The 132,591-nt window shown below is 47.9% G+C and overlaps 2 protein-coding genes and 1 long non-coding RNA gene across 9 annotated transcripts; 2 read left to right on the top strand and 1 right to left on the bottom strand.

The window, feature by feature from the left end:
• Positions 1-31,149: 31,149 nt before the first annotated feature.
• On the top strand, positions 31,150-80,703 carry AZIN2 (antizyme inhibitor 2). Of its 6 annotated transcripts, none has more exons than XM_061388712.1 (12): positions 31,150-31,240; positions 32,941-33,098; positions 34,102-34,219; positions 34,827-35,004; positions 36,848-37,021; positions 49,235-49,407; positions 50,396-50,530; positions 51,308-51,473; positions 54,058-54,220; positions 55,671-55,783; positions 69,744-69,958; positions 73,111-73,592. In XM_061388712.1, exons 4-12 carry the CDS (start codon positions 34,900-34,902, stop codon positions 73,247-73,249), a joined length of 1,383 nt encoding a protein of 460 aa, XP_061244696.1. In that variant the 5' UTR covers positions 31,150-31,240; positions 32,941-33,098; positions 34,102-34,219; positions 34,827-34,899; the 3' UTR covers positions 73,250-73,592. The 6 variants fall into 6 exon arrangements, with proteins under 6 accessions (XP_061244696.1, XP_061244721.1, XP_061244687.1 ...); XM_061388737.1 differs by adding an exon at positions 77,603-80,703 and having other exon boundaries at positions 31,165-33,098; positions 73,111-73,245; XM_061388703.1 differs by adding an exon at positions 34,611-34,701 and having other exon boundaries at positions 31,171-33,098.
• A 2,512-nt stretch (positions 80,704-83,215) lies between these two features.
• Positions 83,216-94,559, top strand: LOC133230811 (uncharacterized). The gene is made up of 3 exons (XR_009730974.1): positions 83,216-84,011; positions 93,638-93,687; positions 94,472-94,559. It is a non-coding gene; the product is annotated as an uncharacterized LOC133230811 (long non-coding RNA).
• On the bottom strand, positions 93,923-131,855 carry TRIM62 (tripartite motif containing 62). 2 transcript variants are annotated; one of them, XM_061388671.1, is made up of 6 exons: positions 131,750-131,855; positions 130,794-131,319; positions 116,104-116,199; positions 110,802-111,058; positions 109,569-109,684; positions 93,923-96,433 (listed from the first exon to the last, which is right to left on the bottom strand). In XM_061388671.1, the coding sequence occupies exons 2-6, from the start codon at positions 131,199-131,201 to the stop codon at positions 95,883-95,885; spliced, it is 1,428 nt and encodes a 475-aa protein (XP_061244655.1). In that variant the 5' UTR covers positions 131,202-131,319; positions 131,750-131,855; the 3' UTR covers positions 93,923-95,882. The 2 variants fall into 2 exon arrangements, with proteins under 2 accessions (XP_061244655.1, XP_061244662.1); XM_061388678.1 differs by lacking the exons at positions 130,794-131,319; positions 131,750-131,855 and adding an exon at positions 125,731-130,733.
• Between the last annotated feature and the right edge of the window lie 736 nt (positions 131,856-132,591).

Below are 132,591 nucleotides of genomic sequence, written 5' to 3'. Positions count from 1 at the left end.
GCAGGAATACTGGAGTGGGTTGCCATTTCCTTCTCCAGGGGATCTTCCTGACCCAGGGATTGAAACCTCATCTCCTGCACCTCCTTCATTGGCAGTCATATTCTTTACCAATGCAACAGCTGGTATTCCTCTTTTCTTGCACCTGTCATGATTTGTTGTGATTTTCTGCTTTTATTGTGATTGCTGCCTCAGACTGTGAATGAATTCCCTGACAGCAAGACTGCCCTGGCTGCATCTTTTGCCCCTAGTGTGGGGCCTGGTGGCTAGGGGAAATAATATGTAATACAAGCTAATACTTGATGATTGATTACCCTGTGCCAGGCATGCTAAGTGCTTTGTATTTATTAAATCATTTAATGCTTATGACAACTTTTATAAGGTAGATGCTATTATTAGTTCCATTTTACAGATGAAGAAAAGGAAGAACTGAGAGGTTAAGTAGTTTACCGAAGGTCATAGCTAGTCAATGGCACAGCTAAGCTGAACTGTGAATTTTGGTGGCCTGGCTCTCTAGCCTGTGCTGTTAACCATATGCTACAGTGTCTCTCATATGTCATGGACAGTGATAAATGTTTGTTAATTGAAATGATGAAGAGTATTACTGAAGCTAAAGAAAGAGTTCAGTGAGTGCATTAGTCAGCTTCAGCTCAGTCATGCTGCAATGACAAATAACCCCAAAATATTAACTTACAGAAAAGGGTGCATGGCAGCTGCAGGTCAGCTTTGGTTCTGTTGTACATCAGGGTAGCCCCTATCCAGACAAAGCTGATCTCAGGTGAGGGGGAAGTGGTACATGTGTTTGTTAGAGATGGCTTGTACTACTGACAGCCGAAATGGTATGGACCCAACAGAAGGAGAAGATATGAAGAGGCAGCAAGAATACACAGAAGGACTATACAAAAAAGATCTTCATGACCCAGATAGCCACAATGGTGTGACCACTTACCTAGAGCCAGACATCCTGGAATGCAAAATCAAGTGGGCCTTAGGAAGCATCACTACAGACAAAGCTAGGGGAGGTGATGGAATTCCAGCTGAGCTATTTCAAATACTAAAAGATGATGCTGTCAAAGTGCTGCACTCAATATGCCAGCAAATTTGGAAAACTCAGCAGTGGCCACAGGACTGGAAAATGTCAGTTTTCATTCCAATCCCTAAGAAAGGCAATGCCAAAGAGTGCTCAAACTACCGCACAATTGTACTCATCTCACATGCTAGTGAAGTAATGCTCAAAATTATCCAAGCCAGGCCTCAACAGTATGTGAACCATGAACTTCCAGATATTCAGGCTGGATTTAGAAAAGGCAGAGGAACCAGATATCAAATTGCCAACATCCGTTGGATCATTGAAAAAGTGAGAGAGTTCCAGAATAACGTCTACTTCTGCTTTATTGACTACACTAAAGCCTTTGACTGTGTGGATCACAACAAACTGGAAAATTCTTCAAGAGATGGGAACACCAGACCACCTGACCTTCCTCCTGAGAAATCTGTATGCAGGTCAGGAAGCAACAGTTAGAACTGGACATGGGACAATAGACTGGTTCCAAATAGGAAAAGGAGTACGTCAAGGCTGTATACTGTCACCCTGCTTATTTAACTTACATGCAGAGTACATCATGAGAAATGCTGGGCTGGAAGAAGCACAAGCTGGAATCAAGATTGCTGGGAGAAATATCAATAATCTCAGATATGCAGATGACACCACCCTTATGGCAGAAAGTGAAGAGGAACTAAAAAGCCTCTTGATGCAAGTGAAAGAGGAGAGTGAAAAAGTTGGCTTAAAGCTCAACATTCAGAAAACTAAAATCATGGCATCTGGTCCCATCACTTCATGGCAAATAGATGGGGAAACAGTGGAAACAGTGAGAGACTTTATTTTTTTTTTTTGGCTCCAAAATCACTGCAGATGGTGACTGCAGCCATGAAATTAAGAGATGCTTACTCCTTGGGAGAAAAGTTATGAGCAACCTAGACAGCATATTAAAAAGCAGAGACATTATTTTGCCAACAAAGGTCTGTCTAGTCAAGGCTATGGTTTTCCAGTGGTCATGTATGGATGTGAGAGTTGGACTATAAAGAAGCGCTGAAGAATTGATGCTTTTGAACTGTGGTGTTGGAGAAGACTCTTGAGAGTCCTTTGGACTGCTAGGAGATCAAACCAATCCATCCTAAAGGAAATCAGTCCTGAATATTCATTGGAAGGACAGATATTGAAGCTGAAACCCCAATACTTTGGCCACCTAACGTGAAGAAATGACTCATTTGAAAAGACCCTGATGCTGGGAAAGATTGAAGGCAGGAGGAGAAGGGGACGACAGAGGATGAGATGGTTGTATGGCATCACCGACTGAATGGACATGAGTCTGAGTAAGCTCCCGGAGTTGGTGATGGACAGGGGAGCCTGGCGTGCTGCAGTCCATGGGATCACAAAAAGTCGGACACAACTGAGCGACTGAACTGAACTGAAGCACAGCAATAAAAAAGGACAGTGATGTTGGTTCTTAAAGCGTCTGCCCAGAAATGGCACAGGCTGTGGAAATGCCACAGGTCACATGCACTCACATTTTATTTGCAAAAGCAAGTCTCCCGGCCATACAGCAGCCAAGGAGACTGGGATATATTTCTCTCACTGGGAGGGCCCTGGTAGGAGGAGCAGTGAACATTCATGAACAATAATATAATCTGCTTCCTGAAGGAATCAAAATGAAGACTGAGAAAAGCTCCTTGGAATTGGCCTCAAGGAGTTTGTCCATTACCTTTAACAAGGGAGCAGTTTGAGGTGGGGGAGGTGTGAGTCAAGCAAGATTCCTCATTCTTGAGGCTGGGCCAGGAAAGGAGGGAGACAGTGAGCTGGCAACCTGAGGAGTGGCCAAGTGGACACTGGTGACGGGTGAATTAGAAGAGGCCTTGAGAGAGTTACAAGGAGCTCAAAGGAGAGACCTCTGTGGACTGATGACTGGAAAGCAAATGGGGACAAGGACAGCCCCGCAGGCCCTCTCAGGAGGAGCCTAGTGTGGCGGTCAGCTGCCGCCACTGCTATTTTTATAGGCCCACAGTCCCTTATCTAGGACCAAGTGTGATTCAGAATTTGGAGTTCTTTTGGACTTTAGACAAAGGTGACATGGGGTAGAGCAGTGCATTATGTAACGCTGTGAGTGTGGTCGGGGGCAGCCCCGTGTAATAAAATACATGAATATTTCTGCATTAAATGTATGAGATGCCTAAGGATTATACTCATATCCTTCCTTCAAGTCAGAATGTCTTTCAGGTCAGATTTTGCTGTCAAGGTACTTTTGGGGCCAAATTTAAAAAATCTTTCCTAAGGCAGTCCTGGGAGTCAGCCTGCCTCATTCCCATCCCTCCCCCAGATCTAAGTGGTCAGCAAGTTGTATCTGCCCTATCTCCTTAACACCTCTCATGTCTGTGTCCTTCCTTCCATCCCTCTGGCTCCATCCTGGTTTAGGCCACCTTCCCATCTCACCAGGATTATCTCAGCTGCCCTCTGGCTGGCCTCCTATAGCCTCCAGTTTCTCCCCGGTATTGTTCTCAGAGGAGCTGCTCTAGAATGCAAACTTTTGGCCTGGCTGGGGTGTTCCATCAGGAGACTGAAATGATTAATGAAAAACACCAGCAGAACTGAAGAATGCCAACTTTTCTTTAATGGCCCAGCGTATGGAAACCTGGGCTTTCCAGGTGGCCAATGCACCCAGCTGCTAACGCAGGAGACTTAAGAGACGTGGGTCCAATCTCTGCATCTGGAAGATTCCCTGGAGGAGGGCATGGCAACCCATTCCAATATTCTTGCCTAGAGAATCCCATGGACAGAGAAGCCTGGCAGCCTACAGTCCATAGGGTCACAGAGTCAATCATGCCCGAAGTGACTTAGCACCCATGGAAATCTATCTATTGGAAGTCCACTAAGCAGGAGACATTATGCATGTTCCCAGATAGAGGTACAGGGAGCTGAGGCCTCCCAAATCCACACTGAGATGTAAGCTGCTGCCCCCCCACAGAAAGAGGGTTCTGCTAGGTGTGAGAAGCCCCCATCTCCTCCTGGCTTCTGGCTGACTGCTTAGACAGGAGCTGGTTATGTGCCTGCCTGGTACAGGTAACTAGCATAAAATAAACATCTCAGAGTTAATTTCTCAGGCCTAGGAGGACCAGGGTTCAGTCAGCCTGAGAGCTCTCCTTGCAACTCCCAAATCCAATGCTGACCTCCAGAGGGCCTGGCTGGCTGACCAGAATCACGGTTCTGTTTCACAGGCTACGTCGGCCCAGCTGGCAAGAACCAAAGCAGGCCAAGAGGTCAGCTATGCCTGCTTGGGCCCACAAAGGTCAAAGGCCTTCTCAAGGCAGAACAGCAGCCTTTGATCCCAGCTGCTGCATGTATGAAAAAAAAAAGAGAGAGAAATGCAACTTAGGGTTCTTACTGTTCTAGCTTCAGTGATCCTGCATGATCACGGGGTTTCCATTTCACTCTCGCTTTTTGGCTATAATGGTTCTCCATAATTTAACTTTAAAATCATTTTTTGTTTATTTTTTGGCCTCAAGGCTTGCAAGATTCAATTCTCTAACACAGGGATTGAATTGAGGCCCTTAGCAATGAGAGCACGGAGTCCTAACCACTGGACCGCCAGGGAATTCCCTGAAGAATCATTTATTTAGCAAGTATTTATCCCAAGCCCTGTGTTTAACTTTCTGCATATAATTTTACTGAGTCATCACACCTCTTGGGCTGTGTCAGAACTGTCACTATCCTGTTTTCTGTTTGGGAAAATAAAGTCCCAGCCTGGTTGATTGCTTGCTTGAAATCCTGCAGTTAGTGAAAGCTTCCACCAAATGGCATTTTCTTTGGTGGTAGATCACTGTCATTCGAAGATAATTTCTGCCTCTCCCTGTTACATATCCCTGCTTTGTGAAACTTCAGCAAGAGCGTAGGACTTGCTTTGGCCAATGAAATGTGGGCAGAAGTGACATACATGGCTCTTCAGGGCAGAGCTTTTGAGAGCCAGTGCAGAGTTTCTATGTTCCCTTTGCCCTGCCTCTGCAGACACAGAAACCTGTGTTGAGACGGATCCTCTCTTGGACTAGGTCTCTGAGAACCTGCCTTGAGGTAAAACCCCTATTTGATTCACGTGAGTGGAGAGTATGAGCAAGAATTTATTTTGTGGACTTTCCCTGGTGGTGTAGTGGATAGGAGTTCACCTGCCAATGCTGGGGACCCAGGTTTGATCCCTGGTCTAGGAAGATTCCACATGCTGCAGAACAACTAAGCCTTTGTGCCACCACTACTGAGCCCGCACTCTAGAGCCTGTGAGCTGCAGCTACTGAGCCCATGTGCTGCAATTCCTGAAGCCCAGGCACCTGGAGCCTACAGCCTGTGCTTTGCAACAAGAGAAGCCTCTGCAATGGGAAGCCCGCACGCTGCAATGAAGAGTAGCCCCGGCTTGTTGCAAATAGAGGAAGCCTGTGCACAGCAATGAAGATCCAGCACAAGCAAAAATAAATAAAGTGATTTATATAGAAAAGAAATTTATTTTGTTGTTTCCGGCTACTGAGGTTGCCCCTGTTGTTTCTTACTATAGCAAAACCAAGTCCATCCAAACTGATCTATCCCTCACTGGGGTTAAAACAAAGTGGCTGGACAAGAGGCTCTTGCCAAGTGAACCGAGACCTACTTACCATGGACTTTGGGTTTCAATTACCCATCCCTCATCTACCAGAGCACACCCACTGTGCCTTCCTGGGGCTCTACAACCTCCCCTGACCTGGTGCCCACTTCCCAGTCTCTGTAACTTGCTTCCTGTCCCTTTGCCATCCAAACCACAATGCTGAGATATAGTTTTCTAAAGAACTGGCTAAGCCCAAGCCACTTCAACAAGCAAAGCCTTTCAGCTCTCAGTGTTCTGAGGTCACAGTGGCCAAATGTTAATTTCCATAAATGCTGCTAGCCTACCAAGAAAAGGCTTATGTTGTTAACAGCAACCAATACGCGCTCTGCAGGGAAGGCTGCACATTGGATACTGCCTGTGAGAAATGAGCTAGAAGTTCTGTTGGAAAATGATGCAGAACAGAGGGCAGTGGGTTGGAATTGCTCCTAGAACAACGTTTACTAAGCACCTACTATGCCTAGTGGTCAGAACTCCGTGGTCCCTGTGTCAGGGATCTCAGATGACAGTGGACACAGACGAGAGTGAGCAGAGGAAGATAATATAGTGTGATAAATGAGGTGGGCTGGTTAATTTAGTCATCCATTCATCTGATGCATATTTACTGGGCTCTTCTGATATGCTAGAGACTGGACATTTAGTGCAAACCAGACAGGGGCTCTCACTGCCCTGCTGATTTTTTTTTTTATGCTTAAATTTTTTTTTTTTTAACTTCTGGCTGCACTGGGTCTTTGTTGTGGTACACGGGCTCTTCATTGCTTCGTGCACGGGCTTTCTCTAGTGGTGGCGAGCGGGGGCTACTCTCTAGTTGCTGTGTGCAGGCTTCTCATTGCAGTGGCTTCTCTTGTTGCAGAGCACAGGCTGTAGGCCATGCAGGCTCGGTAGCTGTGGTGCATGGGCTCAGCTGTCCCGCAGCATGTGGAATCTCCCCAGACCAGGGATAGGACCTCGCCCCCTTCATTGGCAGGCGGATTCTTAACCACTGGACCACCAGGGAAGTCCCTGCCCTGCTGAAGTTCCTAGTCTACCAGACACCAGAGAAATATACACAGTGTACTAAGGAAGCATTTAGTAGAGGTGAATAATCTGGGATTGGGGTGGGCGTTCTGAGATAACTTTACAAAGGACATGATTCCAGAACTGAGTCCTGAAGGATGAGCAGGAAGGAGGCAGCAAAGAAGAAGCAGGAAGGGCATTCCAGGAAGAGGGAACTGTTTAAGCAAAGGCCTCAAAGCATGAATCAGCTTAGTGCACTTAGTAAGTGCAAGTAGTTTGGTGTGAGTGAAGCACAGAGTTTATACTAAAGAAGAGAAAGAGATAAGGTGAGAAACTAGTCCGACAGGCACTTTTTATCTCAAAGAGTCCTAAGTTCTGGGTTCATCTGCTTGGACTTAACCTGGGAACAGTAGGAGCCATGGGAAGAGTTTGAGTTGGAGAGTTTATTAATTAGAAAACAGGCTTAACTACTATAACAAAGACTCCAAAATAACTATGGGTTAAACAAGATAGAAGTTTACTTGTCGCTTACGTAAAAACCCAGGTAGGAAAGCCAGAGTGGGCATAGTGGTTCCACAATCCTCAGGGACCCTGCCTGGCTCCTTCCCTCCTGTTGCCCAGACATCCTTAGTATACTGCTTCCTTCTAGTGATCCAAGAGGGAGGCTTCAGCTCCGATCATCACTTCTGCATTTCAGCCAGCAGGGAGGAATGAAGGGGCTGTGGAAGACACACGCCTTTCCTTGAAAGGCATCACCTCCAGCTTGCACATATCACTGTCATTCATTGCTCCATCCAGAATGTAGTCTCATGGCCACCCCTGGCAGCCAGAGTGCCAGGAAACAGTTTTAATTCTGGACAGACATGTGCTCATCTAAAATCTAGAGACTCTTACTAAAGGAACGATGGACACTGGGGGACAACGAGCTGTCTTCATCAGGGAGTGATAATCCTATTTGCCTTTTGGAAAGGTCTCTCTTGGGAAGGGTGGAGAACAGACTGGATGGTAAGAGGTCAGAGCCAAAAGTATAATCCAATGGGAGCTACTGAGGCTTAAGCCAAGGCAGAAACATCTAGGGTCAGAGAAGTGGACAAAAAAGGCTTAGGAGATATTTGAAAGTTGAATGGACAGGACCTGGTGGTCAATTGACTGAACTTCTAATTCACTGTGCTTACCATAATACTGTGCCTAGTACAGTGCCTGGCACACAATACATGCTTATGAGTGAATGAATATATGAGGTGAAAGGGGAGTGAAAAAGTGAGTGAATGAATGAGGCGAAACAGGAGGAGTCAAGAACAACAATAATAATGGCTTCAGCAACTAGTTTGAGGAATATCAACATTTAAAGGTATATATCAGATAGTTTGAAGAAGGCGATGGCACCCCAGTCCACTACTCTTGCCTGGAAAACCCCATGGATGGAGGAGCCTGGTGGGCTGCAGTCCGTGGGGTCGCTGAGGGTCGGACACGACTGAGCGACTTCACTTTCACTTTTCAGTTTCATACATTGGAGAAGGAAATGGCAACCCACTCCAGTGATCTTGCCTGGAGAATCCCAGGGACGGTGGAGCCTGGTGGGCTGCCGTCTATGGGGTCGCACAGAGTCGGACACGACTGAAGCGACTTAGCAGCGACTTAGCATCAGATAGTTAAAAAAATACCAGCTCTAACCTATCACTCCTCCTTTCCTGATAGGCTCTTGCCTCCCCCCACCTCCTATGAAGTTGCCAGCTGGTTCCAAAACTTTCAGTCATTTTTGGTTTTTAGTGCAGTCTCTCTCTCTCTCCTGTTTTCCTATTTTTTTGGCTGCCCCAGGGGCATACCAGATCCCAGTTCCCCAACCAGGGATGGAACTCCCATCCCCTGCAGTGGAAGTCCAGCATCCTAACCACTCAACTGCCAGGGAATTCCCTAGTTTTTAGTGCAGTCTTTAGTTTGAGACATTACCTTGGTTTTTCCTTTCTTAAAGATCAATCTCTATTGGATTCAAAGTTGCAGCAGGCAGGACCTGTGGCAGGAGAGGAGACTGGAGTGCTCAGATCTGTCTCTTCCCTGCCCTCTGGTGGAGGAACTAGAAGGGGAAAAGAAAAAAAAAAAAGACTTGTTTCCTTAGGTGTCTCTTGCTGACCCTTGGCTGACCCTTCAGTGACTGCTTATAGCACGGCTGTGTTCCTGTCATCACAGTTGCTCAACTCATTCATTATCTACAGACAGGGTGCGTGGAGGTGCTCTCCCCTCCGCAAGGCCATGCTGTTCAAGGACTCTGTGACAAATAACCTCCTCTGCTGGCAGCCTCAAACTCCCTGACAAGGCTTGCTCTTAGCCCCCACTGGCCTGCTGCCCCCAAGTTTCTGCTCTCTGCAGCCCCAATCCCAGGGCCCATGGACATGGGCAGAATTAGTCTTTCTTCGTTTTCTTGCCCATTTGCCACCTGGTCACCTCCTTGGTTGTTTCTTTTCATTGCCCTTTATTTGGGCAAATGCCAGAGACTCAGTTGACACCCACGGGGAATGAGCAGTCAGACGCCCTCTAGTGGCATCTGGGACTAGATGAATAATTCTCTTGGCTCTGTTCTCATTATCTTGTTGTTTAGTTGCTAAGATGTGTCCCACTCTGCAATCCCATGGACTGTAGCCCTCCAGGGTCCTCTGTTTATGTAATTTTCCAGGCAAGAATACTGGAGTGGGTTGCCATTTCCTTCTCCAGGGAATCTTCCCAACCCAGGAAGATTGAACCTGTATCTGCTGCATTGCAGGCAGATTCTTTATTGCTGAGCCACTGGGGAGGCCTACGACTGTGTAATAGAGCACCCTGAGCTTCATGGGGGCAAGCAATCAGCATTTGATCATGCTCAAGGATTCTGTGGGTCAAGAATGTTACAGGGCACAGGGGAGATGCCTAGGCTCTGCTTGCCTTAGGTAGCCTCCAAGATGGTTCCCGATGACCCCTTCCTTGTGTAGTCCCCTCCCACTTTCCATCAGCTTGGTTTGTGTAACCAACAGTACATGGCAGAAGAGATAGGATGTCACTTTGGAGTCTAGGTTCTAAAAGATACTGTGGTTTTTGCCTCTCTCCCTCTTTTTGATTTACTTTTCCAGATTTAATACTCTCAAATCAAAAACCTGCTATTTCTCCCAATGAAATATAACACAGAGAATTTCCCAGCATATCCCAATAAGGCTAATAGAAATGACTTTGAATTCGGCAGAATTTTTTCCCTGAGGAAACCTGGTAATTGTGTTGAATACACTCAGAGGCTGTGCCTCTCTTTTCCAGCAAGAAGCCAGCTACCATGAGTGAGGACACTCATATATGGAAAGACCCTTCTAGGGAAGAACTGAGGCCTCCTGCTGACCCCAGAGAGAGATGACTGCAGCCCTAGGCCAACAGCTTGACTGCAACTTCACGAGAGACCCTGAGTCAGAACCATCTAGAGGTGCTCCTCTCGGATTCCTAACTGTCAGAAACTGTGAGATCACAAATGTTTGTTGTTTTAAGCTATAGCATTTAGGGGATAATTTGTTATACAGCGATAGATAACTAATACATTGCTCCATGATGTCTGGACCCTTTGCTGGCAATATTCAAATGGGTGGGGCTGGAATTACCTGGAGGCAGCTTCATTCTTGGGGCAGGTGCCTGAGCTGGGATGGCTTGAAGGCTCAGCGGACTCTGTCACCTTGAGGTAGGAGATAGACCGGCTCCAGGTTGAACATTTACAATCAGCCACCCTTCTGTTTGCATTTCCTGAGATAAGAGATACGTGGGCTCCAGTTGAGGAATTTATAACAAGCCTCCTGTTTGCTCTCAGAAATGGAAGTAACAACAGAAACAGGTAAATAGCCAGTCTTTACCTCTTATAAACACCTCAAGGGAATAATCACAGAAGGACAGTTCAGTTCAGTTCAGTCACTCAATCGTGTCCAACTCTTTGCGACCCCAGGCACTGCAGCACGCCAGGTCTCTCTGTCCATCACCAACTCCTGGAGTTTACCCAAACTCATGTCCACTGAGTTGGTGATGCCATACAACCATCTCATCCTCTGTCGTCCCCTTCTCCTCCTGCCTTCAATCTTTCCCACCATCAGGGTCTTTCCAAATGAGTCAGTTCTTTGCATCAGGTGGCCAAAGTATTGGAGTTTCAGCTTCAACATCAGTCCTTCCAATGAATATTCAGAATTGATTTCCTTTAGGATGGACTGGTTGGATCTCCTTGCAGTCCAAGGGACTCTCAAGAGTCTTCTCCAATACCACAGTTCAAAAGCATCAATTCTTTGGCACTCAGCTTTCTTAATAGTCCAGCTCTCACATCCATACATGACCACTGGAAAAACCATAGCCTTGACTAGACGGACCTTTGTGGACAAAGTAATGTCTCTGCTTTTTAATATGCTGTCTAGGTTGCTCATAACTTTTCTTCCAAGGAGTAAGCGTCTTTTAATTTCATGGCTGCAGTCACCATCTGCAGTGATTTTGGAGCCCAAGAAAATAAAAGTCTGTCACTGTTTCCATTGTTTCCCCATCTATTTGCCATGTGAGAGTTGGACTGTGAAGAGGGCTGAGCGCCAAAGAATTGATGCTTTTGAACTGTGGTGTTGGAGAAAACTCTTGAGAGTCCCTTGGACTGCAAGGAGATCCAACCAGTCCATTCTGAAGGAGATCAGCCCTGGGATTTCTTTGGAAGGAATGATGCTAAAGCTGAAACTTCAGTACTTTGGCCACCTCATGCGAAGGGTTGACTCATTAGAAAAGACTCTGATGCTGGGAGGGACTGAGGGCAGGAGGAGAAGGGGACGACAGAGGATGAGATGGCTGGATGGCATCACTGACTCGATGGACGTGAGTCTGAGTGAACTCCGGGAGTTGGTGCTGGACAGGGAGGCCTGGCATGCTGCGATTCATGGGGTCGCAAAGAGTCGGACACGACTGAGTGACTGATCTGATGGGACTGGATGCCATGATCTTAGTTTTCTGAATATTGAGCTTTAAGCCAACTTTTTCACTCTCCTCTTTTCACTTTCATCAAGAGGCTCTTTAGTTCCTCTTCACTTTCTGCCATAAGGATGATGTCATCTGCATATCTGAGGTTATTGATATTTCTCCTGGCAATCTTGATTCCAGCTTGTGCTTCATCCAGCCCAGCATTTCTCATGATGTACTCTGCATATAAGTTAAAAAAGCAGGGTGACAATATACAGCCTTGATGTACTCCTTTTCCTGTTTGGAACCAGTCTGTTGTTCCATGTCCAGTTCTAACTATTGATTCCTGACCTGCATACAGATTTCTCAAGAGGCAGGTCATGTGGTCTGGTATTCCCATCTCTTTAAGAATTTTCCACAAACTGTCTTGTTTATGGAGAGAGACCAAAACCCTGTCTGAGTAAAGGATATGGAAGACATTACACAGGTGCAGAAAGCCTTCTTGGAGTCAAAAGTCAGGTGATAATTCCAGACCATAATGAGTCTTGCTCCTTCCAGAAGCCTTCACTTTGAGATCCATCTTGGCTAAGGTGTGGGGGCGCACCCCAGGGAAGGGTCCTGAGACAAATTAACCGGGGGATGGGGGACACAGCAAGGTGATTGGCCTGAGGGAAGACAAAAATCCAAAAAACTGCCCCTGTATAAAGGAGTTAAACTTTCCAAAGACAGACTCTCTCTCTGTGAACTCGCCCATGTGCCCTTTCTACATATACTTTTCTTTTCAATAAACTTTTTACTTTACCTTCTGCCTCCTCGCCTGAATTTGTTCTTGACTAGGCAAGCAAGACTAGGGACCTTAGCCCTAACTGCTGGCTCCTGTGGTCCAGTGGTTAGGACCCCTGGCCTGGGAAATTGAGACCCTGCTTCCAGTTACCACTCACTGCTGCTTGCTGCAAGCTGCTGCTTACTTCTGTACATGTCCAAAATTAACCCGGAGGGACAACACACGGCCGGTTCACGTGGCTTGGCTTATCACAGCAAAGTCACTGGGTTCTTGGAGAAGGACTGTCTCAAGAGGGACTGTCTACGGAGTGAGCTTTCCAAGAGACTAAGGAAGAAGTTGCAAGGTTCCTTTTGGCCTTGTCTCAAAAATCACCTGGGACACTTGTATTCTATCTCCAAGGTCAGCCCAGATTCAAGGGGAGGGGATGTGACTTGTCCTCTTGATGCAGGAGTGATCAGGTCACATTGCAGAAGGCCCAGTGGGAAGAGACATACTATGCGGGGCATAGTTGGACATAGCTGCCCAGATGCAGGGAGTGGAACCAATCCATTGCTCCCTGCTCTGCCCAGGGAGAGAGGGACACACCTCCACCCTGTGAATAGTTCTGGGTCTGCTTAAAAGGCGTTTCCTGCCAGGCCCTGTGGGGAGCCAGCAGTCCTCCAAGCTTGGAAGGTGGAATACTTTTTGCCTTTTGATCTCAGTCCTGGCTTCTGGTGTTAATCCTACCTTTCTGGATAAACAGAGACGGTCCTGCGTGGTATCTTGTCCCACCAAGTCGCATTACCTTTTCGCTGCCAGCTACTGCACTTAGCACTTTATCTTAATCGGTCCTACACTCACTCTACTAGCTATCACCCATTTTACGGACAAGGGAGCTCTCTAGCCAAAGTCACATAGCTGGAAGGTGGTAGAGGAGGGCTTAGCATCCTGACCCCTAGGTCCATGCTCCAGGGGCCCTGAGATTCCAAAAAGCCTACTGGATGTTGGAAGCTTAGCCCTGGTCTTTCTCAAGGCTCTGCCAAGGGTGAGGCCAGTGTGCAGTGTGAGAGGGAGGGGCTGAACAGAAGTTCTCAGAGAGGCCTGGCTTCCAACCTTTGCCTGAGTGTTGGGGCTAGTTAGCAGGTATGCTGTTTGGGTGAAAAGGGAGAAAACAAGAGAAGGATAATCAGGATTTACCATCTTATTGAGTCAGTCCTCAACCAGTGAGATTTTCAGTGGCCCAAGGTAACAGCCCTGGACTCGGGCCCTTCTGTGTTTGTTGGCCTGGAGGCCCCTCTCTGTCCTAGAACCTCTGGGTGGAGATCTCTTTGAGCTCCCGAGGCCTGGGGATTCTGGATCTTGGAGTGATTTCTGGCTCCAGTGGCCAGGTCTCCCACCACTGTCCAGCCTGCCTGCCCCACCACTTGGCTCCCTGTTGACCCCTACTTCCTATCATGCCCCACTTTCAAGTTCCCAGCACTCACTGTCTAGTCAAGCACTGAGCTCATATTGTGTGCTGTGCTAAGTCACTTCATTTGTGTCCAACTCTATGTAACCCTGTGGACTGTAGCTGGCCAGGTCCTTCGTCCCTGGGGATTCTTCAGTCAAGAATACTGGAGTGGGCTGCCATGCCCACCTCCAGGGGATCTTCCCAACCCAGGGATCGAACACACATCTCCAGTGGCTCCTGCCTAGGAGGCAGATTCTTTGCCATGGAGCCACCAGGGAAGCCCTGAGCTTATATTGGGGACCCTTAAATAAATGAGATACAGGGACTTCCCTGGTGGTCCAGTGGTTAAGATTCTGCTTCCACTGCAAAGGGTGAGGGTTCATTCCCTGGTCAGGGAACTAAGATCTTGCATGCCACATAGTGCTGCTAAAAAAAAAAAAAGAGAGAGAGAGAGAGAGACCGCCTCTGTCCTCAAGCAGGTCACAGTTCAACAGGAGGAGAAACATGCAGAATTCACTGCCAGCTGTCAGGAATCAACTGAAGAAAAGCACAACCTAAAAGCTGAGAATTATGATTTATTCAGTGGACATCTTGAGGACTAAAGCCTCTCAGATAGCTCTGAGGGACTCTTCTGAAGAGCTAAGGAAGGAGACAGGACATATAGGGTTGCAAAAAAAAAATCCCCCAGGTAGTCAGAATATCAAATGATTAATGTTAATTAAAGAAAAAGCTAATAAATTTAGCACTTTCTTGTACATGGGAAGATGCAAGAGTCTGGGCTCCTTGAAATCACTCTTTTGATATGCATCTTAAATATCTAGGGCCAGCATCCTCTTTATCTCCAGCCTGAATCCCCTCAGGGTACACAGTTGGGGCGGCTGCAGTGGCCGATGGCACGATGGCCTCAACAGCCTTTGTTTACTGAAATGGCAGGTGACATTCTTTGTACTCACACATCCCAGGGCACACTGAAGAAGGGTAAGACTCACACTGAGGCGAGAGTGCCTCACTCAGCAGTAAAAAGGAACGAACCACTGACACACGCAACCACGGGGATGAATCTCACAATCATCATTCAGAACGCAAGAAGCCAGACACAAAGGAGTACAGGCGGTCCAAATCCGCGTTTATGAAGTTCTAGATCAGGCACAAGTGTGGGTCGGGTATAGATAGAAGTAAGATCAGCGGTTGCTTGGGGGAGAGAGGACCCACCCTGACGAGGCGTGAGGTGACGGCTGTTCTGAGGAACGTTCTGAGGATGCGGGGCATTGTGAGGGGATGGACACATTCTAAACCTCGACAGGAGTGTGAGCTTCAGGAGAATATTTGATTGCTAAAACTCATCAAACTGGGCTTGGGCTTCCTTGGTGGTCCGGTGGTTAATCTACCTGCCAATACAGGGGACACGGGTTCGACCCCCGGTCCAGGAAGATCGCACATGCTATGGGGCAACTAAGCCCATTCCCCACAGCTACTGAGCCCGAGCTCTAGCGCTACCGCGAGAGAAGCCCACACGCCACACTGAAGAGTAGCCCCGCTTCCCTGCAACAAAAGTAAGCCCAGTGAAGACCCAGTGCGGCCAAACATCAGTCAATCAATCAATCACATGGAGGGTCAAATATATATTAAAAATCTGATCAAGCTGTATAGCTAAGATCTATGGATTTCATTATATGGAAATTATACCTGTGACGGGCAGCTTTCAAAATAGCTCCCAGGGAGCCCTGCCTCCTCGTGTGATCCCTGCGTGCACCTTGTATCAGGCTGGTCTGTTGGTGACTAGAACGTGGCAGAAATGATGGCATGTCACTTTTGAGATTAGGTTATAAAAGATGCTGAGGTTCTGTCCTGTACTTTCTCTCTTTTATTTTGCTTATTCTGCCCAGTGTTAGGCATCCCCTGGGAGAAATGCACAAGGCGAAGAACCCAAGCTTCCTGGCTATGTGATTGAGCTTCCAGTAAGAAGATCCTTCAGCCTCGGTTAAAGCTCTCATTTGTTTGCAACCTTGGTTGACCACAAACTCATGAAAGACCCTGAGCCAGGCCACCCAGCTAAGCTGCCTCCTGATTGCTAAGCCTCAGAAACGGTGTGAAAGAATATATGTTTGCTGTTTGAAGCCATTATATTTTCAGAGTTATTTTGTTTTGCAGATGTAAATGACAAATACAATATTTCAACAAACTAAACATGTGGGAAGAACATCTTCTAAGGGCTCCTGGCCCAGAGAGCTTTCCCAGAGACTTTTTCAAGTGTTTTCTGTGACTCAGACTTCTGGGCTCCATCTCCGCGGTGGGGAAATGAGAGGCCTGAGCATCAGGAACTGGTGTCTCCAGAACAGCCACAGCCTCCACCCATGTCCACCGCAGGAGCCAGCTGCACACAGTGCCCAGGCCCACACCTGCAGAGCAGAGAGGACTCCAGAAACTCGCCCCACCCAACCTCAGCCATGTGCACCTGCAGGGATCCACTTGGGGCTCAGAAGCTAACAGCAGCTACTATTTTTAGAACACTTTCTGTGTGTCAGGTGATGTGCAGAGCTGTGTGCATCTTTCAATTTACTCTTCTCAACAACCTTCTGCAGGAGATATTACTAAACCTGTTTCACAGTGGAGAGAGCTGAGGTTCAGAACACTCAAGCAAATTGCCGGGTCATAGAGTTACTTCGGTGTGGCAGCTTTAGATTTAAATTCCGCTGTGTTTAGGTCCCAAACTGGGAGACTAGGAAATAGAAGCTTCTGACCTGAAAATACTTTCATCATCCATTCCCTGTAAGAAGAAGACACACAGGCTTCCATCAGAGAAAAGGGTGCCATCTCAACCTAGATTTCCCAGGGCAGAGATGTAAAGAGATTGTGCAGGATATCTGAGCCACCGAGAGTCTCAGAGATGGAGTCATGAAGGAGGGAATGTGGACCCACAGAGGAAAGTGACTTTTCCAAGGGTTCCTGCCTGGTGCTCTTTGCACAGAACTGCCCTGTCCCTGACACACAAGAGGGGAATGGTTGCCATGTGGGGAAATAATACTGGGGTACAGGGTAGCTTTGGGGTGGATGAAGGAGAGAAAAAGAGGAACCAAGGTAATAGCAAAATGGACATCTCGGTTTTGTCTTGGGTCATCCCCACCTTGGCTAGGGAATACATAAACCAGCATCATAGACTGACCCATGGAGAGCCTGGGCACCTCAGAGGACATCACAGAAAAGCTCCAAGAACAGAGCCAGGCCCGTGGCACCACCTGCTGAAAAGCACTGTGCCATCATTGCTGTGACTCCGAGTTGGCTCATTCATTCATTCAATAAATATTTATTGACTATCTGCTTTGTGTGAAGTACTGTTTTAGGAGCTTAGGATATTTCAGTGAACACAAGAGACTTGCCTTTATGAAGCTTAAAGTACATAGACTTAATATATAAATTCTAAGATTCTGGAAAGTGGGCTGCCATGCCCTTCTCCAGGGGATATTCCTGACACAGGGGTCGAACCCGGTGTCCTGCATTGGCAAGTGTGTTCTTTACCGCTTACACCACCTGGGAAGGCCCTATATAGCCACATGGCATCTGTGAAGGGGTTTGCCCAAAGGATGCAGACCCTCTCATAGATATCAGGCAGGGCTGGAAGCCTCAATGGTGGTTTAGTCACTAAGTCGTGTCCAACTCTTGCGACCCCATGGACAGAGGAGCCTGGCAGGCTACAGTCCATGGGATTCTCCAGGCAAGAATACTGGAGTGGGTTGCCATTTCCTTCTCCGGGGGATCTTCCCAACCCAGGAATTGAAGCTGGGTCTCCTGTATTGTAGGTGGATTCTTTACCAACTGAGCTACAAGGGAAGCCTCAGAGACAGAGGCAAGTACTTACTCTCTGGCTCCCTCTGGAGAGGATTTCCCTGACCCTGGCTTTGACCTATTACTTGACCACAGTCTCCGTCTCTGGTTGGTCAATTAACTGGAGGTATATGGACGCTCTGTGATTCTACTGGCCGTGGGGCAGGGAAGCAGGAACCCTGAGGTACAGACATGGCTACCTGGCCACTCTGGGGGCGAGGGAGCAGTTTTCAAGGGGAGACCATGACACTACAGCAATTTAGGAAGAAGCCCAACTTGGGTCAGGCTTCCATGACTCAGTAGCCAGCACACTGGTGCTGCCCCTGTGCAATCCCATGGGGTTGGAATGGAATTCCATTACCCATCCACCCATCCCCTCACACTGAGCCCTTGACCCCTGCTGGGTGTTCCTCGGCTTGGGTCCCAGAGCATTCCTGTGGAGCTGCTTCTCCCATCCTGTCCCAGCAGTGTGGCTCTGACAATTTTAGTTTTTGACACAGTTTAGGTTTTCTCCTCTGGTCCTCTGCACACCCCGGCTCAGGGTAATAATACTAACAGCTACTATGTAGAATGCATATACGAATGCGTGTGCCAGATACTACACAAGAGCTTTATTAAAAATAATTTTATTTATTTAGGTTGCACTGGGTCTTCATTGCTACAAGAGGACTTTCTCGAGTTTTGGCGAGCCGGGTTACTCTTCTTTGCGGTGTGCGGGATTCTCGCTGTAGTGGCTTCTCTTGTTGCGGAGCACAGGCCCTAGGCTCACGGGCTTCGGTAGTTGCAGCACTTGGGCTCAGTAGTTGTGACTCATGGGCTTAGTTGCTCCTTGGCATGTGGAAACTTCCCAGACCAGGGACTGAACCTGTGTCCCCTGCACTGGCAGGCAGATTCTTATCCACTGCACCACCAGCAGAGCTCTAGGCAAGAGTTTTTATAAGTTTATGAATTTCTGACATCAATGCTAGGAAGTAGTTACTATTATGCCCATTTTACAGATGTATAAAGTAGGGTGGGGCAAAAACCTACCTGGGCTAGCCAAACAGCTATACAGTTTCTAAGTAACAAGAGAACAAAATTCGTGAGTATATAAATTTTGCTCCATTTCCTGGGTGCACACTCACTGGCTGTATGACCTTGGCTGGTGGCTCAGATGGTAAAGAATCTGCCCACACTGCAGGAGACCTGGGTTCAATCCCTGGGTCAGGAAGATCCCCTGGAGAAGGGAATGGCAATCCACTCCAGTATTCTTGCCTGGAGAATTTCATGGACAGAGGATCCTGGCAGGCTACAGAATTGGACATGACTGAGCAACCAACACTTTAACCTTCAAAGTGAGGCTCACACAAAATAAATAAATTTTCCAAGGTCACACAGCCAGTGAGTGTGGCCCCAGGAAACAGAGCAAAGCTTATATACACATGCAGTGTATTCTCTTGTTACTTAGAAACTGTACAGTTGTTCGGCTAGCCCAGGTAGGTTTTGGGCTCACTCTACTTCCCTACCAGAGAAGGGATAGAGTTAAGAGCCTGATGAGATTTTTCAAGGGTACGTAGTTTTGACCCCTTTGCCTGCTGTACTTCAAGTTCATTTAGGGCTGCTGCTGCTGCTGCTAAGTCGCTTCAATCATGTCAGACTCTGTGTGACCCCATAGATGGCAGCCCACCAGGCTCCACAACCCCTGGGATTCTCCAGGCAAGAATGTTGGAGTGGGTTGCCATTTCCTTCTCCAATGCATGAAAGTGAAAAGTGAAAGTGAATTCGCTCAGTCGTGTCCGACTCTTTGCGACCCCACGGACTGCAGCCTACCAGGCCCCTCCGTCCATGGGATTTTCCAGGCAAGAGTACTGGAGTGGGGTGCCATTGCCTTCTCTTCATTTAGGGCAGGGGTTCTCAAAGTCTGGTTCCTGGGCTGGCAGCATCCGCATCACCTGGGAAATGGTCAGGAAATTGTCAGAATGCATATTCTCAGGCCCACCTCAGGCTTACTGAATCAGAAACTCGAGGGCGGGCCCCAGAAATCTGTTATTTAGCAAGATTTCCAGGTGCTTCTGATACACACTCATTTGCGAACCGTTGAAGAATGCAGAAGAATCAACACCCTTTCCATTCTACTCCCAGGGGACTCTGGCCAAAGCAAAAACTTTCATCTGAGTATTTTTTATGTTTAATTTGGTTGTTGTTGTTGCTTTCTCATCACATTTGTTAGAAATGACTCAGGGCTGGCTTGAGAGATAGTGTGTGAATCCTTAACTGTTGCATACTATTATTATTATTTTTCACATTTGTGTTCAGCCTAAAAGAGTGAAAATAAACGTAAAGAAATCCAAAGGACCAAATTCAGCTTCTTAGAATCCTGTCTGTCTAGGGAAGGTTTATGACTATAATCCCACATTCAGCCCACACACTCAAGCTTTGCCTCCTTGGTGCCCAGTCCCAGGCTGGGCTCTGAGGCACACATTGGGTCTCTTTCCTGCCTGACTCTGTGTCAGGGGCACAGACAACTCACTAACTAGAATTTGGGGGTTCCAAGACTTGGGGTTCAGAGTCTGCTCCAATACAACTCTGGGCTGCACCATTTCAAGTTCCTTACCAGAACATCAGAGAAGGCAATGGCACCCCACTCCAGTACTCTTGCCTGGAAAGAGTACAGAGGAGCCTGGTAGGCTGCAGTCCATGGGGTCGCTAAGAGTCGGACACGACTGAGGGACTTCACTTTCACTTTTCTCTTTCATGCATTGGAGAAGGAAATGGCAACCCACTCCAGTATTCTTGCCTGGAGAATCCCAGGGACGGCAGAGCCTGGTGGGTTGCAGTCTATGGGGTCACACAGAGTCGGACACAACTGAAGCGACTTAGCATGACTTTGCATTACCAGAACATAGCCCTGAGTTTGGGTCAGGTTCTGCCACTTACCAATTGTGTGATTTTGGGCAAATCACCTGGCCTCTCTGGGCTTCAAGTTCCTCCACTGACAAATGAGAGAAATAATTTCCACCTTGCTGGCTTGTTGTGAGGATGGAGGAAATGTATGTAGCATAGTGATGCCATTCATTAGCTGCATGACCTAGAGCAGGTTTGTTAGTCTCTCAAGCTTGTTTTCTGCCCTGCCATACCCATAGCATGAATTTACAACAAAACTGCAGGATAGTAATTACCAGTAGTAAAATGTTAGTAGAATGTTAGCTCAGTTCAGTTCAGTTCAGTCACTCAGTCATGTCTGACTCCTTGTGACCCCATGGACTGCAGCACACCAGGCTTCCCTGTCCATCATCAACTCCTGGAGCTTGCTCAAACTCAAGTCCCCAGTGTCGGCAATACCATCCAACCATCTCATCCTCTGTCGTCCCCTTCTCCTCCTGCCTTCAATCTTTCTCAGCATCAGGGTCTTTTCCAATGAGTCGGTACTTTACATCAGGTAGCCAAAGTATTGGAGTTTCAACTTCAGCATCAGTCCTTCCAATAAATATTCAGTACTGATTTCCTCTAGGATTGACTGGTTGGATCTCCTTGCAGTCCAAGGGACTCTCAGGAGTCTTCTCCAACACCACAGTTCAAAAGCATAAATTCTTCAGCACTCAGTTTTCTTTATAGTCCAACTCTCACATGCATACATGACTACTGGAAAAACCATAGCTTTGACTAGACGGACCTTTGTTGGCAAAGTAATGTCTCTGCTTTTTAATATGCTGTCTAGGTTGATCATAACTTTCCTTCCTAGGAGCAAGCATCTTTTAATTTCATGGCTGCAGTCACCATCTGCAGTGATTTTGGAGCCCAAAAAAGTAAAGTCTCTCTGTTTCCACAGTTTCCCCATCTATTTGCCATGAAATGATAGGACTGGATGCCATGATATTAGTTTTCTGAATCTTGAGTTTTAAGCCAACTTTTTGACTCTCCTCTTTCACTTTCATCAAGAGGCTTTTTAGTTCCTCTTCACTTTCTGCCATAAGGGTGGTGTCATCTGCATATCTGAGGTTATTGAGATTTCTCCTGGCAACCTTGATTCCAGTTTGTGATTCATCCAGCCTGGCATTTCACATGATGTACTCTGCATATAAGTTAAATAAATAGGGTGACAATATACAGCCTTGACATACTCCATTCCTGATTTGGAACCAGTCTGTTGTTCCATGTCCAGTTTTAACTGTTGCTTCCTGACCTGCATACAGATTTCTTAGGAGGGAGGTCAGGTGGTCTGGTGTTCCCATCTCTTAAGAATTTTCCACTGTTTGTTGTGATCCACACAGTCAAAGACTTTGGTGTAGTCAGTAAAGCAGATGTTTTTCTGGAATTCTTTTGCTTTTTCAATGATCCAACGGATGTTGACAATTTGATCTCTGGTTCCTCTGCCTTTTCTAAATCCACCTTGAACATCTGGAAGTTCACAGTTCATGTACTGTTGAAGCCTAGCTTGGAGAATTTTGAGCATTACTTTGCTAGTGTGTGAGATGAATGCAACTGTGCAGTACTTTGAGCATTCTTTGGCATTGCCTTTCTTTGGGATTGGAATGAAAACCGACCTTTTCTGATCCTGTGGCCAATGCTGAGTTTTCCAAATTTGCTGGCATATTGAGTGCAGCACTTTCACAGCATCATCTTAAAGGATTTGAAATAGCTCAACTGAAATTCCATCACTTCCACTAGCTTTGTTCATAATGATGCTTCCTAAGGCCCACTTGACTTCTCATTCCAGGATGTCTGGCTCTAGGTGAGTGATCACATCATCGTGGTCATCTGGGTCATGAAGATCTTTTTTATATAGTTCTTCTGTGTATTCTTGCCACCTCTTCTTAATATCTTCTGCTTCTGTTAGGCCCATACCATTTCTGTCCTTTATTATGCCCATCTTTGCATGAAATATTCCGTTGGTATCTCCAATTTTCTTGAAAAGATCTCTAGTCTTTCCCGTTCTATTGTTTTCCTCTATTTCTTTGCATTGATCACTGAGGAAGGCTTTCTTATCTCTCCTTGCTATTCTTTGGAACTCTGCATTCAGATGCTTATATCTTTCCTTTTCTCCTTTGCCTTTTGCTTCTCTTCTTTTCACAGCTATTTATAAGGCCTTCTCAAAACCATTTTGCCTTTTTGCATTTCCTTTTCTTGGGGATGGTCTTGATCCCTGCCTTCTGTACAATGTCATGAACCTCCATCCATCATTCTTCAGGCATTCTGTCTATCAGATCTAATCCCTTGAATCTATTTGTCACTTCCACTGTATAATCATAAGGGATTTGATTTAGGTAGTACCTGAATGATTTAGTGGTCTTCCCTACTTCAATTTAAGTCTGAATTTGGCAATAAGGAGCTCATGATCTGAGCCACAGTCAGCTCCCAGTCTTGTTTTTGCCAACTGCATAGAGCTTCTCCATCTCTGGCTACAAAGAATATAATCAATCTGATTTTGGTATTGATCATCTGGTGATGTCCATGTGCACAATCTTCTCTTGTTTTGTTGTAAGAGGGTGTTTGCTATGACCAGTGCATTCTCTTGATGAAACTCTGTTAGCCTTTGACCTGCTTTGTTTTGTACTCAAAGGTCAAATTTGCCTGTTACTTAAGGTAGCTCTTGACTTCCTACTTTTGCATTCCAGTCCCATATAATAGGAGCAGCCGTGAAGAGATACCCCACGTCCAAGGTAAGATAAACCCAAGTAAGACGGTAGGTGTTGCAAGTGACATCAGAGGGCAGACACACAAACCATAATCATAGAAAACTAGTCAATCTAATCACACGGGCCACAGCCTTGTCTAACTCAGTGAAACTAAGCCATGCCGTGTGGGGCCACCCAAGATGGGCGGGTCATGGTGGAGAGGTCTGACAGAATGTGGTCCACTGGAGAAGGGAATGGCAAACCGCTTCAGTATTCTTGCCTTGAGAATCCCATGAACAGTATGAAAAGGCAAAATGATAGGATACTGAAAGAGGAACTCCCCGGGTCGGTAGGTGCCCAATATGCTACTGGAGATCAGTGGAGAAATAACTCCAGAAAGAATGAAGGGATGGAGCCAAAGCAAAAACAATACCCAGTTGTGGATGTGACTGGTGATAGATAGAGGCAAGGTCCGATGCTGTAAAGAGCAATATTGCATAGGAACCTGGAATGTTAGGTCCATGAATCAAGGCAAATTGGAAGTGGCAAGCAGGCAAACAGGAGATGGCAAGAGTGAACATCGACATTCTAGGAATCAGTGAACTAAAATGGACTGGAAGGGGTGAATTTAACTCAGATGACCATTATATCTACTACTGCAGGCAGGAATCCCTTAGAAGAAATGGAGTAGCCATCATGGTCAACAAAAGAGTCCGAAATGCAGTACTTGGATGCAATCTCAAAAACGACAGAATGATCTCTGTTCATTTCCAAGGCAAACCATTCAATATCACAGTAATCCAAGTCTATGCCCCAACCACTAATGCTGAAGAAGCTGAAGTTGAACGGTTCTATGAAGACCTCCAAGACCTGTTAGAACTAACACCCAAAAAAGATGTCCTTTTCATTATAGGGGACTGGAATGCAAAAGTAGGAAGTCAAGAAACACCTGGGGTAACAGGCAAATTTGGCCTTGGAATATGGAATGAAGCAGGGCAAAGACTAATAGAGTTTTGCCAAGAAAATGCACTGGTCATAGCAAACACCCTCTTCCAACAACACAAGAGAAGACTCTACACATGGACATCACCAGATGATCAACACTGAAATCAGATTGATTATATTCTTGCAGCCAAAGATGGAGAAGTTCTATAAAGTCAGCAAAAACAAGACCGGGAGCTGACTGTGGCTCAGATCATGAACTCCTTATTGCCAAATTCAGACTTAAATTGAAAAAAGTATGGAAAACCACTAGACCATTCAGGTATGACCTAAATCAAATTCCTTATGATTATACAGTGGAAGTGAGAAATAGATTTAAGGGACTAGATCTGATAGATAGAGTGCCTGATGAACTATGGAGGGAGGTTCGTGACATTGTACAGAAGACAGGGATGAAGACCATCCCCAAGAAAAAGAAATGCAAAAAAGCAAAATGGCTGTCTGGGGAGGCCTTACAAATAGCTGTGAAAAGAAGAGAAGCAAAAAGCAAAGGAGAAAAGGAAAGATATAAGCATCTGAATGTAGAGTTCCAGAGAATAGCAAGGAGAGATAAGAAAGCCTTCCTCAGTGATCAATGCAAAGAAATAGAGGAAAACAACAGAATGGGAAAGACTAGAGATCTCTTCAAGAAAATTAGAGATACCAAAGGAATACTTCATGCAAAGATGGGCTCGAGAAAGGACAGAAATGGTATAGACCTAACAGAAGCAGAAGATATTAAGAAGAGGTGGCAAGAATACACGGAAGAACTGTACAAAAAAGATCTTCATGACCAAGATAATCATGATGGTGTGATCACTCACCTAGAGCCAGACATCCTGGAATGTGAAGTCAAGTGGGCCTTAGAAAGCATCACTACAAAGCTAGTGGAAGTGATGGAATCCCAGTTGAGCTATTTCAAATCTTGGAAGATGATGCTGTGAAAGTGCTGCACTCAATATGCCAGCAAATTTGGAATACTCAGCAGTGGCCACAGGACTGGAAAAGGTCAGTTTCATTCCAATCCCAAAGAAAGGCAATGCCAAAGAATGCTCAAACTACCGCACAATTGCACTCATCTCACACACTAGTAAAGTAATGCTCAAAATTCTCCAAGCCAGGCTTCAGCAATATGTGAACCGTGAACTTCCAGATGTTCAAGCTGGTTTTAGAAATGGCAGAGGAACCAGATCAAATTCCCAAAATCTGCTGGATCATCAAAAAGGAAGAGAGTTCCAGAAAAACATCTATTTCTGCTTTATTGACTATGCCAAAGCCTTTGACTGTGTGGATTGCCGGGGTCCAGCCCCAGTGGATTCAGGGAATTCGAAACGGGGACGGCGTTGGCGAGGATCAGGAAACAACTGCTTAATTAAACGTTAATTAAGGATATAAAGAGTGGTGAAATAAGGATAGCTCAGCGAAGAAATTCAGTGAAGAAAAGAGGCTGAACAAAATTCCAAAGCAGGGAATTTACGTCACCTACGAAGGCCGCAGGCGTCCTCCCGTTCTCCCGAAGGAGAGGAGACACTAAGGCCTCCCCAGTCAGATCTTAGAAGCCCAGGCAAAATTAGTAGGCTTGACGAGCTTCCCCACCTCAGAGGAAAAATTCAGCCAGAAGGCGAAAGGAAGAACAACATGGGGAGACCAAATTTCGGTGAACAAAAGGACGTACTTTATTTTCCAAAGTAGTTTTATACCTTAAGTTGTGCATAGAGGATAATGGGGGAAGGGGTAGAGTCATGCAGTAAGCCAGGCTTTCTTCCTGCAAACTTATCATATGCAAAAGTTTAGGTGATTTGCATCATCTTCTGGCCTGGAGGCCTGTTAACATTTTAAGACCCTTTCTTCAGAAAACTTATTTTTCTCTAAAGGTGATTAGTCAGGCGCCACCCTCCAAAAGCATTAGATAAAGTTGCATTCCTATAGGGTAAAGGTGTGGTGGGCTATAACAAGAAAAATAATTAACTCAAGGGTCCAAGGTTACAAACATTAAAGCTACTACTTACACCAATCATATTAATCAATACACTGCCAGGGACACAGCAGGTAAGGGATATGGAAACTTAGCAGCAAACATTGGCCCAACAAGTGAAAAACCCTTCACCAATACAATTTCTAATCAATCTTTTAGCTGCTCAAAGGAATCTGTATTTAGACAGTTTAGAACATCTCCTGCCTCTCACAGTTGGGAGGCTCTGAACATGTGGCCGGAAAAACCTATTCAGGCAGGCTAGAGGACTTCCAAAGGAGTTTGTAGGTTGAAACACTGTCACACCCAGGAATTATTAACTGGAGCTGTAAGCTAACTCTTTTTCAGAGAGAGGTAGTGGGGGACAGCCCCCCATAAAGTCAGAGGTGTAGGTGAGAGCAGAAAGTAGGCAGACTCTGGTTTTGGGGGTAGATGCTCGAGAATTTCCAGGGGGACTCCTGAGGCTTGATCCCGCCTTTGCGTATGCCGAGCCTCCTCCCTCATGACCTTTGCCACAGGTGGAGCTCCTCAACAAACTGTGGAAAATTCTGAAAGAGATAGGAATACCAGACCACCTGACCTGCCTCTTGAGAAACCTATATGCAGGTCAGGAAGCAACAGTTAGAACTGGACATGGAACAACAGACTGGTTCCAAATAGGAAAAGGAGTACATCAAGGCTGTATATTGTCACCCTGCTTATTTAACTTATATGCAGAGTACATCATGGGAAATGCTGGGCTGGAAGAAGCACAAGCTGGAATCAAGGTTGCCAGGAGAAATCTCAATAACCTCAGATATGCAGATACCACCACCCTGTGGCAGAAAGTGAAGAGGAACTAAAGAGCCTCTTGATGAAAGTGAAAGAGGAGAGTGAAAAAGTTGGCTTAAAGCTCAACATTCAGAAAACGAAGATCATGGCATGTGGTCCCATCACTTCATGGGAAATAGATGGGGAAACAGTGGAAACAGTGTCAGACTTTATTTCTTTGGGCTCCAAAATCACTGTAGATAGTGATTGCAGCCATGAAATTAAAAGACACTTACTCCTTGGAAGGAAAGTTATGACCAACCTAGATAGCATATTCAAAGGCAGAGACATTACTTTGCCAACAAAGGTCTGTCTAGTCAAGGCTATGGTTTTTCCAGTAGTCATATATGGATGTGAAAGTTGGACCGTGAAGAAAGCTGAGTGACAAAGAATTTATGCTTTTGAACTGTGGTGTTGGAGAAGACTCTTTCGAGTCCCTTGGACTGCAAGGAGATCCAACCAGTCCATTCTAAAGGAGATTGGTCCTGGGTGTTCATTGGAAGGACTGATGCTGAAGCTGAAACTCCAGTACTTTGGCCACCTCATGTGAAGAGTTGACTCATTGGAAAAGACTGATGCTGGGAGGGATTGGGGGCAGGAGGAGAAGGGGACAACAGAGGATGAGATGCCTGGAATGCATCACCGACTCGATGCACATGAGTTTGGGTGAACTCCAGGAGTTTGTGATGGACAGGGAGGCCTGGCGTGCTGCAATTCATGGGGTCACAAAGAGTCGGACACGACTGAGAGACTGAACTGAACTGAACTGAACTGATAATAAAGCTACTATCGTTATTATTGGAGCACAGAAGATGGTCAATAAATGGTGGTTACTGTTAGTTTCTGTCTTTTCAAAATAGTATTTTCTTTATTTATTTACTTGGCAGTGTCAGGTCTTAGCTGTAGTGCAAGGGCTTAGTTGCCCTATGGGCTTTAGGGTCTTAGTTCCTCAAACCTATATCCCCCTACATTTGGAAGGTGGGTTCTTAACCACTGGACCCCCAGGGAAGTCCTGTTACTTTCCATCTTAATGTGAATACATCTTTGACCTAACAATGCCTATGGCTGCTTTGGGCTTTTCGCTTCTAGTTACTTAAGGGTCTCCATCTCACTAATGCCTTTGGGGAGTTTGCAGTGCTAACTTGGGGTTGGTGTCTTTTCTGCCAATTCACCTTGTGTCTGACTCTGAGTTCCAGCCTCTCTGAGGCTCCCGCTGTTTGCCCTTGGCTTGGTCTCAGAATCCTTTGTTTTCAGCATTCATGCCCTATTCCTGGGGTCCGTCTCACAGACATAATATCAGTCAGGGCAGAATTAAGTCTCAGCTCTGTACTCACCAGACAATGGATTTAATCACACTTTTCTCATCTGTAATATGGGACTAACAATGCCTGTCTTGCAGGGTTGTCTAAAGATTAAATGTGACATGTATTCAGCAGGGTGTCTGTCACACAATTGGTGCTCAATATATGTTTATTTACTTCCCTGCAAATCCCATAGTTATTCTGAGCTGGTGTATCTGTAAAAGGAGAAAATAACCTTTCCTACTTGTGGCAGAGATTGCCAGGCTCCACCCAATATCCAGTCTCCCTTTCTTCTTTAGTATCTTGACTTTAATGGGAGTGGGAGGAAGCAACAATGTACCCAACTAAAAACTAGACCTTCCCGCCTCCTTTGCAGCTAGGTGGCACCCTGTATCTATATTTTGCCAACAATATTACAAGAAATATTGGAGTGCTGGTATGGTTTGAATTGTGTCCCCACAAAAGATAAGTTAAAGTTCTAATCCTCAGGATCACAGAATATGATATCATATTCTGTTTTGAAATAAGGTCTTTACATATTCATATTATGAAATTTCTTATTTCATATTCTATTTTGAAATAAGGTCTTTAAAAAAAAAAAAGAAATAAGGTCTTTACACAGGTGATCTAGTTTTAATGAGAGGTCATTTGGGTGGGCTGTAATCTAATATGACTGGAGTCCTTATTAAAAGGGGTAATTTGGTCACAGAGACCGACATGTTCACAGGGAGAATGATATGAAGACACAGGGAGAAGAAGATAGCCATGTGACCTGAGCGATGCATCTATAAGCCAATAAACACTAAGGATTGACTGTGGACAGCAGAAGCTATTAACAGAAGGGGCAAGGAAGGATTCTTCCTTAGAATTAGCAGACAGAGCGTGGTGCTGCCAATAGTTTAATTTTGGAATTCTAGCCTCCAGAACTGTGAGACAATAAATATCTGTTGTTTTAAGCCACCCAGAGTTTGGTACTTTGTTATGGCAACCCTTGGAAAATTAGCATGTGTAGAATTTGGGGGTGGCTGCTTCCTCCTGCCTGGAATGTGCAGGGTTGGTGTTTAAAATATTTAACAATCGATATAAAGATGGGCACTGATCAACCAGAAAGGACACTGGCCATGAATGATTTGGTTACATTCATGTATACTGGTTAAATAGGAGTCCTACAAATGTGGCTGGAGCTCTTGCAGCTATTTTGAACCATGAGGTTAGAAGCCAGGTAGAACTGAAAGAAAGGAGGCACTTTCATTCCTGATGACCTTGTGGAGCTTCCATACCAGATTTGGACTGCCTACTTCATAGGCAGTACTTCATGCATAGTAGAGTAAACCTGTTTGTTCATGGTTCTATTGCATTTGACATTTCTGTTTTCCTCAGCCAAACCTAAATTTATCTGATATCAAATTCCATAAAGTACTGGGAAGCCCAAATAAAATGATGAACAGGAAAGTATTTTACAAACTCTTCAGTTCTAGGCATACATCAGTTCAGTCGCTCAGTCGTGTAAGATTCTTTGCGACCCCATGAATCGCAGCACGCCAGGCCTCCTTGTCCATCACCAACTCTGTTGTCCCCTTCTCCTCCTGCCCCAATCTCTCCCAGCATCAGGGTCTTTTCCAATGAGTCAGCTCTTCTCATGAGGTGGCCAAAGTATTGGAGTTTCAGCTTCAGCATCAGTCCTTCCAAAGAACACCCAGGACTGACCTCCTTTAGAACAGACTGGTTGGATCTCCTTGCAGTCCAAGGGACTCGAAAGAGTCTTCTCCAGCATCACAGTTCAAAAGCATCAATTCTTTGGCACTCAGCCTTCTTCACAGTCCAACTCTCACATCCACACATGACTACTGGAAAAACCATAGCCTTGACTAGACAGACCTTTGTTGGCAAAGTAATGTCTCTGCTTTTTATTATTATTATTTTTTTTTGTCTCTGCTTTTTAGTATGCTGTCTAGGTTGCTCATAACTTTCCTTCCAAGGAGTTAGCATCTTTTAATTTCATGGCTGCAATCACTGTCTGCAGTGATTTTGGAGCCCAAAGAAATAAAGTCTGACACTGTTTCCACTGTTTCCCCATCTATTTGCCATGAAGTGATGGGACTGGATGCCATGATCTTAGTTTTCTGAATGTTGAGCTTTAAGCCAACTTTTTCACTCTTCTCTTCCACTTTCATCAAGAGGCTCTTTTGTTCCTCTTCACTTTCTGCCACAGGATGGTGGTATCTGCGTATCTGAGGTTATTGAGATTTCTCCTGGCAATCTTGATTCCAGCTTGTGCTTCTTCCAGCCCAGCATTTCTCATGATGTACTCTGCATATAAGTTAAATAAGCAGGGTGACAATAAACAGCCTTGATGTACTCTTTTTCCTATTTGGAACCAGTCTGTTGTTCCATAGGCACACATAAGGCATTTTTATTATTGAGTGTTTGTGAATACAGTTATGACTGATTTAAGCAGAACAGGCTGAAATTGACTTATACAGTGATCAAAGTCTCTTTGTCCTGCTTTGGCAATATGTTTTTGAGGGCTCTGCACAGAGTGCATTGATAACAGTGCATAGAGACCAGCAGGAGAAGAGCCACCAGATCTCAGCCTGGATGCCAGCAGCATGACTGGCTGACATTTTTTGAGCTGGGGCCTGAATGCTCAGCCACTGGTTGGCAGTTAAGCATGAAGGTGAAGGGTCAGGTCAGATGGGTTTAAGCCTAGGCTCCACCCTGACTTGCTGTGTGACCCAGAGTAAGTTACTGACTTCTCTGAATCTCAGATTCTTTATCTGTAAAATGGGGACAATTTTAGCCTTATGACATAGGGTTGTCATGGTGATTCAGTGACATCATATACCCAGTAGGGTAAAAGATAAATCCACAGTGTATTTGTATCCAGTTCAGGAGATGGTTTTTCTGCTCTGACTACCAACCCTTAACAGTTTTCAAATGGACAGACTGGATTATGGTTTGTTTCTTTTTATCTTTATTGGTTCATTCAGTTAGCACATTGAATGTGTCTGTTACATGCCTACACTATATCAGGTGATGAAAAGAGCTAGTGAGGCAAACTTAGACTATGGCATCATAAAGCCAGCTCAACAGTGATTTTTTAAAAAGTAAAGACAGTTCGTTTGGGTGCCCCTCCCTCCTCTTACTGTCATCTTTTCTTGAGGGCTCCCTTTGAGGTTTCTGCCATGGCCATCTTGGTCTACTCCTTCCGAGTCAGTAGATGCTTATTCTTAGGAGGATTTCAGTCACTAATTCATACTACGGTGCAAATGGCTACAGATGTCTCAGAATGGATCTGCCAAATGACCCCTCTGGTAAAAGTGACTGCTTTCTGAAAGGCTGTTCCTAGTATAGAAAGCACGAGTGTTCCAGGCAGAAAGGCACACAGAAATCATTAATCTGGATGCTCTCAGTTCGCAGGGGGAAATCAAACCAGGCAGACGTGACCCTGGTCTCAGCAGGATGGTCCAACCAAGGACATCCATCAGTTATGCAGCTACGCTAGGTGGGGAGCAGAAAATGGTTCTTCCAGACTTCAAGGTTCTATACCATCTGTGTGCTAAGGATGCTTTGATTAGGTTGTGCAGGGTGCCCTAGGGAGATACTGATGCAGAACAAGAAGTGCCTCTGACTTTCAGACAAGGAAGCAACCTAAAAGTCCACTGATGGAGGAATAGATAAAGAAGATATACACAATAGAGTATTACTCAACCATTAAAAAGAATGAAATAATACCATTTGCAGCAACACGCATGGACTGGGAGATCGTTATACTGAGTGAAGTAAATCAGAGAAGGAGAAATGTCAAAGGGCATCCCTTATATGTGGGATCTAAAAAGAAATGATACAAATGAACTTAGTTATAAACCAGAAAGAGACTCACAGACTTAGAGAACAAACTTATGGTTGCCAGGGTGAAAAAAATGGGGAAGGGGTAGTTAGAGAGTTTGGGATGGACATGTACAAACTGCTATATTTAAAATGGATAACCAACAAGGACCTACTGGGTAGCACATGGAACCCTTGCTCAATGTTATGTGGCAGCCTGGATGGGAAGGGAGTTTGGGAGAGAATGGATACATGTATAGGTAAGGCTGAGTCCCTGTACTATTCACCTGGAATTATCACAACATTGTTTGTTAATTGAATATATCCCAATACAAAAAAAGTTCATGTATATAAAAAAAGAATTGCCTCTGACTTTCAAGAAGCCTATAGCCTGACAACTGGATGTGAACACATATGTCAGACCAAAAGCTCTTTGGCCACACTGATTTATTTGTCATGCTGCCTTCACTGTGTACCAAATTCTCCAACATGCACAAGACTGTTCTAAACTCTATTCTGTTCTACCACTGCCTTTTCCTGCACCAGCACCATGCTGTTTTAAAGACCATGTGTGTGTGTGAAGTCGCTCAGTCGTGTCCGACTCTTTGCGACCCCGTGGACTGTAGCCCACCAGGCTCCTCTGTCCATGGGATTCTCCAGGCAAGAATACTGGAGTGGGTTGCCATTTCCTTTATAAAATACTTTGCTATCTTGTAGAAGACATCCTCTTCTTTTTTCAAGAATGTCTTGGCTGTTCTAGTACAATTACAGTTTCAGATGAACGTTTCAGTTCGATTTTGAATAGCAGAGATATTGAATCTTCCTCAGCACTCTTGTTTATGCCCAGTGCTGGGCACTCTGAGGAGGCAGGCACTCAGTTCCTGCCCTTGGGAGCTCTCAAACCAAACAAGAAGTGTAAAACAACAGGAATATCATGTTATGAGATGAGGAAACAAAAGCGGAAAAAGGAAGGAGTACACCCAGAGGTAAGTACTGTGAGTTCCGTTGCTTCTCCAAGCTAGGAAAGTCTTGGTAGGCTCAATGGGGGAGGTGACATACTGGGCTTTGATGGATGCGCAGGAGCAGGAGTTCATTAGATATAAAAGAAGAAGCTCTTTTGAGAAAGTCAGAGAACGCTTCTTGGAGAGGGGGGACACATTTTACTTGAGAAGTGAGTAGAAGTTTGCCCGATTCAGAAGATGGGATGCAGGGAGGTATTGCCCTGAGCTGAGAATATGACAAGAAGCATCGTTGAAGACATTTCATCTGGGTTTTGAGTTGGAGGATGCTGGAAGAGACAAATGAAAAGGACTTGATGAGAAAAGTAATACAAGGAGATGACATTTGGCCTGGGCTTCCAGGGACGACTGGGCAGTTCACCAGATCAGAGGAGAGACACCGTCAGCAAAGGCTTCTCAGCGAATAGTAAATCTCCTGGCTTTCTGCACATTCTCTAAGACCCAAGATCCAGGAGCTAAGGGTCCCATGGCGTAGGCGCTCAGGATTCTGAGTTGGCGGTCCTGCAATACCGATTTACCAGCGTAGGCGAGTCGCGCAGGAGTCTCCCTGGGACTGAGGCTCAGGTTTGCGGAGCTGGCTAGCAGAGTTGAAGGCTTTATGTCGGAATCGACCAATGGGATGGCGGCACCCAGTTGCCAGGGCTACGGAGGGGCCGCCGAGTGGAGGCGGGGCTTGTGTGCCAGGGGCGGGGTCTGGGCGGGGCTTATATAAGTGGGTGGCGGGTGGAAGGCGGGGCGTGGGGGGTCGGTAGCTGCTGGGCGGGCGGGGCGCAGGCCGCGGGGCCCGAGCCGGGGGGAGCGAGCGAGCGGAGGCGCCGAGGATCCGATTCACTCGCTGGGGAGACCTATGGGCCGAAGCCGTGTAAATGCGTTTTAAGGCGAGTGCGGGGAGACCCTCGGGGAGCCTCGGGAGCGGGCGCTCTCGGCTCCGATGCTGACCTGCTCTCTGGCTACTCTTGCCTCCTCTCAGCAGGGGCCTCGGCTCCGCAACTGCCACTCCTCGGGGTGTTGCACAGGTTTCGAGGTCACCGGCGACCCCCCCTAGCAGCGCGCCTGGCTCTGGCCCCCGCGAAGGAGCACGGGGCTTGGTAAGGGGGTTTTGTGGGGGCGGGACCTCGGCTGTGCACTCAGGAGGGCTCACCAGGACAGAATCTCAGTCCGCGGCCCCCACCCACCATGTGGAGCTCCTATGCATGCTTAGAATCCTAGCACATCAGGACCAGCCCGCCCCCGACTTTACAAACGGTGAAAGTAGACTCTGAGAGGGGGTCGGGCATATCCAGGGTCAGAGAGAGAGCTGAGACTCCTTGGTGGAGCCACCTGCAGCCACTTTAACTGGGCGTGGTCACGATAGGGGGGGGCACCTGGAAACTTCTCCCCTCGATTGTTCTGCCCTTTCCCTCTGATTCTTTCCCTTTTAACCAAAACCCTAATTTCAGAACTGGAAAGGATCACCAAAGCAATTTATCCATTTTACAGATGGGGAAACTGAGGCTCGGAGAGGCAATGACATCTAGGCATATAATACCTTGTCCCAGGCCAGAAGTCCTGATCGTCCTCACTTTCCTCAGTGAGCCTAAGCTTCCCAGGCTTGTGCTGGGGGCAGGGTGTGACAGGACTGGGTGCCCTGGCTTGGGGAGGGGAGGGGCGCAGCTGAGGCCAGTCCCCCAGCCGTCCCTCACTCTCCTCCCGCAGTGTATTGCATACTTTCTAAGGCGGCCGGAGGCAGCGGCAACTCCATCCAGCCCATCGGGTCCTCCCCCTCGGCATGGCTGGCTACCTGAGAGAAACGGACTTTGTGATGGTGGAGGAGGGTTTCAGCACCCGAGACCTGCTGGAGGAGCTCACTCTGGGGGCCTCACAGGCCACCACGGTGAGGGTCTGGGGGTGGGGGTGGGACCTCTATTCTCACAGCAGGCTCAGCTGCCCCCTAGGGCCCTCATCTGGTTCTTTTCACTCATTTGGTATTCTATCCTTGCTGTATGCAAGAGAACGGCTCATTTCATCTGCAAATTCCTGGTCCTTGCCCCAATCCTGCCCCTCCTGTGTCCTCCACTTTCATGAACAACACTACCATCATCTACCCAGCCCTCTAAGTCAGAAACCTGGGAATCCTCACTTTCTCTCCCACACCTGGGCACCACAAGTTCTGTAAATTCAGCCTCCTTAAATTATCCTTCAGGGTGCAGGAGACATAAGAGATAAGGGTTAAATCCCTGGGTCAGGAAGATCCTCTGGAGGAGGGCATGGCAACCCACTTCAGTATTCTTGCCTGGAGAATCCCCATGGACAGAGGAGTCTGGAGGGCTACAGTCCATAGGGTCGCAGAGCCAGACACAACTGAAGGGACTTAGCACGCACACACGTGCTCTTCTGGAACCTCACTTTGTAGTTTAGGCCTCATCTCTTGATAACCCCCCTAAACTTTTCCCTGCCTCATCCCACCCCCTCCAACTTTATCACAGCCCTGCTCAAAATCTAAATTCTTTGGCAGTTTCCCACTGCCTACAGGATCCAAGTCAGAACCCCTCTGCCTTCATAGCCCCATTTCTGGCTTTTCCCAGGGTATGTATCGTGCTCCATCTGAACTGAACTACTCTGCTCATATTCCCCAATGATTCCATGTGCTCCATTATCACTCTGTTGTCCAGGCTGTTCCTTCAGCATGGAACACCCTTCTCCCAGCCTCTCTGCCTCTTACCTGTTTCTGCTGCTACTGCTAAGTCGCTTTAGTCATGTCTGACTCTGTGCGACCCCATAGACGGAAGCCCACGAAGCTCCCCCATCCCTGGGATTCTCCAGGCAAGAACACTGGAGTGGGTTGCCATTTCCTTCTCCAATACCCGTTTCTACTCTTTACTTATCACTCATCTGTGTCACCTCTTCCTGATTGCCCCAGGCAGGTTTTGTACTTCTCCGGCTGCATTTTGTAGAAACTCCTGCTTAGCATTTCCTGAATGGGCTTGTAATTGCTTGCAGGGTTAGTTCTTGTCCAGACTCAAGGCCCTTTACGGCTAGAGCCCTGTCTGTTCATCTTTGTACCTTATTTAGCATACTTGCATAAATATGCTTGATCAGATGCCGAGTGGGCATCAGTAAAAAGGTGTTGCATAAAAGGGAAACTGAGGCGCAGGAAAGGTTTAAATAATGTAGTCTCACCCATGGCCTCATACACATCCAGCCATCAGCAGACAGTTGTCTACAGGTTTGGGCTGCAGTTCTACAATGGGACTACCTCAAGGCTTCATTGAGTTCCTAAACGTGAAAGCCAGTGGCTGAAGGCCATAGCTTTGGTCTTCAAGGAATTGATCTGGAGGAGAAAGATGTATATATAACCCAGTTCTGATACTTTGGCAACATGTGCAAAATGCAGTGCCAGCATTAAAGGCAGAATTGCCTTATTGGTTTGGGGCAGATGGCATTTGAGCTGAAACTTGAAGGTAGATTAAGAATTTGCCAGACTCCTATGGGGGCAGGGTATTCTACATGGAGGCGTGGTGACAGTAAAGGCTGGGAGGTGGAAAATGATGGAAGACAGAGCTGGAGTTTGAGCTGCCGTGAGGGGAGGGACTGGAGCTGGATCACAGAACCTTGCACACCCTGTAGGCTTGGGGAGCCCCAGAGAATTTTAGAGCAGGGTACTTGGGGGGAACGTGGGTGGCATGCACTAGCAGGGAGCTGAGTGGGGTCTCATCTTCACCCCTCTTCTTGGACAGGAAGAGGTCGCTGCCTTCTTCGTGGCCGACCTGGGTGCCGTGGTGAGGAAGCACTTCTGCTTTCTGAAGTGCCTGCCTCGAGTCCGATCCTTTTACGCTGTCAAGTGCAACAGCAGCCCGGGCGTGCTGAAGGTCCTGGCCGAGCTGGGGCTGGGCTTCAGCTGTGCCAACAAGGTGAGCCCCTATCCCCTACCTGCAAACTGACTTACTGAATGCTCACACCTGGCCCGATTGCAGCTGCTGCAATCGGGTGGACCAGGGGAGGCAGGAGTGACCTGTGGTGGCCCCTGTCCTCTGGGAGGAGTTTAAGGGATGAGGGAGGAATTTGCCAGCCTTGAAGTTCCGCATTGGAACCACATGTGTCCCTGGGCAGGTGGGTCACCTTTTTAATGGAGATTTTAAAACTTCTTGGCATAGAGCTATATGTGATATTCTTCTAATTAAGACATAACAAAAACATCTTTCTATCATTGGTTTTATTTTTTTCTTTTATAATATTAATGTGTGACTGTATTTTTTTTTAACTAATACTCTTAGAATTTTGTTATTGTTGCCAGTTCTGCTGCCAGGGAGGCCTGGCTTGCTGCGATTCATAGGGTCGCAAAGAGTCAGACATGACTGGGCAACTGATCTGATCTGATCTGATTGTCTTAATTCCCTCCTGCTCTCTTTAAGTTAGTTCAGTCGCTCAGTCGTGTCCAACTCTTTGCAACCCCATGAATTGCAGCACACCAGGCCTCCCTGTCCATCACCAACTCCTGGAGTTCACACAAATTCATGTGCATCGAGTTGGTGATGCCATCCAGCCATCTCATCCTCTGTCGTCCCCTTCTCCTCCTGCCCCCAATCCCTCCCAACATCAGGGTCTTTTCCAATGAGTCAACTCTTTGCATGAGGTGGCCAAAGTATTGGAGTTTCAGCTTTAGCATCAGTCCTTCCAATGAACACCCAGGACTGATCTCCTTTAGAATGGACTGTTCTCTTTAGATTTGTTTATTTACTATCTCTATTCATTTTACTCCTGCAGTATGCTAGACACTCTGCTAGGTAGGGCTGGCAATGCAGTTCAGTTCAGTTCAGTCACTCATTTGTGTCCGACATTTTGTGACCCCATGAACCGCAGCACGCCAGGCCTCCCTGTCCATCATCAACTCCCGGAGTTTACCAAGACTCAACTCCATTGAGTTGGTGATGCCATCCAACCATCTCATCCTCTGTCGTCCCCTTCTCCTCTTGCCCTCAATCTTTCCCAGCAGCAGGGTCTTTTCAAATGAGTCAGCTCTTTGCATCAGGTGGCCAAAGTATTGGAGCTTCAGCTTCAGCATCAGTCCTTCCAGTGAATATTCAGAATTGATTTTCTTTAGGATTGACTGGTTTAATCTCCTTGCAGTCCAAGGAACTCTCAAGAGTCTTCTCTAACACCACAGTTCAAAAGCATCAATTCTTTGGTGCTCAGCTTTCTTTATAGTCCAACTCTCACATCCATACATGAACACTGGAAAAACCATAGCCTTGACTAGACGGATCTTTGTTGACAAATAATGTCTCTGCTTCTTAATATGCTGTCCAGGTTGCTCATAACTTTCCTTCCAAGGAGTAAGGGTCTTTTAATTTCATGGCTGCAATCACCATCTGCAGTGATTTTGGAACCCCCCAAAATAAAGTCAGCCACTGTTTCCACTGTTTGCTCATCTATTTGCCATGAATTGATGGGACCAGATGCCATGATCTTAATTTTCAGAATGTTGAGCTTTAAGCCAACTTTTTCACTCTCCTCTTTCACTTTCATCAAGAGGCTCTTTAGTTCTTCACTTTCTGCCATAAGGGTGGTGTCATCTGCATATCTGAAGTTATTGATATTTCTCCTGGCAGTCTTGATTCCAGCTTGTGCTTCCTCCAGCCCAGCATTTCTCATGATGTACTCTGCATATAAGTTAAATAAGCAGGGTGACAATATACAGCCTTGATGTACTCCTTTCCCAATTTGGAACCAGTCTGTTGTTCCATGTCCAGTTCTAACTGTTGCTTCCTGACCTGCATACAGGTTTCTCAGGAGGCAGATCAGGTGGTCTGGTATTCCCATCTCTTTTAGAATTTTCCACAGTTTGTTGTGATCCACACAGTCAAAGGCTTTGGCATAGTCAATAAGGCAGAAATAGATGTTTTTCTGAAACTCTCTTGCTTTTTCGATGATCCAGCTGATGTTGGCAATTTGATCTCTGGTTGCTCTGCTTTTTCTAAAACCAGCTTGAACATCTGGAAGTTCACGGTTCACGTATTGCTGAAGCCTGGCTTGGAGAATTTTGAGCATTACTTTACTAGCGTGTGAGATGAGTGTAATTGTGTAGTAGCTGGAGCATTCTTTGGCATTGCCTTTCTTTGGGATTGGAATGAAAACTGACATTTTCCAGTCCTGTGGCCACTGTTGACTTTTTCAAATTTGCTGACATATTGAGTGCAGCAGTTTCACAGCATCATCTTTTAGGATTTGAAATAGCTCAACTGGAATTCCGTCACTTCCACTGGTTTTGTTCGTAGTGATGCTTCCTAAGGCCCACTTGACTTCACATTCCAGGATGTCTGGCTCTAGGTGAGTGATCATCCCATCATGATTATCTGGGTCGTGAAGATCTTTTTGTACAGTTCTTCTGCATATTCTTGCCACCTCTTCTTAATATCTTCTGCTTCTGTTAGGTCTATATCATTTCTGTCCTTTATTAAGCATAGAAGCAAGGTCCGATAGAAGCAAGGTCCAATGCTCTTAAAGAGCAATATTGCATAGGAACCTGGAATGTTAGGTTCATGAATCGAGCAAATTGGAAGTGGTCAAACAGGAGATGGCAAGAGTGAACGTCAACATTCTAGGAATCAGCAAACTAAAGTGGACTGGAATGGGTGAATTTAACTCAGATAACCATTATGTCTACTGCTGTGGGCAGGAATCCCTTAGAAGAAATGGAGTAGCCATCATAGTCAACAAAAGAGTCTGAAATTCAGTACTTGGATGCAATCTCAAAAACGACAGAATGATCTCTGTTCATTTCCAAGGCAAACCATTCAGTATCACGGTAATCCAAATCTATGCCCTAACCAGTAATGCTGAAGAAGTTGAAATTGAACAGTTCTATGAAGACCTACAAGACCTTCTAGAACTAACACCCAAAAAAGATGTCCTTTTCATTATAGGGGACTGGAATGCAAAAGTAGGAAGTCAAGAAACACCTGGAGTAACAGGCAAATTTGGCCTTGGAGTATAGAATGAAGCAAGGCAAAGTCTAATAGAGTTTTGCCAAGAGAATGCACTGGTCATAGCAAATACCCTCTTCCAACAACAAAGAGATGACTCCACCCATGGACATCACCAGATGGCTAACACCGAAATCAGATTGATTATATTCTTTGCAGTCAAATATGGAAAAGCTCTATGTAGTCAGCAAAAACAAGACCGGGAGCTGACTGTGGCTCAGATTGTGAACTCCTTATTGCCTAATTCAGACTTAAATTGAAAAAAGTGGGGAAAACCACTAGACCATTCAGGTATGACCTAAATCAAATCCCTTATAATTATACAGTTGAAATGAGAAATAGATTTAAGGGACTAGATCTGATAGAGTGCCTGATGAACTATGGACGGAGGTTCGTGACATTGTACAGGAGACAGGGATCAAGACCATCCCCAAGAAAAAGAAATGCAAAAAAGCAAAATGGCTGTCTGAGGAGGCCTTGCAAATAGCTGTGAAAAGAAGAGAAGCAAAAAGCAAAGAAAAGGAAAGATATAAGCATCTGAATGCAGAGTTCCAAAGAATAGCAAGGAGAGATTAGAAAGCCTTCCTCAGCTGGCAATATAGTATTGAGTAAAACAGACTCTGTTGTCATTGAATTGAATGCACAGCTTATCTATCTTCATTCTGTTCTCACTTGATAAAGTCTTTTAGCTATAGAGTTTCCTATGAGACATAGTTTCCTCCGAGACATAGACAGGTTTGACATAGTTATGCATTCAGCAAGTGCTTATTGAGCACCTACTGTGGGGTCAGGTTCTTTTCTCAGTGGGACTTAGCAAGTGACCAAAACAAAAAAAAGATTCTTCCTTCATGGAACTTGCTTTCTAAAGAACAAGCAAACAATGAAAATCTATGGTACTTTAGATGGTAAATGCTGTGGAGAAAATTACGGTGGGAAAGGGAAGTAGGGAAGAGACATGGTTGTTGGGAGAGAGGGTTGTACTTTTAGAAAGTTTGGCCAAGGAAGGCTTCACTGAGATCTGAACAGTGTTCTGCAGAAAACAAAGGATCAATCCCGGTGGATAACTAGGGGAAGAGCATTCCAGGCAAAAGGACCAGCAAGCGCCAAGGCCCTGAGGTGGGAGAAAGCCTGGTGGGCATTGGTTTGTGATATTGTTATTACTGTTATTTTTTTAAGTGGTTAGTAATGATTGTTTTGGAGAAGGCAATGGCAACCCATTCCAGTACTCTTGCCTGGAAAATCCCATGGACGGAGGGGCCTGGTAGGCTGCAGTCCATGGGGTCGCTAGGAGTCGGACATGACTGAGCGACTTCACTTTCACTTTTCACTTTCATGCATTGGAGAAGGAAATGGCAACCCAATCCAGTGTTCTTGCCTGGAGAATCCCAGGGACGGAGAGCCCGGTGGGCTGCCGTCTATGGGGTCGCACAGAGTCGGATACAACTGAAGCGACTTAGCAGCAGCAGCAGCAATGATTATTTTGAGAGGGAACCCCTTTTAAATCCTGATCAGCAATATGGCTGGGTGTTGTAAGGATTCTAGAAAGAGATCCTGAAGGAGACAGAAGGAGAGTTTGCCTGGGCGGCATGCAGGGATGGAGGGATTCTAAGTGGAAGAAAGGTACGCACCAATGGTGGGGGTTGGAATGAGCAGATTCACCTTCATCAGAGATACACATTAGTGTCCTTTGCAGATAAGTCTCTCTTTTGTCACCCATGAAGCCCCTTTGCATCAGCTCTTGTTTTGCACACCAAGTTTCATGCATGGCCTACATAAGACCCGGTGAGGTATCTGAGGGGGAGATCGCCATTTTGCAGTTGAAATTGGGGACCAGCTGCGCCAAACTCGCTGATGGCAGAGCCAGGACTTGCCCCTTGCAGCTCTCAGAGTCTCTGCTCTGATGAGGTGGAAGGGGACCCTTTTCCAGCCTGCTTAGTGTAGGAGTGAAGAACAAGACCAAACCTTACTGACTAGACTCCTCTGCTTCTGGAAACCTAGAGGTGGGCCCTGTGCTGGCCCTCAAGCTTCAGGACTGGCCTTCAAAGAGCAAAACTGTGGTGTTAGGGCTTAGAAGTCAGTGGGGAATGTTAAAAGCATCTACTGTTTGCTGAGGGCATCTGTTGTGCCAGGCTGTCTGCCAAGAGCTTTCTGTACATGATCTCATTTGATTCTCGAAACAACTCTGTAAAGTAATTATTATCACGGTGATTCTGACAACAGTCCCATGAGGAAGCAGTTAGCATATAAGGGAAGGAGGCCCAGAGGTTTGAGGGATGCACAGGGAAGGGCCACTTGAGTATGGCGAGGGCCTCTCTGACTTTATGGCTGCTGTCTTCATGAAGGTCTTCTGGAGGGGATGGCAGAGATGGGACCCCTCCTGGGTAGGTGGGATCACCTAGCCCTTGGGTGCTTTTACTCCGAGGTGGTACAGCTTTTCTTGGAAGCCCGAGGCTGCCCTCTTCTGGTAGGCTAGAGCTGGTGGCCACCCTGTACAGCATCATGCTTTGGTGCTTCACGAGTGGCTCAGTGGTAAAGAATCCACCTGCAATCGCAGGAGACATGAGTTCAGTCTCTGGGTTGGGAAGACAGTTTGGAGAAGGAAATGGCAACCTACTCCAGTATTCTTGTCTGGGAAGTCCCACAGACAGAGGAGCCTGGCGGGCTACAGTCCATGGGGTCGCAAAGAATTGGATGCGACTAAGCACGCACACACATGCATGGCCAAGGGACAGGCGTGAGCTGGGGCTTTGTGTACAGATATGCCCCAGACAGGCTCCAGGGTCAAGGGCACCAACCATTCCTTATGTGGGGCTTTGGTCCACCCACCCACCTTCCCAAGGACCTTCTGTCATCTCTCCCGCGCCATCCCTTGCCCTCTCTTGTTGTCTCCCTCAGCATCCTCCCATCTTAAAAAGCCTTCTCTGGACACCACATTTCCCCCCGGTCCAATCCCTTGCTCCCTCTTGAAAACCAAACTGAGTTGTCTACACTCACTTATCTATACTCACTTGTCTCTTTCCCTTAGCACCCACTCCTTAAGCCACTGCTTCCTGACCTCCACTCATCATTTCAAGGAATTTCCTCTTACCAATGTCCCCAGTGATCTGCAGGACCCAGTGAGCACTTTATACTAAACACTCATCTTGAATTATTCAAATAATACATTGATTCATCTGCAGAAGAGAAGTAGAACATCAGCTTTATATCTCCAGAGATAATCAACATTCTGAGTTTGAGTTTGGTGGCTATATTCTAAAAATACTTACAAATATGATCCATAGAAAATATACAAAGTATGCTGTGATTTTGTAACAAAATATAAAATATTCATCTGGTACGAACCGTGCCTCAGTGGGTTTAAAACTCACCAGGCTGGAGATCTGTCTGTGTTGATGCATTTAGACCTTGTAGGGGACATTCCTGGATCCTCCTATGTTTTTTTGCTCTTACCACGAAAAAAGGTTTTGTTTGTTTTGTACTGTTTTTTGGAGTGTGTGCATGTGTGTGTGTGTGGAGCGACATTTAACGTGAGATCTTTCCTCACAATTTTTTACGTATATAAGTAACTCAGATGGTGAAGGACAGGGAAGCCTGGCGTGCTGCAGTCCATGGGATCGCAAAGAGGCGGACACAACTGAGCGACTGAACAACAAGCAGTTGTTGACAATATGCACTGTGTCATACGGCAGATCTCTAGAACTTATTCACCTTGCGGTACTGACACTATACCCACTGAATAGTAACTCCCCATTTGAAACACACTCTTTTTTTTTTTAGTTTTTAGAATTTATTTATAATTGAAGTATATTTAAATTGCAATACTGTATTAATTACTGCTATACAATAAAGTAACTCAGTTATACATATATATATATTCTTTTTCATATTCTTTTCCGTTACAGTTTATCACAGGGTATTGAATATAGTTCCCTGTGCTGTACCGCAGGACTTTTTGTTTATCCTTTTTCTGTATACCAGTTTGCGTCTGCTAATCCCAAACTCCCAATTCAACCCTCTCCCACAGCCCATCCCCTTGGCAACCGCCAGTTTCCTCTCTAGGCCCCTGATTCTGTTTCTGTTTCTTAGATAGGTTCAATTGTGTCATAGTTTGGATTCCACATATAATAACATCTTAGAGTATTTGTCTTTCTCTTTCTGACTTACTTCACTTAGAATAATAATTTCTAGTTGCAGCCATTGAAATATAGTCTTTTTAAAAACACAGGCATAACTTAGAGATATTGTGGGTTAGGTTCCAGACAACTACAGTAGAGGTCACAATAAAATGAGTCACATAAATATTTTGGTTTCCCATTGCATATAAAAGCTATGCTTATACTATATTGTAGTCTATTAAATGTGCAGTAAGTAGCATTATGTCTTAAAAAAACATACCTTAAGTAAAATGTACATACCTTAAGTCAAAAGTATTTTATTTCTAAAAAATGCTAACTATCATCTGAGGCTTCAGTGAGTTGTGATCTTTTTGCTGGTGGACAGTCTTGCTTCGATGTTGATGGCTGGTCGTTGATCAGGGTGGTGGTTGCTGAAGTTTGGGGTGGCTGTTTCTTAACGGATAGCTCTACTTTTCACTTGAACAGCTAGAGGTTGTTGTACGATTATTAATTGGCCTAATTTCAGTATGGTTGGGTTGTTATGTCTCAGGGAATAGGGAGGCCCAAAAAGAGGGGAAGAGGTTTGGGGAATAGCTAGTGGGTGGAGCCATCAGAACACACAACATTTATCCATTAAGTTCATCATCTCATATGGGCGCAGTTCGTGGCACCCCAAAACAATGGCAATAGTCAAATCAAGGATCATTGATCACAGATCACCATAACAGATACAATAACACTGAAAATGTCTGAAATATCCAGAGAATTACTAAAATGTGACACAGGTGAAGTGAGCAAACGCTGTTGGAAAAATGGTGCCAGTAGACTCACTTCACTCAAGGTTGCCACAAACTATCAATTTTAAAGAAAAACCCCAATATCTGTGAAGCACAGCAAAGTGAAGTCTGACAGTGAAGTCTGAGGCCTCTGACAGTGCAGGCGTCTCCTGCCCAGATGTGAACTGTAAGACAGGGTTACCTCGGCAGGAATGGCATAGTAACCTCTGCATTGTCCTGCCTCTTCTGGAGACGCTGTCTCTTCCCCTCTGCCAGTCCTATGCCAGCTTGCCCCTCTCTCTAGCTGGAAGTGTTCCTCTGGATTCCAGCTCAGGCTCCCTTCTTTTATAAACTCTCCATCTTCCTAGGGGATTTCATCTCCTCCCATGGCTTCAAATATCCCCAAGATGCCACCACCTCCCCAGTTTTTGTTTTTTTTAATTAACTTTTTGGCTGCCCTGGGTCTTCGTTGCTTTTGCAGGCTTTTTCTAGTTATGGGGAGCAGGTGCTGCTCTTTGTTGCGGTGCTCCTCTGCGGTGACCTCTCGTTGCAGACCATGGGCTCAATAGTTGTGGTGCATGGGCCCAGTTGTGCTGCAGCCTGTGGGATCCTCCCAGACCAGGGATCAAACCCGTGTCCCCTGCATTGGCACGCGGACTCCTAGTTGATACTACAGGATGCCTGGAGCCCAGCGTGTTCAAATGCATTCACAATCTTCCCTTCAAGAGGGGCCCCTAGGTCTGCTGGGTGTGAAGTCCCCCTCTTACCCCACATCCCCACGTGCCATCCATCAGCAAGCTTGCCAGCCCTGCCTCCAGACCACACCCTGCCCCCTTCCTAGCACAGCCTGTCGTGTCCCCGGGGAGGTCCTTCCGGGCCCTCCCTTGGTCCGTTTCCACATGATGTCTGGAGTGACAAGCACTTAGGCCTTGCCTTCAAGATGCACGTCTGACCATGTCCTTTTCCCTCTTGCGATTCCATCAAACCATCTCCCACAACCTGCAGCGTCGAATATAAATCCACATCGGCCTTCTTGTTCTCCCCGTTGGCTCTGCCTGCCTCCCTCCAACCTCGTCCTCCCACACTGGTCACCCTGCCCAGACCACACCAGCATTCTCTGCTCCTCCATCAGGCTGAGCACAGTCTTATCTCAGAACCTCCGCACAGGCCGCTTCCTGTACCAGAAATATTCTTTGCTTCCCTTCCAGCCTGGCTGACTCCTCCTGCAGGGCTCAGCTCAAATCTATTTTTTTCATTGAAGTACAGTTGATTTACAATATTGTGTTAGTTTGGGGTGTACAGCAAAGTGGTTCTGTTATATATATGTGTGTGTGTGTGTATATATATTTAAAATTCTTTTCCATTATTATAACATTGAACATAGTTCCCTGTGCTATATGGTAAATACTTGACCTATTCTGCATATGGATGAGTGCATCTGTCAATCACATACTCCCAGTTTATCCCTCCCCTGCCTTCCCCTTTGGTAGCCATGTGTTTACATTCTGAGTCTGTTTTGTAAATAAGTACATTTGTGTCACATTTTAGACTCCACATATAAGTGATATCATGTGGTGTTTTTCTTTCTCTAACTTATTCACTTACTGTGATAATCTCTAGTTCCGTCCACATTACTGCAAATGGCAGGGTTTCATTTTTTATAGCTGCGTAATATTCCATTGTGTGTATCTACCACATCTTCCTCATCTCCTGATCTGTAATTGGACACTTAGGTTGCTTCCATGCCTTGACTATTATAAACAGTGCTGCAATGAACACTGTGGTACATGCATCTTTTCAAATTGCAGCTTTCATCTTTTCTGGGTATATGCCCAGGAGTGGGGTTACTGGATCATATATATGGCAGCTCTATTTTTAGTTTTTTTAAGGAACCTCCCTTCTATTTTCCTTAGTGACTATACCAATTTACATTCCCACCAGCAGGCTAGGAGGGTTCCCTTTTCCCCACACTTTCTCCTCAGCTTAAATTTCTGACCCTCAGAAAGCTGCCTGCCACACCTCTCACCCAGGTCTCTGCATCCCACATTCTCTAGTATCCCATACTTTTTCTCTATGGCTCCTATCCATTTGTAACTCTATCACTATTCAGTGTTCATTCGTTCCTCCCCTTCTTTCCCATCTGTCTGAAAGCTCCACAGTCAGACCCTGTCTGCTTTACTCAGCGCTTTGCTTTCATTTGCATCTGTCACAGAGCCTGGCGACTCGATAGATGCTCAAGAGACACTTGCCAGGGCAGCATTGAGGTGTCTTCTCCGCCGAAGTGCTGTGGTTGAGAGCCAGTGTGCTAAAGTCGCACAGTCCTGGGTTAGAATTCCAGCTGTGCCACCTGCAAGCCGTGTGACTTTGAACAAGTCACCTAAGGCCTCTCGGGGCCTCTGTTCCCTGTCTCATAAGATTATTATGAGGATGATGAGAATGTCTATAAAATATTTAATGCAATGACTGGCATATGGTAATCCGTCAATGAGTGACAATGGTTATTATTTAAATAACTATAATCCAAGCTCAACCACAGGTCCCCAAAGTGCAACCCTTGCCGCTTCCTCTCACCTCATGGGTGAAGCCAGGAGCGGAACCACATTTTCATATCTGCAGAGAGGCAGGGTCTTTGGAAGCAAGCTCTGATGACGGCAGTTTCAGCTCTGGAGGGGGACCTTTGTTTCTCCCTCTGCTGTGTCACCGGCTGTGTCACCCAGACAGGTGGGCTCCTTTGAACTCAATTTCGTCCTCTGTAGGATGTGGCCATAAATATTTCATGGGATAGTTACAGACATCACATGAGATAATGCACATAAATACCTCATGCTGAAAAGTTGCTACATTAAAATTACATAGTCTTGTTACAAACTCAGGATGGCTAAGGATGGCCCTGTGTGTCTCTACCATGTTTCAAAACTGCTTCTTTGTTAATCATGGAGAGTCAGGTTTGAGTTTGAAAGTTGGTTCTGCCTCCTACTTGCTGTGTGGCCTCTCTGAGCATGTTTTTTTCTCTGTAGAATGGAGCTAATAACCTTCTGGCGGGGTATTGTAAGGAGGAAATAAGAGCGAATCTAAAACAAGGGTTGACAAATTATGGATGGTGGGTTTTGCAGGGTTTTACTGGCCCACGGCCACGTTCACTCACTTATGCTTTATCTGTGGCTGCTTGGTGTTACAAAGGCAGTTTAGCTATGCAGAAACTACTGGCTCAGAAAACGTAAAATATTTACTCTCTGGCCTTTCATGGGAAAAGTTTGTCAAGGCCCATGTAAAGCCTCTCATTCGGTGCCTCCTTGTGGTAGGTGCTCCATGCCCATGGTCGCTTTCTTCACCAACACCATCATCGTTGTCTGTATCATTAGTGCAGCAATCAGGGGAAGCACTGTTCTGGAAAGATGAGGAGGAAGAGGCCTTGCTGGAGCACCCGACACAGTGCCACACACAGGGCCGGCCTTTGGATGTGGATGACCTGTGCCAAGAAGACTCTTGAGCTGGCAAACTTTCTAATACATCAAATAATATTCTCTATCCATTTAAATCTGCCAGGAAAATATGTCAGAAGTCTGTTTTCAGGGCCACCATGAATCTGTACAGTGCCTTTGTGGGAATTAAAAAATGTATCTTGAAGACACTGTTACAAATACATAGAGTTTGTTAGAGTAAGATGCTCACCATTCAGTTCAGTTCAGTTCAGTCGCTCAGTCGTGTCCGACTCTTTGCGATTAGGAAGTTGTAGTAAACATACCAGTATACTATGTAGTCTCTGAATGGAGCTTCCCAGGTGGTGCAGTGTTTAAGAATATGCCTACTAATGCAGGAGACACAGGAGACCTGGGTTCGATCCCTGGGTTGGGAAGATCCCCTGGAATAGGAAATGGCAACCCACTCCAGTATTCTTGCTGGGAAAATTCCATGGACAGCAGAGCCTGGTGGGCTATAGTCCATGGGGTTGCAAACAGTCGGATACAACTGAGCGACTGAATACGCATGCGTGATTCTCTGAATGGGGCCCCACCCTCCCTAGGATTGAGCGGTTCACCCTCTGCACAGCTGTACGTGGCAGCCCTTCTTGTCAACCGGGAATCAGTGTGAGTTCTGATTGTTGTGTATCTGTTGTCTAAAAGTGAGGCCCACTTCTTATGGACCTCCTTAGGCATAGCTATGACTTTGACCCTCATCTGTGCTTCCTTGGCCTCCATGGGCCCAGCAGGCTCTGGCGCTTCCTCACCACCACCTTTGGGACCCCACAGGCAGAGATGGAGTTGGTCCAGCATATTGGTGTCCCTGCCAGTAAGATCATCTATGCCAATCCCTGTAAGCAAATTGCACACATCAAGTATGCTGCCAAGCACGGGGTCCGGCTGCTGAGCTTTGACAACGAGATGGAGCTGGCAAAGGTGGTGAAAAGCCACCCCAGTGCCAAGTAAGCTGAGAACCACTCAGGTGGGAGGCTGGGCTGCGGGTGAGGGTGGGGGGAGTAGGCGAAATAGGGCTGGGGCTGAGGATCCTGCCCTGGAGCCGGCCATAGCCACAGGAGGTTGGGGCGGGCACTCCTGGGCTGGACCCAGGATGCCAGAGCCTGACTAGGGTGGAGATAGAAATGATGGATTACAGTCCAGGCAAAGCCCAGGGTACTGCAGAGGTCAAAGCCGTGGCAGAGGGAGCAGTGGTCAGGAAAGTTACACGGAGGAGGCGGCATTTGAGGTGGGCCTTCAGGGGTGACTGCCATCTGGAGTGGGCATAAACAGTGCATCAGAGGGAGCTGCAGGAGCAAGCACATGGAGGCCGGAAGCAGCACAGGGCATTTGCAGGATAAGCAGAAATTGATGTTGCTGGATCATACCATGTGCGGCCGGGGGTGAAGAAGTCAGTGATGCTGGTCACAGGGCAAGGACCCCGATGCACATGGGCTTTGGAAGGGGTCAGGGCTGGACATCTTTTTCAGGGTGTCCCCCTCACCTGGTCACTGGACACGCTGGAGGGGCCAAGAGGGGCACCACTCGGGTTCACCCAAAGCAGCTTCCGTTTTGACTATTTCACATACTGAGGATATAGGTGTTTTCAATAAGACTGTTTAAAAAAAAAAAAAGGTCCCCTCCACCCCACCATACAAGAGAAGTTGGAAAAGCCTGGCTGATTGGGAGGAAGTAGGGCTGCCCAGGGGGAAACTGGTGAAGTTGGGACCAGGGCAGGGGTCCCATGGAAGGGTCCGGGGACATTTAGGGAGTGGATTGGACAGTACTCAGAGGTTGACTGGCTGTGCAGGGGGAGGAAGGGGGCCGGGGCTTATGGGGTTGGACATAGCTCTGAGCCATGAGGGTTCATCCCCCTTGACTAGAGAAGACGTGGTTGGTGTAGGGGAAGCGGGCTCCCACCCCCGCCGAGGTGCTGCGCCCTGTCTCCCCCCTCAGGATGGTTCTGTGCGTTGCCACGGAGGACTCCCACTCTCTGAGCCGCCTGAGCCTCAAGTTCGGAGCCTCGCTGAAATCTTGCCGACACCTGCTTGAGAATGCCAAGAGGGACCATGTAGAGGTGGTAGGTGTGAGGTGAGTGCTGGAACCCCGCCATCCCCCACCATACCCGCTGCCTCCTGCTTCTTTCCCAGGACTTACTCAATTCTGTGTGGAACCTCCCCCAGGGCCCCCAAGGCAGGCCTGTCCCTGGGTCTGGAATTCTGCTATTTGAGAGTTTCCTCCTTTTGGAAAGAAGGTTTGGAGTGTCCCACCGCCCCAACCCCATAGTCTGCAGAACGTCCTGTCCCAGGAGGTTCCAGGAGGGACCTGGCTTTGCAGGAAGTGTCCCTGGCCTGAAGCCAAAGGTCATCCTGGCACACCTTGGCTCTGCCGCTTTTCTGGTGGGGATGTGGAAGGAGCCAGAACTATGACCTGATGATATAACTTTCCTATGCTATGCATTTCGCATGGCCAGGCACTGTGCTAAATACACGTCCCGCAATTGTGGGACCTTATCCCCACTTTATAGATGGAGAAACTGAAGCATGGCCGGCCACACTGCTCAGTGAGATATACATTAGTTCTGGCTGACTTTGGGGCCCTAGCCCTCATCCTAGGAAGGCTCAGCCTCCAGAGGCAGCGTGGAGGGAGGAGAGGGGCACCAAGTGCCAAAGGTCCTTGGATCTAGTCTCCTGTCCACCTTCATTTGCCACATGGCCCTTGGCAACCCCCTCAACCTTTTAGGCCCACAGTCACTGCATCTGGAAAATGGGCACAGCGCCCAGTATGCTTGGGCAAGGCTGCTGCTGGCTGAGGCTGAAGTGGTGATACCCGGGGTCCTGTGTGTAAGCCAAGACTCTTCCTCCCCAGTTTTCACATTGGCAGTGGCTGTCCTGACCCTCAGGCCTACGCTCAGTCCATTGCGGACGCCCGGGTTGTGTTCGAAATGGGTGCTGAGCTGGGCCACAGGATGCACATCCTGGACCTTGGTGGCGGCTTCCCCGGAGTGGAGGACGCCAAAGTGAGATTCGAGGAGGTAAGTGGGGTCACAGGTGTTGCGCTGGGCTGGGCAAGGGTTGGAGGGAGGGCTACAGTGATCCTGGGAAGCCCACTGCGAGTGGGTCCTCTGTACTATGTACTGCGCTCGGTGGTTTGCCTGGATTATCTCATTATTAACCCTGTGTTACAGCTGAGCAAACTGAGGCTTACAGAAGCTACTTCATTTCCTGAGTCCATGGCAGGGCAGGCTGCGCACCCAGCTCTGCCCGGACTCTGAACATGCACATATTTGAGGCTTAATCGGGCCATATCTGCATAAGTCATAAGGCTTTCTGAGGGCCTGGGTGTGCCCTGTTCACCCTCCTATGGGATGATGAGAAATCAAGTTGGGCAGGGGAAGGAAAAGCCAACCTTCTATCCACTTCTAGTCCATCTGTCTCCTTCCCACCTGCAAGTTTCAGTTCAGTTCAGTCGCTCAGTTGTGCCCGACTCTTTGCGACCTCATGGACTGCAGCACACCAGGCCTCCCTGTCCATCACCAACTCCCGGAGTTTATCCAAACTCATGTCCATTGAGTCAGTGATGCCATCCAACCATCTCATCCTCTGTCGTCCCTTTCTCCTCCTGCCTTCAATCTTTCCCAGCATCAGGGTCTTTTCAAATGAGTCAGCTCTTCCCATCAGGTGGCCAAAGTATTGGAGTTTCAACTTCATCATCAGTCCTTCCAATGAATATTCAGGACTGATTTCCTTTAGGATGGACTGGTTGGATCTCCTTGCAGTCCAAGGGACTCTCAAGAGTCTTCTCCAACACCACAGTTCAAAAGCGTCAATTCTTCGGCACTCAGCTTTCTTTATAGTCCAACTCTCACATCCATACATGACTACTAGAAAAATCATAGCCTTGACTAGATGGACCTTTGTTGGCAAAGTAATGTCTCTACTCTTTTGGTCATAACTTTCCTTCCAGGAAGTAAGCGTCTTTTAATTTCATGGCTGCAGTAACCATCTGCAGTGATTTTGGAGCCCCAAAAAACAAAGTCTGTCACTGTTTCCACTGTTTCCCCATCTATTTGCCATGAAGTGATGGGACTGGATGCCAAGATTCAGTTCAGTTCAGTCGCTCAGTCGTGTCCGACTCTTTGCGACCCCATGAATCGCAGCACGCCAGGCCTCCCTGTCCATCACCAACTCCTGGAGTTCACTCAGACTCACGTCCATCGAGTCAGTGATGCCATCCAGCCATCTCATCCTCTGTCCTCCCCTTCTCCTCCTGCCCTCAATTAAATCAGGAAAAATGTGTCATTGCAATACCCACTGGAACCACTAGGGGTCGCTTTTCCTTAGTAAGTGCCTCATTCTGGAATATTAACATCTTGGAACTGAATTTAAGAAAATAATCTGTGACGGACACTAAGAATTAGCTTCAAAGATGAGCATTGCAACATTCTTCGTAACAGAAGTTCAGTGGACTTCCCTGGTCCAACTAACACTCTGCTGCTGCTGCTGCTGCTGCTGCTGCTAGGTCGCTTCAGTTGTGTCCAACTCTGTGCGACGCCATAGACAGCAGCCCACCAGGCTCCCCTGTCCCTGGGATTCTCCAGGCAAGAACACTGGAGTGGGTTGCCATTTCCTTCTCCAATGCATGAAAGTGAAAAGTGAAAAGTGAAAGTGAAGTCGCTCAGGGATTGGCTAAATTACAGTACATTCTTTTTATGTAAAATATTTTTACTTTTATAAAGATATAATTTTTTATTAAAATGTTTTTATAAAAATATTTATCATATGGAAATGATACCAGTATATTTTATGGGTAAATGCAAATAAGATTTATTAAAATATTTTTATTTTTAAATCTTTCTCTTTAATTACTTAAAAAAAGTTATTTTAACTGAAGGATAATTGTTTTACAGAAGTTTGTTTTCTGCCAAACATCCACATGAATCAGCCATAGGTATACATATGTTCCCTTCCTCTTGAACCTCCCACCTCTCTAGATTGTCACAGAGGCTCTGTTTGAGGTCCCTGAGTAAATTATGGTATATTCTTATGTAAAAAGAATTTACATAGATTTACATACATGGAGAGATCATTCAATTTATTGAGTAAAGCAGGTTATAAAAACCTGTATACTTATAGCCCTATTATGTTTATAATAAAAAATCAGATTTTCAGGTTTGTATAAAAAGAAATTAAAGGAGTGATTCCAATAAGTTAGCATTGAATAGGTTAATCTGGGGTTAGAATTAGGGGTGACTTTGGTCTTCTTTTTCCTTCTCTATCTTGTCTATAAAAATATGTTGTTTAGCATACTGGTTACTCAGCAAAGAAAGATCTGCATCACAGATTCTGCCATCTGAGTACCAACTGTTAGATTAAAAGTTCCTTTTTCCATTGTGGGGGGCATTGAAGGGTGATTTTCAAGGGTAAGGGTCTTGACCCTGCTCCATCTTTGCCTGCCTGCCTTGGCCAGCTGTCTGTGGTTACCAACTGGGGTCTTAGCAGCTGCCAAGTTCTTCTTCCTGAAATCAAAGCTGCTTTCAAGAAGTAAGACTTGGAGCTGTAGCTAGTCTCCAGCATAAACCCCACATTTCAAACATGTAATTGTCTCTCTACCCTCAGATTGCTTCTGTGATCAACTCAGCCTTGGACCTATACTTCCCGGAGGGCTGCGGTGTGGACATCCTTGCCAAGCTGGGGCGCTACTACGTGACCTCGGCCTTCACCTTGGCAGTCAGCATCATTGCCAAGAAGGAGGTTCTTCTGGATCAGCCAGGCAGGGAGGGTAGGTTCCAGGTGGGCAGTGGAGGCCTGTTCTTCCCTAAAGCCAAGGACGGTTGTTGGCTAGGCTGGGTCTGATTTTAGGGGGTGGGGAAATCTGAAGACTGGCTCCTTCTTTAGGGAAATTGACAGTCATGTCTCCTCACCCCCAAGACACTCTTTTAGCATCTTTTTTTTCCCCCTGTGCATGTTTATATTTTATGAAGATTGAGATCAAAGCAACCTTGGGGAGAACAGATACTTTATTAAACCTATTGTATATGGGTTTCCTATGTGGTGCAGTGGTAAAGAATCTGCCTGCCAATGCAGGAGATGCAAGAGACACAGGTTCGATCCCTGGGTCAGAAAGGTTCCCTGGAGAAGGAAATGGCAACCCACTGTAGTATTCTTGCCTGGAAAATCCTATGGACAGAGGAGCCTGGCGGGCTACAGTGCACGGGGTTGCAAAGAGTTGGACATGACTGAGCACACATTTTATAGTACAGATGAGGAAATTGAGAGCCAGACAGAATACAAGTGAGTTGCTTAAGAGCTAGTAAGTGGTAAACCCTGCATTTGACCCCATGTTTGTCTCCTTTCCAGAGTCCAAGCTCTTACTCATCCTACTGCTTCTCATAACATAATGAAAATAATTGACAACAACTTATACTGGTCTAAGCCCATTTTGCAGACTACAGAACATAGGCATGAAGAGGATGAGTCACTCACCCAAGGTCACACAGCTGAGAAGGGGGCAGCACCAGGGTTCAAGTCCAGGCTAGGCTGACTCATGGACAGAGGAGCTTGGCGGGCTACAGTCCGTGGGGTCGCAAAGAGTTGGACACGACTGAAGCGACTAACACTTTCAGGCTGACTCAAGGCTTTTCTGTCCACACTGCCAACATCAGTGCTCCTCACTGACCTTCCGATAGATCAGTCTTCTCAGCAGACTCTTGAGTGAGAGGTCTGACTCTGATCTTGGAGCTTTTTTCTCTGCTCTGGGACCCCCAGCCTGAAGGTCTGGGTGTTTTTCCCAGAGATGGGTGGTAGGCTCCAGGTGGAAGGTCTTCTGTGTGTGTATGTGTGCATAGCGATGGAATTCTTCTGGCCTCCTTTCCAGATCTGGGATTATACTTTCTAGCCCAGCCTGGAGACCCGACTTCTCATTCCAGCTCATGCGTTGCCCCACTGTGCATACTTCTGAGCCGCTGACTCAGTCTCTTGGGGTCTTGAGTTCTGGTGGGCTGCTTTTCAGCCTTTGCTGGGGCATTGAGGGGCTCAGGTGCAAGCCTGGAGGGTGTTCTAGGCAGGGTTGCTCAGCTGCCAGATGTTTCCAACCCAGCCATGAACACAGGAGGAGGCAGGAGCAGCCCCATAGCTGAGGAGGGGCAGCCCTCCTGTCTGCTTGCTGAGCCCGCCGTTGTCCCACCCCCTCACATGCTGCTTGTGCCCCCCGACCCCTCCCCTCCCTGCAGAGGAAACCAGTTCCTCCCCCAAGAGCGTTGTGTACCACCTTGGCGAGGGCGTGTATGGAGTCTTCAACTCAGTCCTGTTTGACAGCGCCTGCCCCGCCCCCATCCTGCAGAAGGTGAGCCTGCCCTGCTGGGCCTGTTTTCAATTGTGTGGGTGCATTTAAAGAACATTTTTTTTTTGGTGTGTGTTGTTATCTAATTTTAAAAAAGTAAAACATATTTGTTGGAGAAAACAGACACTAAGAAGGAAGAAGCTTATCACCCCTAATTCCACCACATGGAGATAGACCCCTTGAATATTTAGATTTCAGTCTTTTAAAAAACGTGTTATACTTTTCCCCCATAAAGTTGGGATCATATTCATTTGTAACCTGATTCTTTTTCACTTCATATGGGGTGTGCATGCCATTCACGAATCTTTAACAACACGCTTCTTGATGACCATATAATATTTTAGGCAATCTAACTCTAGCAATTATCCATTTGGTTTCCTGTTTTTGAGCTTCCTGAGTCTATCTTGACATCCTCACTGCTCGTGGGCTGGGTCTTCACTGTGCTGCGTGGGCTTCGTTTCCCCAGAGCATGTGGGATCTTAGTTCCCTGACCAGGGATCGAAACTTCATCCCCTGCATTGCAAGGCAGATTCTTAACCACTGGATCACCAGGGAAGTCTAAAAATTCATTTTATTGAGTTTTTCCATGTTAACAAGGGAAGAGGAATAGATAGAAGGTTCCTCCTAGCCTGCTGAGTCCAGCCCAGGGCCTCTGGCAGCTTTAGTGGGCTTCGTTAGGAGGGGAAAGAAATCAGACACACTTGTATTTTCACAGGCCTTTGTGTGGTCCTGCTTCAGGAAGGAAGCTTAAGTGCCTAACCAGCACCTAGACCACCGTGAGCTTTCAATACGTGCTGTTGTTTTTCTTTCCATCTTTTTCTCCCCCCCCAGAGTCAACCAGATGTGGGCTCCTCTTTGTAGCTCTTCCTGCCCGTCCTCTACTGCAGGCAGAGGGAGCTTCCCTCCTCCAGGCGCCCCCCACCACCCCCCACAACTGGATGAGTCCTCATTCCATAGCTGTGTCGTTGTCTGAGTAAGCCTCTCCGATAGTGAAGTGCTCAGGAATTCAGTTTTCTACAGTGATGTACTAGCGTTGCTGGCATTCCTGTGGTCTCCCACATCCTACCGCACAGGGGAAGGACCGGCCTAGGCCAGCCAAGCCCCAGGTTACACAGCAGGCAGCAGTTGCTTCCTAGTCCCTTCCGGGTCCCAGTCCCTTCTTCCTGTTGCAGGCCATCCCTGACCCACTCCCCGTTCCCTTCATCAGCTCCTCTGAGGAGCGGAGCTGTGGTCCCAGCCCAGCACCACACCTGCCCCAGGAGCCTGGTGGCTCAGTCTCCAGCTGGTATTCCTGGCTTGGGCACCAGGATGTTCCTAAGTCTTTCAGGGGTCTATGCTGCTGCTCCTCTGGGGGGTGCCCGGGCTTCTTCTTCGGGCTGCCCACCACTTAGGAGACCATACCCAGGGTGGGCCCGCAGTGTGGCCATGGAGACTGTGTAGATGGAGCACGCCTAGTAAATGAGCTACGGCTGTGCTAGGAGTGTGTCGGGAGGGCCCAGCCTGGCCATGGTATCTGCACCAGCCAGGAGGGCAGCTTTCTACCCTGCTCTTCATGCCCATGGACTTTGATTTTGGACCTCAGGTAGAAAAAGGTGTATTAAACATAATCCTTGTTTCAGGGTATTTTTCTCATCATTGGAATATGTGTGGCCTTTTTTTGTTTGCTTGTTTAATTTAACAAATATTTGAGCACCTTCCGCATGCACTGAGGTCTGCAGAAGGTAGTACGGAAGGATTGCTTGTGCCTTGGAAATATAGTCTTGCTGAGTAGAAACGTGTGTGCGCTACACACACACACACAGAGAAGTACACAGACTACAGCAATGTCATAAGAAAAGTACGAAAAGTACAGACAAATGTTACTGCATTTTCTTCAAAAATATTTTAGTACTTAACAACTAAAAGATAAGGACTTAAGAAACACAGTATCATCATCAGACTAAAAATGAAGCAATTCCATAGTATCCCTTGTCACCTAGTGAGTGTTCAGATATTCCCTTATAAATGGTTTTTATAGTTGATTTTACAGGTGAGAAAACTGAGGGGTAGGGAGGTGAAGGAACTTACTCAAAGTCACACAGTTGATAAATGGCAGTGTTTTAAATTGTAGACCCTTGGGGTAGGGTTCATGTCTTATTCATCTTTGATTATCTGTCTGTTGCTAAAGACCAAACTCTGAACTATTTTCCTATAAAATGATTATCTCCCTGTAAAATCGCTGCCTCCTTATAAAATGTCTTCATTAGCATTTGGGCATTGCTAATTTTTTATTATTCTTGTTCATGTTTCTTTGAGTATCCTCTGTCAAAAAATTGTTCTTTGTTAGTCTCTTTGTATAGGTGGTTCAATGTACATGCTTAAAGTATATTCCCTTTTAAAAACCATTTTCTTATGGTGAGTCTCTGGAATAGGGTTACTGAGTAAGAGGATTTGAGCGTTTTTATTCCTCTTGATACGTATTGTTAGACTGTTTTGGTCCACGCTTAGACTAATATGTATTATTACCAGCAGTGCTATTTCACAATAAGCTCACCAGCATTCCACACTGTGACCTTTTTCTTGTTGGCTAATTTATCTTAAATGGTATACCTCAGTCTTTCATTTTTGTTTCTTTGACAAGTATAAAGCCTTCTTTAATAGATATTTCAACATGCTCTCATATGTCTTAACTAAGTCTTTTGCAATTAATAGTAATGATATTTATCTCTTTCTACCTGCTCTGCAGGTTATAGATTTACCATATGTTTATGGTGTGTGTGTGTGTGTGTGTGTATAATACATAGAACATTTACTGGGGAAAATTTAGCACAAAAAGTAATAATCCACTAATCCCACCATTCAGAGATGACTATTGTTAAATTTTACTTTCATTTCTTTAAGTGTCATAGTGCACATTGTTTTAACTTAAAAAAAACATATTATGAGACGTGGTTTTCTTTTTTGTATTAATTCAAATTTCATTATTTGCTCAGTGTGGGGAATATCTGAATCACAGAATTGAGGAAAATCAACTTTGTTTTATGTAAATTATAAAAGGCCAACCAAAGCCAAATCATGTTTCATAAAGTGAACACTTGTAAATTAGAAGCCAATATATAACCTCTGCCTCCCAGAGATGCCCTGGATATATAATAACTTAGTAACTTTGTTTTTTATTAACAATGTTTGGGCATATTAATTTTATCTTTTTAAAATGCTATTTTAAAAGCAACAATTGAGGTAAGAAAATATCCTTTACTCTTGAAAATATTTTTGGCATGGCCTTGTTTAGTCACTAAGTTGTGTCTGACTGTTTTTCGACCCCACAGACATAGCCCACCAGGCTCCTCTGTCCATGGGCTTCTCCAGGCAAGAATACTGGAGTGGTTTGCCATCATCTTCTCCAAGACATGATTTTCTTTACTGATATGTTAGGTAGACTTTTTATTTATAAACATTTTAAATATTCACTGAGTGGTCTAAAATGCAGTTCAATAAATGTGTATTAGTACTTCATGAATGCAAGGTATAGTTAGGTGTGGGGAGGGTCCCAGAGGGGGCAAGTACCATGGGAGTTTTACGAGACTTTTCAGAAGCACAATTCAGGGTACAAGCTCTGATCACCCCGCTCTGTACAGAGACACCTTTGTTGCCAAGACTGGGTTCTTACATTTGTCATTATATTTTATTCTAATTATTTTATGGTTTAAAAAGTAGGGTTCCATCTGGAGTACATTGCAGTAGTACTTTTTCAGGTCTGGATCTGGTTAGTTCTTGTCTTAAAAATCTTAAGTAATGATTTCTAATCCTATTTCATTTCTGCTTTGCCATACTATCCATTACTTTTATTTTTCAATGATCTCTAGTTTTTATCCTGTTCTTTGGACAACAGCTTTGTGCTATGTTTAGAAACCTGGGAGTTTCTAATGTGGTAGACGAGATACTCTGAACAGCCTCCCCGCTGACAAAGAAGACTGTGTCCTGACTTACAAGATAGCAGGGACTCTTCAGAGGTCAATACACAAACAAAAGCAGGCATCTCTGTTTCACTTAGTGTAAAAGTCAGTCAACCCACCAGTCTGAGGGATCCTTTTCAAGTGTAAGTCAAATCATGTCTCTTTTCTACCTGAAACTCTGCTTGGGCTCCTGTCTCACTCTGCATTAAAGCCAGAGCCCTTCCAGTAGCTCCCAAGGCCCTTTGAGATCTGACCCTGTTACCTCTCACACCACCTCCCTCACCCACATCCCCTTGCTCATCCTACTCTAATCACTCCAGCCTCCTTGCAGCTCCCTGAACTCACCAGGCATATTCCTGCCTCAGCACTTTTGCACCAGCTTTCCCCTCTGACCGGATCACTTCTCTTCCAGGTACCACCCTGGTTTGCTCCTCACCTCCTTTAGGTCTTTGCTGAAAAGTCATCTCCTTACACCCTGACACCTTATACCGTATTTAATGTTACACCTGTACCCCTCACCTAATCTGTTTTTTAAATTACTTTATAACATAGTATAGAATTTACTTCTTTGTCTTCCTCCCTCCTGCTAGACTATAAACCCTGTGAGGACAAGGATCTTTGTCTATTTTGTTCACTAGCGTGTCCCAAGCATGTACAATAGTGACTATTCAAATATGTTAAGTGAATTAATCCAGAGAGAAAACCTAACTCTGAAATTGGCCTTCTCTCTGGGGATGTATGCTGAATCCTTTTAGCGCTGATCTTCAGTTTTGATAGCTATGAGTGTTTCTAGGGACTAGCCAAGATAGAGAATCTGATAAGATCCCTCATATAAAGCTGGGAACCCTAAACAAAGTACATCATCATTAGTGTAAGAGAATATTAGGAAACCCCCCCATAGAGGAGGACAGCAAGAAAATGTGTCTGTTTTGATCTTGTTAGTGGTTGGAAGAGAGCAAAAAATTGAGAATTTGAAGCCACAAGCCAGTCTTTTCTTGGGTTCATTGCCCAAATTCATATTAACTATGTGATCTAGAAGCTCCCCTCATAGCTCAGTTGGAAAAGAATCCACCTGCAATGCAGGAGACCCGGATTCAATTCCTGGGTCAGGAAGATCCCCTGGAGAAGGGATAGGCTACCCACTCCAGTATTCTTGGCCTTTGCTTGCGGTTCAGCTGGTAAAGAATCCGCCTGCAATGTGAGAGACCTGGGTTCGATCCCTGGGTTGGGAAGATCCTCTGGAAAAGGAAAAGGCTACCCACTCCAGTATTCTGGCCTGGAGAATTCCATGGGCTGTAAAGTCCATGGGGTCGCAAAGAGTCGGACTCGACGAGTGACTTTCACTTTCACTTTTATTTTCACTGGAAGCCTGAAGCCTAGAATTTATTTTATCTTGCAGAAGCAAACACAAACTCTCTCTTGAGGAATCTTCCAACGAGGCTTTTAATAATTATCACAGATAAAGTTTCAAGCACATGAGCTCACAATAAAAAATCACAAACACAAAGAAACAAGTCACCATGATGGGGAGCCAGCATAAGCAATAGAGAGCAGATTTAAACCTGCAATTACTTCATGTACTGGAATTATCAGACACTAAAAATTGAAGAAAGTAGGGAAAACCACTAGACCATTCAGGTATGACCTAAATTATATCCCTTAGGATTATATAGTGGAAGTGACAAATAGATTCAAGGGATTTGATCTGGTAGACCGAGTGCCTAAAGAACTATGGACAAGGTTCATGACATTGTACAGGAGGCAGTGATCAAGATCATCCCCAAGAAAAAGAAATGCAAAAAGGCAAAATGGTTGTTTGATGAGGCCTTACAAATAGCTGAGAAAAGAAGAGAAGTAAAAGGCAAAGGAGAAAAGAAAAGATATATCCATTTGAATGCAGAGTTCCAAAGAATAGCAAGGAGAGATAAGAAAGCCTTTCTAAGTGATCAATGCAAAGAAATAGAGGAAAACAACGGAATGGGAAACACTAGAGATCTCTTCAAGGAAATTAGAGATACCAAGGGAACGTTTCATGCAAAGATGGGCACAATAAAGGACAGAAACAATATAGACCTAACAGAAGCAGAAGATATTAAGAAGAGGTGGCAAGAATACACAGAAGAACTACACAAAAAAGATTTTCATGACCCAGATAATCACGATGGTGTGATTACTGACCTAGAGCCAGACATCCTGGAGTGCAAAGTCAAGTGGGCCTTAGGAAGAATCACTACAAACAAAGCTAGTGGAGGTGATGGAATTCCAGTTGAGGTATTTCAAATCCTGAAAGATGATGCTGTGAAAGTACTGCACTCAATATGCTACAGCACTCAGTATGCACTCAGCAGTGGCCACAGGACTAGAAAAGGTCAGTTTTCATTCCAATCCCAAAGAAAGGCAATGCCAAAGAATGCTCAGACTAACGCGCAATTGCACTCATTTCACACGCTAGTAAAGTAATGCTCAAAATTCTCCAAGCCAGGCTTCAACAGTTCATGAACCGTGAACTTCCAGATGTTAAAGCTGGATTTAGAAAAGGCAGAGGAACCAGAGATCAAATTGCCAACATCTGCTGGATCATTGGAAAAGCAAGAGAGTTCCAGAATAACATCTACTTCTGCTTTATTGACTACACCAAAGGCTTTGACTGTGTGGATCACAACAAACTATGGAAAGTTCTTCAGGAGGTGGGAATACCAGACCACCTGACCTGCCTCTTGAGAAACTTATATGCAGGTCAGGGAGCAACAGTTAGGACTGGACATGGAACAACAGACTGGTTCCAAATCAGTAAAGGAGTACATCAAAACTGTATATTGTCACCCTGTTTATTTAACTTATATGCAGAGTAAGTACCTCATGAGAAACACTGGGCTGGATGAAGCACAAGCTGGAATCAAGATTGTTGGGACAAATCTCAATAACCTCAGATATGCAGATGACACCACCCTTATGGCAGAAAGCAAAGAAGAACTAAAGAGCCTGTTGATGAAAGTGAAAGAGGAGAGTCAACAAGTTGGCTTAAAATTCAGCATTCAGGAACCTAAGATCACAGCATCTGGTCCCATCACTTAATGGCAAATAGATGGGGAAACAATGGAAGCAGTAACAGACTTTATTTTGGGGGGCTCCCAAACCACTGCAGATGGTGACTGCAGTCATGAAATTAAAAGATGCTTGCTCCTAAAGAATGACCAACCTAGACAGCATATTAAAAAGCAGAGAGACATTACTTTGCCAAAAAGGTCCTTCTAGTCAAAGCTATGGTTTTTCCAGTAGTCATGTATGGATGTGAGAGTTGGACTGTGAAGAAAGCTGAGCACCAAAGAATTGATGCTCTTGAACTGTGGTGTTGGAGAAGACTCTTGAGAGTCCCTTGGACTGCAAGGAGATCCAACCAGTCCATCCTAAAGGAAATCAGTCCTGAATATTCATTGGAAGGACTGATGATGAAGCTGAAACTCCAATACTTATGGCCACCTGATGCAAGGAACTGACTCGTTTGAAAAGTCCCTGATGCTGGGAAAGATTAAAGGCAGAAGGTGAAGGGGACGACAGAGGATGAGATGGTTGGATGACATCACTGACTTGATGGACATGAGTCTGAGTGAGCTCTGGGAGTTGGTGATGGACAGGTAAACTTGGCGTGCTGCAGTCCATGGGGTCACAAAGAGTTGGAACTGAACTGAAAAATAAAACAAAAATATTTACTGTGTTTAAAGAAATAAAAAATTGAAAATAAGTAAATTGAAAATTACTTTGCTTACCAAAGAGTAAGCAAATATAAAAATTTGACTTAACAGATTTTTAAAAGGACTAAATAGAATTTGTAGAAATGAAATATATGAACATTGAAATTATACACAGGGTAAGCAAGATATTGGGGCTTCCCAGGTAGCTCAGTGGTAAAGAATGCACCTGCCAATGCAAGAGATGTGGGTTTGATCCCTGGGTCAAGAAGATCCCCTGGAGAAGAAAATGGCAACCTACTCCAGTATTCTTGCCTGGGACAGAGGACGGAGGAGCCTGTCCATGGACAGAGGAGCCTGGCAGGCTACAGTCCACGCAGTAGCAAAAAAGTCAGACATGACTTAACGACTAAACAACAACAAAGCGAGATATTAGAGACAGTTCAAGAGAGAAGATATGAGAAGATAAAGAAGGAATTGGAACATAGAGCTGAAGGAACTTTGCAAATGTAGCACAAAGAGACAGAAAGAAAATAAAGGCAAAGGAAGTGGTAGAGCCAGAGGGTGTAATGTCTAATCATAGTTTCAGGAAGAGATTGTATCAGGATACAGAAACAAGACAGGTAGTTTGAACAGGGAAATTTTAACATAAAGAATTGCTAACTTTAAAGATGGCTAATTACTAAAAAGGATAAAAGCAGTTACTATATCTGGTACTACTACTAAGTCGCTTCAGTCGTGTCTGACTCTGTGGGACCCCATGGACTGCAGCCTACCAGGCTTCTCAGTCCATGGGATTCTCCATGCAAGAACACTGGAGTGGGTTACCATTTGCTTCTCCAATGCATGAAAGTGGAAAGTGAAAGTGAAGTCGCTCAGTCGTGTCCGACCCTTAGCACCCCATGGACTGCCGCCCACCAGGCTCCTCCATCCATGGGATTTTCCGGGCAACAGTACTGGAATGGGGTGCTATTGGGAGAGTGAAAAATGAAGCAGCTTAGAGGAGAGCTCCTCCCTGCAAGTCTGAGATTGAAACCTTTGAGGAAAGGCCATGGTGTGCAGCCTTTCAGAGGGTTGCCAACACAACTGAATTGCAGAAGTAGCTGCTGTGGAGTGGAGAGAAGCTTGTTGGACTGTGCAGGCCAAAGTTGAACTGAAGGCCATTGAGGTGAACGCAACCACACCCTCATACCCTGAACCAAAGGTGGCCACACGGAAAACAGCAAGCCGAAAGGGAGAGAGTTCCTTCTTCCTGATCTGCCCTTGCAGTGTTTTTCAAGCAACTTATATAGACAAAGCCTAACATAGAGCTAGCTGGGCTTCCCTGGTTGCTCAGTGATAAAGAATCTGCCTGCCAATTCAGGAGACATGAGTTTGATCCCTGGGTCAGGAAGATCCCCTGGAGAAGGAAATGGCAACCTATTCCAGTATTCTTGCCTGAGAAATTTCATGGAGAGAGGGGTGAGCTATAGTCCATGGGGTTGCAAAAGAGTCAGACATAGCAACTAAACCACATCATCAAGAGCATAGAGCTGCCTAGTCAGGAAGAAATGTCTCACTCTAGTATCACAAAGCAGGGCGAAGAAGGGTAGATTTGGAGCTGAGGCTAAATAAATAAATTAAAAATGAATTGCTGGCAGAGAGTAAACGAGAGGAACGTTTATTCTCAGATTCAGGAAATCCAACAAATTCCAAGTATATTACCTAAAAATGAATCCATACGTAGACAACATATTAGTGAAACTGAACACCAGAGACAGAAGATCATAAAACTAGTGAGAGAAATGAGACAGATAAAAGAATACCTGTAGAGGAATATTTATTAGACTTACAGCTTATTTCCCCCCATAACAATGGAAGGCAGAAGATAGTGAAATAGCAACTTCGATCTATCAACCTTCACTGGATAGCAGTAGAATGTAAGTTGGGAGGTGGAGTGACTGAGTTGGCATTCTAAGGTTTTGAATTTCTTGTGTGTGTGCTAAGTCGCTTTAGTCATGTCCCACTCTGTATGGCGCTATGGACTGTAGCCTGCCAGGCTCCTCTGTCCATGGGATTCTTCAGGCAAGAATACTAGAGTGGGTTGCTGTGCCGTCCTCCAAAAGATCTTCCCAACCCAGGGATCAAACCCACATCTCTTAAGTCTCCTGCCTTGGAAGGTGGGTTCTTTACCACTAGCACCACCTGGGAAGCCCTTCAGTTGCTTGAGCAGAGGGTAAAGATGTTGAGTGATTTTAGACTACCTTAAGCATACATATTCGGAGAAGGCAATGGCACCCCACTCCAGTACTCTTGCCTGGAAAATCCCATGGAAAGAGGAGTCCATGGGGTCGCTAGGAATTGGACACAACTGAGAGATTCACTTTCACTTTTCACTTTCATGCATTGGAGAAGGAAATGGCAACCCACTCCAGTATTCTTGCCTGGAGAATCCCAGGGACGGGGGAGCCTGGTGGGCTGCCGTCTATGGGGTCGCACAGAGTCGGACACGACTGAAGCAACTTAGCAGCAGCAGCAGCAAGTATACATATTACAAAGTAAGTATCTGGAGTAACCACTAAAATAGTAGGAGTTTATTAAAACAGTTTGGTTTGGAGAGTGGCCATAAAAACATAGACCAGCAAAACATAGATTAGAGCACACACACAAAAAATCCACATATATCTGGAAACTTGATTTTGACAAGGCTTGCAAAGCACATCATTGGGAATTGCCTAATATATGATGCTGGGTCACCTGATTGTCCGTATGCAAAAAATGAAATTGGATCCCGATCTCTGGGGCTTTTAATTAGTAGTAGCTTATTTATTTCTGAAATTCGAGGAAATTCTCTTTTTGGCTTTATTAAGTTTTTCCAGCTAGGAGAAGGTAGAGTCCTTATATTTCATCTCTCCTTTCAAGGTTTTATTATTTTCATGGGTTAAGTATTATTGTGGCCCAAGTACATCCCTGAGTTTAGTAACTTAATGCTTTCATCATTGTGTGAGTGGAGATGGTCCCTTTTGTGTTTAAGCTGAGACATCGGCTTACATGTAAAAACTCACTAATCTCTAGTAACTACTCCTCTCCCCTCTGAATTTTCTAGGTGGGCAAGCTTTGTCTGCAGTATAATATTTTATTTATTTTTCTATATTATACCTTTTTGTTTCTTTTTTTCCAGATAATAGCTATTGTCAGCATTTCTCATGCTATGTAAAATAGAAATGACAGAAAGGTTCAGACTTGGAGTCAGAAGACATGGGTCTGGTTCTTGGCTCTGCCATCTAGTAGCTGAGTAACATTAGGCAAGTTACTTAACCTCTCTGGGCCCTGTTTCTATAGTCTCTTCATCTGGAAAATGAGGGGGCTTAACTGTAGCAATTAAGGTTGCTTCTAGTTCTGAAATGAAGCCATTCTAGTATATCTCCATTAAGTTAGAGTTGGCTCCTTATATTAAATAGTTTCTCTTTATTGTGGAGTTTAATCTTGTCTGTAGTTTTAATCAAGAAGGGGTGCTATAGGCTATTGAATGCCATGATTGGGAAAATTAAATTTGAATTGTAGATCTATATTTTCCGTGTTACGATGAAGCCAGTGATCACCTTGCTCATTGTCCCTGCCTTCCGTTTAAATCATCTGACCATTGAAAGTGATTTTTTGAAAAAGAGTATGGATTTGATTAGCTAGGGTTTCATTTTGGATTTTTGCCTGTATGTTCACAAGTGAGATTTTGATCACAGGCTTTTGTTATGTTTCTTCCTTTTTGTGTGCCGCCCTTGTTCATCCCATTTTTTTTTTCCTTTTAAAATATTTTTGTATACTTTATGCAGTATAGGAGCTAACTTATGTATACTTTAAAAGTTGGAGAATTATTTAGGGATTCCCTCAGGGCCATGTGCCATTTTAAATGTTTCATTATGTTTCTTCTGTGGATCTGGTCTCCTGTTGGGCCTCTTTGAGGAAAGCTGCCATCCAGGTGCAGCTGGGAGGGCCCTTGTCTGGGACCCCCAGGAGCTGTGCCACTCGCTCCAGAACCCGGAGCAGGTCACTTCTTCTGAGTTTTCTCATCTGTAAGATGGGAATGCAGCTGCCGCCCAGATGAAGTGTGAAGCAGTGGTGGGTGTGCTTTGTGAAGTGGGACCCTCTGCCTGCTCTCAGAGGGGGGCCTTAGTAGCTGATCGGCCTTCTTGTATTTTTACAGGGGCTTGTCCATTTCCGCTCAGTTTTCCGACTCAAAAACAGAACTGAGACTTAAAAGCCTGCTCCCACATGCTTTTGGAACATTTATTTTGCTATTTCCTTTTTTATTTCCTTAAAAAAAAAAGGTTTTAAATGGTAATTGACTTATTTCCTGTGGAATTTTAAAATCTTTCCTTTCTACCCATTTTAAATTTATACCACTAATAAGTGAGAGAAATCTGATTATAACTCAAGGGTGCCTTTTCTTTTCATTTTATTGTGGAAGAAGCTTTGAAACCTATTTTCTTAAGGATTTCTTAAGGATCCTCATGGGTACATTTATATAGCATTTCCCCTCACACGTCTTTAAAAGTCCAAATTGTTTTTTAACAATTGGAGCTAAGGTAATTAATTCAGAGCAACTGAGATGAATTTTACTCATTAATAAGCTTATGAACAAGAGTGTTAAGTTGTATGAACAAGGATATATTGATTTGTATTTTTCTAGCATGTGAGGTTCATGAGCACAGGAACTTTGTTTTCTTGTGTGTTCACTGTTGCATCCCAGGCTTTTAGATCAGAGCCTGGCACATAGTAGGTGCTTAATAAGTTTCTGTTGAATGAATGAATGAGTATAGGATAGTTCTCACGTTTGATTTTAATAATATGTGCATGTCTTTATTAATGAGACTAATGACTTATGCAGTAACAAATGAGTATTATTTCTGCTCATGGCGCCTGTGGCTCTTCCTGCTCCTGGCTGAGCTACCAAAACACCTTTCCTCCTCCTTCCATTGGTCTCCTCTGCTGCCTCCTCCTAAGGCTCTTGGATAGCTTCCATTTGTACCTTCTTTTTCTTTTTTGCTCTTTCCCATCACTCAGGTATTCCCTATTCATTTATTTATTCATTCATTCCCTTAAGCAGTCTTCACAAAAGCACTTACTGTATGCCAGACCACTAGGCTTGGAGGAGATGGGGGTAAACGAGACTCAACCAAATTTATAGTCTGACGGGAAGACGGGCCTGAGGAGATACACTTCTTAAATATCGAATTATAAATGATAGGAAATGCTATGAAGGCAAAGCTTGCAGAGCCTTAGTAAAGGCTTCCAGGAGAAAACTGAGATCTAAAGGAAAATTAGGAGTTGGTAGGTTTGGGACCTCAGGGAATAGCATGGGGATGGCTTGGGGAGCCAGGGGTGAGGGGAGGGAGGGGACAGAAGCAGGGTTTACCCGGGGAGTCACAGCTCCAGTCACAACCTGCCTAGCAGCATCCCTACACTGTGACAAATGGCACTGATATCTTGGTTGTCTTCAGATGGTCTGTGCTACAGATTTTTTTCTGGATTTGGAAGTCACTTAAGGAAAAAGTAAAAATTTTACATCATTGTTAGTTGTGTCTTTGGGTAAGTCACTTAACCTCTCAGAATTCCTCAGTTTCTCTGAAATGGAAGTAATTCTGTTGAGTCTGTGAGGTCCTCTGTGACCTCTGCCAGGCCACCCTGTGACTGTCTATGGGAGGCCAGTCCTCCTCACCAGACTGAGTGCCGTGCGAGCCTGAGGGAGGGTCTAACTCACTGGTGTCCTTCTGGCTCCTGTTACTGGGCCAGGCCTGGAAGGAGGGGATCGTGACAGCCTGCGTAGAAGGAGCCTCAGGGCTGGGCCCAGAGGACAATCTCGATTTGAGGGAGGGGGAAGGGCTGCAGAGGTGGGGAAACACCCAGGGTCTGCAAAGCAGCAGATGCTCCAGTGAAGACTGAAGCCAGAGGCTGACGGCAATGCCAGCGATTAATAAAGATGGTGCTAACTTACTGGGCCCCTGCCATGTGTCAGACGCTGGTTCACACACTCATCCTATACTCATGTATCTTTTCACTAACCCTGGCAGGTAGGTAACTGCTACTATTCCCGTTTTACAAATGAGCAAACTGACGGATTAAGTATCTTGCCCAAGGTCACACAGTTAGCAAGTGTTGGAGCCTGCATTTAAGACCAGGCACTGTGGCTTCTGAGTATAGGAGGCAATGAATGCAGAGAAGTGGGGGGGCCTTAAATGCAGGCTAGGAGGCCCAGCTGGTCTTGATCCTGTTTGCTCTGGGAGCCGTGCAGGCTTTGGAGGGAGGGAGTGCTCAGACTGTGCACGTATGCCCGGGAAAGCTGACTGTCCGTCTCTCCTGCAGAAACCATCCACGGAACAGCCCCTGTACAGCAGCAGCCTGTGGGGCCCGGTGGCCAGTGGCTGTGACTGCGTAGCTGAGGGCTTGTGGCTGCCGCAACTACACGTAGGGGACTGGCTGGTCTTTGAGAACATGGGCGCCTACACCGTGGGCGTGGGTTCCCTCCTCAGGGGTGCCCAGACCTGCCGCATCACCTATGCCATGTCCCGGGTGGCCTGGTAAGGGGGCCCTGCTGGGAAATGGAATGGGGATTGGAGAGGGGGGCAGGCTGGACTGAAGCCACATGGGGAGCCTCCGGTTTGGGGCCCTGCCCCTGTGTAACCTAATGGGACAAGTAATCCTGGGCTACTGATTTCAAGTGAGGCCTGTGCCGGGCACCTGGCTGTGGTCTTTAATGAGACCGAGTTTCCCCTGGGGAGCTCAGAGCCCTGGAGGGACACAGAAGCAGACAGGCGCACCTGAGAATACAGTGCTGCGGGGAGGGGCCGGGTTTTGGAGGCTTAGATCCCCACCCCCACCTCCCCAAGGCCCAGATCTACCTCCCTGAGGAAAGAAGGATGAAGTCAAAGCCTGGCGGGAGTTAAATGGCTGGAAGGGCAGGAAGGGGGTTCTGTTCCAAGGTCCCCCAGAAGAGGGACCTTCCATGAGGGGGGACATGGTCCGATTTGGATTTTAGAAGGAATTGGGGGCAAACATGCCTTCGAAAAACATGAGGTTGGTCGGGGCTGGAGAGGGAGCAGGGCTGGACGTGGGAAGGGCCACGAAGGGTCGCTTAGAGCTTCCAGCAGTGCTGGTGGGGACTGATTGGAAGTCTGGGGGTGACATGGTCTGATTTGGATTTTAGAAAGACCACTGTAGCTACTGGGTGGATGAAGGGAAGACAAGGGCAGGTGTAGACAGAGCTGACCAGTCGGGTGGCTACTCACTGAGCATGCCCTCACCAGGCCAGCACTGGGATCCAGCGAGACAAGCCTGAAAGTCCGGGGCCTTTCTGTCAGGCTCTACACTAGGCATCGTATGATGATTTGCTTTTACTCAAACACACAACACTATGGGATCAGTGTTGACACAAACAGAGGTCACTTGCTTGAGGTCACACAGCTGGTCAGCAGTGAAGAGTTCCCCCCATATGGGGCTGGGGAGACGGCTGCAGAGGGCAGGAGCCATTGGGAGGGGCTTTTATGCCGGGTCCTGGGGAATGAGTGAAGCCTGTGCCCCCAGGGACATGCTGGGGGCTTGAGCTCCCCCCACCCCAGGAACAATGGTCCCAAACGGCAGGCCTGACGGGCTTGGGATCAGAGCCACCTGTAGTTCATCCAGTCAACAAACCTGCCGCTTCTACTCCCTGCACGGGACAGGCTGATGCTGCCATTTTGAAATCACGAGTGTTTTGACAAGGCCAAAAAAAACCCCACAAAACACCAAACGTAAGAAACCAATAATCACACAGGCTTCCTTATCTATCCCGGCTCCATCGTCAGCAAACACAGGTGGATGAAGTTGCACGGAGTCAGATGCACACGTTTCTAGGAACATAAAATTCTGATGTATTGCAATGGCCACGTCCAAAAATCCTCCATATCGAAGGGGCCTCGTGGGCACGTCCTACTTTAGAATCTGGCTCTGTGCTGGATTCTGGAGGGTAAAAGAACATCTGAGAATATGGAGAGCCAAGGGTCAGACCTGCACGCGCACACACACACACAGATATACACAGATAGACACACACACAGAGAGACACATAGACACACACCAGCAGACTGCAGAGGTCACTAAGGAGGGAGGGTGGCCAGTGAGCTGGGGAGGAGGCACCACCTGATGGGTGAGGGAGGAGTTAGCCAGGCACTGGAGGGCCAGGCAAGCTGACAGGAGGGTGGCCTGGGCCGGGGTGGAGGGGGGCTTCAGAGTCCACTTCATCCAGAGTTTTAAGTGGTTCTGTCTACCTGCAGTGGCATGAAGGGACAACTCAGTCAAGAAGGACCTCGGAGGCCCACGTTGGCCTTGATCTTGAAGGCAGTGGGGAGCCAGTGAGGGATTCTAAGAAACTTATCTTTCAAAGCCCATTTAGATAAGGAAACAGAGGTTCAGACAGAGGGCACTTGCCCAGAGTACCTCCCACCTGGAAGGGAATGGCCTGACTGGACTGACTACTGATTTGCTGCTGAATTGTACACATTGGCAAAGGGGGAGGCCTTCCTGCAGGTGGGGGACCAGAATAGGCTGGAAGTATGAAAGGAGGGGAGGGAAAATGTAGATGGAAGAGGGAGGGTCCTGGGAAGCAGATCCTGGTAGAAGTAGGGAACAGGCTGTCATGCTGCCCCGACCGGGCCTCTTGATACCGAACACAGTGCTCTTACCCCTTCCTCCACCCAGCGTCCACCTCTCTGCACCAAGGGTGTATTTACTTGCTGTCAGGGGCACTAGGCAGTGAGTAACTCAGGTACATCCCCTGCCCCGCTGTAGCTAGAGGATTGTCAGGGAAGCATGTTTTGAATGCTCATTGTTATCAAGGACTACACTGTGCTGTGGGACTCAGCTAAGGGTTGCTGATGCAGGCAGAGACTGGATGTGCACAGGATGTGCCTGGGATGGGATATGAGCCCGAAGTCAGCTGCACCGTTGTGCGTGGTGGGAGAGGTGGGCCGGGGCCAGACCTTGTGTGGCCTGAGTGTGGAGGGAAACTGCCGGCAACTCAGAAGAGATTTGCTTTTTGGAAAGATGAACATGGGTTGGACTTTTCTGGGAGACTGTGCTTTCCTGGCTAGACATGGTGGTGTCAGTGGGAATGGAGAGAAGCGGGTGCCTTTGGGGATGCTCAGGAATGGGGCTCAGCAGGGATCCACTGGGTGTGAGAACAAGATCCCCAACTCATGGTAAGAACAGGAGCTGTTTATTAATGTGAGGATGTAGGAGAAACAGTTTGTAGGATTTTTGAGGGAAGGGCAGATTTTTTTTTTTTTTAAGTACCAAGCTTGGGGTATGAAGAATGTGGGCTTTGAAGTGAGTGTTGGGTTGAGTCCTAGTTCTGCCTCCTTCTAGGATTGTGACCTTGGGCAGGTAACTTCTAAGTCAGTTTGCTTGGAGTAAAATGGGGACGATAAAGTCACCCTTACAGGGTTTTGGGAGGATACACTTATACTGTAAGCCAAGTGCCTGGCACAATAATGGGCACATCAGTGAAAGTGGGTTCCTTCCCCTGTGGGTTAGGCTCTGGGGAGAAGACAGCACTGGGGGAAGAGAGGGCAGCAGGCCTTCCCCTGCCCTTGCCCCTGGGTGCTGGGCACCAGGTCTTCCAGTGCAGGAGCCATGGGGAGTTCTTGGCCCATGGGCCATGTGCCAGTTGCCTTCAGAGACGCCCTCTCCCCTGCAGGGAAGCCCTGCAAGGGCAGCTGCTGCCTGCAGAACAGGACGAGGACGCCGAGGGCATGTGCAAGCCTCTGTCCTGTGGCTGGGAGATCACGGACACCTTGTGCATGGGCCCTGTCTTCACCCCGGCGAGCATCATGTGAGCGGGCCCCGTTCCCCCCCGGAGAACCCCAGCGGGGCCCCAGAGATGCCTCTGGGAGAAGTGGGGAAAGTGGCAAGCAGAGGCACCCTCTGGCCAGGACTCTGGTGCTCGCTCTGCCACCCCCCACGCTCCACCTGTAGTGTTTCTGCCCTGTAAATAGGACCAGTCTTACACTCACTGTAGTTCAAGTATGCAACATAAATCCTGTCCCTTCCAGCTGTGTCTGCCTCCTCTGCAGCGCAAGGGGCCTGGTCAGCCAGGTGTGGGGGTGTTCTTGGGGGTCTCCCTTGGTCTCCTTCTCACCTTTGTAAATATGAAGCAAATAAAATATGTAGGTTTTTTAATACTCTAGTGGAATCGGCAGTTCAGTTCACAAAGCAGCCTGGGTTAGGCCAGGGCTGAGACTTCCCCATCCTACAGTGATAACCTCACGCTGCAGTGTGGGCCTCCCCTACTGGCTTCCAGCTTCTCTGATTCACCTCTCTTGTCTCCCCAAGCTTCCACGCTGGCAGCATGAGGAAGGCATAGCTGTCAGGGGTTGGGGTGGCGGTCAGGGTTGCCTCCCTGTAGCACTGGAGCTGCAGCTCATGGCTGAAGAGGTGTCTCTGGGTGTCCCCCGTACCCAGCTTAAGTCCTGGCCTAAAGTGGGGGCAATCTAATATTTGACACAGCTTTTGGGTGTTCCTAACAAAGATGAAGAGCGAAGAGGTGGGTACCTGGGAGGTTCTAAGGAGATCCCCTACCCATCCTCTCCTTGCAGGTCAGCAAGGCAATCGGAGCAATACAAATACATGGCTGGTTTTGCTTATTCAGGCAGTGACCGTTAGCACATGGTTGGCCATAGACTACTGCCGCATACAGTGTCAAGGGCCCTGAGGCCCACGGCTCCTCAGTTTGGCAGTTCTCGTTAGGACTTCACATTGTTAGGGTCACAAAACTATGCACGTGGAGTGTGTGAGCTGCTTAGCAAAGGAGTTTGGATTTTAGAGTTCCCCCAGCTTTAACGGGTGATCCTAGAGATTTTTCTTTTGCAATTAAAAAAGATATAATTCATATTCCCTAAAACTCACCCTTTCAAAGTGTAGAATTCAGTGGTTTTTAGTATATTTGCAGAGTCTGTGCAACCATCACCACTATCTAATTCTAGAACATGTCCATTACCTCAAAAAGAAACTGCATATTTGCACTCACTCCCCATTCTCCCTTTCCCCCAGCCCCTGGTACCCCCTAATTATTTTCCACCTCTGTGGTCTAGATATTCTGAATTGCAGTTGTTTTTACTTGAGCTTGTTGTTCAAGTTGTTCAAGAAGCTCAAGTTGTCTCACTTGAGCTTCTTCCTGGGTAAGCCTGGTACAATGTGTGCGTTTTCCCCCCTACACCACCAAACAATTCTCTGACAACAGCTGGATGTCCTACAACTCCACTCAATTCTGATACTACCTACCTAGAGTAGAGATAGAATCAGATCCCACAGGTTAAGGGCTCAGTCCTACAAATCTGAACAACAAAGCAAGGAGTCTGAACTTAATTCTGCAGGCAGCAGGGAACCCTATATGCCTCTGGAGCAGAAGCATGGTAAGACCTTTGAGAGGATAAATGAAAGCTTATTCACAAGGGGCAGAGGGAGACCTGGAGGTAGCATCCACTTCCTTCACCCCCAGCCTGTTTAAGGCAGGTCCAGCCAGGGGGTCCAAAAGACACAAGTTGTCACCTCTGTCCATCCCTGGTGAGGTGACAAGAGGAAGATGGTGACTCTCTGGGTGTCACGTACCCCCTCCACCCCTCCCCCTTTGGGAAACCCACCTGCCCAAGCCAGCTCATTCCAGCTGCAAAGGGGCCATAGGGAAGGCAACAGGATGGGAGTTTCCAGTCAACCCTTTGTTCCATTTTAAACCCTCTCCCTGGCACCTAGCGGATGAGTAGCTAAGCCTGTGTAAACTTAACCTGCAAAATTATTCGACGTAGGCTTCTAACAGTCAGAGGGATCTTTTTGCAATATGAACCCAATCTTGTCAATCCACTGCTGAAAACTCTTCGGTGGCTTCCCACTGTGATGCCCCAATAGAAGTTAAATTGCCTGAGATTTCCTACCACTTTCCAACCTCATCTCCTGCCGCTCTTTTCTCACCAAGCACTGGCCTGTTTGGCCTCTTTTCAGTTCCTCATGTTTATCGGAATTATTTTCTGCTTCCAGGCCTTTGCCCTTGCTGTCCCCTCTGCCTAAACTGCATTTCTTCGAGCTCTTCAGGGCTGACTCATTCCCATCTTAAAGAGCACATCAGGAAGGCCTTTTCTATACACCCTGTTCAAAGTGCCCCTCCCATCTAATTATGTGTGTGTGTGTGTGTGGGGGGGGTGATCACATTTTACAGAAGGTAGATTCTAAAGGTAACATTTAAGGCAAGGAACACAGTCACAGTTGCCACTGAAAATCCCTGAGAAAGCTATCCCATTGGAAGCAGTTCATTATTTCTGTCTTCCTCTGACATGCCAGGTGCATTTCCTTATAACCCCAATAGCTCTCTGATCTCTCTCCCTCACACTTTCAGATCTTTGCTCAGATGCTACCTTCTCAGTGAGGCCTTCCTGACCATTGTTAAAACTGTAACACTCCCACCCTACTATCCCATGATCCCCTCCATAGTCGTTCCTCCTCCCACTCCCCATAACTCATCACCTGACATACATTTAATTACAATTAAGCTCTTAATTCTAAAATTTTGAAAAGGCTGAGGAGCCAGAAATCAAATTGCCAACATCTTTTGGATCATCAAAAAAAGCAAGAGAGTGCCAGAAAAACTTCTACTTCTGCTTTATTGACTACACCAAAGCCTTTGACTGTGTGGATCACAACAAACTGTGGGAAATTCTTCAAGAGATGGGAATACCAGATCACCTGACCTGCCTCCTGAGAAATCTGTATGCAGGTCAAGAAACAACAGTTAGAACTGCACATGGAACAACAGACTGGTTTCAAATCGGGAAAGGAGTACGTCAAAGTTGTATATTGTCACCCTGTGTATTTAACTTATATGCAGAGTACATCAAGAGAAATGCTGGATGAAGCACAAGCTGGAAAATCAAGCTTGTGGGGAGAAATAATCAATAACCTGATATGCAGATGACACCACAGTTAGGGCAGAAAGCAAAGAACTAAAGAGCCTTTTGATGAAAGTGAAAGAGGAGAGTGAAAAAACTGGCTTAAAACTCAACATTCAGAAAACTAAGATCATGGCATCTGGTCCTATCACTTCATGGCAAATAGATGGGGAAACAATGGAAACAGTAACAGACTTTATTTTGAGGGGCTCCAAAATCACTGCAGATGGTGACTGTGGCCTTGGAAGAAAAATTATGACCAACCTAGACAGTATATAAAAAGCAGAGACATTACTTTGCCAACAAAGGTCTGTCTAGTCAAGGCTATGGTTTTTCCAGTGGTCATGTATACATGTGAGTCACGTATAGTCTTTCCAGCTATAAAGAAAGCTGAACGCTGAAGAATTGATGCTTTTGAACTGTGGTGTTGGAGAAGACTCTTGAGAATCCCTTGGACTGCAAGGAGATCCAACCAGTCCATCCTAAAGGAGATCAGTCCTGGGTGTTCATTGGAAGGACTGATGCTGAAGCTGAAACTCCAATACTTTGGCCACCTCATGTAAGGAGTTAACTCATTGGAAAAGACCCTGATGCTGGGAGGGATTGGGGGCAGGAAGAGAAGGGGACGACAGAGGATGAGATGGCTGGATGGCATTACCGACTCGATGGACATGAGTTTGGGTAAACTCCAGGAGTTGGTGATGGACAGGGAGGCCTGGCATGCTGCGATTCATGGGGTCACAAAGAGTCAGACACGACTGAGCGACTGAACCGAATCTTGGAGAATGGGATGGCGGGGGTTTATCCCTGAACCTCGAGGCAGAAATATCTAGGCCCTTCTCCTCAGCTCCTGAACAGCAGCCTAGATCCCGCTAAGGGCAGACCACTAACTAGAAAAGACTAGGGGCCCGGCAGGCTTCCAGGATTCCAACCCAGGAGGAGCCCGGGTCCACATACTAGTGAATCTTAGGTGGGGAGGGATACAAGATACCTCAATAGCTCTTTCTGCTCTTCCACTCAGCTGGGTGACCTTGGAGTAGGATTACCATGTAAAATATAGGACTCCCAGTTAAAGCTGAATTCAGAAAAAAGACGGCTACTTTTTCAGTAAACATATGACCCATGTATTAACACTGCTGTTTATCTGAACTTCACCTTTAACTAGGCGTCCTGCATTTTAGCTGCTCAATCCGGCAACCCGACCCTGCAAGTCACTGTCTGTCTCTCCGTTTGTTTTCCCCATCTGTGCAATAGGTGTATTCCAGAGACACTTGCTTCAGGGACTTCTCAGGTGGAGCAAACCACCCCGAGGACGTCCCTCCCCGCTCCGAGGAGTCGCGTGGGAAGCGCGCTAGTCCTCGGAGAGGTTCTCGCTGGAATATGAACATATCCCTGCCTCTAGAAGCTCACTTTTCTCATTTGAGTCTCCGAGTCTATCCGGAGTGGAAACGATGCCTTTAAACACCTTCTAAACTAGCCTCGCTTGCTCGGCTCACGTCTCATCCCAAGTCCCCGGGGACGCGGATTTCCGGCGTCGTGACGTCACTTTCGCGTCAGAGTGCCTCCCAGGTTTCGAGCCCCCGCGGTCTGGCGCCCCCTTCCTGAGCGGAGGAAGACTTTACCAAACAGCGAGAAGAGACAGCCGAGTCCATTGGTTGAAGGACTAGACAGACGGAGCTCGCAGCCTCCACGAATGGAAAATAGAACCTTTGCCTAGGGAGGGCCCCCACCGGCAAGGGGTCCTCCCGGGACGCAGGAAGCAGGCGAAGGTGCAGCCGGGCCCCTGCTCGGCTAGAAAGGCCCGCCATAACACCGGAAGTGGGCTTCTGCCCACCAGCTACTTCCACTTCGCCTTGCAAAATAGGAGTATCCATGAGTAACGGGACGTGAGAGCTTTATCGATCTTGGGAGGCTTGTCCTCAGTGTCCTCCCCACTCATCCATTTCACTCCCTAGAGGAGACGCCTCATGAATTCACGCAGAAAATCACGGGCTTTGAATGAATTCCTGACTTGCAGGCCAATGTGTTTTACCTTTGAAAACGATACTCACTGTGCCATGCTCTGCCCTACCCCCTCACTCTCATCTTTTTCATTTAACCTCGCAAGCCTGTGAAGTGGATATTATAACAGGAACGCCGATTCCTCAGTGCCTGTGTTGGAATCCTGGAATCCTAAGGAGCTATTATCTGCGTTTCCTGTGCATCTGTAAAATGAAATAATACACCTATCTCATACCCTAATTCTGAGGATTAAATAAGTTAGCATGTTTAAAATACTCAGAACAGCAGCTGATTCGTGGTCACCATAGGAACCACTTAGGTGACCTCCACTTATAAAATAGGAAACGGAGACTTTGAAATGAAGTAACTTCTCTAGAACTGATAGTGTTAATTACTAGTGGAGGTAGGTAGGGAAGCAGCTCTGCCCACTCTGGAGGAAACTTTTCAATCATACTCACCCAGCCCTCTTCCTGCGGAATCCTGTGGGGACCATGGTTGTCTTTAGAGCCCCACACGTATTTATTTAGTAAGACCCTATTACCAAATGATTGCTCTCTGGGCATTTAAATAACACCAGTCGAGATAGTGAGGTTCTATAACTTGTTCTATACACCTCCATTGAAGATGGGCTTCCCTGGTAGTTCAGATGGCAAAGAATCTACCCACAATGCAGGAGACCTGGGTTTGATCCCCAAGTCGGGAAGATTCCTTGGAGAAGGGAATGGGAACCCACTCCAGTATTCTTGTCTGGAGAATTCCATGGACAGACCATGTGGTCGCAAAGAGTTGGACACGACTGAGCAACTAACACTTTTCACTGTCATACGTCTCCATTGAAGATGGTGAGTCTGTAAGGTCCACTCCTGCTAAATCTCATTGATATAAAAGTCAGCAGAAATGAACTTCTGAATGTGTTGAATCTGAGATCCTGTGAGAGATCCAAATGGAAATAATTATAATTTGGTGTGGTAAGTTGTGTGTTAGTGGAAAACAGAGGGTTGCAGGTGGGGTCTGATTAGTGATAGATGAAATTGCCTGCTAGAGTTAGGGTGGACCTGGCAGAAGCAGTGGATGGAAGCAGAAACCTTGGTGGAAAAGTAGGAGCTGACCAGGTAGAAAAGCCTGAGAAGGCTGAGGGAAGTTTTCCAAACCAGGGAAATGGTGTGTAAAGGGATAGTGGTGCAATAATTCGGTGCACTTTCTTAAGAACTGGAGCACAGGATGGAAGATGATAATGCAATAGCAATTGAGGCATATTATGAAGGGAAATGTGGTAGTGCTGGCAAGTTAACAGAAGTTTCTGAGAAAGGGAGAGAAGAAATCAGCTTTGCACTTTAGGTGGCTTACTAGAGGCAGTGAAGAGGTTGTGGTATGCAGTCTTCAAGATGTCTCCAGTGACCTCAAACTTCAGTATTCACACCCTGCTATGATTCTCTCTCGTTGGGTATGGACTGGGCTTGTTGATTCCATTCTAATGAATAGACTATGTTAGAAATGATGGATTACCACTTCTGAGATTAAATTACAAAAAACCCTGTAGCTTCTGTCTTTGGCACCCTCTCTTGCTCACTTGCTCTTGGGGAAGACATCTTCCATGTTACAAGCTGTCCTATGGAGAGGTTTAGGTGTCCAGAAATGGATGTCTCTGTCCAATAACAAAGACTTGAGGGCTTCTAATAGCCATGAGTGGGCTTGAAGTTGGATCCTCCTCCAGGTGAACATTGGCACGACTGTAGCCCTGGTCAACACTTGCTGGCAGTCAAGTGAGAGACCCTGAGCCAGAGGCACCCACTAAGCCGTGCCCAGATTCCTGACCCACAGAAACTTCGAGATAATAAATATTTGTGGCTTTAAGCTTTAACAAAAATTTAAGGTAATTTTAATGCAGCAGTAGATAACTAGATAATAGACAGGGATTAGAAGCAAAGAGAAAGCAGGCTGATTAGGAGGGGACACTTGTTCTAGGCCAGGGAAGAGATAATGAGAATCTGGAGTGGGGCATTGGCTGTAGGGGTGGATGAATCTGAGATAGGTCTGGAAATAAACAAAAGATATTTGGCAATGAAGTTGGATGTGGGAATGAGGGAGAAGGTGGAGGAGAAAATAACACTGGTGTTTTGTAACATGGGGGATGGTATTAGCTAGAGTTGCCAGCATGCAAGCCTCTGGGGATAAGTTTAAAAAGTAGCTCCTTGAGATTTCTGGCAACAAGAAGATAGATCAACAAGCAGACTCGTGGACAAAGAGAACAGCCACTGTGGTCTGGGGGGAAAGTATTGCAGAAAAAAACAGAAGCAAAGGAGTAAGAACTGGAAAGTACTCTGTTGCCTGAATTAAATTTATTTGTCAAAATGTATGGTGTACTATCCTCCCCTTCTGCTCATTCATTCAGCAAGTGTATATTAAGTGTCTTTCCTGTGGCAGGTGCCGTCCCAGGCACTGGGGACATAAATGTGAGCACAGAAGTCTTACCTTCATGGCATTCATGTCTTCCTTGTGGGAAGAGAAACAATAAGAATTTTGGCTTCTGCCTGTTAACCCTCTTCGACATTATTTCTGTCTTAATCTTTGACAATTTCAATGCACACAGAGATGATCCTCCTGACATTGTTCTCTCAGATTCTTGCTTCAGAGATCTTGTCCTAGACCTTGCCATGAATTTACCGCTCTAATAATACCAAGTGTCTCTCCAGTTATTCTCTCTCCTATTGGGACTTCATCAATCTTCAGTGCCAGGAACTGAAATCTATTAATCTTACATTTTTCATTTTCTCCCTCCCTATTAATGTCCTCTCTTCTGGTTATATCAGTCAGGCTAGGCTATGTGGTGCTGTAGTAAAAAACAATCCCAATATTTCAGGTTTATATTTAAGGCTTGCATTTTAAGCTTTAATATAGTGAAGAAAGATTTATTTCCTGCTCACACAACTTGAACATTGTCGGTCAACAAACAGAGGACTCTGCTTTTCATAGTGAGAAACCCAGGCTGATGGAAAAGCCACCATTTCAAATAACATTGGTTAGTATATGAGAGGGAAAAGAGAAACTGCAGGGTCTTGGCAATTAAATGCTCCATCTAGAGTCTGTAATCTAATTGGCCAGAACTAGTCACATGGCCACACCTAGCCTCAAATGGACAGAAAAGTGCATTTCTTCCCAGGGTCCAGAAGCAAGGGGTGGGGTTGGAGAACTGGAATTTTTATGAATATCTCTTAAATATTCCCATGCTGGCTTAAATTCCATAGTTATTTTTATTATCATTCCCTTGCATTCACCCACTACTTCCTTGCCTCTTTTTTATTTGTTGTATGTATACTCTCTAAGCAAAACCACAACTCTGGTTAAATATAACTTTCCACCTTCACCCATGCAGCAGAAAGCTCTTCTTAGAGTTGCTGGAAAATTCCTAGGACAGGATCTCCAGTTTACCATAGATTGGGCCAATATTCCTGTCTTTCAAATTTCAGTATCAGCAGTTAGGTGCGGGCAGGAACATTCAGAGGACATTTCATTGAGGGAGGAAAGACACATCTGTTGATTGATCTCCTATTGTGGACCACTTTGTGGGCATAACTGCCAGGGACTATGCCTTAAAGATCATAGATTTGCCTCTTTGGTTGCCAGAGAGAATAGGGGAAGATATGTGAGATGGAGTGATGGGAAGGACTGCATCTTAATATTTCAGCTGCTGCCACCAAAGTCTATCATCAACATCTTTACCTCTCATTCTCTCTTCAGCTCCTCCTAACTGATCTCCCTAACTCAAGCTTCAATTCCTTTCCTGTCCATTCTATAAGTGGAAGTCAGAGTGATATTCCTAAAGTTATATATATATTTTATCATGTTACTTCTAGATTTGAATCTCTTCTGGGGATGAATCTCTTCAGAATGAGGCCAGGACTTCTTAGCAGATCCTTCATCACCTTGAATATCTTAATCTGTGCTATCCATTATGCAAGCAACCAGCCTCATGTGGCTATGGAGCACTCAAAGTGTGGCCAGTCTTATTTGAGATATGCTATATGTGTAAAATACACCCCACATTTCAAAGACATGGTTCAAAGAGAAGAATGTAAAACATCTCATTAGCAATTTAAACATTTTGACTAGATACTGAAATATAATACTTATCTATATTGGGTGAAATGAAACATTGTTAATATTAATTTCACTAACTTCAATTTTTAAAATGTGGCTACTAGAAAATGCAAAATTACATATGTGGGTCCTATTATACATACACTGGACCATGCTGACTGTATACCCCACCAGCTTCATCTGTCTTCACTGTTAATTTCAAAGTTTTTTCTTTAAAAGTAACAAACTGATTCTGAAAGAAATGAAAATTAAAAGTTTGGGGAATTGATTGCAAGGACTTTCAGAATCAAAAGGATTATTGATGAATGGGTCTTTGAAAGGAGCAGGGTAGCTCCAGGGGCCTCAGCAGCAGAGGTTCCCAGGCATTAATATAACTCAGTTCCATTTCTGGGTGTCACATTCCACAATTCAGATTCCTGGGAAGAGAGAATTTGATTAGGTCAGTTTAAATCAGGTGTGTCTACTTCTGGATCAATCCACAATGACTAAGAGGAGAGGCACTCGCTGTGAGATGCTTATTGTAGAGTTCTCACCCTCAACCCTACAGCCACTGTGTTCCTAAGGGGCAATATAAGCTCTCTAACTTCTAGGAGCCAGCAATATTTTTCTTTCAAGGACAAGATAATAAATGTTTTAAGCTTTGTGAGCCAAAGAGTCTCTGTGACAACTATGCCACTCTGCTGTGTAAAGCAAAAGCAGAGACAATACATAAATGAATGGATGTGACTATGTCTCAGTAAAACTGTATTTATAAAACTAAAAAGTGGGCCATAGTGTGCCATCACCTTACACTGTACTTTCTTTTCTCTCTGCCTCTACTATCCTCTCCCACCTTCCTTCTGGCAACTTCCCATCATCCTGCAGGTCCCAGTTTAGATGCCACTTCTTGGAAACTTTCCCCAACCCTCCTCCTCTAGCTTGTAGTTGATCTCTTCTTTACGCCCTGCTAGACTCCTGTACTCTATCCAAGCACTTCTCACACCCTGTTATCACTGCTCTGTAACAGCCACTAGATTCTAGTCTGGGTCTCATTTGTCGTTATAAATCCAGCACTTGGCGTGCCCGGCACATGTTACACACCTGGGTACCATTGGATGAATGTAAGATGCCGTGAACCTGTGGCTGGCAGACAATCAGAGCAGACATCCTGACATCTTAGGGCAGTGGTGAGAATTCTGGGCTTTTGTATTAAGCTGTGTGAGACCCAATTTCCTCACTTTGTTGCTCCTCTGAATCCCAGGTCTCAGGTGGTAGACGAGGAGTCTCCTGGAAATTTCTGTGCCATCCAAGCCTTGCCTGCCAGGGGCTAAAGGGCTATGTTCTCCTCTAAGAACCATAGAAAAAGCTGAAACACCATGACCTCAGGAAAGCACTGGCAGTGCTAGTGTTTAGAGATATGAGAAGTGGAAAGGTTGAAGGACTGCAAGCCTTGGATACTGTGCTAAGCCATGCCACAGCTGGGGTGAAACTCGGAGCATTCTCATTCAGTCCCCGGAGGAGGACTTCCTGCTCCTTGGTCAGGTTCCCTGTGGAGGCCCCACCAGGCAGGGAGCATCCCTGGAAGGTAAGGGGGCAGTGTGGTAAGGGCAGCGTTGGTCTCATAGTCACCCAGAGCCACAGTTACGGGGGCTGCTGAATGGGCTTCCTTGACCTGCAGGGTTGATGATTACATCCAGCAGCACCTGGACAAAGGTACAGGAGACTGTGAGGCCACACATGTGGCTGTGGCCTCTGTGAGGCTTTATCCAACTCAGTACATCATCCCTTGTTGCCGCAAGACAATAAGGAGAATTTCTTCTCTTATGAGAGACAAAGAATAAAACTGATCTAGAACCTACCCCCCTGGGCTGAAGGTGCTTAAGTGGCTTACCTGGGCCCCTCATGTGGATGGCAGGCGGGGCTGGGTGACCCGGGACAACCGGCGGCAAGTTTTCCATAAGATGAAGCTGATGATCAGGAGAGAGGACGAGGAGAGCAGGGTTGGGATGATGATCACTGCAGCCGGTAGGCCACCCACGTCTGGGGACGAAGGGACAGAGGCATCAGGGCAGGGGTAGTGGAGTGCTCCCCAAGGGCGGGCTGTTCCCTGGGCCTCAGTAGCTGGGGCCCCATATTGGGGCCACAGGTCTGAAGGAAGACTGGTACAGAGCAGTCACAGGCTTGGAGGCAAAGACTGAGTGACCTTGGACAAGCAGGCAATGGTTCATTTCCCCCAGTGTTTGGCACTTGCTGCTAGGCACATGTTTGTGGCCTAAAAGGGAGAGCACTGATGCTATAACCCAAGGTGCTTTACATACCGTGTCTTAGCCCACTAGCAAGCTGCTGTCTCCATTTACCAGATGAAGAAGCTGAGATGCAGAGGCTGCCTCTTTGGCTCACATTCAATGCTCTAACCACATGATCTCATTTCTGGCCTCCTATCCCTGGCACATGCTGTTCCCGTTGCCTGGAACCCTGTCCCCAACTCTCACTCATGCTGCAGGTCTCAACTTCCATGGTACCTCCTCCAGTGGCCCCTCTGATTTTCTCTCCTCTGTCCAAGCCCAGCCCTCTGCACGTGTGCTGTGACTGTCTGGTCACTATCGCCTCTTTGATGGAGACCTGAGATAAACCTGTCCTTGCTCATCTCAGTGCTAGCACATAGTAGCTGCTCAATAAGGGTTTGTCAGGTAAGAGGTTGAATGGCAGAGTGAGGAGTGGAGAGCACAGTGGGGCTAAGAGGAGAGTGAGGAAGGGGCTCCTCAGGCCCAGCCCTCCCCCACCCACAAGTAATGTCACCTTTTCTCCTTTGGGACCTGCCCAAAGTCAACACTTCCCGGAACTGAGCCAGAGGAGGGTAGAACCAAGCTGGGCTGAACAAACATAACCTTTTCTACCTGACTGCCCCAATCAGTTCTGGGCATTTGACTCCAGTCCAAGGACTGTTTCTAGCTCAGCAGCTTCCCTCTTTGAAAGCTATTCAGGGCAGCACAGGAGGTGAGGGTGGGCTGGGAGGCAGAAAGCCTGGCTTCACCTAGCTCTGCCATGAACATGCTGTATGACCTTGAGGAATCCACCTCCCCTCTCTGGTCTCAGTTTCCTCAACTGTAGCAAGGGAAGAATGATCTCAGCACATACAGCACAGTGGTATGTGGATGGGATGATAATAAGGAACGTGGGTTTGGGGGTCCCACAGCCCTGGGTTCATATCTGAGCTTTACCATTTAATGTGGAAAATCATTTTAACTCTTTGGGCTTAGTGTTCTCATCTGTGAAATGGGGATAAAAGTGGGTACCTCCTCTTAGGCTTGTTGTGAGGATTAAACAAGTTGACAGCTAATCATACACATTATGTTAATGATCCCTCAAACAAGCCCTGGTGCACAATTAGATTTAACCAATCATAAGGTCTTCAGGGGCTTGGAGAGAAAAGAGAGCATTTGGGAAAACATGGGTTTGAATTGGGTTACAGAATTCCAGAGCAGGGAATTTGCCTTAAGAACCACATGGTACATTGGAGGGGAGACTGAGGCCCCCCAACCACCGCCCCCCGGCCCAAAGAGTGGATAAGAGTCTGGTCCAGGATCACACTTAATTCCTTACTATTTGGCTGGTAAATTCCTGGGGCAGAGCATGGGCTTGGGCTGGGAAGCTGGGTGTTTACTTTGGGAACCAGAAAACTTTCAAGTGGCTCAGCTCCTTCTCCCACCCTCCCCCACCCCCCCCCCCCAGCTGCCCCTGTTACTCCCCCAGTCCCAGCAACATGAGGAAATGGCTGGCTGAAGAGCTGGCTGAAGTACAAGGGCAAGTGGCACTCCGCCCCTCCCTTTCCACTTGATTCCAGCCTCCCTACTCCACTTCAAGGTCAAGATCGCCCAAGTCCCCCACCCTCCAGGACTCAAGGAGCCCAGGGTCTAAGAGAGCAGCAGGGGAAAGCGGCAGGTGTCTACTTACTGCACCGGTGGGCGGCAGTGGAGAAGTTGCAGGGGGGCCCTGGGCCCATCCGTGGGGTGTTGGAACCTTATCCCAGGAGGGGCGGAGGTGGCAGGGTTCAAGGCCTTCCAGGGCCTTCCCTTCCTGAAAGCAGGGAGCAGGCCAAGGTTAAACCCTGGTGCAACAGGCTCTGGCTCACTGTTGCAGCAGGCTCCGTACTCAGAAAGGGAGTCAGGAAAAACAGGCTACTAGGGGGACCTCAAGGTCAAGCAACCTTATTGTATTAAATTGATGCTGTAGAAGACTATTCATCAATACGGGAAAATGCACACAATCTATTATTAAGTGGAGAAAAAAAAAAAAACTAGCGAACAACAGGAGAGTGTGTTCCAATTTTTGTAAACAAGCATATGTACTCACATGGAGAAAAACCTGTAAACCTAATCACCTAGACACGAGCAGTGGTTATCTCTGAACAGTGGCTGATGGGAAATATGTACTCTGTGTGTCTTGACTGTACGTCACAATTTTTTTACAATGAACATGTTATAAGAAAAAAAGTTGACTTAGGAAAGCAAGACATTTAAAATGAGCAAGGAACTTCCCTCATGGTCCAGCGGTGAACAGTCTGCCTGCCAATGCAGGGGCCCTGGGTTTGATCCCTGCGCCGGGGAGATCCCACATGGCTTCAGGGCAACTAAGTCTGTGCGCCACAAGAAAATTCACCACGATGAGAAGCTGGTGCAACTAGGGAGCAGCCCTGGTCGCAACTAGAGAAAGCCTGAGCACAGCAACGAAGACCCAGCACAGCCAGAGATAAATAAATAGGTAAAATTTAAAAATAGAATAAAATGAGGAAGCCTTTTGACCAGGAAATTGTAGGAATTTACAGAACTCAGGGTCACAAAGAGTCGGACACGATGCGCACACGCATAGAACTCGTAGGAAATTAAAAACGAACATATTTTTATAAAGGAAAAGGCTATCTTTGTTTATGTATAAACAAGAATGGCTGGAAGGGCCTGCAACAAACTGTAAACAGGTGTTGACTCCTCGGAGCAGAAGGAGGGGACTTTCTGTTTTATAGGTTTATGTCTATAGTAATCTTTTTGCAAAAAGCAGAAGTTATTTCATAATGGGGGGAAAAAAAAACAATCAAGCAATGTTCCTAGTCTTTGCCAGCTCTTCCTGGTCTCTCTGCGCAGAGCCTGGCCGGGGGTGTGTTGGTGCTCTCTCCTGGGCATCTTTAGGGAGGAGCCATTCCTGGTCTCTGCGCTCCCTCCCAACTTGGACACATGAACCACGGTTCCAGCTTGGACACTAATCAGCTCCAGCCAGCAAAGATTTTCTTTCTTTCTTTCTTTTTTTCATAAGTTCTTTTTTTGGATGTGGATCACTTTTAAAGTCTTTTTACTGAACTTCTCACAATATTGCTTCTGTTTTATGTTGTTTGATTTTCTGGCCTCGAGGCGTATGGGATCTTAGCTCCCAGAGCAGGAATTGAACCTACACCCACTGCATTGGAAGGCAAAGTCTTAACCCCTGGACCACCAGGGAATTCCCCAACAAACATTTTCTGTGACCCTCTCTGTACCCATGACCCCAGGGAATGATCCCTGCTTCACGATGCTCATGATCTAGTAGTAGTGGGAGACCCAAAGTGCTTCAAGGGTGCAGAGCATTGGGTTCCACTGGATCTGAATGACCAGGACAGCTTCACCTTGAATGGGACGTGAAGGATGAGTAAGATTTCAACAGGAAGAAAAAGGAGGGCAAGGATATTCTAGGAGGTAGACGGGTATTACACTAGTGGAAGTGTTAAGGACCGAAATCTGCTCCACACTCTCCACTTGAGATCCCAATGTTCTTTTTTAAAAAATATTTATTTATTTATTTGGGTGCCCTGGGTTTTAGTTGTAGCTCTTGGAATCTTCGATCTTCATTGCAGCATTCGGGATCTTTAATTGCAACATCTGGGATCCAGTTCCCTGATCAGGGATTGAACCCAGGCCTCCTACATTTGAACACAGAGTCTTAGCCACTGAATCACAAGGGAAGTCCTGATTTTAATATTCTGAGTGCTCTGATGCTAATATTATACACATCATCATTTTTTTCCTCCACCAGGAGATCCTCAAACCAGAAAGGCAGTATTGTGTCACCATTAGCCTGTTTGTTGCTGGCGAGGGGGAGTGAGGGCTGAAGGCTGGGTCAAGAGTAGGACTTGGATCGGTTCAGTACATGAGAGCCATGGTTGTTTCTGGCCAGATCTGTGTCCACACAGTAACTGCTGCTGTATTGCTGCCTATATGGAGGTCTCTTCTGCCTTCCTAGTCCCACTATTATCTTTGTCCCACCTGCTTGGTGTGGTGTCTGAAATCTGACCACTAGCTGTTCTTTAAAAGAGGTTTCTTCAGACAAGCAAAAGCTGAGAGAATTCTGCACCACCAAACCAGCTCTCCAACAAATACTAAAGGATATTCTCTAGACAGGAAACACAAAAATGGTGTATAAACTCGAACCCAAAACAATAAAGTAAATGGCAACGGGATCATACTTATTAGTAATTACCTTAAACGTAAATGGGTTGAATGCCCCAACCAAAAGACAAAGACTGGCTGAATGGATACAAAAACAAGACCCCTACATATGTTGTCTACAAGAGACCCACCTCAAAACAGGGGACACATACAGACTGAAAGTGAAGGGCTGGAAAAAGATTTTCCATGCAAATTGGGACCAAAAGAAAGCAGGAGTCACAATACTCGTATCAGATAAATTAGACTTTAAAACAAAGGCTGTGAAAAGAGACAAAGAAGATCACTACATAATGATCAAAGGATCAATCCAAGAAGAAGATATAACAATTATAAATATATATCCACCCAACATGGGAGCACCGCAGTATGTAAGACAAATCCTAACAAGTATGAAAGGAGAAATTAACAATAACACAATAATAGTGGGAGACTTTAATACCCCACTCACACTTATGGATAGATCAACTAAACAGAAAATTAACAAGGAAAAAAAAAAAACATGTATGTATCTATAAAGTTCACTAAAGCAAAGCACAGTAAAATGAGGTATGGCAATAAAAGGCGTTAAATTTATCAAATAAAAAAAAAATAAAGTGCTGAAAAATTAAAAAAAAAAAAAGAAAAGAGGTTTCTTTATACATGTGCATGGGTTGGGGAAGGAGGCATCGAAAACCACAAGTCAGTTACTCTAAGGAACGCAGGAGGGTAAGTATCAATGGAGGAATGAAAGGGGTGGAGGAGGGCATTCCAGAAGTGTGATAGAGGGAGACCCCCAAAGAAGAGGGAAGGTGGAGTGGGTGGATGGAGACTGTTGGACAAATTCCATGAGGCTGCCTCAAGCTAGAACCTTAGAACTGGAGGTTCTAAACTTGTCCCATAGCCCAGGGCCACCCATCTTTTCCATTGAACCAACAAGAAATGGACATCAGTAAGGTGGCTATGCCGGGAGTTGTCCAGGGTCACTGGTGAGTCAGTGAGACTGAGTGGGGGTCCACTCCAGACTTAGCAGGTTTGTCTAGATCTCGGCCCACAGCCCACACCTGTGAGAAGCACACACCTCCAGCTGGTCTCTGTTTTTTCCTGGGACTTCCTGGGGCCCTTATCTGCTTCTCCTTCCTCCCAGGGGCAGGAGAAGAGCTGCTGAGCCTGGGACCCCATTCCTGATTTGTAGATCTGGCAGCTTAGTCATCGAGGGGCTTCACCTGGGGTTTGCAGTGAGCACAGGAAGCAGGCCCAGGGGCTCAGCCTACAGGGAGAGAAGGGGCAAAAGCCCCTTCTTTAGGGAAAAAAAATCCCAAATCCCCGTGGAATCAGGGGACCTTCTTGGGCCATCACCCACAGTGCCCTCTCTTACCTGTGACTCCCAGTGGCTCCAGCAGCTGCCCAGGTGGCTTTGTCCCTGCTGTGGCTGTTACTAGCTCTGGACTCTGTTGCCAGTAAGGGAGGTACCAGGTGTGGGTAGGCACCGACTGACTCTGCCCTGGAGGAGGGGCCATTGGGGTCCAGGCCAATTCTCTGTTCTCTTCCGGGAGGAGGATGGAGAAAGGTAACCAGCTCTTAGTGCCTGGAGCTGCAGGGACCCTGGCCACTCCCCTTCTCCTTTGGCTCTGACTCCAAGTTCCCATGGGGTAGGAGGAGGCATCAGAATCCACAGGGGGGAGATTAAAGGTTGCATGAGAAACTGATGGCTGTGAGTCTGGAGACCTGGGTCTGGGCCTGCTCTGCCCCATGGACTCCCGTCGGGGTCTCAGTATTCTTACCTGTGAAATGATGGAGTTGAGGCCAGTGGTCTCTTAGCAGCCATCCTGGAGTCTATGATCCTGACTCGCATGCTCAACTGGGCTATCTCCACCCAGAGAGGACTTCCTGACTCTGCTTATTCCTCTTCCTCACCTGGGTTCCCTGGCTTGGCTCTGTCATGTGCTATATGACCTTGAACTAGAAACCAACCCTCTCTGGGCCTCCAGATTGGGCTGGAGGAGCCCTTAGGTGCCTTGAGCATTCAGACTTGATCATCTTGCAGCCCATGGTTTTGGGGAGCTCACCAGGGCCGAGGCTTTGTGCCTCTGGCTCTAGCTTCCTGAAAGGCCCTCCTTTGACACGACATCAGAGTAGCAAGTCCCCTGGTCCTCGGGTCCAAAGTGGCCACTCTTCCCCTACTTCACTGAATTCCTAGGGTTGAATAGGGAGCATTTTGTAACAGTCAGAAATATGATAGAACTGTCAACATTTTGAAAGAAGATGGAAGACTGTTCTATACTCTATCTAGGGTAAACAAAAATCCACATAATTTAAACCAGATAGAAAAGAAAAACAAAGGAAAATGAGCATATTTCAAAATAAAAGTCCCCATCTCTTTCTATTTTTTAGAGGTTACGCCTCCTAAATGCGTCTCTCCTTTTCTCTCTCTTTCTCTCCTTCTCCCTCCCTCCCTCTGTCATTCCCTTTCCTTCTCATTTCTCCTCTGCTTCCCAGCACTCCTTCTTCCCCAGAGACACTGGCTAGAATTGCAGATGTCCCAGACTAAGGAGAAATTACCATTCCCTGGTGGGAATGAAGATTCAGCACCTCGGTCAGCACACTGCCCCTCCCCCAACCTCATCCCACTCCTTTCCGTCTGTATTTAAGCCTGTGACAGGGTCCTTTGCAACTTACATTCTCGTGGAGCATCTGGGGAGAGTGAATAGAGCCAAGACTCAGACAGGAGGGGATGAAGCCAGGAATGCTGCCCAGGTGTGAGCAGTCAGCCTCCTGGGATGGCCTCTCCGGCAGGAGGGGAGGCCCATCCCCAGAGCCCCGAGCTGAGACTGTGCTGCTAGGAGACCTTATCTCTGTTGTTTTCTATTCCTGCTGCCACCCCAGAGAGAAAGACCCAGAGCTAATGGCCTTGTTAGGTGCTGAGCGGGCCAAGCCCTGGGACCAACATAAGACTTACAGGATCCTGGGCCATCAGAACCACTGCCTTGGCAATCAGTTAGCTAGAATCTGAACCTCCTTGATAGAAATGGGGAAACAGAGGTCCAGAAAGGGAGAGAGACCCGCTCCGGGTCACAGTGCCTTCACGAGTCCACCTCTGATCTGGGAGGCACATGAGGTGGAGTCTATAGGTGAAACTTAACTCACAGTTGCATAATTCAATGGTGTGGAGTCTGGGTTAAGTTCCCTCCTTGAATCCCAGGGGGATCACACTTATGGTGGGTGCTGCCTGTCACTGAAGCTGTTCTCAAAGTTGAGAAGCATTTCCAGGGAGGCCAGTGAAGAGCTGGGCTTTAGCTTTGGACAGGCCTGAGTCTGATTTCCAGCTTTACTGAGTACCAGCTGTGGGTCCCCTGGGAAGTAGTGTTTCCCTGCTCAAATACTGAGATAATGATACTGATTTCATGGACTTATTTTGATGTTAGATAAGGTGCAGGAAGTCCCACTGCTTCGCTTGCTGGCCATGAACATGGTTGTGAATGGGGTTTTTTGTCATTCTATCAATTCTTTCCTGCCCTGGGGAAGATCCTTGCTGATCCCTGCTTCCACCCCAAGGCTGGACTGCTTTTGTCTCCCCTCTTCACTTACCTGTATTAAGTGGGTTCCTGGTGTTATACTGGCAACCGCAGATTCTTTCATTCAGGAAGTCTCCAGACACTTCATACCTCTTGGAGGTCCCCTGATTTCCCAGAGTCCCCAGTTGGGTGTTCAGATTAGATCCCTACACTCCCAGACACTTGGAAACCAGGGGTGAAGATGGGGCAGCAAGCAGCCTTTCTGGGACCAGGTGCTGAGCCTGAGTGGGGGGAGGGGAAGGAAGGACCATGGACAGGGTACTCCTCCCGGGGACAGATGCCCTGAGCAAAATAGAGGAGTGGGCTTGGGAGGAGTCACAGGGATCTGAGAGCATGAGGTGAGGGGGTGATGGGGTTCTCTGGTCCCAGGCCCACTCCCTACAGCTTCTCTGTAAACTGGGGCACTATCAGCCATCCAGACACCGTTCCCTCCGCCCTTGCCAACAGCCCCTCCTCCTCCTCATTCATGTCCATCTTCCAAGAACCACAAACAAGTAGTGACTTGGGTAGTTCCCTCTCTCTTTCCTCCCCGCCTCCAGGTATAGGTGAAGATCCACCTGGCGCCTTACAGAGCACCCGGTCTAACCTCCCTCATTCTATAGGTGAGGCAATGGAGGAAGGGACCCTCAGGGTACAAAACAAGTCAGCACAGAAGCAAGACTAGGCCCAGGAGTCCTGCTTCCAAGGCTGCTGCACTGCACTGCACAACTCCAGGGGGTCCCAGTGGCCTTTCTCCTTAGTGTACACACCTGTGTGCCCACATGCAGGGCTGTGACTCCTGGCCAGGTGGAGGTGGGATGGACTCCTTTGACATAGCGAACCTGGGGAACTGCCTGGCCTGGGTGGTCCCACACCCCCTCACAAAGCACAAGAAAGAAGATAGACTTCTTAAGAGCAGAGCCAGCCCAGAGGTTGAGAAAACCCACCCAGTTCTAGGCACGGATTATGGGAGGCAGCTTAGTGACAGGCAGGTCCTCCCTAAATGCACTGCACTTTGCAGCTTGTAACAGATCATGTGAGATTGGTGTGATTATCCCCATTTTCCATGTGAGAAAACTGAGGTCCAGAGAAGTTAATTCATTTTTCTAGAGGCACACAGTGACAGAGCCTGGATTTAAGCCTTGGTCTCTGGGGTTCTAGGGCCCAGTCTCTTGCCACTGTCTCATGAGCTCCTCTCTGCTTCCAAGGCTACCACCATGCCTTCCTCCAGGCCAAGACTGACAGTCTTCCTTGACTGGTAAGTTGTGATGAGAGTGCCTTGGGCTCAATTCTGAACTCGCTTAGTGTGGGACATGGGACTGTAGGCAAGTCACGTCCTCTCTATGAACCTCATTTTCCCCCTCTGTAAAATGGGTATGTTGCTACTCAGCTGGGTTGCTTTGTGGATTAGCCATGTCGATTTATGTATGCTGCCTGGGCCAGGATGGGTGGGCCTCTGTGTGTGTCAAAATGAATGGCACTGACCACTCACAGCCTGTAACTTTAATTTAATACAAATTCATCATAACTCACAAAATGGGTAACATTTAAGATAAAAATACTGCTGGGGGTGGCCCAGATTCTGGTAGCTGAATGGGTGGGGTGAGACTGAGGATTCCTCCTGCCCAAGGGAGGTCCCCATGGGCAGCAGTTGTGAGGTGGGAGCTCCCCAGGTTCAGCTAGTCTGGTTCCTTTGAGATGGGTATGACCAAAGACCCCAAGTTCAGAATCTAGGCCCCAGAACTGGAATGGAAAGCCTAGGGTGGGAGGCTTTCAGCTTGGTTCTGCAGGCTCACTCTAGGGGTGCCTGTCCTGGACAGGGACACAGCCTTGGAGCAGGACACCTAGAGGCTCTGCTGCCTCAAAGCCAAGGCCTAGAGGTGGATTCCAAAGGCAAAAACTGAAAGTGAGCTTGTTCAAGACCCATTCTCACTTTCTTCTATTGTGCCTTTTGTATGGATGAGGCTGGAAAGAAGAAAAGTACATTTCCCAGACTCCCTTGCAGCCAAGGTTCTGGATCTGATTTATGTTTCCCCAAACAGAATCCCTTGTAGAGATCTGGATCTGGAAACCGAATTGCCTGGAGGGAGGCAGGCCTCAGGACATCATTTACTGGCATGGACAGTAGCAGAGACTGCACAGTTCTGCAGCCAGCAGCTTCTGATGCAGTGGCTGCCTGCCGATGGGAGCAGCGTTCCTGGTCATAGCAGACGTGATGAATTTGGCGGCTGGGAGCTGTTCCTGGAAATTCAGCCGAGTCGGCTCCTCTAGCCCTTGCAGTGATTTTGCAAAGCCACTAGGGACCTAGTAATAAATCCTTGTCTAATTAAAAAAAGCTAAAGCAGCTCATGTTTTCCGCAATGGTATCCCAGCTGAGACAGATGCCAAGATTGATGGGGGGGCCTAACTGACAGCCCACCCCAGTGCTCAGGCCTAAACAACAGCTCTCCCCAGCCTTGCTAAACCCTTACCAAGTCAAGAGGCCCGGCTGGACCTTTGTTCAGAGCTGCTGGGGACCTCCACCATCCAGTGGTGCTTGTCCTACATGAGCCTTGGGGTGTGCCATCCTGTTGCCCTAAGGCCTGTGGGCTTACTGGCTGAAACACGTGGGCTCAACTACTGGGTGCCTTCCATTGGCCACAGCCTCATTTGTATTGTTGCTGTTGCTGTTTAGTCGCTAAGTCATGTCTGACTCTTTTGCGACTGCAGCCCACCAGGCTCCTCTGTTCATAGGACTCTCCAGGCAAGAATACTGGAGTGGGTTGCCATTTCCTTCTCCAAGGGAATCTTCCCAACCCAGGGATCAAACCCACATCTCCTGCATTGCAGGTGGATTCTTTACCACTGAGCCACCAGGGAAGCCCAATATCACTTTTACCCACAGATAAATGGGAAAATCAGGACTATAAAACCTGTGGTACAGGGGTGGAAGGAGAGGGTGGTTCTCAGGCGACTTAGGGGCTAGCTACCACCTGTGTCCACCATGGGCTGTGATCAAGGACAAAACAGCCCATCACTAGCTTGGTCAGGGGCAAGTCTCAGGCCTGGGAGAATAAGAGGGTTCTCTTTGCAGTTGCCAACTGCTGGCAACACTCTGACACATCCTGAGGTCAGGGCATGTGGGCAGGAAGGAGACAGGGATGCAGTCACCTGCCCGAGAGGAGGATGAGGGGTTAGGCAGGGGCTGCCATGAGGAGAAGCCAGGTCTGGTTCTTGGACCACAACCGCATCCCCATCAAGGTCAGAGCTACAGAACATCAGTGCTGGAAGACATTTCCCGAGTCACGGAGCACAACCTCCATTGCACAGATGGGGAAATGAGGCTGAAGGGTAAACAACAGGCCTGAGATCTCAGGGGTGGCCTCGCTGGGTTGGAGTCCAGGCCTCCCGTCTGTGGGGGCAAGGCTCTTGCTGGTGGCCAAGCCCAGGCGCCCATGGTCGCCCTCCACTGCACTAAATGCGGACGGTGTTGATCCGCAGTGGCTGCACATTCTTGCCATTGGCGTGGCTCTGCCCCGGGCTGAAGTAGGAGCAGAGCTTGCCCGGAAACTTCTCGCGGAAGGTGTAGAGCCAAGACATGTCGTCGGCGTTGTAGAAGATGAGCAGGCCTTGGTCGTAGTCCAGGAAGACGCCCACCTTGTCGAGCTTGTCGCGGACGTTGAGCCGCGTCCAGGGCTCCGTGCAGGCGCTGTACTGGTTGCCGTCGTGCATGACGATGCAGTAGAAGCCGCGGCTGGGCTGGATCTGGATGCTGCCCTTGCGGCTCGCGGCCTCGTGCGCCAGCCCGATCACCCACTGGGTCTTCTCCGCCACCACCACCTCCCAGTAGTGGACGCCGCTACTGAAGGCCTCCGAACCCAGCACCGACACCTCCACGTCAAAGCGCTTAGGCGAGTCCTGCAGCGGCTGTGGGTGGAGGTTGCCATAGGCCACGATGGTGCAGTCGTCGGACAGAATCAGGCGCTGGTGGGCGGTGCCCGGGTCCAGGGTCAGGGCGGCTGGCACTTTGGGGATGGGGGAGGAAGAGAAGATGAGTGGAGAGAAGGCTGTGGACCCACTCTATGGTGCTTCCCTGAGGCCAGGTTCTGGCTGGCCCCCAGGAGGCTGTGTGATGCTGAATACAAGCCTGCCCTCTCTGGGCCTCAGCTTCTTCCTTTGTAAAATGGGACGGTGACAGTTAAGAGCTTTTTGGATTGAAACTCGGTTGTAGGGGACAAGAGCTATGGCGGCTTGTTCACTGATGATTTCCTGGGGGGCAAGGCTCACAGTGGGTACTCTGCAAAAATTTGCTGAGTAAACCTGAATGAGGTCCAGAACTGGAAGATTTCAGAGCTGGGAGGGAGTTTAAAGATTCTTCAGGTGCTGGATAATCACTCTATGGGGTAATCTGGAAACTTGTGGGGGTGTTTGAGTTGTCTCCATATGTAGGATCCAGGGATGCTAAATGCCCTGAATGAAATGTGCAGGGTGGTCCCATACCCCCCACCAATAAGTTTCAGATGCTCCCCCAGATATTCATGTGGATGAAAAAAATCTTTACAATGACCCAGAACTACAGTTTAACTCAATTTTATACATAAATATGAAATAATTTTTGTACAGTTTTAATATATACTGAATATTTTGAAATGCAACTACCCTATAAACTGGGGGAACACTGAATTTGTTTTGTCTGGAACTTCACTAAGAATTGTTTGCTTTTTTTTGAAAGTACATCTCTAAGAAGAACACCATTGACCAAGATAACCTACCTATTTCAGACTGCATTTGAGGCAGAATGATGTTTTACCTATGGTGTGAGCACCTGACTCATTCATTATGTTTTCTGGGGGTGGTTGTGAGTGAGCATCTACATATTGACATATACAGTATTTTATTATAAATACTTTCCTTCTATTTTTTCCGAATATATACATATATATATAGGTACATATATACTTGAAATTGTGAGAAGGTCACACTAATTTTGAGTCATTACAAATTACTTGTTATGAAAAGTATATGATGAAAAAAAAAATAAACCCAAATGCTAAAAAAAAAATGTATATGATGGGTTTGAAAAAGTTGAAAACCACTGATTCTAGGCCAGTTCTCCCATTTGACAGATGGGGAAACTGAGACCCAGAGAGGAGACTTGACTAGTCTCAGGTCACAGGCAAACACTGGCAGAGCCAGGACTAATCAAGACCAGGTGCAATCCAGCCCCAGCCTTCTCTTCCTGCCTACCTCTCACTCACCCTTCCAGTCAGGCCTAAGCCTTCACGCAGACTTTTCCCTCCTCCACCTCACCTCTGCTTGTTGTAATCATCCTCATGAGGCTCAATTCCAGCGCTCATCTCAGGGAAGCCTTCCTGGCTGCTTCCTCTGAAATTTCTCAACTTTGTTTGTGCCTCTCTCCTGACACCTAGGATAGTCTTCTGTGCCCATAACTTATCATGTACACCAGGAGGTCAAGGACCACGTACTCTTCCAGCCAGGTTCTCCCTGGTGTGCCCCATGCCCAGCATCTACTTATTGACATATACAATCTTCCCTGGCATGGGGAAGGTTTCCAGAAAGGCTCACCAAATTAAACTGACCCTGCTTGTGTTGGTCTTTGGGCAGGCTGGGACACCCAGCTCTGAGGTGGCCACACTGATTTCGCAGGCTTGGCTCTCAAAGTCTCATGAACTCTTGTCAAAGACTCTGTTTACTCTTGCCCCCCTGAAGGAGCTGATGCCTAGCCAGAAGAAGGAATTGAGAATTGGCTCCTGTTAGCCTGGATGAGCATTGCCACAGCAGAGTAAGACAGAGGGGAGAAAAGAAGAATAAATTCTGTCACTAGTTCCTTGGAGCAAAGGAGGGACTCCTCCATCTGACTCCCTGGTGCTTTCATTATCTGGTGGAGAGGGGCCATGATGATGCTTGGCTTGAACATCACCTCCAAATTCAGCCACCTCGCCTGGCTGTGTGTATACAGAGAAATAAAATGCCTCAGTGATGGCCATCATCTCTAACAGAGAGTGACAGCCAGTCCTCGAACTGTGCTCCTGTTCTCAGTCGACTAACAAAGCTGACCATTGACTTAGAGCAAGCTCCTTTCCTGAGCTCTGTCAGGAATAAATTTAGTCTTGAGTGTTACACCCTCCTTTCCTATTCTTAGAAGCCAGAGGGCTGTATGGAAACAATTAGCCCTGTGAATAGAGAGGTCAAAGGAAACATAATTCTCTATCCAGAGACACAGACGAGGGGAGCCATGAGGAGGAGGACACCGAGTCAGCAGAGGAACGTTTCACCCTGTCCTCTGGTCACAGCGCAGCCTGTCAGACCAGAAGGCTCCTGCCACGTGGAATGTGGGCGTTCCCACCGTGGGGTCAAGAGGTAGGAGGTGAAGGGGGTGTTGGAGGTATGTGTGTGTTGTGGGGAGCTCGGGAGAGAAGAAAAATCTAATCAGATACACATGGGGCCACTCCTCTGGCTGTGGAATGTGGGTCATACTCAGGTGTTCGTGGCAGAGGAGCAAGAGAGACAGGAGATGGGCACAATGCCAAGGTGTGGGCAGCTGTCGTGAGTGCCTTGGAGGTGCCAGGATGATCTGAGGAGACCAGCGACAGGCAGAACCCAGGCTGGGAGAAGGACGGGGCTGGGGAGGGGGCGAGAGACTAGCACGCTGGAGGGCTCAGCTCCGTACTCTTACGTCTAAGTAGGGCAACGTGGGCGCTTACAGTGCCACTGATGAGTACGGAGGGCACTCTAGGAGGCAGCCAAGTGGGTTTTCAGTGGTTCTGAGATTGGACCGACAGGGATGAGCTGTAGGATGGAGGAAATTCGTACTGAGTGCTAACTCCTGGGGGCGGAGCCGCAAGGGACAGGACCCGCCACTCATTGGGTGGGCCTAGGGGCGGGGTCCGGAGAAGGCAATGGCACCCCACTCCAGTACTCTTGCCTGGAAAATCCCATGGATGGAGGAGCCTGGTGGGCTACAGTCCATGGGGTCGCTAAGAGTCAGACACGACTGAGCGACTTCACTTTCATTTTTCACTCTCATGCATTGGAGAAGGAAATGGCAACCCACTCCAGTGTTCTTGCCTTGAGAATCCCAGGGATGGGGGAGCCTGGTGGGCTGCCGTCTATGGGGTCGCACAGAGTCAGACACGACTTAAGCGACTTAGCAGCAGCAGGAGCAGCAGCAGGGGCGGGGTCAGCTGTTCATTGGTCATTTCCGGCAGTAGAGGCGAGGCTGGGGGCGGGACCTGATCCACAGTGGGCAGGGTCCAACAGCCCAAAGGGCGAGGCTAGGGGCAGGGCCTGGCATCCTTATTAGGCAGAGGGTATGACCTGATTCTTAAGAGGCTCTTGCACCCTAAAACCTAGGCTGAGGTCCACCCCTCATAAAAAGAGGTCCTGTCTTCGGTACTCCCTTCTGTACTTCCGGACAGAATTGTGCTTTTGAACTGTGGTGTTGGAGAAGGCTCTTGAGAGTCCCTTGGACTGCAACGAGATCCAACCAGTGCATCCTAAAGGAGATCAGTCCTGAGTGTTCATTTGAAGGACTGATGTTGAAGCTGAAACTCTAAAACTTTGGCCACCTGATGCAAAGAGGTGACTCATTTGAAAAGACCCTGATGCTGGGAAAGATTGAGGGCAGGAGGAGAAGGGGATGACAGAGAATGAGATGGTTGGGTGGCATCATCGACTCAATGAACGTGAGTCTGGGTGAACTCTGGGAGTTGGTGATGGACAGGGAGGCCTGGCGTGCTGCGGTCCATGGGGTCACAAAGAGTTGGGCACAACTGAGGGACTGAACCAAACTGAACTCTGAGAAGTCAGTCCCCGTATGGGGACTGGCAAACCTTCCACCCATCCTTTATTTTCAGGAGAGGTGCCAGACTCTCCTGAGAATGAACAAATCCTGACCCCTGGGGTTCAACATTTTAAAGGTCAGAGCTCTTTTCTAGGTCCTGGGACACCGTTTTACACAAACAGAAAGAAGGAGCCAAGGCAGCCCATCTGGTCTCCAGGTGTGTTCTCTATCCATTTAAGCATCTCTGAAAAGTAACCAAACTGATCACATGGACCACAGCCTTGTCTAACTCAATGAAACTATGAGCCATGATGTGTAGGGCCACCCAATACGGATGGGTCATGGTGGAGAGTTCTGACAAAACGTGGTCCACTGGAGAAGGGAGTGGCAAACCACTTCAGTATTCTTGCCTTGAGAACCCATGAACAGTATGAAAAGGCAAAAAGATAGGACTCTGAAAGATGAACTCCCCAGGTCAGTAGGTGCCCAATATGCTACTGGATAAGAGAGGAGAAATAACTCCAGAGAGAATAAAGAGATGGAGTCAAAGTGAAAACAATGCCAAGTTGTGGATGTGACTGGTGATGGAAGTAAAGTCCGATGTTGTAAAGAACACTGCATAGGAATCTGGAATGTTAGATCCATGAATCAAGGTAAATTGGAAGTGGTCAAACAGGAGACAGCAAGAGTGAACATCAACTTCCTAGGAATCAATGAACTAAAATGGACTGGAATGGGCAAATTTGATTCAGATGACCATTATACCTACTACTGTGGGCAAGAATCCCTTAGAAGAAAGGAGTAGCCCTCATAGTCAACAAAAGAGTCAGAAATGCAGTACTTGGATGTAGTCTCAAAAATGAGAGAATGATCTCTGTTAGTTTCCAAGGCAAACCATTCAATATCACAGTAATCCCAGTCTATGCCCCAACCACTAATGCTGAAGAAGCTGAAATTGAATGGTTCTATGAGCACCTACAAGACCTTCTAGAACTAACACCCAAAAAAGATGTCCTTTTCATCATAGGGGACTGGAATGCAAAAGTAGGAAGTCAAGAGATACCTGGAGTAACAGGCAAGTTTGGCCTTGGAGTACAAAATGAAGCAGGGCAAAGGCTAACAGAGTTTTGCCAAGAGAATGCGATAGTCATAGCAAACACACTCTTTCAGCAACACAACAGAAGACTCTATACATGGATATCACAGATGATCAATACCAAAATCAGACTGATTATATTTGCAGCCGAAGATGGAGGAACTCTATACAGGCAGCAAAAACAAGACCGGGAACTGACTGTGGCTCAGATCATGAACTTCTTACTGCAAAATTCAGACTTAAATTGAAGAAAGTAGGGAAAACCACTACACCATTCAGGTATGACCTAAATCAGATCCCTTACTATTATACAGTGGAAGTGACAAATAGATTCAAGGGATTAGATCTGATAGACAGACTGCCTGAAGAACTATGGACGAGGTTTGTGACACTGTACAGGAGGCAGTGATCAAGAACGTCTCCAAGAAAAAGAAATGCAAAAAGGCAAAGTGGATGTCTGACAAGGCCTTAAAATAGCTGAGAAAAGAAGAGACATGAAAAGCAAAGGAGAAAAGGAAAGATATACCCATCTCAATGCAGAGTTCTAAAGAATAGCAGGGAGAGATAAGAAAGCCTTCCTAAGTGATCAATGCAAAGAAATAGAAGAAAACAATAGGATAGGAAAGACTAGAGATCTCTTCAAGGAAATTAGAAATACCAAGGGAATATTTCAGGCAAAGATGGGCATACTAAAGGGCAGAAACTGTATGGACCTAGCAGAAGCAGAAGGTATTAAGAAGAGGTGGCAAGAACACACAGAAGAACTATACAAAAAAGATCTTCATGACCTAGATAACCACAGTAATCACTGCCCTAGAGCCAGACATCCTGGAGTGCAAAGTCAAATGGGTCTTAGGAAGTATCACTATGAACAAAGCTAGTGGAGGTGATGGAATTCCAGTTGAGCTGTTTCAAATTCTAAAAGATGATGCTATTAAAGTGCTGCACTGAACGTGCCAGCAAATTTGGAAAACTCAGCAGTGGCCACAGGACTGGAAAAGGTCAGTTTTCATTCTAATCCCAGAGAAAGGCAATGCTAAAGAATGTTCAAACTACCACACAATTGCACTCATTTCACACACTAGCAAAGTAATGCTCAAAATTCTCCAAGCCAGGCTTCAATAGTACGTGAACCAAGAACTTCCAGATGTTCAAGCTTCATTTAGAAAAGGCAGAGGAACCAGAGATCAAATCGCCAACATCCGCTGGATCATCGAAAAAGCAAGAGAGTGCCAGAAGAACATCTACTTCTGCTTTATTGACTATGTGAACGCCTTTGACTGTGTGGATCTCAACAAACTGTGGAAAATTCTTCAAGAGACGGGAATACCAGACCACTTTATCTGCCTCCTGAGAAATCTGTATTCAGGTCAAGAAGCAACAGTTAGAACTGGACAAGAAACAACAGATGGGTTCCTAATTGGTTAAGGAGTTCGTCAAGACTGTATATTGTCATCCTGCTTATTTAACTTCTATGCAGAGTACATCATGAGAAACGCTAGGCTGGATGAAGCACAAGCTGGAATCAAGATTGCCAGGAGAAATATCAATAACCTCAGATATGCAGATAACACCACCCTTATGGCAGAAAATGAAGAATAACTAAGAACTAAAGAGCCTCCTGATGAAAGTGAAAAAGTTGGCTTAAAACTCAACATTCAAAAAACTAAGATCATGGCATCCAGTCCCATCACTTCATGGCAAATAAATGGGGAAACAATGGAAACAGTGACAGACTTTATTTTCTTGGGCTCCAAGATCACTGCAGATGGTGACTGCAGTCATGAAATTAAAAGATGCTTACTCCTTGGAAGAAAGGCTATGACCAGCCTAGACAGCATATTAAAAAGCAGAGACATTACTTTGCCAACAAAGGTCCATCTAGTCAAGGATATGGTTTTTCCAGTAGTCATGTATGGATGTGAGAGTTGGACTATAAAGAAAGCTGAATGCAGAAGAATTGATACTTTTGAATTGTGGTGTTGGAGAAGACTCTTGAGAGTCCCTTGGACTGCAAGGAGATCAAACCAATCCATCCTAAAGGAAATCAGTCCTGAATATTCATTGGAAGGACTGATGCTAAAGCTGAAACTCCAATACTTTGGCTACCTGATCCGAAGAACTGACTCATTTGAAAAGACACTGATTCTGGGAAAGATTGAAGGCAGGAGGAGAAGGGGATGACAGAGGATGAGATGGTTGGATGGCATCACTGACTCTATGGACAGAAGTTTGAGCAAGCTCTGGGAGCTGGTGATGGACAGGGAAGCCTGGCATGCTGCAGTCCATGGGGTTGCAAAGACTGAGGGAGTGAACTGAGACCTCAAGGTCAAAAGGCATTCAGGAAGGAGCGTGGGCTGCAGGGGGCCCAGGATCTGTCTCCTGGTCACCATCAACCACATACTGCAGCGACCCAAGCAACAGAGAAACTCCAAAGTCCAGCAGCTCCAAAGACTGGGCAGCAAGTCATTTGTGCCTCCTTGTTCTCAAGGACAACTTTGAAGCCTGACAGAGCAAGAAATACCATCAGTTCTTTCCTCTGGTCAGGCCTTTAAAAAGTCTGATTCCTCCTGCCTACTCAGGCCCTCAGCTGGACCCAGTAGGGCATTAAAAAAAAAACCACTTTCACATCCTCTAGTTCATAAGACCAACACAGCAGCCCCAGCAGCACAAATTATTGTACCCATTTTTGAGAAGAGGAAACTGAGGTTCCAAGGAGATTTCTCTGAATTAAGTGGCTTGCTTAATTTGCCACTTGGGGTGGATGTGGAACCAGAACTCGAGCTAAGATCTTTTCACTCATGTTCTTTCCTTTAGGCCCCAGAAAGCCTGTTCAGCAAGACTGAGGGAACATCTGATGATTCATGATAATCATAAGAAATAGGTATCATTCGTTTACTAAGTTCCAGGATTATTATCACAAATAAATAATCTTATTTAATTCTCCTACCTACCATGGGCATAAATCACACCTTCCACCATCTGTTTCACAGATGAGGAAACAAGCTCAGACAGGGTGGAGATCTGCCCTGGGTCACACAGCTTGACAGTGAATATGCTGGAACCCAAAATGATTGGATTCAGATAAGCAGGGGGAGGAGAAAGCAGCCCAGAGAGGGAGGTGGCAGGAGCAAAGGAAGCAGTGTCTGGTGTCCTCTGGACAATGGCCACTTGTCCTGGGTGGGGAGGAAGTTGGTGCCCAGGAGATGGGGCAGTCAGGCCAGGCAGTTGGAGGAGGATTTCCAGTGTCAGCTGAGGGGTGGGGCAGGGGTGTGGGTGGGAGGTAGAGAGTCGAGGTTCCAGAGCAGGGGAGTAACAGGTGCTAGATAAAATTCTCTGGTGACTCAGTAGGAAGCCTGAACTGGAAGGCAGGTAGGCAGGAAGCTGCTAGAATCCAGGGCTAGGTCCCTGGGGGCGCCTGCCCCTCCCATCTAGACATAAAGGGCCTTGGTTTTGGCAGAAGAGCCAGAGTGACTTCACATGCCCTACAGACAAAGGAAGAGGCCCGGCTAACCAGGCCACTGTTCTCTGAACCCCCAGGGGCTGCTATCCTTGGCAGGATGTTCAGAGCACACACTGGGGCTCTCTAAGCCCCTCTGCTACAGGCTGCTTTCTCTGGGGAAGTCATTCTTAACTGGGGTGGATCTGCCTCATAGGGGACATTGGACAATGAATGAGATATATTTGGTTGTCACATCTGGGTGTGTATGTGTGTATAGCATCTAGTTGGGTAGAGACCAGGGATGCTGTTAAACATCCTACCATGGACAGGACAGCTCCCAAGACAAGGAATTATCCAGCTCCAAATGTCAATAGTTCTGAGGCTGAGAAAGCCTGCCCTGGGGCAATGCAAATTCCCACATCCGTTTGCTCTCTTGTGGGGGAGTCAAGAAGGGAACACTGCTGCTGCTGCTGCTGCTAAGTCACTTCAGTCGTGTCCGACCCTGTGTGACTCCATAGATGGCAGCCCACCAGGCTCCCCCGTCCCTGGGATTCTCCAGGCAAGAACACTGGAGTGGGTTGCCATTTCCTTCTCCAATGCATGAAAGTGAAAAGTGAAAGTGAAGTCTCTCTGTCGTATCCAACTCCTAGCGACCCCATGGACTGCAGGCTACCAGGCTCCTCCGTCCATGGGATTTTCCAGGCAAGAGTGCTGGAGTGGGGTGCCATCGCCTTATCCAGGGAACACTAGTATCCCTATAATAGAGGAGGAAACAGAGGCTTGGAGGGAGGAAGGGACTTATCCAAGGATGTGCAGCAAGTTCCTTCATTTAACAAATAATCACTGAGCACCTACTTAATACCAGGCTATTCTAGTAACAGAACTGAGACCAGGACTCATTCATTTCTTTATTCAATCATCCACAAACATTTACTGCACTGGCTGCTAGGGATGTAGAGTGATGAATCAGACTCAGCCCCTGACCTCTTAGAGCTCACAGTTTAGTGAGAGAGACAGCCATGCAGACATTAATAAGACAGCAAGACCAGGAAAGCCCAGGGCTACTTAGAGAAATCCAGGAAGGCATTTCAGAGGAGGTGTTTATAAACTACGATGTGAAAGAGAGTAGGAGTTAGTTCTCAAAGACTGAGGTTTGTGTCAAGGGTTTTAGGTTAAGGGAACTGCTTGTGCAAAAGTGAGAAAAGTGTGCAGGAGAGGGAATATGGCTCATGTAAGACATGAAGATGGCTCAGTGTGTCTGGGTGTGATGTAGAGGGAGAAGGAGAGACTGGCAGGGCCCAGATCTCACAGTGCCTTGATATATAAGGTTTAACTGCCTGGATTGCCTTGCTGAGCTGTGACGGGGGTGGGGCAGGTGGCAGCTGAGATAAATCAGCTCCTGAGACCATCTGCCTGAGGGGCTTCTCTGGGTCAGGGGAGGGGTCAGGACCCTTGGCTGGGCTTCTTGCTTCTTTGAATTATGCCGCTTCACCCATGCGTGGCCCTCATCCTGCTGGGTCCCACGGTGAAGGTCCCTCCAAGGCTGGGAGCACACAGAGACCCCCCCACCCCCACCCCAGGAGGATAGTCCAGAGCCCTACCCAGTTGGCTGGAAAATGGGCCCTTCCCCCAACTACTGCCCCCTTTGTCAACGAGGGCACAGATCCAGACTAAAGGGTACTAGGAGGTATCCCTTCATCTTTGTGAAATTGGTCATGATGCATCAGAGGCGGCCTTCAATCACCTAGAGGGGAGCCCCATCCCTGTCCGACACACACCCTCAGTGATCATCCTCAGTCCTTCCCCATCTGTACCTGGAGGCCAATTGTGAGCATCCTGGGATGCTTCTCTGCGTATATTGTTCTCAATGCCAGGGACTGTCTGGGGATACCTCTAGGCCGAATCCTCCCTGAGTGGGAAAACCTTCAGTTTTCAGTGCTCAGTGCAAACACCATCTGCTCAGTGTTCCCCTGGCTCCTTCCCTGATCCACCCAGAGCTTCCTGTTGCCTCTTGGGCTCCCATGGCCCTGTGTAAGTCCCTCATGATGGCCCTTTTCCCATGGACTGTCAGGGTCTGTTGTCTCATCTGTCTCTCCTGAACGTGCCTCAAAGGACTTCCAATGTTTGTAGATTGAAAGAATGAATCCAGACAGGTGCAAAGAGCTCTGATTGCTGTGTGACCTGGGAAAATCGGTGAGCCTCTCTGAGCCTCAGCCTCCCCAGCAGCCTTCCTGGGTTGGTGGTATGAGGCCAGAGAATGCCTGGTAGGCTTAGTAGGGAAGGGGACACCCTTTGGGTCTGATGGATCTGGTTCAAATCATGGTTGTACCATTTACCAGGTTATGACCATGACCAATTCCTAACAGTTCTGTGCCTCAGTTTCCTCATCTAAAAAATAATAATAGTGTCTATCTCTTAGGGACTAGTCTCCTCTGCATCCTTGTCTCCTCTCTATTGGACATTGCGCCTGACTCAACACAGAAGGTTCCCTGCTGCCAGTAGGTTAGACTGATGCCCTGGTGGGTTGTGTAATGTTGGGAAGGTGTTGATCTCAGAGTCCCAGGGTCTACTGATTCTACTAGAAATCCATTTCAGACTTTCTCCCCTCTCAGCCAACCTCCCATTTTCATCCCACCGGATGATCTTGCTTCCTACCTTACTGGGAAAGGCAAAGCTATCAGAACACAATTCCCACGAGCTCCCACCACCTGCCCCTCTGCTTCGGTGCCCATGTATTCTACCTTCTGCGGGCTCCCAGCAGAGGCTGGGGTGGACCCCACACCTGACAGCACTCCAGCAGTGCTCTCTCATTCATCCTCAATTCTGCCTTTTTCTATTGCATCTTTTCTGTGCCCCACTTCCCCCACGTGCTGTGCTGAGTTGCTCAGTCATGTCTGACTCTTTTCGACCCCATGGACTGTAGTCTGCCAGGATCCTCTGTCTATGGGGATTCTCCAGGTAAGAATACTGGAATGGGTTGCCATGCTCTCCTCCAGGGGATCTTCCCAACCTAGGAATCGAACCAGGGTCTGCTGCTTTGCAGGTGGATTATTTAGCAGCTGAGCCACCAGGAAAGCCCCCCTCCCCCCAAATATGCTATCATTTCTTCTATCTTAAATGGCTCCCACCACACTCTCTCCTTCCCATAGATAAAACTCTTTGAAAGCACTGTCTCCACTTCCTCTCCCATTCTCTCTAGGATGGCCTCTAATCAGGATTTGCCTCCATTGCTCCACCAGAGCGGCTCCTGTCAAGGCCATCAGGACCAAGAGAACAGTCAGTGCTGATCCTCCCACACTTGGCGTTGCAGCCTGGCCACCACCAGCCACTTCCCCTCCTCGAAACACTTTCTCCACTTGGCTTCCAGGATGGACCAGGTCTCCCTCCTATTCTCTGGCTGTTCCTTCTCAGTTTCCTTGACTGGGTCCCCTTCCTGTCCTTGACTTCTAGGAGGACCCCAGGGCTCCAATTGTTAGCATGGTCCTCTCTCTTTTCTCTCTACCCTCAACTCACCTCCTAGGTGATCTCCTCCTGGCTCATTCGGTACCGTCCACATGCGGACACCACTGGCCCAGACCCTCCTCCTGAACTGCATACGTGTCATTTCCACTGCCTTCTCCACATCTGCACTGAGACATCTAATTGGCATCACGAACCTCGCATGCTTACAACTCCATCTTCCTGGTCACCTCAGCCAAAATCATTGTAGTCTTCCTTTTTTTTTTTTCCCCTCTTTCTCACATCTGAGATCCAGTGCATTAGAAACTCCTGTGGGCTTTCTGTTCAGTATGGACCCTAAATCCAATCACGTCTCACCATGTGCACTGGTATCACCCTGCTTCAGGCCAGCACTACCTCTCACCTGGATTACTGCAAGAGGTTCCTGACCTCTACCCTTTACTCCTCGCGTCTATTCTCAACTCAGCAGCCAGAGGAATACTTTAAGAACTTAAAAACTCACATTACTTCACATTACTGTCCCAGACCCTCCACTGGCTCCCATCTCACTCAGCACAAAATTGAAAGTTTTCACCTGGGCCCACAGGCCCTCATGGTCTGGCTACTGCTACCTCCACTCTCCTTCTCACTCATTGCACTCCAGCCACACTGGTCTCCTTCCTCTTCCCTGAACATGCCCAGCTGCTCCTGCCTCAGAGCCTTTGCACTTGCCATTCCCACTGCCAGGAGCACTCTTCCCAGGGTATCTACGTGGCTCACTCTTCTTCTTCCTTCAGGCCTTTACTCCCTCCTTGTCCGGGAGGTCTTCTGACCGAATCCACTACTAAACGTTTTATCCTACCTCAACATCTGTTAGCCTCCTTCCTCATCTTTTATCACTATCTAATGAACTATGTATCTTACTTATTTAATTTTGTTTTCTTTCTCTCTCACACCCTAGGATGTAACTGAGATGCACGAGGGTAGGAAGTTTTGCCTGTTTCATTCACTGCTTTATCTTCAGTATCTAGAATAGTGCCTGGTATGAGGCAGGTGCTTGATCTCTTCTTTACTCATAGAGTGAATGAGTGAACAGCCCAGAGCCTCAGTCTCTTCATCTAGAGAATGGGCTCACTAGTAGAACCAGCCTCCTGGAGTTGTATCATTATAAAGATTCCCTGGGTTGAACTACTGCAGGTGCCCAGCACAGGCCCCGGAACATAGTAGGCACTTATTAATGCACCCTTCCCATCCTTCTTCCCTGCCCCCATGCTGTGTGTAGAGCAGGGGGCTGGACTGGGCAGTGGCCCATCCAGCTCCAACCTGTGATGATCCTTGCCTCTTCCTGGGCCCTCTGGTGAGTGGCAGGAAGGGCCTTACCTGGGTGGATGTCTTGGAACAGGGACTTCCAGATGGTGTACTGCAGGGGGCCTGTGTACTTGGAGGTTGGGAAGTCTTCATAGGTTAGGTTGGTCTCGTGGATTTTCCCTTTGAGCCTGGAAAGAGAGCAAGAGAGAAGACCACATTGGGGGCTGGATTCCCGTCCCAGCACCTTCAGGGTCGCTGGCATAGGGAGAGGCCATTCGTGGGAAGTCTGCCATACCCAGACTCAAGTGCTTGCTTCTACCACTTCCTAACTCTCTAGCTATCACCCTCAGTTCCTTCATCTTTAAAATGGGTACTATGATAACACCTGCCTCCTAGGCTTGTGAACACTGTGAGGCTTAATGCATGTAAAACGCTTGGCACAGTGTGTGCCTCATGCTCAACACAATACATGACATCAGCTATCAGTACTGGTCATTGAAAGTAAAAGTCAAGGTCATTCAGTCATGTCCGACTCTTTGCAACCCCACAGACTATATAGTCCATGGAATTCTCCAGTGGGTAGCCTTTTCCTTCTGTAGGGGATCTTCCCAACCCAGGGATCGAACCCAGGTCTTCCACATTGCAGGCAGATTCTTTACCAGCTGAGCCACAAGGGAAAACCAATAATTAAGTGTTGTTATTATTATTAGTTTAAAGTTTTATTTATTTGTTGTTTTGGGGGGGCCACACTATGCAGCATGCGGGATCTTAGTTCCCCAGCCAGGGATGGAATCTCTGCCCCCTGCAGTGGGAACAAGGAGTTTTCACCACTGGACCACGAGGGAAGTCCCAAGTTTTATTATTAAAGGTAGCCATGGAACCAGAGACCTGGGCTTGAATCCTGGCTCCCGCACGTACTAGATGAAGGGCTTTTGCCAGTTGCTCCAGTTCCTCTGTGCCTCAGTTTCTACATGTGTGAAATAGGGATGACAGCGGTGACGACCTCCAAGTGGCTAGTAGGGTAAAGATGTTATGATAAATACTATAAAATGTATATTTATAATACAAATCACGCAAAACAAGTACTATCCTATAGGATTATAAATATGATGTATAAAATAGCGTGCGTACACAAAGCCTTCGCCCCAGGCTATGGCACAGAGCAGATATCCTGTATGTTTGATGGAGATCTGAATGAATGATTTCTCCGCTAACCACCCCCATCCGCCTCCATTCCCTCCATCCTACAGGGGCCGGGGAGGGGTGCTCCATGTGGAGAAGACGCTGGGGCAGGCAGGCACTCACCGCTCGGAGAGCGAGGCCATGCCGGCCAGGAAGGTGTGCCGGTCGGTCTCAGCCAGCCGCTCTTGCAGGATCTGCGCCCCCTCCTGCACCTTGCGCAGCTGCTGGCTGTAGCGCTGGACTTTCTGCTCGATGTCGGTCAGCGTGCGAGCCGTGTCTGCCTCCAGCTCCTCCAGCATGGCCTTCTGCCGCTCCCGCAGCAGCCGGTGGAGCCGCTCGAACGCCTCCCCGATAGTGGTCCGCAGGCTTTTGGTGGAAGACTGTGAACACGGTCATCAGGGGTTAGTCAGGGAGAACGGACGGGGTGATCCCTGTGTGAGAAGAGGAAACTGAGGGTCTTGGCACGCAGAGAGAAAAGGGCGGGAAAGGTACGTTCAGTGAGGAAATGGCAAAAAGCATGGCGGCAGAAGAGAACTGGCCTGATCAGGGACAACAAAGTCTCCGTTAGGAAACAAATGAAGTGGTCCAGGCGAGACAATGAGGCTTGAGCTAGAGAAGCAGCAGACGGACATGGCTTGAAAGACATCTGTAGGGGGAGCCGCGGTGGCCCTGGTGACCAACTGACTGGCTGTAAGGGTAAAGGAGAGACAGGTGTGAGGATGATATCCGGATTTCTGGCTTGGGGACGGGAAGGATGAGGAAGTGGGCCAGAGATATGGGGGGATGGGCAGGGAGCAGATGCTGAGCTCAGTCTAGGAGACAGGGAAATTTTTATTTTTTAAAAAACATCACTCATGCAGCCTAAGCAAAGATGCCAAGGAGGTCACAGATGTCAGAGAGCTTTATAAATGGCAACATACTGGGCAAGTCTGGGGGTCACGCAACCTGTCCCACTACCCCCAGACCCTCTTGCCAGGGAACAAGAGTTGGGGGTTAAAGCCATTGTCACAGAAAGATAAGCATGGACTTGATTGATTCTCTTTGTCTCCAAGGGCACTGCCAGGCCCAAGGCGGGGTTGAGTGGTAAAAGGCATAGATAGCTTCAGTGCCCAAGGGTACTGGGTCTCCCGCTGTGGCAACTTTAGTCACCTGGTATCTCTAAACCTTGGTTTTCTTATCTGGGAAGAGGGTAACACAATGACATTGCAGGGCTACGATAAGTGAGGGGAGGTTCACAACGTACATGACGTTGTTTGAGGTGCAGCCCCAGAGCCTGGTTATTTAAACACTGGAACAGGCACATCCCTGTTCGTGGAGAGTGAAGTCTTCGTGGAGAGATGGCTGCTGAGCTGGGGCCTGAAGGGTGAGCAGGATGTCAGTTGGGGGTGGAGCGGGGGACGGGCTGAGGGGACAGCAAGAGGCAGGATGACACAGGACACAAAAGCGCTGCTCAGCAGCAGCAGCATGTGGGGCCTGCCTCTGCAATTTGACTTTGTGGGATTCTGACTGGGAGTTCACAGAGTCAGAGACCCCGCTGTGTTCAGTGCCCAGGGCTCTGTGGGAAGCTCCACAAAGGCTCAATTAGGGCCTGTTCCCTCCTGGTCGTGGCTGTGGGCCGGCAGGAAGAGCTGCTGGCAGTGGGCCAGCCTCCCTGCGCATGCCCACCCAGCTCGCCAGGCAGACAAAGGGGGTGATGAAGGGAGAGGCTGGGGATGAGGGGCCAGGCTGCCTGTGGCCTCTTGGAGCCCCCTCACCCAGGGAAGGTGAGGTTCCTGCAGCGGCAGGTCATGGTGGGGAAGATGGGGCCTGCCCGCCCTGGACCGTCTGCTGCTGCCTCCAAAGAACCCTAAATCTCATGGCCAGCCCTTCTGGCTCCTCCTCGGCCAGTCTGCAGCAGCATTTGGCCCAAGGGCCAGCCGCTACCAATTGAGAATTCTGGTTTGCCTCCCACCGCTGTGGCTGCTCCCTCCCTGCCATCCCTGTTCCTGAGGACTCATCCAGTCCTGGCTCCTTTTGTTCATACATGACACGCCCTCCCTCGTCTTCAACTCCTGCTGCTCTGAGGCTGCTTTCCAGATCCATCCATCTTGAAGGCCTTACATGTCTCCTGAGCGCTACAGTCATCTTTCCACCTGCCTCCTCCACATATGCCCCTGGGTTCCACCAACTCACTGGTTTAATGTGTCAACTACACCTAATCTTTGCCAACAAACTTGCTACCAGAGTGATCCTTCTAAAGTGCAAACTGGGCCACAGTCAGTCTTGTGTTCAGGAACATCTCTTGGCGCCTTAATGACTAGTACAGCGCTAAATTCCTTAGTCTGGAATTCAAAGTCCTTACTCTAATCCCAGCTTACCACTCTAGTGCCATTGCACTGTAAGTCTACCCACCTAGAGTGGACCCCTCCCCCAGCAAATGCTTTATTCAACTGGCAAACTCTTACTCATCCTGTGAGACCCAGACCAAAAGCTCCCTTCTCTGTGATACCTTCCCTAACTTTTGAAGCCAGTTAAACAGGCTAAATGTTCCCAATATTTTGTAAATATTCTTAATATGCTGCCCCACGTTTTATGTGGCTCCCCAGCTAATGAATGAACCCCTCCTGGGTGGGAATGACATCTTTCTTAACCCTGCACTCCTTGTGCCCATCCCAGGGCCTGGCACAAGGTTGATAGTCAGAACCTGCTTGAATGGTGAAGGAGGGAAGGGTCTCGCCCAAGACTGATATGCAGAGGTGGGTGCAGACTCCATCATCTTTCTTGGTGGGGGCCCAGTGTCTCCAACACAAGAGGAGAGAAAGAAGCTGGGAGAGGGCAGCTCAGAAGTGAAACATCAGAGTGACAGCCACCCTAGGAGCCCTAAGTATGTCCCTGATGGGTTCTCTAGGCCTCCCCGGCTTGCAGACCACAGAGCCAGAGATCTTGCTGAGGACAACCCAGCGTGAGGCTGGAATATGTCCTATGATCTGACAGAACTAGCTCTCAATTAGCTACTTACTAGCCATGGGGCCTCAGGCATGTCCCACAATCTCTCTATGCCTCAGTCTCCTTGCTAATAAAATGGAGACAACAATTCCTACTTCAAAAGGTGTGTTTTTTCCTCACTCGTTTGTTCCACAACTATTTATCATTGTGGCAGCAGGCACAATTGAAGGCACAATTGTGGCAGGAGGCGACTGAAGGCAGGAGAAGGGGACGACGGAGGATGAGATGATCGGATGGCATCACTGACTCAATGGACATGAGTTTGAGCAAGCTCTGGGAGTTGGTGATGGACAGGGAAGCCTGGTGTGTCGCAGTCTATGGAGTCGCAGAGTCGGACACGACTGAGTGACTGAACTGAACTGATTTACTGTGTGCCGGACAGTGTATCGGTTCTGGGGAATCCTGTGCTCATGGAGGTGGCGTTCTGTGCAGTTCAGCAGGACAATGGATGGGGAACACAATTCCCAGCACAGAGAAAGATTCAGCTAAACTGGTGTGCCCCATTTACTCTAGTTTTTTCTAGGACAGAGCCAGGCCTGCCCCACCCCCAATCCCTTCAGTGCCTCGACTGGGAAAGCAGCCCCCACCTCAGCCCACCATATCCCTGGGAACACACTGGGGCTTGGAGGAGCTGGGGCTGTTTCAGAAAAATACCCTGCCAAGAATGCGTCACTCGGTCAGGGCCGACCAAGGAAAACATTGGGCCCGGGGAGGGAGATCAGACGGGCCCTCAAGCCGGGCCACTGGAGGGGCAGGCGCCGCAAGAAAGCTGAGCCGAGTCAGGCACCAGGTGAAATATGACCTCCAAAGCATCCATAGGCATTTCTTGTATAAACACCCCAGTCCAGACAGGAAGCAGGGCTGGGGGAACTGGAGGGGAAGGTGGCCCCACAGGACCCCCCAGAGGTAGACAGATGGACAGGAAGGCAGGGGAAGAAGAGGTCAGTGGAGAAAAACAATGGAGGGGGGGGTGGTTGGAGAGAAGAACAGAATGCTGGGGAGAAAAACAGACCATAATATTCCCCTCTCACCCAGACAGAGGCTTCCATTTGCTTCTCTTCACCTGAGAGGTACCAGATTCCCCTGCAGGTGGGAAACTGAGGCTGTGAGAAGCAAAGATGCCGGAGTTCTGGGTCTGTTTCTCATCTGTTGCCCACTGAGGGGCCTGCCTGGAGGCACTCCAGAATGTTCTCTGAAGAAATGTCTGTCATGACCTCCCTGAGACCCCACAGTGGGTTGGCAGCCAAGCTGGGGCACAAGTCTGAATCTCCAATGGCCTCTCCAGTGACCTCTGGAGGCCCAGAACATTCCTAAGGCTCGCCTCCAGCTGCTGCTGGCAGCGGCATCTCTGCAAATGGAGCGCTGTGCTGTGTGTGCTAAGTCACTTCAGTCGTGTCCGACTCTGTGCGACTCCATGGACTGTAGCCTGCCAGACTCCTCTGTCCATGGGGTTCTCCAGGCAAGGACACTGGGAGTTGCCTCGCCCTCCTCCAGGGGATCTTCCCAACCCACTGGGATTGAACCCACTTCTCTTTTGTCTCCTGCACTGGCAGGCAGGTTCTTTACCACTGAGCTACCAGGTCAATGAAATCACCCAAGAGCTTAGCAGCCAGGTCTAGGTCCCTGGTGCGTGGTCCCAGAAGGACAGCAGAGAGTAAAGCAAGCCTTGCTCAGTTAGAGAGATATCTGTGGAGGACTTGGAAGGAGCCTCTTGGAAGTGTGCTAGGATCCAGAATAGCATGGCTGGACAGAGCCTGGCAGAGTCCCTGCTGCACAGATGGGAAGATTAAGAGTGCAGAAAAGTATGCAGTTTACCCAAAGTCACACAGCATGGAGTGCCTGTATCAGACCCCATAGCCTTCCTCTCGGCTCAAGGAAAAAGACTTTTCTTTTGAGACCATCGTATCCAAAGCCTGCAGGGTTTGCCCCTACTGTTTATATCTTCATCGGAGTTTCGGAGAGGAGATTATACCAGGGCTGAGCCACAAATCATCAGGAGGGCTTGGAGGGAACATTCTCTCCAAGAGATTGGAGGGATTGCTAACTCTGAAAATGGGTGTGTTTAATCACAGGAGAGGAAAAAGAGACTAGGTACCTTCTTCCAGTCCGGTAGGACGTCAGGGTTTTCCTAGAGGGTCCCTGATCCCACCTCAAATTTCACCCAAAGCAGGGAGCGAGGATCCTATCCTTAACCCCGGGCACCAGCCCATATCCTTTCCTTCTGTCATCTGGGAGAAGGTCCCTGCCCCTTTACCTTCGCAGAAGCCCCAGCCTCCACGTTTCGCATGCCCTACCCTTCTCACCTGGAGCTCGGACCCTCGAAGCCCCTCCCCCGCAGCAGGCTCGATTCCCCGCCCTTCAAGTGCCCAACTGGCCCCACCTCCACGAAGCTCCACCCCCACCTCTGGCAGCCCCGCCCCCACCTCCAGGCCAGGCTCACCTTGGTCTCTGCCAGCTGTCGCTTGAGCAGCTGCAGCGCTTCTGTGTGCTCCCGCTCACTGTCCTGAAGGGCCTGAAGCTGCTCCTTCAGCTCCCTCTGGAACACAGACAAGACAGGAATGGCAGAGCAGGCCAGAGCCAGCCCGGTATTTCCTGGTGACGGTGATGCAGAGACCAGGGCTAACTGCTGCAGGCGCTGGAAGCTGTCCTGACCCCGTGCCTCCCCTGCCCCAGCACCCTCCTCCCGTCACAGTTCAACAACCACGAAGTCCTGTAGAGTCTGTCTCCCAAGTATCTCCAGAGTCTGTGCCAATCTTTCATCCGGAGTTTTGTAACAGCCTCCACTAGGGCCATCCTAGGAGCTTCTGGCCCCCCAGTCTCCAATCCACCTCCACATACTTTCAGACCCCCTGATGCGCTGGTCAAGACTCCTTGCTTAGAATCCTCTGGCAGGAACCAAGGCTGTACCACTGTCCAGGGCTGTGACAAACTCCCCACATCCTCTGAGCACTTCCACTGGGCTAGGCACTGTCCTCAGACCTTAGCTTGTATGGGGTCATCTAATCCTCCCAATAACCCCAAACTTACAGCTAAGCACGGAAGGGTAGTGCCAGAATTGGAACTCAGGAAGTCTAGTTCTGGAGACCATGATCATGACACCAGGTGATGAATTTTCTTCAGTAATGAACAACAACAAAAATCCATGATAGACAACATGTCAAAATTTTAAAGGACAGTATCATTATGACTAATTTTTCCTTTGCCTCTGGTTCCAATATGGCTCAGTAAGACATGGCTAGTCATCTTGTTTCTATTTACAAATCTGATATTTTGTTCATCATGCAGTTTTTTGGGCATTAATTGTGATTTTTAAAAATTTCATTAAAAATTATTCATCTTGATTACTGAGTTTTGGGGCATTTGCTTCAGCTTTGTGCCTGAAGCAAGTGTCTCAGTGACCTCATGCTCGTCCCACCGCTGTCTCCACCATCCTTCCCCCATCAATCCCAGCCAGCCAAAGCGATCTTCCTGTTCCTCACTCTGGGCTGTTTCAGCCCTGTGACTGCACTTGCTGCTTCCTTTGCCTGGTGCACTTCACTCTCAGATCCACAACCCCATAGCCACCCGCCCCCTCCCCGCCCATTCCTCTATAGCATTAACGTAACAACTCAGATGCTGCCTCCTCTGAGAGGTCTTGCCTCACCAGCCCCGCACAGTGGCATCCCTTCCACCCTCCATCGCATCCTGTTCCATGGTCTCCACGATCTTGCTTATTTATCTGACAGTGTGTTTACTGTTCCTCTCGTCCACTGGAATGTGAGTTTTAGGAGGGCAAGAGTCTTGACTGACATGTTCACTGTTCTATCCCCAGCACTTAGGATAGTGCCCAGCATACAGTAGGGCCTCAATAATTATTTGTCAAATGAATGAATGGGGCATAGAGATGGATGGTTCCCAGTGAGTGTGTGCATGCTAAGTCGCTTCAGTCATGTCCTACTCTTGTGCGACCCTATGGACTGCAGCCTGTCAGGCTCCTCTGTCCATGGGATTCTCCAGGCAAGAATACTGAAGTGGGTTGCCACGCCCTCCTCCAGGGGATCTTCCCGACCCAAGGATCAAACTTGTGTCTCTTATGTCTACCTGCATTGGCAGGTGGGTTCTTTACCACTAGCGCCACCTGGGAGGCCCTGGCTCCCAGTACTTCTGGACATTTAGTCCATGCTATCACAGCTGGTCGTTCTGGCTGTCCTTCATCCATCCCCATGCAGGGCGGGCTTACCCTACCATTTTCTATCTCCCCTGCACCCATCAATGGCCTGGCATTGAAATCAGGCTCCAGGAAGTTTTCTTTGGGAGTGAATCTCCATGGAAATAGCTTCTGGCCTGGGCTCTCTAGTCAGCCTGGGGTGTGAGTGGTGCCAGGGAGCTGACTTACCTGTTCACCCCACCTCCTTATCACTTGTCTCGTCAGAGCAGGGAGAGCCCTTGAAAACATCTAATCCAACTAATTTTACAGGCTAGATAGCAACGTGAGAAAATGGCCACAATGACACGCTAAGGGAAGCATGTAGAAAACAAAATGATCTGTGCTTACTATCCCTTATTCACTCAACAAATAGTTATTGAGCAATTATGATGTACCAGGCAGTGTGAGGCATTGGGAACAGAGCAGAGAACCAGACAGACATAGTCCCTACTGATAGGGATCTTCCAGTCTAGTGGGGAAGACAGATAATATTGTTGTTTAGTTACTAAGTCATGTCTGACTCTTTTGTGACCCCCATGGACTGTAGCTCTCCAAGCTCCTCTGTCCATAGGTTTTCCCAGGCAGGAATGCTGGAGTGGGTTGCCATTTTCTTCTCCAGGGGATCTTCCCGACCCAGGAATTGAACCTGCATCTCCTGCATTGGTAGGCAGATTCTTTACCACTGAGCCACCAGGGAAGCCTTCAGATAGTTATCCATTATAGTCTATGCCATGGACAGAGGAGCCTGGCAGGCTATGGTCCATAGGGTCACAAAGAGTCAGACACGACTGAAGCAGCACAGCATGCACACATGGTCTATGCTCTAGTGAAAATAAAGCCGCGTAGGATGGGTGATGAATTTAGTAGGGTGTCAGAGAAGGCTTCTCTATGGAGGGCACACCTCAGATGACAGGTGAAGGATGAAGACCCAGCCTTGAAAATACAAGTTAGATAGAAAACTCGGAATAGCTAGTTTTATGGGAGTAGAGAGCTTGCACAGACATAACGACTGGAACTCTAGTACCATCTCAGGCCATAAGGCAACCAGAAAGGCGGATATGACAGGCCGAAACTAGTGAAACAGAAGGAAGAAGCAGCCTGGGTCTCTGATGGGTTAGCCACACCATCACTGCACTCAGGGATGTGCTAGGAAGCTTGCCCTCTGGAAAAAAGATAAACAGCTTCAGTTTATAGCGCTGGCCAATTTCCATGGTGTAAAGGCTCCCTCAAAGCCAATTTCAAGCTCTCCAAGTGAGGTCATCAGACGCAGAGCTGAGACAAGATTTGCACATTTAGTTCTCAGGAACTGGGGCAAGTTGGCCCTGGCAGACCATTGCCTGGGCTATTTTCCTATAGACCTGTTTTACGTGGAAGAGAAATACACCCTCACCTAATTTCAGTTACTTTGGGCAGCTCTCTATTACTAACAGTTGGGAGTTATTCCTAATAGATTCTCATGCATCTGAGCCACTGGAATAGACAGATCACGTTCACCTAAGAATACAAAATGACTGCTCCTCCCTGATGGCCTTGGGTCTGTCCAGCTTGGGACAGTCTGCTTGAGATGCAGAGTTTGAGGAGATGAACCAAATGCTACAACTCTCTCGGTTGGTGGCCCTCATAGACCCAACCACTCAGGCATTTCTTCAGATTCTCTGAGAAAACTGCCCTGGAGGCCACGTTCTTCACATTGCTCAGGGCACCCCAGGGACATGGCCAAATTCCTCCCTGCTTTCAGGGTCAGGGAACAACAGGATCCCAGGAGCAATGGAACACTCTTTCATCCATCCACAAACATGTGCTGAATGAGGCCTCCTTGGGCCCCACATGCTGCTGTGTCAGTGACAGGGAGAAGGATGGGGGCGAGTCCCAATCTATGAAGCCTCAGGAGGTGTGTAGATGGGCTGGGTGGGTGGGTGGGAGACAGGGACAGAGACATTTACATCACAGTGAAAGCTGGAATAGTGATATGGTACCCCAAACTGCCCTTCCTCTCATGTTCCCCATCTCTGTGCAGGGCACACCCCCTACCCCTGCTGCTACCCAAGCCAGAAATCTAGGAGTCACCCTTGACATGGCCCAGTCACCAATCCAATTGGTCATCGGGCTTGCCCTGGAATCTGTCCTCTCCTCTCTATACCCACCACCCCGGTTCAGTTTTTATCACTTCTTTTCTGGGCCATGGCTCCAGGCTCCTCCCTGCCCCACAGAGCAGCTGGGATGATGGTTCTCCAGAATGGATGTGTTCCTGCATCTCCTCCCCAGGGCCCTCTGCAGGATTTCCACATTGTCTGGGGAGAAGAGGGCATCCCAGGTGGCTCAGTGGTAAAGAATCCATCTGCCAGTGCAGGAGCTATAGGAAACACTGGTTCAATCCCTGGGTCAGGAAGATCTCCTGGAGTAGGAAATGGCAACCCACTCCAGTATTCTTGCTTGCAAAATTCCATGGACAGAGGAACCTGGCTATAGTCCATGGAGTTGTAAAGAGCTGGACACGGCTGAGTGACTGAGCACACACGTACTCTGGGGAAAAGGGCACCAAGACTGAGTGAGGCATTCAAGGCCCTTCAGTATTGACCCAAGATTTCTTTTCCAGCCTTTTCTCTTCATCCAGACCTAACATTCAATGCAGTAGCTGCTAGTCACACATGGTTATTTAAATTCAAATGAAATAAAATAAAATTGAAATTCAGTTCCTAAGCTGTACTGAGTTGGACCATAAATAAGGCTGAATGCCAAAGAATTGATGCTTTTGAACTGTGGTTCTGGAGAAGACTCTTGAGAGTCCCTTGGACAGTAAGGAGATCAAATCAGTAAATCCTAAAGGAAATCAACCTTGAATATTCATTGGAAAGACTGATGCTGACGCTCCAATCCTTTGGCCACCTGATGTGAAGCGCCAATTCATTGGAAAAGACCCCGATGCTTGACAAGATTGAAGGCAGGAGGAGAAGGCAGGAGAAGATGAGATGGTTGGATGGCATCACTAACTCAATGCACATGAGTTTGAGCAAGCTCCGGGAGTTGGTGGAGGACAGGGAAGCCTAGTGTGCTGCAGTCCATGAGGTTGCAAAGAGTTGGACACAACTGAGCAACAGTTATACTAGAGCTAGAAAAACAACAGCTATACTAGAGTAAACATTTCAAGTGCTCAACAGCCACAGGTGACTGGTGGCTATGGTATCAGATGGTGCAGATGCAGGACACTTCCATTATTCCAGAAAGTTCTACTGGACAGTGCTGCTCTAGATGCATGAAGCAACTTGCAGTGACCTCCACCAGGCCTTTACACATGCTGTTCCCTCTGTCTGGAAGGCTCAGCTACATGGTTTTCTCTACTTGTTGCTGCTGCTGCTGCTAACTCGCTTCAGTCGTGTCTGACTCTTAGCCACCCCATGGACTGCAACCCACCAGGCTCCTCCGTCCATGGGATTTTCCAGGCAAGAGTGCTGGAGTGGGGTGAGTGCTTATCTTGGAAGACCTAGAACAGACATCACCTCCACTGAGAATCTATATCTCAACTCCATTCTGTCATCAGACAATCCCCTGTGTGCAGAGCCTTCCCTCACACTATCAGGCACATGCTGCATCTTAACAGCAAGGTTACCTGTCAGTCTTCCCTCTGAGGTATAGGCTTTTAGGCCAGGGACTGTGTCTGAGAGATTTTCACACCCTCAGTACCTAGGAGAGGGCCAGGCACAGAGTTTATATCATGAATCTGCCCTGGGGAGAGGCTAGGCTGGGTCAGGGCTCACCTCTGAAAGGGTGGGCAGAGTCCCCAGGCAGGCAGCTCTCCTCAGGTGAGCTACAGATCCTGAGGGAACAGCTAAGTTAGGAACAAAACGTAGAACCCACAGAGCAGGACTAGGAAGCAGCCTGGGCTTTGTTACTCACCCTGCCTTCCATCCTTCCAGGCCTGGGATCAGACCTGACCCCCTGGGTTAGGAGACTGGCTTTGTCATCCGTTAGCTGTGTGATCTTGGGCAGGTAACCTAACCTTTCTGGGCCCCAGTCCCTCATCTGAGAAATGGGGATAACAATATCTCCTAGGGTTGGAAGGGTGAAATGAGATAACGGTAAGAAGTGTTGTTTAGCCTTACAGTGGAGAGCCTGGCATACACTGGGTGCTTGGGAGACGGGGGGGCCACCATGTCCCGTGTGAGGTTCCTGGGTCACTTCTCCACGTCCCTATGGTTTGCTGTGTCAGGCCCCTCCTTTCCTCCTCAGACGGCCGGAATAGGAAGGGGCCCCAGGGACCATCTAGTCCAGCCATCTGGATTTCTAGAACAGGGAACTGAGGTCCAAGAAAAAGGGACTGAGTGGCCCATGGCCACACGGCTTGACAGAGAACCAACTGGGAAATCTCCCAGCAGATGTCAGACAGGAAACGAAGCTGTTGACGAACTCCTAAGTGATAGAGCTAACTGTGCGGAAGGACACTGACCCTCCTGGAGGCTCAGAACCGGGTCTGGAGGCAGTGTGGCCTAGGTTTGAATTTCACAGTCAGCGTGTCACTTAATTCGCACAACAACCTCATGAGATTGGTGCCTTTGTCACTCGGTCTCTCAGAGGGGGAAAGAGAGTCTCAGAGAGGTCAGGCAGTGTGCCAAAGGGGACAGAGCTTGTAAGAATCAGGAGTGGGGATCTGAGTGACTCCAAAATCCATGCTGGAAACCACTCGGTCCTTCTGTCAGCAATACAGCAATCACGTCTGGGCACCCACAGTCAGGCTCTAGGCCAGTCACTCCAGGGGGCTGGGGGGCTGCAGACAGCCTTTGCCCTTGAGAGTTTGCAGTGAGTAGGACAGGCAGAAGTAGAAACAGGTAGACTGCAAAGGGAGAACAGGATAAACGTGAAGGGAACACCCAGGAGCCCGGCTGTGTTTGTGACTCCCTCCCACCTCAGTTGCCAAATCTATAAAGTACAGCTAATGACACCACCGGCTCTGTGGTTGTTGTGAGGATTAGGTGAGTTAATACAGGACCTGTCCGGAGGCCCAGGAAGTGCTCAGCCACTCGTAGTTGTCATTATCATCACAATAATTATAATTGTATGTGGAATAGGAAGTTTCTTAGAGAGAGTTTATTTCTGACGGAAAGATCTTTGAAGATGGATGGATGGCTGGGCAGGGTCCCTTCTAGTCTCCAGGGTGGGGCCAGAGCATTCCAGGTGGAGAGAACTGGTCAGGTAGGGGCACAGGTGTGTGCAGGAAGTGAGGGGCAGTTGGGGGTGGCTGGAGCCAGGTATGTGGGTGGAGTCTCAAGCTGGAAAGGCCAGTGGGGCTGGCTGGGATGAGGGCAGCAGGGCGTGGGGTGGAGTTGGCCTTGGAGGTCAGCCTGGGGGAGCTGGACTCTGCAGGCCCATCAATGCTGGGGCAGAACAGGAATGGGGGTGGGGGGTGGGGGGACGCCCTCCTGAGGGCAGAGCCGCTGGAGAGGGGGCAGAGTTAGGGCTGGTGCAGACCTAAGCACACAATTATGCAAATATGTCAGTTGAGAGACTCTGAGGCTCCCGCATGCACAGAGAGGCCAGGCCTGGGGCAGCAGCTGTGGGGGAGGACAGAGAGCCAGGGCTCACAGGCCCCCAAGGCCAGACCTCCCTTCCTGCAAGGCCATTCCTCCTCCAGCCCAGAGGATAAAGGTGCTGCCAGAAGCCATCTCCACCAGCTTCAGGGACCCTCTCACCCGTGTCACGCTTCTGCCCCGTGGTAACGGCATGAACTTGGGTGTAGAAAAACCTGGTTTCAAATCCTGGCTGCATGCCCCTGGGTAGATCACATCTTCCCCTCTCAGAGCCTTATCTATAAAATGAGGACCAGAGCCACTTGGCAGGGGATGTGATGAGGATAAAATGAGACGAGACCCTTGAAAGGGCCCAGCATGGCGTGGCTCACGATAGGTACTCAAGACCCTTTGGTGCTCAAGACTCCTCCCCTCCTCCACACCCAGTACTGCCTTCTCTTCCCTCCTCTGGCCCAGAGCTGCCCCAGATCTTCACAGGGCACACTGAACTTGCCTCTTCTCTCCCTTCCCCCAGGTCTCTCTTCTATTTGCAGACCCCTGATGCTCCTGTTTCTGTTTCTTCTGTCAGACCTGAACCCTGATGCATCTTCTCGGCCTCTGAACCTGCCCTGCCCACTTTGAGCCTCAGGGTCTCTGGCAGGGCAGCACCGCGTGATTGTGCCCCCTCTTCCAGGCTGCCCACCAGGCCCACCCACACACCGCCCCTTAAGGCACACTGACCAGGCCCGCCTTGCCTGCTCCAGCCTGTTTCTAGTTCCCCCGCATCTCCAGGGTCAAGTCCACGCTCCTTGGGCAGGACTGGTGTCCAGCTCCTTGGGCAGGACTGGTGCATTCAAGCCCCTTTCCCACCCTTCGCCCTCCAGTCACGATGAACCGCCGGCTCACCTTCATGCCTGTCCCTGGCTGACTCAGATCATCATCTGAGTCCAAGTTCTGGCTTCAGCAACATGTACTGGTTGTGTGGCCTTAGGCACAACTTCTGAGCCTGTTTCCTCATGTGAAAAATGGGGCAATGAGACCTGTCTCCTAGGGTGGCTGTGAGGGTGAAACGAGAACGGGTATCTGCCCCGGCACCCTGCACATGGGACCGTGGGTGTTGTTTCTCCCTGTGTAACGTCTCCTCTCTCTGCTCTCAAGACCCAGTTGTCAGCTGGGGAACCTGGCCAACCCTCAGTTGTGCCCACAGGAGCCTAGGACATGACGCGGCAGCTTATAGGCCTGTCTCCCAAGAACCACAGCAGGGCCAAGCTTGTCTTGTTCTCTCCTGGGCCCAGGACCTTGGCCCTCAGTGAGCCAGCAGAGGAGTGTCAACCGAGTAAATTACTGACTAAATCTCTGAATCCAAGAAGGACACCATCTCCACATCCTTGACAACCACCTCTGTGTTCAAACAGAATTCAAGGTCCAGAAAGTAAATGATGCTGTAAAAACAGCACTGGACTGAGATTCCAGGGAGCTGGGCTCTGGACCAAACTTGGGCAAGTCAGTTTCCCCATTTGCACAGTGGGGAGAGGGTGGAAGCGGATTTCTGAGGTCTCATTTGGATGTTCCCTGAGGCAGTTAGGGTGGTGTTGGTGAGGGGGGAAGAATTCTGAGTCAGACCAGAGTCTGACCCAGCTTTGCCTCCTACTTGCAGCGTGATCTTGGGCAAGTTACTGAGCCTCTCAGCCTCATCATCTTCATCTGTGAAATGGGGCTGATCCTAGTCCCACTCGGGGAGCGGGGAAAAGAAAAAGGGCTTCTGTAACGATTCGAGGCCCGTAACAGCACCTGGCACATAACAATGGTCCAATACACTCTGGCTCGTTTTATGGGGTTGTTATTGTTTCTGTTGTCACTTCCTACCCGATCCTTTCCTCTCTAGAAAATAAACATCCTGGGGTCCCCAGCTTCCATTCTGAGTTTCAGCCCCATGACCTGTGCTCAGCCAAGGTGTTCTGGATGAACTGGTCTTTTCCTGGTTGCCCACACACACCTGTGAAGAGGGAAGTAGAGATGCCAACTGCGGCCGTGGGTCTGACTCACTGGCAGCCTTGCCCCAGTGGAGCCTGCTTTGTGCACACAAGTCCTGCCCTCTCCTGCAAAAGTAACAGCAGAGGCCACTTCCCCCAGACACAGACAGCCCAGCTGTCCACAGTAGCAAATAAAGCACCTTCACACCAGCTGTCTCTGGATAGGCAGCAACTCGCTCTCCTTCTTTATGTTTTGTTCTGATTTCCACTTCCCAGGTTGGGAGAGGGTGCAGAGAAGGCAGCACCTTCTGCTCAGCTGGAAGAAGCCAGTGTCAGGATTTGAATCCAGTCCCTCAGCTCTGTTCTTTCCCTGTGTGGCTGCCTCGGGGGTCTCTGGAGCCCCATGCCCAACTCCTCAGGGCTCCCATCCAAGGCTGATCCACTGCTGTCTCCCTTGGCATGAAGGAGGCCTTGGGAAAGGCTCCAGCGGTCACATGAGACCTGGAGGGGGTGGCTGGGACTGCATCCAACCCCTTGCCTGGAGGTTAGGAAGCTGAGATGGCCAGAGAGCCGGATGCTGTGCCCAAGTAAGATGACATTCAGCACCTGCCCTTGGAGCATCAGCTGGCACAGGCAGACAATGTCCGGAGCCTGACCCTGTACACTTGAACTACAAAGACAGGCAGGGTGCGGGGGAGACAGCCACCCGGCCCTGAGAGGTAGCTCAGAGGCTATGCATGGTCCACTCAGCCAGGCTTCAAATCCTGTCCCTGCTGTTTACCAGCTGGGTGACCAAACAAGTCACTGAATTCCTCTGAGCCTCTGTTTCCTTATCTGTAAAAAGAGTAAATTACAGTACCCATTTGACAGGGTGTTATGAAAAACATTAGATGAAAAAAAAATTAAATGAGTCAGTACACGAAAAGTGCTTAGCGCTTAGGACTCAGTAATATTAACTGAGAAGCCCCAAACCCTTCTGAGATGGTGGTTCCTTCCCTCCACTTTGCTCTGTGGGCCAGTGCTCAGCAGTGGAAAAAAAGAGAAGGCATACACACACACACACACACACTGTTTACATGACAAAATTTCTGTAGAACTGTAAACAAATCTTTAAGAAAAAAATCCTATTTTTCATGGGGTGGGACTATGGGGGGGTTTTAACTTTTACATTATATAGCTCTGTTTCTTATGTTAATTTTATACTCAGAAAAAATAAAGATATTTAAAAATTGCTACCACTAACTGTATGCCAAGCACAGTGTCAGGCACATTTGATACAACCTCCCTCTTACGACATCCTTGCCATGATGGTCGTATTATCCCCATGTTAGCAGGTGGAGGCTTAGAGAATGAAGTGATTGGATCAAGGACACACAGCTTATCGGTGAGGATGCCAGGATCTGACCCCAGTATTGGAATCTAGGGTACAAAGCCATTCTACTTGCAGGTCAGGGAAAGCTTCATGAAGGAGGGGCTATTTGAGCTGAGCCTGGAAAGCTGAGTAGGACTTCTCCAGGCCTGGGTTCTCAGCCTGTTGTGATTTTTACCCTAGGGGACATTTGATGAAGCCTGAAGGCATTTTTGACTGTCAGAGCTTGGGGTGGGTCACGCTACTAGCATCCAGTGGGTGGAGGCCAGGGATGCTACTAAACAGGCCACAGTGCACAGGATTGCCTTGCATAACATAGACTTGTGTGTGTGCGTGCTCAGTCACTCAGCTGTGTCCAGCTCTTTGCAATACCATGGACTGTAGTCTGCCAGGCTCCTCTGTCCATGGGATCTCCCAGCAAGAATACTGGGGTGGGTTGCCATTTCCTTCTTCAGGGGATCTTCCCGACCCAGGAATCCAACTTGCATCTCCTGCATCATCCTACATCGGCAGGCGGATTCTTTACCACTGTGCCACCTGGGAAGCACTGCATAACATAGACTTATCTGGCCCCAAATGTTAATAGTGCCAAGTACAATGTAACAAACCAGAACTGTCATGTATTGAGTGCTTACTATGTATCAAGTGCAGCACCAACTTCTGGCCAATGTCATCTTATTGAATTCAACCCTGTTATTCCCATGCTGTGAAGGAGGTTCCTGAGGCTCAGAGATGATAAGGAGCTTTCCTAAGGTCACAGAGCCAGAAATGGTACTGCAGACTTGGAGCTGCTTGAGTACAAAGCCAGAGTCCTTTACCTCTCTCCTCTGCTGCGTCTAGGATTTATAATAAATGAAAACAGCTCCAGGCTAACTGTTAGGAGAGGTGGGGGAGGGGGGAGCTGTGAGGAGACTCCTGATGAGCCAGGAGTAGCCTCTTCTGGCCTCAGGGCCTTGGGAAAGGGGAGGATCCTCTCCTCCCTGCTCTGCCATTTCCCCATCTGTCAAAGGAAGTTTGTACCAGATGATCTCCAAGGCCCTGCTGGCTCGGAGTCTGTTATTTTCCAGGAGAGGGGCCCAGCCCAGGCCTCAGGAGCCCTGGGGACAAGCCACCAGCTGCTGGGAGAGGAGGGGGTGTGACAGGCAAGCCCAGTCTCATTTCCAGTGCATAAATAGCTAATGAGCCCCACTTCCCCATGAACAGAGAGGGAGTCATGGGGGTGGGGAGTGGCTTGAGCCTCACCCAGCAGCTTACTTCTCCACAGGAGAGGATGTTTCTCTGCCACTTTCTTGCCAAGCCCAAAGGAGGTACCAAAACAAGGCCTCCTTCTCAGGTGAGAGGCAGGTCTGGGCAATTGCCCAGCTGGGCACTTGAGGTCTCATACGTAGAAGGAGAAAGGATGGGAGCGCGTGCTGACCCAGCCCCTAACCTGTGCCAGGCATCTCAATAGCAGATTCATTTCAGGTCAGCCTCGTGAAAATCCTGGTAGGAAAGAATCATTCTGATGCCAGTTTACAGGCGAGAGCCTGGAGGCTTCCATGAAGAAATGTGCCGATTAGACAGACAGGGCTGAAGGAAGGTTTGGAACCTAAATGTAACTGACCCCAGGACAGTACACTAGAGGATGAGTGAGTAGCAGTCTTATTTTTCTTTTCACCCAAGAATGACAGTGTTTCAATAAACATTTGGAGAAAATATATATTCATTTTCTCCTGCCTGCCCCAGGTCATGGAACAGACGACAAAACCCCACAACACCATGATTTGGATTTGCTGGTTTGCAGACAGGGGATTCAAATGTTGGAAAGCAGAGTTCTCCCTAGCTAGAAAGTCAGACAGAGAGACGAGGGGCTGAGTGGCAGGGACGGGATCTGGCTGGGGTCAGGCTGAGCTTTCTAGGCCGGCTCTCTCACTATCTGGCAGTGTGACTGGGTATGTTGCATCACCTCTCTGGACCTGTCTCCGCGTCTACATAATGAAGAGGATGGACAGATGGTTTCAGAGTCCCTCCAGTCTCTTACTACCTGTGCTCAGTCCTGTCCAAGCTTCTCTCCTTCTCCCTGTTTAAGTGACTTCATAGACGGGGAGATGGAAGCACCAGAGCCTGGCACAAGGGGCTCTGGGAGTAGAGGGCCAATGCCATCCTTGTGCCAGCTCCCAGAGCCCCCAGCTCTTGCTCTCCATCCCCACACAGCCAAACTGAAAGGGAGTCAGCGGTGTTTTGGGGATTAAAGGAACAAGGAGCAGATGAGGTGAACACAGGGTCATTTCTCCTAGGGCCAGGGTATCTGCTGATGCAGGCGGGCTCACGGAGACTCATGTATAAGGGGGGTGACCCCCTACAACAGGGAAAATAGTCATTTAGCTCCTGCTTAAGGAGTCAAAAACCTTCTGCTTCCAAAGGCTCTACAGTCTGGGCCAACTTAGGTCAGGGATGGTCATTCATTCAACCTTTACTGATGTGCGCTGCGGGCCAGGCCTTGTGCCAGGCTTTAGGTCCACAGATATGACGACTAAGAGACTGTCCCTTCTCTTGGTGACTGTGTGCTAGTCTGGTATCCTGAGGCCAAAGACACAAGGTTTGCTAGATTTAAATGGTTTAGCTTGAGAAAGAGATTCCAGGCTCACAAAAAGCTTGGGAATCATTTTATTAAACACAGCAAGATGGGTTTCTTTGCTACAAGATTTCTCTAAGCCTTTAATATGCAAATGTACACTGAGAATTCTCCAAGGAGGGTATAGAGAATGTACTTTATTTCCTAATTATAGCTAATCTTGGAACACTATTTTAATATTTATTTTTATTTATTTATTTGGTTATGCCGGGTCTTAGTTATGGGATGCGGGATCTTTAGTTGCAGCAATGCAAACTCTTGGTTGCAGACCAGGGATCAACCCCAGCCCCCTGCCTTGGAAGTGTGGAGGCTTAGCCACTGGATCATCAGAGAAGTTCCTGGAACACTATTTTTTTTTTAATATTATACTTATTAACAAAGACTGCAGTGCTAATGCTATTGTTTTGGAGTTTAGAGAAGGCTTATACAGAGAGGGCATTTGAGCAGGGCTTTGAGAGTTGAACAGGAGTCGGTCAGTGAGGATGGGAAGGCTGCAGGGAGATCAATTACAGTCCTAGGCTGACTATGATCAGGCTACCCTGCATGTACTGTTTCACATAGTCCTCAAGGTCCTGATGTGGGCGACAGAGCTAAGAGAGGTCACTAAAAGTCCCTGGAAACTCCTAGAGGTCCACTCTTTCTCTTTTCTTGAATCACCTCACTTCAGGGTCTTATTACCCAGATCTTGAGCCTATAGGTCCTATCTCACTCTCAATTAGCCTCTACTGTGATTTCAATTCAGAATGATTTTTACAGTATCTGAACTTGATCCCAGCCTAGACCCTCACACACCTTGCCCTAGCCCCTGGCACCCAAATCCACTCTCTCAGCAGTTTGCTGACCCTCATTTAGACCCTCTCTTAGATTTAACCCTGACCTGCTCAGAGTGATCTAGCCCAGGTACTGATCCCCAGGTCCTGATGCACACCTGATCGAACCCCCAAGGACATCATGCCCCAAAACCTGCAGCTCAGCTACAATGTCTAGTCCAGACTCATCCTCGGACGGCGGCCCCAACCCCTGTCCAGTCCTGACTTTGTTCCCATTCCCCACCTGTGTCTTTGTCCCCAACTCAATCCTGAACCATTCTTATGTGGGCCCTGTCTCCAGGTCCCACTCTAGGACCTCCCACAGTGGCCCTGCCCTTGCCCAGCTCAGATTCGGCCGCGTCCCTAACCTTGCCCCAGCCAGTACAGCTCTGATCCTATTTGTCCCCGCCGTCGCACTCCACTGGGGCTCTCTCCCCAGCCATGGACCCACCCCCGGCTTCAGTTCTGAGACCCAGCCTGGAGAACTCGGCTCAAGGCCCCACCCTCAACACCGCCTCCTCGCCGCGGCCCCGCCCCGTCCTAATTCTGATAGGGCCCTGACCCTGCCGGCGGCCCCGCCCTATGGCAATTCTGACTGGGCCCTGCCCGCGCGGTCCAGCCCTGACCCCGCCCCCGGCCCCGCCCCGCCCCCCGCCCCAGGCCGAGCAAACAGCTCACCTGCAACTCCTCGAAGGCATCATCGATGCCGGTGACCTGGTGCTGCTCGTGTAGTGCGGGTTCATCGCAAAAGAAGCAGAGCAGTGCGCGGTCCGTGAGGCAGAAGAGCTTGACCTTGTCGTGTGCCTGGCACGGTCGCGCGGCCCGGCGCGCGTTGAGGATGGCGTCCAGGGGGAAGGCGCTGTAGCGCTCCACGATGTTGGCCAGCTTGAGGCTGGGCGCGAGCGCGGGCTCTGCAAACGTGCGCCGGCACTCGGGGCAGTCGCGGGCGCCCTGCGCTTCCTGCCTCACCCAGTGCTCGGTGATGCAGCGGCGGCAGAAGTAGTGCTCGCAGCCCAGGCTCACCGGGTCCTGGTAGATGCTCAGACAGATGGAGCAAAGCAGCTCGTCCTTGAGACTGCATGCCATGGCGCCAGGGGCGGTGGGAGAGGGTCCCCCGAGATGCAGGGGGCGGCGGGGAGAGCGCGGCGCTGTCGGGGGCAGCTCCTGGGAATGGGTGCCAGGAGCAGGCCCGGAGAAGCAGGAGCTACAAGAGAAGGAAGAGGTGTTGTCCGGGAGCGGGGTAATGCGAGTAAGAGGTCCGGGGTAGAGACTATCCGAGAAGTGAGCCCAGGAAGGTGGTCTCGAGGTAGTGGGTGACCCGGAGCGATGGGTGCTGGAGGGAGGGGGCCGTGGGTGTCTGGGGGAGGGTGCTCCCAGCAAGAAGAGTCTAGGGAAAGGGGCAGTCCCGAGGTATGGGTGCTGAGAGAAGAGGATCAGGGAGGGGGGCGGAGGCCTTGGGGGGCTGTAATACCAGGATGGGTGCGGTGGGGGGAGGGGGAGAAGCTGGGGATGGGGAATCCTCGGGGAGGGGGAAGAGCCACCCCTCGGCTGTTCCCGGCAGAGGAGAGGAGGGGTGTGAGCAAGCTCAGCTGTTCGATCCCGGCCCCAAGACCCGTCCCCGCGCGGCCTCTTACCCTCGCCGGCTCAGAGGCCACAGCTTCGGTCCCAGCACAGCCTCTCAACCCGGAACCAGCCGAGCCAAAGCTGCCGGCGGCCTCGGCTCCCTCCCCGCCTCCGCGGGCGGGGACCCAGTGACTCCGCCCCCGCGGCGGGCGGGGGAGAGGAGGGGCAGGGCCGGGACTCCAGCCTGCGAAACCCCTCCCCGCCCCCACCATTCCCCAGCTCCCAGGGGTGCGAAAGCCAGTTGTTCCTTCAGGGTCTGTACTTGGAACAACATCCAGGTCTCGCTTGGCGTCCCTGCAGCGGAGGTGGGCGGGGGAGGGGAGGCGGGAGAAGTGGGCCTCTATTTTGAGAGGGTAAGGAGTACAGGATCTTTTTGGATCATCAATGTGAAGATTGGTGAAAAATAATATTTTGTATTAAAACAAATACAGGTATGTTGTTTAATCTGCGTAGAATACAACTTTTGCATAAAATGTAAAGATAAAACTCGAGAAATACCCTGCTTGCTTAGAGCAAGTTCAAGAGCCTCACACTTCTAAGCCCTGGGGTCCCATTTCCTCTTCACTTTCTTAAGCAGTGCTAATGGCGGAAGTTGGAAAGTCCTGGCCCTGACTTATACCTAACCTGAGGAGTTGTCTCCACTTAGCAAGCATTTCTGGAGTGCTATAGTATGAGTGCTGTATTATGGAGAGGGTGAAAGAGTAATAGGAGACCTGGTCTGCATGCCAGATGGAGAGGGGATAAGGGATTTCTAGGCAGAGGGGGCAGCATGTGCAGGAGCATGGAGGTGTGAAAGGGGAGGAAAATTTTGGGGAAGTGTGAGCAGTTCTCTATTGTTGGGGTTGGGGTGGAA

Source organism: Bos javanicus, chromosome 2 (genome assembly GCF_032452875.1).
Source record: "Bos javanicus breed banteng chromosome 2, ARS-OSU_banteng_1.0, whole genome shotgun sequence".
Lineage (NCBI taxonomy): Eukaryota > Metazoa > Chordata > Mammalia > Artiodactyla > Bovidae > Bos > Bos javanicus.
The sequence above is the reverse complement of the archived record's forward strand: the minus strand, read 5'-3'. Positions and strand labels throughout refer to the sequence as shown.

What these genes read in the sequence shown, in the direction of transcription:
- AZIN2 (XM_061388737.1), top strand. Translation starts at nt 34,900, where the DNA reads ATGGCTGGCTACCTGAGAGAAACGGACTTTGTGATGGTGGAGGAGGGT. An exon ending in GCTTCAGCTGTGCCAACAAG is followed by an intron (nt 37,022 to 49,234) that starts GTGAGCCCCTAT and finishes GGGACCCCACAG; the next exon opens with GCAGAGATGGAGTTGGTCCA. An exon ending in CCGCCCCCATCCTGCAGAAG is followed by an intron (nt 55,784 to 69,743) that starts GTGAGCCTGCCC and finishes TCTCTCCTGCAG; the next exon opens with AAACCATCCACGGAACAGCC.
- TRIM62 (XM_061388671.1), bottom strand. Translation starts at nt 131,201, where the DNA reads ATGGCATGCAGTCTCAAGGACGAGCTGCTTTGCTCCATCTGTCTGAGC. An exon ending in ATGCCTTCGAGGAGTTGCAG is followed by an intron (nt 116,200 to 130,793) that starts GTGAGCTGTTTG and finishes TCTGTGTTCCAG; the next exon opens with AGGGAGCTGAAGGAGCAGCT. An exon ending in GTTCCAAGACATCCACCCAG is followed by an intron (nt 96,434 to 109,568) that starts GTAAGGCCCTTC and finishes CCATCCCCAAAG; the next exon opens with TGCCAGCCGCCCTGACCCTG.